Source organism: Aegilops tauschii, chromosome 2 (genome assembly GCF_002575655.3).
Source record: "Aegilops tauschii subsp. strangulata cultivar AL8/78 chromosome 2, Aet v6.0, whole genome shotgun sequence".
NCBI classification, from domain to species: Eukaryota; Viridiplantae; Streptophyta; class Magnoliopsida; order Poales; family Poaceae; genus Aegilops; species Aegilops tauschii.
Window position 1 is genome coordinate 652,273,133 of NC_053036.3, and position 143,885 is coordinate 652,417,017.

General features: G+C 45.8%; 5 protein-coding genes, 2 long non-coding RNA genes and 1 pseudogene across 14 annotated transcripts; 4 read left to right on the forward strand and 4 right to left on the reverse strand.

The window, feature by feature from the left end:
• The first annotated feature begins 39,729 nt into the window (after positions 1-39,729).
• Positions 39,730-46,604, forward strand: LOC109750550 (putative 1-phosphatidylinositol-3-phosphate 5-kinase FAB1D). 5 transcript variants are annotated; one of them, XM_045233514.2, is made up of 13 exons: positions 39,856-40,143; positions 40,519-40,571; positions 40,635-40,705; positions 40,829-41,371; positions 41,483-41,627; positions 41,766-42,110; positions 42,191-43,063; positions 43,320-43,654; positions 43,808-43,934; positions 44,034-44,195; positions 44,306-45,577; positions 45,664-45,924; positions 46,021-46,604. In XM_045233514.2, exons 3-13 carry the CDS (start codon positions 40,656-40,658, stop codon positions 46,375-46,377), a joined length of 4,470 nt encoding a protein of 1,489 aa, XP_045089449.1. In that variant the 5' UTR covers positions 39,856-40,143; positions 40,519-40,571; positions 40,635-40,655; the 3' UTR covers positions 46,378-46,604. The 5 variants fall into 5 exon arrangements, with proteins under 5 accessions (XP_073365513.1, XP_073365515.1, XP_073365514.1 ...); XM_073509412.1 differs by having other exon boundaries at positions 39,730-40,143; positions 40,570-40,705; XM_073509414.1 differs by having other exon boundaries at positions 39,736-40,143; positions 40,561-40,705.
• Positions 46,605-46,707: 103 nt separating this feature from the next.
• On the reverse strand, positions 46,708-49,364 carry LOC109750551 (GDP-mannose transporter GONST5). The gene is made up of 5 exons (XM_020309510.4): positions 48,969-49,364; positions 48,132-48,381; positions 47,816-48,023; positions 47,359-47,590; positions 46,708-47,280 (listed from the first exon to the last, which is right to left on the reverse strand). The coding sequence occupies exons 1-5, from the start codon at positions 49,077-49,079 to the stop codon at positions 47,053-47,055; spliced, it is 1,029 nt and encodes a 342-aa protein (XP_020165099.1). The 5' UTR covers positions 49,080-49,364; the 3' UTR covers positions 46,708-47,052.
• An 8,087-nt stretch (positions 49,365-57,451) lies between these two features.
• Positions 57,452-61,579, forward strand: LOC109750581 (receptor kinase-like protein Xa21). Its single transcript, XM_020309542.4, has 3 exons — positions 57,452-60,324; positions 60,487-60,809; positions 61,205-61,579. The coding sequence occupies exons 1-3, from the start codon at positions 57,495-57,497 to the stop codon at positions 61,367-61,369; spliced, it is 3,318 nt and encodes a 1,105-aa protein (XP_020165131.3). The 5' UTR covers positions 57,452-57,494; the 3' UTR covers positions 61,370-61,579.
• Positions 61,363-64,105, reverse strand: LOC109750555 (tubulin-folding cofactor B). Its single transcript, XM_020309516.4, has 8 exons — positions 63,798-64,105; positions 63,541-63,692; positions 63,330-63,448; positions 63,061-63,122; positions 62,924-62,962; positions 61,942-62,075; positions 61,737-61,806; positions 61,363-61,613 (listed from the first exon to the last, which is right to left on the reverse strand). The coding sequence occupies exons 1-8, from the start codon at positions 63,894-63,896 to the stop codon at positions 61,563-61,565; spliced, it is 726 nt and encodes a 241-aa protein (XP_020165105.1). The 5' UTR covers positions 63,897-64,105; the 3' UTR covers positions 61,363-61,562.
• Positions 64,041-66,915, forward strand: LOC109750556 (uncharacterized). The gene is made up of 10 exons (XM_020309517.4): positions 64,041-64,709; positions 64,801-64,898; positions 64,981-65,026; positions 65,176-65,258; positions 65,483-65,544; positions 65,732-65,793; positions 66,017-66,076; positions 66,190-66,222; positions 66,346-66,411; positions 66,543-66,915. The coding sequence occupies exons 1-10, from the start codon at positions 64,149-64,151 to the stop codon at positions 66,597-66,599; spliced, it is 1,128 nt and encodes a 375-aa protein (XP_020165106.1). The 5' UTR covers positions 64,041-64,148; the 3' UTR covers positions 66,600-66,915.
• Positions 66,916-75,140: 8,225 nt separating this feature from the next.
• LOC109750557 (uncharacterized) lies at positions 75,141-87,823 on the reverse strand. The gene is made up of 3 exons (XR_002229926.4): positions 87,161-87,823; positions 86,918-87,043; positions 75,141-75,986 (listed from the first exon to the last, which is right to left on the reverse strand). It is a non-coding gene; the product is annotated as an uncharacterized lncRNA (long non-coding RNA).
• On the forward strand, positions 81,678-86,798 carry LOC120973937 (uncharacterized). Of its 4 annotated transcripts, none has more exons than XR_005769614.3 (8): positions 81,678-81,964; positions 82,501-82,688; positions 83,378-83,490; positions 84,407-84,638; positions 85,026-85,545; positions 85,618-85,718; positions 85,806-86,058; positions 86,509-86,798. It is a non-coding gene; the product is annotated as an uncharacterized lncRNA (long non-coding RNA). The 4 variants fall into 4 exon arrangements; XR_006670898.2 differs by having other exon boundaries at positions 85,806-86,048; XR_006670896.2 differs by having other exon boundaries at positions 85,806-86,798.
• A 26,059-nt stretch (positions 87,824-113,882) lies between the features above and the next one.
• LOC109750560 (uncharacterized) lies at positions 113,883-118,444 on the reverse strand (annotated as a pseudogene).
• Between the last annotated feature and the right edge of the window lie 25,441 nt (positions 118,445-143,885).

Here is a 143,885-nt window from a genome sequence, read left to right on the forward strand (position 1 = left end):
TACAAATGAATTCTGAAAAGGTTGAAAGTTGGCATGGCATCATCATTTCACCCACATAGCATGTGCTAAAAAGTTGAGAGGGTTACGGCAAAAACTGGATGCACTTCGTGTACAAAATGGACAATCTCTTTTGAAGTATCAGGGTTTCGAACGAAAACTCATCTGTTACAAAGCCATTTCATTTTTTTAAATAACTTAAGTATTATCAAATTAAATATAATGATAAAACACACTAATATTAAACATAAGAAAAAAGAATCACTGGAAAATCTATTTTTAAAGTAAAGTTATTCACAAACTAGTGATTCACACAAATTTCAAATAATTTAAATTTAAACTATTCAAATTTGAAAACTACTGGTACTAACAGAAAGTTTATAATTATTTTTACCTAAAGCAAAAAAATTCACCAATAAACTCTAAATAAAAGCAAAAAAACAACTCAGAAATAAAAGAAAATAAATAACAAAGAAAACAAAACAAAGGCATTTCATTTTTTTAGATAACCTAAGAATTACCAAATTGAATATAATGATAAAACACACTAATATTAAACATAAGAAAAAATAATCACTCACAAATCTATTTTAAAGAAAAGTTATTCACAAACTAGTGATTCACACAAATTTCAAATAATTCAAATTTAAACTATTCAAATTTGAAAACTACTGGCACTAATAGAAAGTTTATAATTTTTTACCTAAAGCAAAAATATTCACAAAGAACCTCTAAATAAAAGCAAAAAAAACTACTCAAAAATAAAAGAAAATAAAAAACAAAAAAATGAAAAAATGAAAAAATTAGCCCGCCTAGTGGGCCACAACGGCCTGCATACGACTAGAAACCCAACCTGTTATCGGGCCAGGATGCAGGCCCGCAAGGCCCAGTAGGCCCAACAGGGCAGCACAGGTACGATAGGCGCACAAAGGCCTGCTTAGAGAGGAGCTCGAGAGAGCTGCCGCGACAAGGCTTATAAGCTGGTGCGGTCGCTGTCGGTGTCAAAACCGGCAGATCTCGGGTAGGGGGTCCCAAGCTATGTGTCATGGATCGATGTGTAACAGGAGACAGGGGACACGATGTTTTACCCAGGTTCGGGCCCTCTCTATCGAGGTAATACCCTACTTCCTTCTTGATTGATCTTGATGAATATAGGGTTACAAGAGTTGATCTACCTCAAGATCATATGTTGTGGTCTAAGACCTAAGGGTATGATGAGTAATGTCATAATGATCTATCATATCCCTATCGACTAGCTCGGCCTCGGCTTATATAATGTACCAAAGGCCTAGGATAACAAGAGTCCTAGTCGAATACGCCGGTGGAGAGGAGTCCTTGTCTTGATCACCAAGTCTTGTGGAATCTTCCTCGTGTATCCTTTGGCTGTCCAAACTGGCCCATGAGTAAATGGCCATGGGGGTCCTCGGCCCAATCCAACTGATCGGGAGACGACGTGGTGAGTACCCCCTCATCCAGGACACCGTCAGTAGCCCCCTGAACCGGTCTTCAAGTTGGGGACGCTCCTCGATTCTTCCGAACTATTCTTCATCTTCAGTCGTCGGTCTTGAAAACTGGTTCAACAAATCTTCTCATCTTCGAACTTGAGGATCGCCGAGGTGAATCCGAAGAGTTTACACGTCGGTTATCCGAGGAGCCCTTTAAGTTTTCGGCCTTTATCAATGCCTTGTTTATGCCACACCTCGGGTTTGAAGTTGTTCCCGTGCGGCGGTGTCCTCTTGCATCCGAGCTCCAACGTCGGACTGCATTTTGAGGTATCTTTTGCAGCCGAGCAATAACGCCGGACTATATCCGAGCTCCAACACCGGACTATATCCGAGGTGTCATAGATCACCTTGGTTCAAAAAAGTTGAAGGAGTTTAGCCGAGTTAAATGTTGGAAATGCCCTCCATGGAGCCAGCCAATTGCATCCGAGCTATATCCCGAAATGCTTTCAAGGTGGTTCAGCACCTCGGTCATGGGTTGATTGTTTGCGATTTTATTTCCGATGCGTGTAAATTTATTTGCTGTCAATATGTATAACCAGTAGCCCTCAAGGTGTGTGTCGGTCTAAAATCCGAGATGCACCTGAAGGAAAACATGAAACTGCTGATCCTAGTAGCCCCTGAGACTCAGGTCGATTCGAAAAATCGGCCTAAGGATCAACTCCTAGCTCGGCAGCATACGTAGGAATAGAAACGCAGTGTAATATATTAGAAATAATGATCGGCGGACGGGCCCCTGAGAGAGGGTCGTGAGAAGTCGCCGTGATATATTAGCTTGATGCCGGATAAGTCCTAGATGGTACTTATTGTTGTCCGAAGACGCACTTGCCCATAGTTCGGTCATGTCGAACACTAAGCACTTTGAATTTTCTGCATTGAATAGGCAATGCAGTAGCCCCCGAGCCACTGGTCGGGTGGCCACACCAGATCAGGGGATCGATGTGCCCCTTTAATATTTATAAATAATGAGCGCGAACCCCAGTAGGCCCCGAGCCTTATGTTGGAGATATGCCCTAGAGGCAATCATGTATGATGATATTTCCTATGTGTTTATGAATAAAGATAGTCCTTGGACATTATCAATGATGTGTATCAGCAAGTACGTGACTTGTTTGTGGGACTATGCATTGTATGATGACTGTGCTGAAAGGTCCCTAGTCGAAAGGGCTGTGTGGACGCGCAACTGACTAGACTAGCATATGACACGGTCGATGGCTTGGTCTCACTAGCCATGGAGCATTGGATGCTAACCGGATAATATGGACTTGGAAAGGTCTGGTCGGATTCGACGTAGTCGGATCCGAGTCGACATAAGGTCCGAGTCGGACAGACCCAACTATGAGAAGCAGCGATATTTCATCTGTCTCTAGTACAACATACGTTCTATGTCCTAAGACCTGAGCTGACACATGTACTCGAGATGGTGACAGACTTGCTTTGGGCCGACCAAACACTACTCCGTGACTGGGTAGTTACAAAGGTAGGTTTCAGGCTTGTCTAGACCCATGCTGCGAGACGTGGTCGAGCAAGATGGGATTTGCCCCTTCGATTAGGAGAGATATACTCTGGGCCCCTCGTGTGATCCGACCAGGATAAGCCTGGCGATGCGACAAGGATTATGAGATAATCCGGATAGTGGTCGGCATCACTGGAACGAGAAAGAGGTCGGGCTAGCACAAGGATGACAGACTCGCCTTGAGCTCGACAACATATATCATGTGGCAAAAGGAATGGAAGTGTGATGTACAGGTTCGCCTAAACAGCTTCATAGTCTGCTTGGTGTTCGGCATGCCTTGCTACAGGCCGCTACCAACTATGCGGTTCGGAGGTGATTCGAACTGCGGCCAAGCCGGCTTGAACCTAAGGGGTCGCGCGCTTAAGGGAAGGAACCTACGAGGTCCGATCCGGGGACACTGGTCGGATGTGATCCAAGCTGTATCCGGATTGTGGCCGAGTAGACTTATGGGCTTTAGGGTCAATGTGAGGCCCAAGTGTTGAGCCCGCGACGGACGCCTATATAAAGTGGAGGTGCCGCACACTCATGAGGCTGATCGCTTCGGCGCTGTCACTAGGGTTTGCATGTGTTGCGAATAAACACCTCCACTCGCCGCCGATTGTGTGATCAGACCTAGCAGTCCACCGCACGACGTTCCTCCTGCACGCACGGATACCGTTAGAGGTGGTGCACCTGTGCCGCTCCGGCGAACTTGTATGAGGGATCCGATGACCGGCTGTTCGAGTGAGATCGGACGAGGAGGAGACGATCCACGCGAACGGGCTGCCCCAACTCTTCTTTCGCTGCACGGCACTGCGCGCCTAGTGGTAACGAACTGTGATCCATCTCCCGTAGCATGTTCTTGGTTGTTCTGCGCGTAGGAAAATTTTAATTTGCAGTCAACACACCCTACGGTAGAACCCAACACCTTAATGTGGGCACGGGTGGCCGAATTAAGGATCGATATCCATTTGACAGAAAATTTTGTTGTGTTTAACAGAAAGTTCTCAAAATGAGAATAAAGATCTCTTAAAGGAGCTTAGAGCTGATCGAAATCCGAGCTCACCAAGGTAGGCCCCAAGGGGTTTAAAAGATGGGTTGCAGTAAATGGATTTTACTCGCAATTGTTATGTGTAATGATTCTATGTATCCAAGTACTTTACATCATTAATGCTCAGATCCACATTGTATAAAACTTTGTTGACCGACCATCGGCTTCAACCTCCTCGGCCAGTAGCTGGGGAATGTTTTTCCTACTTTATAAAGCCTTTACAAGGGCAAAGTATTACGACAAACAAGGCAATCCGGCCATATGGTTTTACAAACAAAGGTATGCGGAGAGATATGTTATATTACTATTTAATGTAAGAAACATCTTGCAAAGAAAATAGTCCCGCTATCGGTTCCTTTCATTGGGTCGTCATGCTGGCCATGATCATGAAACCTCTCCTCCGATCAATGTGGGAGGAAAATATTGAGGATTTAGTTTGGGGAAAGTTCCCGAACTATGTGGTCTATAGCGAACCTAAATTTGCACTTGCGTCGTTGCCGACCAATTATATCCTTTAAGATCGCTAGCTTTCGGCTTCACCCAATCTGAGGTACTTACTCAGATGATCGCCGTGTGCGTAGCGCCTTGTATTTCGTACACGATCACTCAAACTGGTAGAATGCGATTCTATGCATAACTTTATTTTGCAGGGTTTGATGTGAATAGTATGGCTCATGTGTATGTGATGCATGTGTGTAATTTATACATGGCCTCCGTGTCATGTTTGTCAGCCGGCAGGAGCCAAAGTGTTGTCATAATATTGTATAACGACCTGCGTGTCGACTTGTGACTCTATGTAAAATTCATCACTAGTTGTAGTGGTCGGATAATAGAGATCAGGTTGGTGGCTTGGCGTCCGGGCGTGACAAACAAGATGGAATTCCTAGATCGTCATCGGAGTCGGAGCCGACCTGGAAGAACATCCATGAAGGAGCCATACTATTTCACAATATATGTTTATTTGTGATTGTTATGCTTCTTACTTTCTATGTATGTTAGAATGATAGAAAGATCCCTCATGAATATCAAGAGAATTGCCATCCCCGATGTTGCACCTTCGCACGTCAAGTACGTCTAGTAGTGGGCTCATAAAATTGAGGTGCTGCTGGGTGTCCTTGAACTGAAGGGTTCATGTCGGACACGGACATGCACTACATCAGATTAACTTGACAAGGCTATCAAAACGGTTTTGGGCCTTGTGGCAAAGAAGGTTGGGGGCCGGGGTATGAGATACCTTCCCGACCGACAGGCGTCGTATAAAGATACGATTAGCAAGGAGTTGCTTACCGAATAGGCATGTTGTCTAGCAGTGACGCTAAAGCTCACTAGTCGCATGTGCTAGTCGGATCCTGAATCACTGAGGTTTGCGGAGGGATGCCAACTTCAGTGGGAGTATTTCTGTTTAGGCTTGAATTACTCTACATAAACACATTGCTTAGTGATTGCATATTTTCTGTTGTAGATCAATGGCACCACCTGCTCAACCCAACTTTGCATTGAAATCAATTCTAGAAAAGGATAAACTGAATGGAACAAACTTTACCACCTGGTATAGAAATCTGAGAATTGTTCTCAAGCATGATAAAAATGAACATGTTCTAGAGGATCCACTTCCAGAGGAACCTGCCGATAATGCAAGTGCCACTGCTCAGAATGCCTACCAGAAACTCGTTGATGAATCAATGGAGATCAGCTGTCTGATGCTGGCTTGTATGGAGCCCGATTTGCAACAGCATTTCAAAAATGTTGAGACGGTCCCTGAGAGAGGGTCGTGAGAAGTCGCCGTGATATATTAGCTTGATGCCGGATAAGTCCCAGATGGTACTTATTGTTGTGCGAAGACGCACTTGCCCATAGTTGGGTCATGTCGAACATTAAGCACTTTGAATTTTCTGCATTGAATAGGCAACGCAGTATCCCCCGAGCCACTGGTCGGGTGGCCACACCAGATCAGGGGATCGATGTGCCCCTTTAATATTTAAAAATAATGAGCGCGAAGCCCAGTAGCCCCCGAGCCTTATGTTGGAGATATGCCCTAGAGGCAATCATGTATGATGATATTTCCTATGTGTTTATGAATAAAGATAGTCCTTGGACATTATCAATGATGTGTATTACAAGTACGTGACTTGTTTGTGGGACTATGCATTGTATGATGACTGTCCTGAAAGGTCCCTAGTCGAAAGGGCTGTGTGGACGCGCAACTGACTAGACTAGCATATGACACGGTCGATGGCTTGGTCTCACTAGCCATGGAGCATTGGATGCTAACCGGATAATATGGACTTGGAAAGGTCTGGTCGGATTCGACGTAGTCGGATCCGAGTCGAGATAAGGTCTGAGTCGGACAGACCCAACTATGAGACGCAGCGATATGTCATCTGTGAGTCTCTAGTACAACATACGTTCTATGTCCTAAGACCTGAGCTGACACATGTACTCGGGATGGTGACAGACTTGCTTTGGGCCGACCAAACGCTACTCCATGACTGGGTAGTTACAAAGGTAGGTTTCAGGCTTGTCTAGACCCATGCTGTGAGACGTGGTCGAGCAAGATGGGATTTGCCCCTCCGATCAGGAGAGATATACTCTGGGCCCCTCGTGTGATCCGACCAGGATAAGCATGGCCATGTGACAAGGATTATGAGATAATCCGGATAGTGGTCGGCATCACTGGAACGAGAAAGAGGTCGGGCTAGCACAAGGATGACAGACTCGCCTTGAGCTCCACAACATATATCGTGTGGCAAAAGGAATGGAAGTGTGATGTACAGGTTCGCCTAACCAGCTTCATAGTCTGCTTGGTGTTCGGCATGCCTTGCTAGAGGCCGCTACCAACTATGCGGTTCGGAGATGATCCGAACTGCAACCAAGCCGGCTTGAACCTAAGGGGTCGCGTGCTTAAGGGAAGGAACCTACGAGGTCTGATCCGGGGACACTGGTCGGGTGTGATCCGAGCTGTATCCGGATTGTGACCGAGTAGACTTATGGGCTTTAGGGTCCATGCGAGGCCCAAGTGTTGAGCCCGCGACGGACGCCTATATAAAGTGGAGGTGCCGCACACTCATGAGGCTGATCGCTTCGGCGCTGTCACTAGGGTTTGCATGTGTTGCGAATAGACAACTCCACTCGTCGCCGATTTTGTGATCGGACCTAGCAGTCCGCCGCACGACGTTCCTCCTGCACGCGCGGATACCGTTACAGGTGGTGCACCTGCGCCGCTCCGGCGAACCTGTATGAGGGATCCGATGACCAGCTGTTCGTGGGAGATCGGACGAGGAGGAGACGATCCACGTGAATGCGCTGCCCCAACTCTTCTTCCGCTGCATGGCACTGCGCGTCTAGTGGTAACGAACTGTGATCCATCTCCTGTAGCATGTTCTTGGTTGTTCTGCGTGTAGGAAAATTTTAATTTGCAGTCAACGCATCCTACGGTAGAACCTAACACCTTAATGTGGGCACGGGTGGTCGAATTAAGGATCGATATCCATTTGACAGAAAATTTTGTTGTGTTTAACACAAACTTCTCAAAAAGAGAATAAAGATCTCTTAAAGGAGCTTAGAGCTAATCGAAATCCAAGCTCGCCAAGGTAGGTCCCAAGGGGTTTTAAAGATGGGTTGCAGTAAATGGATTTTACTCGCAATTGCTATGTGTAATGATTCTATGTATCCAAGTACTTTACATCATTAATGCTCGGATCCGCATTGTATAAAACTTTGTTGACCGACCATCGGCTTCAACCTCCTCGGCTAGTAGCTGGGGAGTGTTTTTCCTACTTTATAAAGCCTTTACAAGGGCAAAGTTTTACGACAAACAAGGCAATCCGGCCATATGGTTTTACAAACAAAGGTACGCGGAGAGATATGTTATATTACTATTTAATGTAAGAAACATCTTCCAAAGAAAATAGTCCCGCTATCGGTTCCTTTCATTGGGTCGTCATGCTGGCCATGATCATGAAACCTCTCCTCCGATCAATGTGGGAGGAAAATATTGAGGATTTAGTTTGGGGAAAGTTCCCTAACTATGTGGTCTATAGCGAACCTAAATTTTCACTTTCGTCGTTGCTGACCAATTATATCCTTTAAGATCGCTAGATTTCGACTTCACCCAGTCTGAGGTACTTACTCAGATGACCCGGTAGTAACAATCACAGAGGTGCTCCCTTTACCACCTGGCTGAACAATCGGGAACGTAGGGGTAAGCACAGGAGCCAGGCAACCCAGCTTGGCCAAAATCTTAAGTCAAATTGATGCATATTTATGGCTTTATAACAATGATTACAGAAGGCAGGCCTCGTATATTAAATACAAATGTCGATGATATGTTTACTTTGATCGGCTTCCACCCCTTTGTAGATGCTACGCAGGGTGTTTCCGCAATAACAAAACAACCCTTAGCCGACGTCTCGGTGCCCGAAGGCGGTTGTGTTAGCAGAAACGAGGCAATCAAATATGCAGGCTTCTTAACTTTCACTTAGTCATAGGAGCTTAAAGTTGGGAGGCCAGACACTAGCCCCTGGTTAGTGTTCGGCGACAGCCGAGGTCAAGCCGTAAACACTTCAGCCAATGTTATGAACAGCCCATCATTTAACACAGTCATCAGATCGCTGACCAGTTTACGCTTATTGTGACAGTCAGGTTTCGGCTTTCTCCACTGAGGTGCTTAACCATGCGAGCTGGAAGCACAATCGCAGTGGTTCTCCCTTTGCGCACCTAGACGAACAAAGCGGAACGTAGGAGGCAAGCACAGGAGCCGGGCAACCCAACTATTGACCAAAGACACAATTCGAAACCGATGCATATATAGCAATATCCGATAATGTTTTTGCAGAATCTCTAAAGGTGTCCGGCGTTGCACTACCAGACTTATGCTGGAAACACACAAATAGTTTAAAAGTGCCATAGGCACGAAAAGCCAAAAACTTATGTAAAAGCTTGACGTCCAGACTAAACCGAGATTTTGGTGCTAATCCGGAAATTGGTCTTTTTTTAAAAAAACTGTGCTTATGTCATGCTTTAACATGACACATCCGATCTCAAGACTTCAAGCGGGTCAGCCTAGGGCTTCAAGCTCCTTATCCCGAAGGCGGAGTGCTTCTCCGAGGCCAGTTTAGCAAACTAAACTCGAGCGACTTTAGAGAGAAGCTAGGCTATCCGGCTATTGACCATACACTCGAGTCGAAAAAGGAGCAGTAGAAAAAAATTAGGCAGCGACTAACAAAAACGGCTCATACTAATTTAAGAGCCCCCAAGTGACTTGGGTAAAAGAATTTTACGTATAATGATTGTATGTACCGAAGTACTTATATCATATCTGTGTTCACCTGAACTTTAAACGTGTCTTAACCGACCGTCGGCTTCTCCCTCTTCGTTCAAGGGCTGAAAAGTGTTATGTACTGCACCTATCGAGAATATCGACGGTGTTTCCGATAACCAGGCAATCAGGCCATAAGGCTGTAATAGACAAAGCACGCTCAGGGAACTTATGTTATATTACTAATGAAGTGCAAGAAGCATCTTCGAAGAAAATAGTACCCCCACCGATACCTTTCTTCGGTTGCTCATTGTTACTATGAGACTTGTGCAATAGATTTTTTGTACTCATGAGTTCCGTTGTGTGCCGACCATGATTGAAAACAATAAGAGCGCTAGCTTTCGGCTTCACCCAGTCTGAGGTCCGAGCTCGGATGACCCGATCATGACAATCGCAGAGGTGCTCCCTTTACTCCCTAGCCGAACAATCGGGAACGTAGGGGTAAACACAGGAGCAAGGCAACCCAGCTTGCGGAACACCTAAGTCAACATCGTGCATATTGAAATACACGAACAAGGAACGAAGCCATACAAGTATAATCATATACAAGAGGAAAGGCTTCATAAAGGAAGCCCCCAAGTAAACGGAGTATTTGAATTTGTGTGTCACAAACAAAGTTTTGACAAGGAAGTTTTTCACAAACAAATTTTTGCCACAAAAGTATAATGCTTGGTCCAACCAAACAAAATTTAAAACTGAAAGTTTTTGAGCATGAAAGCGACTTAGCTGGTTAATGTGTTCGGTGTTGATGACGCGATTCGGGCTTGTGGCGGGACGAAGACGCCCATTAACCTGTGACAGATCTGACAAGGTTCGCAGTCCTCGGCATGGCCGAGGTCCCAGCCCTCAAGCCTGAGGTGTCCGAGCTTGATGCGGGACAAGGTTCCATCCTCCAAGCCGGTCCCGAGGTGGCGGAACGAAAAGCTCGGCATTCCGAAGTGGTGACATAGCACAGCCAATGCAGGCCGGCAAAGTGACGCTGAAGTCCCCGACGTGGGTTAATGAAGTGATGACGAAGCCCCCAGTCCAGCCGAGGTGACGTGGTATATCAGTACGTCGAGGTGACAACACTGCCCGACCCGGATCATTTACCTGTGCACAGAAAATAGTGCAAACCGGAGATAATAATAATAAAAAAATTGTTGCATAATTAATAATTTATGCAAAGTGAGTAATAAAAGAAATATGGCCTGTGCGCCGAACGCTCGATGAGGTAGAGCTCTCTCGGCGATGCCGAAGTCCCCGAGGTAGCCGAACACGTCGGTATGGCAACACGACCAATAAGGTGATCATGCGAGCCGATTTACGCCGATTGGGACGACGGCGTCGGCTTGCCGAAGACACCACGTGACGCAGTCGAAGTCCATTACCTGCACATGTAAAATACTGCAGGCCAACAATAATAATATAAATACATAAAAATCCTCGCGGAATTAATTTACGCGAAATAATTTATTTAAAGATATGTGGCCTGGCGCCGAAGTCAATGTCGATGCAGGGCGTCGGCGTGATGCAGTAAAGGCATGGCACAACCTGAATTCACAGGTCGGTCAGAGTTCCGGATGCGGCGTTCGCCGAACTATGTACGGAAACTAACCGAACCACCACGTGACCGTTGTTATTGCGGCCACCATTTGATAGATCTGTGTACAGATGATGGAACAAACCAGAGTAACAATTCCTTGGGAAAAATAAACCCAAACAAGCAAAAATTGCTAGGATTAATAGCACCTGGTTTATTTGTTGTAGCAGTCCGAAGAAAAGTGACTTCCCAAATTGGGACTCGATCCGCACCCCTATTGCCTGATGGGAGATAAAGCGACGGCATGGCGATCCTGGCAAAGGTTGGCTCGCCGAGCCAAAGCCCCCGGTCCAGCTAATGTGATGAAGCTGGTCGGCTGGTGACGCCGAAGTCACCGGAGTATGTTGATGAAGAAATAGCAAAGTCCCCGATCCAGCCGAAGTGTCAAAGCCTCCATGTCAGCCGATGAGTCGAAGCAGGTCGGCTGGTGACGCCGAAGTCACCGGAGTAGGTTTGATGAAGATGTGGTGAAGCCCTGGGTCCAGCCGAGGTGACAGAGCAGGTCGGTAAGGAGACGTCGCAGCTGCCATGTCAGGCGATGTGTTGAAGCAGTTAGGCGTCATGGACATCGAATTGAAGAAGCAACATTGCGGCCATGCCGATGCAGGTCATAACTTGTGACGCGGTCAATGCCGGCTTGATGAAGTGACCATGCGGCGATGCCGGTGTGCCCGCTCCGTGTGATCCATGGGGTGGCGATGTTGGTGATGATTTATCCTTTGCGATTCCGAACTCTTGTTCGGCTCGCCGAGATGATGATCCGAAGAAGTTGAGCTCGGCTAACCAAAGCAACAACGTGTCTAGTGCAGGTCGGCAGCCGTGAAACAATATTGCCGGACTGGTTTGGCACCAGCATGACGATGAAGATTACCTCCGAAAAGGAGCAAAAATTGTGAGCATGTGTTCGGAAACAAAACACAATACCCTAGAAAGAGATTCTTCCAAAAAGGTTGTCCAATATCTCGTTCATGAAGAAAGATGAACTCAGGTCGGATTCGTATTCGCGAAGAAAACAGATCCGAAAAGTGATACACTAATCGGAAGGTTCCCGGAGTTTAAACGGTCGGATCGAGCTGAAATTTTGAGAGGTGGTACATATAGAAATTCCGCAGTAGATGAACGGTTGGATCTTCCAAATAACCTCCGATCTGGGCTCTGGAGACCACGCCCTAAACTCGTCCTGATTCCCGTCCAGACTCGACAGGGCTCCGGTATATCGGAGATCGGCGGAGATTCCTCCATCGGAACGCGACAAAATTTTGCAGGGTTGTTGTAGACTCAATTCCGCACAATTCCACCGAAGGAATCGTCAAAGATATGCTCGAGGAGGTGGTGGTAGCGGATACAAGATCGCTGTTCAGAAAAACAGCACGGTAGCCCGAGGGCAATGTTGATGTTGAGCCCCCGAGCTCCATGGATGATTCCTCCATGATCTTGATAGAGACCGGAGTTGATGTTGATGAAGGCCCTCGTCTGAACATGACGATTGGATGTAGGGCACAGTCCTTGGTCAAGCCAAGGTGACCAGTCGAGCCGGCGATGAAGACGCCGACGTCGCTGTTGATCCGCAGGCAAGCTATTGATCCTTTTCCGATCACACAGCGGAACTCTCAATGAAAGCACCATTGTCGGTGTCAAAACCGACAGATCTCGGGTAGGGGGTCCCAAGCTATGTGTTATGGATCGATGTGTAACAGAAGACAGGGGACACGATGTTTTACCCAGGTTCGGGCCCTCTCTATCGAGGTAATACCCTACTTCCTGTTTGATTGATCTTGATGAATATAGGGTTACAAGAGTTGATCTACCTCGAGATCATATGTTGTGGTCTAAGACCTAAGGGTATGATGAGTAATGTCATAATGATCTAGCATATCCCTATCGACTAGCCCGGCCTCGGCTTATGTAATGTACCAGAGGCCTAGGATAACAAGAGTCCTAGTCGAATACGCCAGCGGAGAGGAGTCCTTGTCTTGATCACCAAGTCTTGTGGAATCTTCCTCGTGTATACTTCGGCTGTCTGAACTGGCCCATGAGTAAACTGCCATGGGGGTCCTCGGCCCAATCCAACTGATCGGGAGACGACGTGGTGAGTACCCCCTAGTCCAGGACACCGTCGGTCGCCTCATGCTAAGCGAGGTGGGACTAAACTTGCTATGCACCGCGCCTGCGCGAGCGCAGGCCTTTAGTCCCGGTTGGAGGCTCCAACCGCGACTAAAGGCCACCCTTTAGTCTTGGTTGGAGCCACCAACCGGGACTAAAGGCCTGCGCTTCCCGCCGCTTGGCCTGGCCAAAACAGACCTTTAGTCCCGGTTGGTGACTCCAACCGGGACTAAAGGTCCCTCCTATATAAGCAGACACTTCAAATGTTTGCAGTTTCTTCTCTTCTTCCCCTTCAATCTCTACTTTCGACGACATCGCCGCCGCCCCCATCGCCGCGTCGTCCCCGTCGCCGCCCCCACCGCACACCGTCGTCGTCGCCGCCCCCGTCCCCGTCGCTGCCCCAGCCCGTCCCTGCCGCCGCCCCCGTCGCGCCCCGGCCTGTCGCCACCCCCGTGGCCTCACCTCACCGGCCGTCGCCCCGCTGTGAGACCCCCTGCCACCATGGCCGCCCTCATCCGAGCCCGCACACACACACACACACATTTTCCTAATTATTTTCTGTTTTTCTATTTTTAGTTTTTTATACTTTTAGTTATAGAAATGTTAGATGAATTAGGTATATATAAATGTTAGATTAATGTAAAAGTTTTAGATGAATTAGATTAATGTCAAATGTTAGATGAATTAGTTTTTTATACTTTTAGTTAGATGAATTAGATATATTAATGCATGTTAGATGAATTAGTTTTTATACTTTTGTCAAATCTTAGATGAATTAGCTAGATATATTAACGTTAGATGAATTAGCTAGATATCATATGTCAAAGTTTGATCATATGTCAAAGTTTGAATTTTGACATATATATGCAACATTTGATCATATGTCAAAGTTTGATCATATGTCAAAGTTTGAATTTTGACATATGCAACATTTGATCATATGTCAAAGTTTGATCATATGTCAAAGTTTGAATTTTGACATATGCAATATTTGATCATATGTCAAAGTTTGAATTTTGACATATTCAACATTTGATCATATATGTCAAAGTTTGAATTTTGACATAAGAACTTCCATATGTCACGTTGTCTGTCAAAGTATTGAAGAAATCCATGGCTTCATCATTAGCCGGAAGTAACAGGCGTATGATGCTACGAAGCTCTTCAAAGTTGTTTTTGGAATGGAGTTCCGGATAGAATAATTCACTTTTTGGTACGAATTTCAGCAAAGGCCTTCCAAATAGTGATATTCGGAAGGCTCTTGCTGAACTTCGTACCAAAAAGCTAATTATCCTATCCGGAACTCCGTTCCAAAACAACTTGGAGAGCTTCGTACCATTATGCGCCTGTTACTTCCGGCTAATGATGAAGCCATGGTTTTCATGAATCCTTTGACAATAGACAACGTGACATATAGAAGGGTAGATGAGATCAGGCAAAATATGGACCATCTTCTGCACATCCAGAATGGCGCCATTTTGTTAAATCCCTTAAAGGTTAAGAGAATCCGTATTATGATTCCGAATCATGTTCCTAGCCAAGCATTTAAAAAATGTTACATATTTGCATAGAATTTGTTATCAACATCAACGATGCCCGGCCCGCATCCTCGTCGTCGACCCGTTCGCGACGACGTCCTGCTTCAGTGGCGCCATGTCCGGGACTGGGCTCCGATGGGCTGGCACTGGGAGGTGCTACCTTCAGGGGCGCGCATCTTGGTGAGGAACCCGGGTCCCATCGTCGATCCGGAGCTTCTTTGGTGGCGGGCGCGTGGGCCACATTCAGGTGCGGAGGCTGGCGTCCCTCGCAGAGGTGGTACGTCACCGTGTCAGGGAGGAGGACGAGCACGTCTGTCGCTACATGGTTGCGTTGGACGTCAGGTTCTCCAATACCTGGCAGGTTCTTCAGGGATCTCACTGGAGCTATGATCCTGTGGTGGTTCCTTCTCTTTGGGTGTCCACTGCGACTCAACTAGATTATTCGATAGTATTCGATCTGCATTAGCTAGAGTGATGTATTCGAGATATTCGAGATGATGTATTCGAGATTATATTATTCGATAATATTCGAGACGATGTATTCAAGATTATATTATTCGATAATATTCGAGATTATATTTGATGATGCATATTATCTACTATGATTCAGTTTTATCTTTCGAGATGCATATCTATTATCTACTATTATCCGAGATGCATATCAATTATCTACTATTATTCGAGATGCATACTAAATTTTTTTTTTATTTCTTCTGGATTAGTTAAATAAAAGCTATGGCGGACAATACCGGCAGAGAAGGAGAAGAGGCTACATTCGAGATCATACGCTCCCCGAGCCGGCCAGATGAGAATGAAGAAGATGATGGCTCACAATATCTGAACAATACCGGGGAGGGTGATATGATATTCGATGAAGACGAACAAAGCGATGAAGTCCAGAACTATGATGATCTTCAAATAACAAACACCGGCAAGGTATATTTATATAAGCAGGCATCTGGTGATCATCACATGTTTTAATTGATTTGTATATATATTAACGAATCGATCTTTCTTCTTTCAGCCCTCCAGATCGAGCAAATCTGATACAGGCAGCAGGACAGTGCGAGGCCCGGCCAAAAAGTTGAAGGATGGCGTAAAGTACAACACCGATGCCATCAAATCTAATGGTGAACCGCTCGAGCCTAAGAAGACTACGGGCAAGTTCATTCGTCAGTGCGGAGTTCTTGTGAAGGACCAAATCCCGATCTCCATTCAAGAATGGAAGAAGCCAGCAAAGGAACATCCAGATCTTACTTTAGTCGACCAAAGAGCAAAAGATCGGCTTTGGGAATCTCTCATGTCACATTTCACGCTACCAGATCATTTCAGAGCTGCAGATGTGGAGAAAGTCAAGAACGCTGCTCTTAGGAAGATGGCGATAGCGTTCAACAACCACAAGAAAACTATATGGAACAAGTACGTCGAAGGAGGAAAGAAGACTCCAGAATTCAAGGGAACACTGGAGAAGGCAAGAGATCACTAGGACGCTTTCGTGAAATTCAAGGAATCGGAAGTAGCTAAGGAACAGTTGAGAATAAACAAGATCAATACCGGAAAAAGATGTGGCACCATAAGCTGGGGCTAGGTGGCTACGAGGTGGCCCGACCTAAGTGGGATCTCGCTGAGCAACAGATGGTGGATGCAGGGGTCACTCCAGTTACATTGAGCTGGCCCCCAGGGTCAGGACTTGGTTCTATGTGCATGGGGGGATGTTGGACCCAAAGACAGGTGAGGTTTTGGAGCGGGCAAGTCTTAAAGAAGCCACCGACAATTTTCTTGTTGCAATCGAAGAGGCACGAACAGGGGTGTTCACGCCCAAACAGAGAGAACGACGAGCTTACGCGTGCCCTGAAGAACCCTGAACACCTGGGAAGAACACGGGGCAAAGGCGTTGTTCCGTGGTTTGAGGGGTTTGCGGACTGGAACACCGACTACAGAAGTCGTGCGAGAAGGAAGATGGCAGAGGAGAAGAAGAGGAAGCTAGAGGAGGAGCAGAGGAAGCAGGAAGCAGACTGCCTTCAAGGCCTAGAATCAGCGCACGCAGAGTTGGCACTCACTTTCCAGCGGCAGCAGCAGCTGATCAACGAAATTAGCCAGGAAAGGGGATCTCAGCAGCGGCAGCCGCTAGCGGATCCAGCATTGGATAGCACCGTCCCATCCATGCCGAGAAGCAGCATGGGTTCCGCCCCGGGCGATGAGGCACTGCTGGATAGATACCCTGTGTATGACATCATGGGTAACACTAATTGTGAGCTACACTTTAAAATGAAGAACATATCCATGAAGGTGGCGGACGGCATTGCTTATACAAATCCCCCTAAAGCAACCTTCCATTGCAATCCGATTCCAGCTGGCTATGCTCGTGTCGCGGTTGATGAAGTGGTGGCACAATATTCGGGGCTAGAGCTTGACATTCCTAGAGGTGACGATGAGCGCACACTGGGAGAGGCCATGCATCGGATCATTCTATGAAGAAAGGATTGCATCGTCTTTCCAAGGCCACCGATACCGAGTTAGTCGGTTCCTCCTCCAAGTCCGCCACCGTATTAGCAGTCGACTCTAGCTCCTAAAAGTCAGCCACCACCTCTGTAGACTTCTGCTCCTCCAAGTCCGCCAACGCGTGAGCCCACTCCTACTCCTCCAAGTCCAGCACCGCGTGAGCCTACTCCTTCTCCTCCAAGTCTGGCACCGCGTCCGCCCAGTCCTCCTCCTCCAAGTCAGGCACTGCGTCAGCCGTCTCCGCCGCCTAAGCAACAGTGGAAGAGAGCCGCCACAGCTCCGGCGGCTAGCGGTACAAGTACAGGAGGCAAGAGATACCAATTTGGTCCAAGCCTCAAGCCTCTTCCTCGCCGGCCTTACGACCTGACTGAGAAGGAAAATGAAGCTGAAGTGCAAGCCCAACTGAAGGCCCATTTTGGACCGAAACCGCCAGCACCGCCAAAGGAGATTGTACCTGAGCATGTCGTTGACCACTTTATTCGTATGGCTAAAGCACCAGCTCCCCCGCATGTTGAGTCTGACTATGAGCGTGAAATCTAGAAGTCATATCAAGCACAAAAAAAGGAGTCGAGCTCGAGCTCAAGCCAAGGAGCTGCCAAAAAAGCGGGAAAACTGTTCCCCAGCTGGGAGAACAGGCGATGCAATCGACCCCCCCCCCCCCCCGTTCATTGTATCACCAACACATGTGAGTACCGACGCCGATCAGCTGGTAATAACCGACGCTCATAGAAGGATGGCTGAAGAGGCCGATGTCACTGTTTATCAACTCCTAGATCTCGAGCCCATAGAAGGGATTAAAGAGGATGAAGTAAAACAGAAATATGCTTGCGGCCAACCTATGATCAAGCCTGAGGAGGTCAAGAAGCTCTCAACCAGGATGTATGAATTGCATCAATGGTACATGAATGAAACCAAGACTACCGATCGAGAGTCCCTTATGGTGAAAGTGAGGTCAGAGTATTACTATCATGAAAATGATCTGTATGTCGAGTTTACAGAACTGTTTCAGTTATTCAATCAAGACGCACTCGACAAATCTATCGTCAGTTGCTATTGTTTGTAAGTGATTTCTTTCTGTAATATAACTAAGTCTCTAGCTAGCTGTAGTGCTCATTGATCATTACCTATAATTATCCTCACTATATTTTTTTCTGTGGTATTATGCAGAATGAAGATGTATGAAATGAAAAAAACTGGACGCTATGGCATTGGGTTCATTGACCCAAATACCATTAATGAAGAGACATGGTTACAAGAATGGTCGAGGAGACACAGAGAAAAGCTTGCTAGAGTTCTTGAAGCGCCTAAATACCTGTCCAGAAATACTACTTCCTTACAACTTCGGGTGAGTCACACTGTCTTGTACTACAAAATCTATTTTTGGTTACTAGCTAGATGTTAATAAGTGTATAGGGTTTAGGGTAGTTGATGAGTTATGCACATGTCTGCTTAATTATACATGCAAACACGTGCGTATGCAGTTTTCACTGGATCTTGTTAATCATTGAAGTTGACGAGGGAAAAGTTGAAGTACTGGACTCACTACTTGAAGAAACAAGTGACTACGAAATCATGAAGGGGATGGTCGATAGGTAATTTCAATCATTATCGAACTATATGTCGGCCTCTTTAAGTTCGTCATTTTCTGATATCAACTAATTGATAATTCCTTTATTCATTTTCTTTACCGGCGGGCAGGGCTTGGGAAAAGTTCATCAAACAATTTCAATATATACCATTAACATGCTTGATTAATTATTATCTGACTGAATTCTATTCAATTAAAGGCCCTGAAGCAGGCGCCGGGGACTGATTTATGTGCATACTACGTTTGCGAGAACATTCGCATGATGGTCCGAAAGGAGCAGAGATGATAGAAACCAATGGGTACGTTTGCCAAAACACTATTCACAATTTTTACATCATTATCTAATATATACACACACAACTAATACATGCATATTGATCTCCTTCTTTAAAGATGAGGGACATGTGGGATAAGCTCCTACCAACGAATCGCGTATGAGCGATTCAAGAGAAAATGGCGGGATTTTTGCTCGATCAGGTCATAGATCCCAAAGGAAAATTCCATTACCGGCTACCGAAGTAATACCTCCATGTAATGATCTGCAAATTGTAGGAGAAATTGTATATACCAACTTGTGTGTGTATATATATATATATATGTGTGTGTGTGTGTGTGTGTGTGTGTGTGTGTGTGTGTCTGTGTGTGTGTGCATGCGTGCATGGTCGTGCGAGAAATTCGATGATATATATATATGATTGGTTCTACAAGAAATTATATATATATATATATATGTGTGTGTGTGTATAACATGTACAATATGTAGTAGCGTAAAATATGTTTCAAATGAAAAAGAATTAAATGGAAAACATAAAAGGAAAAGGAAAAATAAATCATAAAACCCAAAACCCCTAAACCTTTTAGTCCCAGTTACCAACCGGGAGTAAAGGTCTCCCAACCCCCAGCGCGGGCTCATGCCACGTGGTCGGCCTTTAGTGCCAGTTCGTGCTGAACCGGGGCTAAAGGGGGGACCTTTAGTCCCCACCCATTAGTGTCGGTTCCAAAACCGGCACTAAAGGGCCTTATGAACCGGGACTATAGCCCGATTCTGCACTAGTGTGCCTATGCCGATAAAACGACATCCCCAATTGACAACAAGCGTGCCCCTCCTCTTTGGGTAACTGAAATTCATGATGATTAGTACATTCGGGACAATCTTTTCGAAGACTGGCTTCCATCGAGTCCAACCTTAGAGCAGATTGACAATCTGTATGGCCAACTCAATCAACATGCATTTGATGTATGTTCTTATACCATGGTGAGCTCTAGAGTTGTCAATGTGGCTCTTAAGGATAAGCTAAACGGCATTGAGAAGATTGTGTTAAAAGGCACCCCTGTTACGTCGGCCTGTGATGAACTAATCAAAGTGAGAGTGTTTTCGGACTTGTCTTTTCTATTCTGCCCTCTTAATTGCATATCTACTGACCAATGGGTTCTTATTTACAGTTGCATATCTACATTTGAAAGATACCATGGAACTTGGGGGGTTTCTTAGATTTTTTCGGTGTGAACTCTAATGGTTACATTGGTGCTTGGCGGTGGTTGAAAGATCTTTCTCAGGCCAAGATAGCGGTGTGGTGCTATTTTTGGGATGAGACTAGAATCATTAATATTCTGAAGTTTCTGAAATTTGTGCCTACCAATTATAGATCTACTTATACCTTTGTGTAAGTGTGTTGTCTTGTCATCCTATAATGTATCTTTATTGAAAGTAGTTGTATTGTAATCTAACAACTAAACGTGCAAAATGTGTCTTTGTAGGGAAAATGCTAAGTTTGGAATTGATACCTTGGAGTTTGGAATTGATGCCCTTAAACATGTCTATTTTAACCCTGACGGTGATAAGAGTAAGGGAGCTGAGCTGTTCTTTCAAATTTATCTCGCCCTTCTGGGCGAGGGCCCCATATCGGATATTTTGAAGAGAATTATCAAAAGTAGTATCAGGTCTAAGGGGTTATCACAAACTGGGGTTTTTTTGTCTAAAACTGTCTGCTTCCTTAGACTGATGATACTAGAGTTGGTGCTGCCAAATATCTAATCAAGGTAATAACATAGTGAAATAAAACTAATATGTTTATACAAAACATTTATACTTTTTTAAATGATTTGTTATTATACTACTCTCATAATGAATGTCCTTTTCAATTACATAGTTGGCATAATAAACCAGGTAATAACATTGATGAATAGTATTTAATATTATTTTTAATATAGTTCTGATGTATATATTGATAAATTTGTTTCCGCAAAATTTAAAAAAATTGTTGTAATAAAAAAGTTGTTTGAATTGAATTTTGTCGATTGCCTAAATCATGTAGTGTATATATGAATGTATTCGTGTTATATACATGTGTCTCAATATATTTAAATATCAATACAGTTTATAGCTCTAAATCATATCGTCCATCAAATATCTTGATAGTGGTTTCCAGTGTACTACTATTAGGTAATTATTGCATAAAATTTTGGGGTATAAGTTGTGCCATTGGTAAATAGGTCTTGGAACTTGGGTTCAGTGAAATATTGTGCATGCTTTTACTGGGAATTAAATACATTGCATATAATAATTCACAACTACCATAAAAATGATATCAGTTTGACTTTCACATACATTAAATTGAGGGCCTCAATAAGTCCCGAACGTTCGGAATTTAAGGAGTCACCCTGAACGTTTTTTGATGACAACTTTAGTTGCTGCGAGGTGGCAATTTTAGTTGTTAACACATGGCAACTTTGTTCCAGTTCAATTTTTGTCGGAAAATTGCCATGTTTGTCAACATTGCCCTAACTAAAGTTGCCATGAAAACAGTTCGGATTAGCATGCTTAAAGATCGAGCGTTCGGGATTTATCTATTCCGTAAATTGATTATTGATAGGCTCCATATAAAAACTCCTTTTAGTCTCTCACAACCATACTATCGCAGTCAAATTGGTTTGGTTTTCATTAATACATGCTATTGGTCTGTATGTAGACTTGCGCTTACAAATAGAATTTTTTTAACACCTTCAATATTTTTTCAATGACGGGTAATTATATAGTGATTACTAGTATATATTTTGTATTTTGTACCCTCCTTCTGATGGGTCCCAAGGCATTTTCCAATTTTCCTAACTTATAGGAGGGGCCTGGTTGCTTAGCCGTGATTTTTTGCCGTGGAATACGCCTTCTGGAAACGTCAATAGGGCAGCAAGATTGATAGTGCACGGCCTTCTGAGATAGAAGTAAATATGCATGTCGCTTGCCTTACTAAACTTAAATTGTTTTATATGTTGCTCCGTTTTCTTGCTCAATCTATGCTTGTCTCTAGAAATTTTAGCAGATCACTAACTTCATTTCTCCTCATATAAGTAAGGGAATGGAAGAGAAAGGACATATTTGATATTCATAATTTACTTATATTCTATATCTTAATACCTAGTCATCCACTAGCCTATTTCTCTCAACAAGCAAGTGCATCACCTCAGCATGGGATGTGCATGGAAAAAGACCACCTCAACATGCAAACATGCATAATGATTTCCCCTCTATTATCACTAGTAGAAAAACTACTTTACGTGAGACACATTAGTCCTGGTTTGTAAACGAACAGGCACTAATGTCACAAGGAAAGAGCTCGGTCTTGAACAAACCAGCCCGACGCCATGCCGCAAACTCCTGTCACTCGTTTTTTTTTTTTTTTTTTGCTAGGTGTCTATCATGTAAACTTAATGCTCACGATTCGTTAGGAACACAAAACAGCCGCAAGCAGAGTCTAAAATGACGTACCATCTAGAATAAAATTCCTAGTATGGTTTGTTAAACCGGAAAAATAGTAGTATGGTTTTTAAAAAGTTGTGCTACCAATTACCAAACTAGGCTTAAATATTAGTATCAACTTTTAAACAATTTATGACCTTTTATTTTGTGCTAGTGGGATCTTTCTTAAGGATATGACCCGCCAGAAGGCCAACTATAACACCAGGAAGACTACAACCCAAACCAATATACAAGGATGTCGCCGCCTAAACAGCTAAACGTACTAGTCGTCAGTCTCTACCGGCAACCCAAAAGGAAAGAGGTTGGTCTTGAACAGACCAGTCTGACGCCACTCCGCAAACTCCTTTCACTTTTTTTGTAGCACTAACTGCCAAGCCTACCCTTCTATTTTTCGAATTTGCAGTTGTCAAGTAGCACATTTTCTCTTCAGTCAACAACATGCACATTCTATTAATCTCCATCAATCAATTACTCCCTCCATTTCGAATTATTTATCGCAGGTATGGATATATCTAGATGTATCCATTTCTGCGACGAGTAATTTGGGACGAGGGAGTAGTTTGCTGTCAGATGGATCGATCGATCATGTCTATGGACCTCTGGCCGCCTATCAGCAGAGTGTGTGGCCAATTCAGATCGAAGTGGCCTTACATGGACGGATGCATGCACCGTGCTAGGCCAAATCGATCAATATTTTGCCTTTTGTTTCATTCGTGATTGGTACATCCATCCTACATGAAAGATGAATTTTATCCACACCCGACGTGATTTACCGATATTTATTCTAGTTACCACAATATATCGATCCACTAACAATTAATCCCAATGGATCGATCGGCCACATCAAATTTACCACCTTGCATGTGTACGTACAATCTTGTCTCGTATCAAATTTTGTACTATGTGTCTCTGCATGCACCTTGTCCATATCTAACCAATAAATTCTAGCTGGATGCTCATGGATCATACACGCATGATATCTTGATAGGATAGCATTTTTTCCCGAAAATATCTTCATGGGATATCTTACATGGTCGGCTTGATTCCTCAACTAATTAATTTTCTATCCAATCTTTATCTGGCTATTTTTTAGACATGAAAATTCATTTTATCTCATGAAGGGGTTTGCGAAATGTAATCGTGAGTGCATTTAAGACATGTTATAGCTTAATCTCCTGGTGCAAGAGCATCTACAACCAGACCATGTAAATAATATTAATAATTAATTGATCAACCACCCATAGTTTTCTAATTATTAATTGAGGTAGTAATTATTGGTGTATATCTAATCATGTCACCTTGATTGTACACATAAACTAGAGTAGAGCTAGCCAGACATCTGGCCTGCCAAGTACGCATAGGATAATACTATTCTAGAACTTTTGCCAAAATAATTCATCGAAGAACCTATGAAAGGAAATGACGTATTATAATTTTTCCACAAATCAATATTAACAATAATCACCATAGTTATGTTTGCAACACGAGTTAAACTTATAGTGTAGCTTTCCGTACGTTAACGTATGCTTTTTTCAAATAGAGCATTCCAAATGCGCTTTCCATGTGCGTGCATCCGCCGGCCGGTGGACAGAGATTATCTGACTTTGCACAGGCTGGCATGTGGGGCTAGTCCCGTAAGAGCATTCCAAATTGTTGCACCCAAACGCCAGCGGGCGCATTCGGGCACGCCCGCTGGCAAAGCATAGATTAAAACATAGAGGACAGCCGGAGTCCACTATTCGCTCGCCGGACGCTTCCCCTTGAGGTCTCGGCGGCTCCCTACGGTGTAAGCATCCACGACGCCCGGCTAGTCGTCGTCCGTCGTTGAGTTGCTGTCATCGTTAGAGGACAAGGTGAGAAAACCTGTGAAGCACCTGGCGGCTTTCTCCGCCACCACCTCCTTCGACCTCGCCACTTGCGCCGACTCCTCGAGCGCACAACGGAAAGCCGCCGCGTTCTTGCACGGAGGCAGCGGGCGTCCATCTCCGCCGTGGTGTACAACCGGTGGATTGCAAGGCAAAGCGTGGCGGCGTCGTCATCGGTGGACGGCAGCGGCTCCAGCGTGGATCTGGGCGCCTCGCTGCCATGCGCTAGGCGCGACCCACCGTCTCCGGCTAGAGATTACGAGCATGATTGGTTTGCTGCCAATATTTGGCTAGCCAAATGTTGGAATTGCCAAATATTGGCAATACCAAAACTTGCCAAATATTGGCAACTTTATGTGAGATAGGCAAGACAATTCGGTAACCAACCAAAGTAGTAGCGAATATTTGGCACAATGCCAAACATTGGCATGCCTATTTTTGGCACCAAACCAATTATGCTCTACATGCCGGCGGGCTGGGTCGTGCGGCACCAGCACCTAGCAGCTCGCCGCAGGTGCATGTGCTCGCGCTACGGCCTCCCCGCCAATGTTAGAGAGCAGGCAAGGTGGCATCCGGCCGCCGTGTAGGAAGGGCTCACGGCCATCGAGGAGGAGCTCCCGTCCCGGACCATCCACGAGTGTCGAAGCGCAATGCGGAGCACGAGCTCCTGCACATCCGGGTCGGATGCGCTGGACGAGTCCCCGGCGAGATTACACAACATGCCATGAGCTGCAAAGTGTCTCCGCTTCCCACACCATCGCAACTTCACGAACAATACCCCAACAAACTTGGAGTGCTCCAAATGCCCTTTCCACATCCTTCATAACTGCCTCTTGAATTATTGCAAAGCGGCTTTGTTTGTTGCCTTGGGGATCAGATATGGTCTCCACCAATTCCACCCACTAAGAATAGATACCATAGGCAAGGTAGGTCCCCATGGTGTAGTTCTGTATGTTGACGGTGTAGTTGCATGCTGGAGCTTCCCATCGGTAAGTCTCTTGAACAAACGAGATCGTTGGAGCACATTGATGTCATTGCACAAACCGGGCATGGCAAATCCGGAATTCTCTCGATGCCACTGCTTCAAGTATGATGGTGGCTTCTTTGACGTGACCTTGTTATTGCCCATGCAAACCTTTTGGGAAGTTCTTTCATTTCCAGAGCATGAAATCAACTGGACCTAACATACCTGGGCATCCTCTTGCTGCTCAGTTGCCAACAATTTTTTCTGTGTCCTCCACAGTTGGCTCTCTTAGGTACTCTGCTCCAAAGGCCTTCACCATAGTGCGTGCAAATTCCACCGTGGACTGCAGGACCATGCTCTCTTGCATCTGCGGCCTTTCCATTAGCAAGCATCCTGAGAGCAGTTGTGCATTTCTGTAGAGGAGAGATAGAAAGTTGGCCGCAAAAATCCTTCCTCATCTTGAAGTTGTCATTAGCCTTCTCCACGGCCGTCACTACACGCAAGAACAAATTTCCGCTCATTCGGTAGCGACGTAGAAAGAAACTTTCAGGGAATGTTGGGTCTGCCGTGAAGTAGTCCATGTATAGAAGCCTTGCACCTGCAATCCTATCCCGAGGAATAACTCTCCGGCCCTTTATGGAACCCATGAAGTTCAGGACATGCTCCTCTGCCTTCTTTAGCTCCTCTTGGATGCTCATCATCATTTCAGCTTCCTCATTGTCCGAATCTGACGAGGCGATGAATTCGTCAAGGTTGGGGTTCCCATAGCCATCATTCCACGACGAATCCATTGGTGGCCTATAAATAATGAGCGAAAGAATAAAAATCTGGCTCCAGCACTTCATCGAACACGTAGAGCGTGAGATGTATATATGGGGGAGTTGGACGTACCGGGCCGGTGTCCGGTGGCGGTGTCCTTGACCGATTGCGGCCTAGTCAATAGCGGTGTGGGTTGCGGTCTCCCGTGGCGAAGGCCTAGGTTGGGGGTGATGGCGGAACTCCAGTGGTGCATGTGTGGACGAGGGCCAACAGAGATGAGGAGACGACTAGTTGGACAAGGAGGAGCGGATATGGGCAAATAGGCATGGGCCCTAGTTGTCAGTCCGATGTGGCAGGCATGTCCGGATGTCTCGTATCCACCCTAGATATGGGTCGATATGAAAAGTGCCGGTCAGTCCAGGCATTTGGGTTGGATATGGGGCGTGCGGTTGGGTGCGGTTTTTCTGTCGAGGCAGTGACCGGGCAACCCGCCCACACATTTGGACGCGTATGGGATCCAGTTGTAGATGCTCTTGAACATACTAGCCTAATGCCACGCCGCAAACTCCTTTCACTCCTATCATTTTATTTTTTGAATTTGCAGTTGCCAAGTAGCTCATTTTCTCTTCAGTCAACAACATACCCTCTCTACTAATTTTCATCTGTCAATTAGTTCTTTTTGCGGGCATCCGTCAATTATTTTGCTGCTGGCTCGATGGATGATCATGTCTATGGACCTGTGGCCACCTACCAGCAGAGGATGTCGCTGGTTCAGATCGAAATGACCTTACCTGGATGCATGCATACGCATGCGCCGTCCGCCAGGCCAAATCGGTCAGCATTTTGCCATTTGTTTCTTTTGTGATTGGTACATCCATCCTACCTGTTTTTTTTTTGTTTTTTTTTACCTGAGTTGAAAGATGAATTTTATCCTCACTTGATGTGATATACCGATATTTCATATTAAAGTTACCACAATATATCGATCCAGTGACAGTTAATCCAAATGGATTGAACGGCCACATCAAATTTACCAACTTGCATGTGTACGAACAATCTTGTCTCACATGGAATTTTGGACTATGTGGCTCTGCATTACATGCATGATTTTTTTAGGACGATGATAACTGCCACACGTGTGGTGTATCGGGTGGTTGTGCCGCACGCCCTGTGTGGCACGGAGACGACCCGCACGACCGCGTACAGGCGCGCGCAGCTACAGCCCGCACGTCCGGTGCAGCGCGATCGCCCCGCACGAGCACGTCCAGGCGAGCGAGCGCGCGGCCCGCATGACCCGTCTCGGCCGTCGCCCCTCCCCGCATGCGAGCCACACGCCCCGCGTGTCAGTAACCACGCGTCCCGCCGCGATTGCCATGGTCCGGACCTCTTCGGTTGCCATGTTGCCATGGTTGCTCAACTGCAGTTGCCATCTTAGGTCAAGTGCCGGATGCTATTTTTGGGCAACTGCAGTTGTTGCCATGTATGGTCTGGTCTACTACAATTACCATGATTTTAAAAACTTTAGGAGTTGCCACCTACTAACACTGGACAGTTGTCATGTAGCACTAAAAAACATGGCAAAAAACATATTTCGGTACAAAAGAGAGTTGTCATCTGCTTACAAGCACGCTAGGGCAGTTGCCATGTACCCTGCAAAACACATGGCAACTGATAGCATTTGGTGTATGGGAGAGGAGACGGGCATGTGGGCGATGGTGGTATCTTTAGGAGTTGCCACCTACTAACACTAGACAGTTGCCATGTAGCGCTACAAACAGAAGTGGCAACAATAACATGTTCGGGGTAAAAAGAGAGTTGCCATCTGCTCATGCTCACAAATAGGGCAGTTGCCATGTACCATTCAAAAACATGGCAAATGACAGCTTGGGTGTGGGAGAGTGGGAGAAATGATTTTAAAAACTTTAGGAGTTGTCACCTATTAACACTGGACAGTTGCCATGTAGCACTAAAAAACATATTTCGGTAAAAAGAGAGTTGTCATCTGCTTACAAGCACGCTAGGGCAGTTGCCATGTACCCTGCAAAACATATGGCAACTGATAGCGTTTGGTGTGTGAGAGAGGAGACGGGCATGTGTGCGATGGTGGTATCTTTAGGAATTGCCACCTACTAACACTAGACAGTTGCCATGTAGCGCTACAAACAGACGTGGCAACAATAACATGTTCGGGGTAAAAAGAGAGTTGCCATCTGCTCATGCTCACCAATAGGGCAGTTGCCATGTACCATTTAAAAACATGGCAAATGACAGTTTGGGTGTGGGAGAGTGGGAGAATGGGCAGTCGTAGGAGATGGGGAACAGAAGTGGTGCGCGGCGTGCGGGCGCGACAGCAGTTTCATCGCACGCCCCGACTGGCGAAACGTTGACCGCGGAGAGAAACTGGCGTGCGGGCGAACTCCCTCACACCCACACACGAGTTGTCCTACGTGGCACACAAAATCAGCCTTTTCATGTCAAGATTCGTGCAAAAGGCGCTGGACGACGATGAAGGCGTGTGGGTGAGTTGTCTAACGCCCACACGTGTGGGCGTTAGTGTTTTCGTTTTTTTAAGGGGTCGTCCATGCATGATATCTTGATATGATCGCATTTTTTTCAAAAAGATATTGATAGGATAGATTGCATGGTCGGCCTTTTTTACAGCAGATTGCGTGATCGGCTTGATATCTCAACTGAATAGTTTTCTAGCTTATCTTTATCTGGCTACTTTTTTTAGACACGAAAATTCATTTTATCTCATGGATTGGTTTGCAAAATGCTATGATGCGCATTTAAGACGATGTTAGAGCTTAATTTGCAGGTTTAAGGATGTTTCTCATGTTCACGAACGGGTTCACACCATTTATTTATGAATGGAGAGGATTACATGTGGACAGGGGAAATTATTTGTTTGTGGCGTGGAGATCGGTCCAATTGGATGCTCAAATGGTCAACACCATGCCACTTGACATGAGTAGTGAGCTATCTCATAAACAAAAACAAAAAACAACAAATGGTCAACACCATGTTGAATAATATTGCTCAATCAGCCGTAGTTTTCTTATTATAAATGGAGGTAGGAATTATTGGTGTATCTAATCATGTCACCTTGCTTGCACACATGAGCTAGAGTAGAGCTAGCCAGACATCTGGCCTGCCAAGTACGCATTTATATTTATTTATTACAAATCAATATTAATAATAATAACCATATTTTTCTGCACTATGAGTTAAAATTATATTGTAGCTTTCCGTATGGTAACCTATTTTGTGCGATTTTCATATAGAGCATGACTCGCACTGGCGGAGCTATGTTGTGGTTGAATAGGCCATCGCCCGCCCAGACTTTTAGCAAAATTTCAAAACTATACATAGGATCAGCCCATGAATACGGAGCACTACAAGATTGCAGCCTAATACTTAAGGTCAGTTTCAGTCCGGCCCGCCCAACTTTGTATTTGTAGCTCCACCAGTAATGACTGGTTAATATGTTTTTTCATCAAAATTTCAAGAGTAAATTTCTATTTTCCATAACTATGTGTGTGATATCAACAAACACACTCTGAGTGTGCGTGCATCTGCCGGCCTGTGGACAGATATTCTCTAGCTTACGTCACCTGGTTTTTGAAGTGCCTGGCATGTGGACCCACATTTCAACCACTGCAAAGTTCCGTGACTTGGTGGACTCACATGCCAGTCACTACAAATTTAGGTGACTTAGAGGATCTCAGTCGCCAGCCTGCACACCTTATTCCATTTTCAGAGAGCTGTCACCACCTCGCCTGCTTAGAGGAAAGAGTTTGTCCTAGCCACTAAGGGGAAGGAGAGAAAAAACCTTGAAAGGAAAATTCGAATTTTATTTTGTAAACTTAATGCACAACATAGAACAGCCAAAAAACGAGTCAAAATGACGTCCCATCTAGAGAGGAAAAAAGCAACTACAATAATTGAGTGATAGGACCGAAATGGATCTGAGAGTCACCATCACTTTTAATTTAATACAGACGCTTTGTGGGATAATTAGTTAGTTCCCTGGTGCAATCAACCATGTAAATGGAATAATAATTTCATTAGTTCAAAGGAATCGTCAACTATGTAATAATGGTTTTTAAAGGAATCTTGTCTATTAAAAAGATGATAAGCCATCTCAAACACAATAAAAATTACATCGAGATTCCTGGACCATCAAATGAGCATTGTCGCTGCTAGAACAAGTGGCTGTCGTCGCTTCTATATGGGAGCCGTCTGACCTTGTCGATGATAGAGGTTGGAAGCCTTCGTGCACGTGTCCCTTAGGACCGATAAATAGGAGCCGCAATCGTCGCAGTCCGACGCTTGATTTGGTCCAAAGATCTGACACCAAATCTTACCATACGTACGCATAACAAAAGATTCTAATAAATTAATATAATTGATTAATGAATGTGGGAAGAAAACGCCGTCAATAATTGCGTGCGGCCTCCTCACGGGATGAGTTGCGGGCACAATCAATAATTCTGGCCGGCAGATGCAAGCAAGCGGCCAAGCAGCAGCGGAACAAGTTTGATTTGATTCATGGAATAATCGAATCATGGCTAAGTTGGACACGTACGTATGTTTACTGTAGGACAAGAGAAGACGATGGATGATCCATTCGGCCATGTGTCAGCGTGCATGCCATGCAACGTACGTCTACTCATCTTGGACCTGGCCACGCGGCGTACCTACACAAGACACAGATGCAGTAAGGTGCTGGAATCATTTAAAAAAAGGTAATGTATAAACTGGCTTATTGTGTGGCTTATATCTATCTACACACACACAAAAAAAAACCATTTCAAGAAAGAGAGGCACACAAGAAAGAAAGATTGTAGCAGTACAAAATTCAACGGTTTGAGTTTCCGGCTCCGGGTCGTCAAATCATCATCTCCTATCTCCTCGATCCTTTGGTTTGGTTTGGTTGGTTGGTTTGGTGATTGTCAGCAGAGTAGCTACCGGCCAAGTAGCTCATTTTCTCTTCAGTCAACAGCATATCCTCTCTACTAACTAATTTTCATCTGTCAATTTTGCTGCTGGCTCGATCGATCGATCATGTGTATGGACCTGTCGCCCCCTACTAGCAAAGGATGTCACTGCTTCAAGCATGATGGTGGTTTCTTTTACGTGACCTTATTATTACCCACGTGCAAACCTTTTGGACAATATTTTTATTGCCGGTGCATGAATCAACTCAACCTAACATACCTGGGAATCCTCTTGCTGCTTAGTTGCCAACAATTTTTTTGTGTCCTCCATAGTTGGTTCACTTAGGTACTCTCCTCCAAAGCCATCATCATAGTGCATGCAAATTGCATCGTGGTCTGCAGGACCATGCTCTCTTGCATCTGCGACCTTCCCGTAAGCAAGCATCCTGAGAGCAACTGTGCGTTTCTGCAGAGGAGAGATAGAAATTTGACCGCATCAATCCTTCCTCAGCTTGAAGTTGTCATTAGCCTTCTCCACGGTCGTCACTACATGCAAGAACAAATTTCTACTCATTCGGTAGCGACGTCAAAAGAAATTTTCAGGGAATGTTGGGTCTGCCGTGAAGTACTCCGTGTAAAGAAGCCTTGCACCTGCAATCCTATCCTAGGGAATAACTCTTCGGCCCTTTATGGAACCCTTGAAGCTCAGGATGTGCTACTCTGCCTTCTTTAGCTCCTCTTGGATGCTCATCATCATCCTAATCATCATCATCATTTCAACATCCTCATTGTCTGAATCCGACAAGGTGATGAACTTGTTGAATATGAATTCATCAAGGTTGGGGTTCCCATAGGCATCATCTCACAACCGAATCCATTGGTGACCTAGAAATAATGACCGAAAGAATAAAAATCCGGTTCCGACACTTCATCGAACACGTAGAGCGCGAGGTGTATATATGGGGGAGTTGGACGTACCGGCCCGGCATTCGGTGGTGGCGGCCTTGACCGTTTGCGGCCTGGTCGACGGCGGTGTGGGTTGCGGCCTCCGGTGGCGAAGCTCTGGGTTAGGGGTGACGGCGGAACTCTGGTGGTGCATGTGTGGACGAGGGACAACAGAGATGAGGAGAGGACTGGTTGGACGAGGAGGGGAGGATATGGGTGAACTGGCATGGGCCCTAGTGGTTAGTCCGACGAGGCGGGCACGTCCGGGTGTCCCGATCCATCCTAGATATGGGCCAGATATGAGGAGTGCCGGTCAGTCCGGGCGTTTGGACCAGATATGGGGCGTGCATTTTTTTTCTTTTAGAAAAGGAGGATTACCCCCGGCCTCTCCATCTGAGCGATGCATGCAGCCATTTTATTAATTATTCACATAGACCTTACAAAGTAGTACATCAGGTAATCTGAAGCCACCATCTTAGCAACATCTATCGCTACTCATATCCACTTAATGAAGGGGTGCCGATAGTCCAAGCCTAATACCAAACAGACATCACACAAATGCCTAACATATAAAGCAGGAGGCCCCAACCAAGCCACGTACTGGGTTTGGGGCACAAACCGGTCCGACGCACTCTCATGTGTCGTCGCCGCCATCTTCCGCCAATCCATCTTCATAGCAAAAACTAACGCACCGACCTTGCCACGCCTCTCTGCCATTGACACCGCCATGACGCCAGACAACGTCCTCCTCCCGCGCGAGTCCATCTTCACGCCGCCGAGATCCACCATCTTTTATGCGGTAAATGAAAAACCTCTCCACCACTTGTCTCCTCCGTCAAGTCGCTGCTCCAAAGACAATTCCCCCATGAGGGGGAACAGCGCCTAAAGCGCCACCATTGTCCGATCCGGGAACCCTGGGTCTAGGTTTTCACCTGGCAGCGCAAGCGAGCCGACGGTAGCTACAGTGGCGATGTCTTCATCAAGATAACGACGCGAAAACTCCGCCATCGCCTGCCATGACCGGAGTCATAGCACAATTTGACTGTCAGCATCGACTCCCCACTCGGCGCCGGGACTGGATGTGTGATGTCACAACCAGCTGGCCGACCACCTCCGGTGAAGGAGGTAGCCACCACCGCCACGCCCAGGGTCGGAGCCCCCGACGTCCTCGTGCTGCGGGTCAAGCCTAGGAGCAGTTTGCCATTGACAGAGCACGGAATATACAGGACAACAGCATGCACGGCCCGGCAAAGTCCATCTGGGCCCAGATCGGACACCCTAGCCGTTGCAGCTGGACATCTCGTCGTACGTCACCGCCTGCTTGCTAGACCTGGCCGCCGCCACCATGCAGCCGCCGCGCCCAATCCCGCCATGGGCGCGACCATACGCAGCTAAATTTTTTTAAATAATACATTTTTTATTAATTTTCATAAATATTACGCTGGATAATTTTTTTTCAAAAATAATACACCGTCGGCCCGCTGCAGGCCGACTGGGCCTAGTCGGCCCACAGCAGGCCGATTGGACTCCAGTCGGCCTACAGCTGGCCGACTGGCCCTTGTCGGCCCACTGTGGGCTGATTGGGTCCTGTCGGCCCACTATGGGCCGACTGGAGCTAATTGGCTCGCTGTGGGCTAATTGTTTTTGCAAAAAAAGTAGGCATAAAAAATATATGTTTAAAAAAATGTTAATCATGTAATTAAAAAATATTAAACATGTATAAAAAATGTTCCTGATGTATACAAAAAATGTACAATATATATGCAAAAAAGTTGACTAAAAATATGTTTTAAAAAGTGTTAATCATGTATTTAAAAATGCTTAAATGTGTGTATAAAAAATGTTCCTTATCTATACAAAAAATATAGAATGTGTATGAAAAAAAGTTGACACCAAAAATATATGTTTGAAAAAAATGTTAATCATGTATTTGAAAAAATGTTCCTTATCTATACAAAAAATATAGAATGTGTATGAAAAAAAGTTGACACCAAAAAATATGTTTGAAAAAAATGTTAATCATGTATTTGAAAAAATGTTCAACGAGTACACAAAAATGTTTCATGTATTGGAATGAAAAGTTAAACGTGTATAAAAAAATGTTCCAGCTCCGGATCCGGTATGGGAGCATCACGGACCTAAGTATGATTGGTTGCTCTTTTTTATGGAACTGGAACATTTTTTCAAACATATTTTTTTGGTGTCAACTTTTTTTCATACACATTCTATATTTTTTGAATAGATAAGAAACATTTTTTATACACACATTTAACAATTTTTAATCATGTATTTGAAAAAATGTCAACTTTTCAAACATATTTTTTTGGTGTCAACTTTTTTTCATACACATTCTATATTTTTTGTATAAATAAGGAACATTTTTTATACACACATTTAACAATTTTGAAATACATGATTAACACTTTTTAAAACATATTTTTATGTCAACTTTTTTGCATATATATTGTACATTTTTTGTATACATCAGGAACATTTTTTTATACACGTTTAACATTTTTTAATTACATGATTAACATTTTTTAAACATATATTTTCTATGCCTACTTTTTTTGCAAAAAGAAATTAGCCCACAGCGAGCCAATTAGCTTCAATCGGCCCACAGTGGGCCGACAGGACCCAATCAGCCCACAGTGGGCCGACAGGGGCCAGTCGGCCAGCTGTAGGCCGACTGGAATCCAATCGGCCTGCTGTGGGCCGCCCAGTCGGCCTGCAGCAGGCCGACGGTGTATTATTTTTGAAAAAAAAATATCCAGCGTAATATTTATGAAAATTAATAAAAAAAATGTATTATTTAAAAAAATAGCCCATACGCAACCCCGCCACCACACCTTGGGCCAGAACAAGGCATCCCCACCAAGGTGTCGCGCCCGCACCGCAGCAGATCACGCGAGGAGGAAGGAGATCCCCGCCGGCGGCCGGGCTTCGCCCGGCCCGACGGCGGTGAGGAGAAGGTGGAGAAGTGAGGTGGAAGAAGTGGCAGCGCGTTAGGTTTCACCCTATCTCTCGCGGGAGAGACGGGACGAAACCGCACCCAGCTCCCTTCCCCTCCCCCTTCCCCCTCCATCGTACCCCGTGTGCCCCCCCCCCGAGCGAGGCGACCGGGGGCTCCCTCCCCGCCCTCCCCAGCGCTTGCCCTCCCCTTCTCCCCCTCCCGCTGCCGCCAGCCTGGACCATGGGGTCTTGCTCGTGTGTTGCCGCCGGCGGCGGCCCGTTCTTTCCCCCCGCGCAGCACCATAGCTTGGGCGGTTGGCGGCTAGCGGGGGCGTACTTCGGCGGCAACGGATCCGGCGGCGGCGTGGCTCCTTGGGTGATGCGCTGCCAGGTGGCGAGGAGGCGGCGGTGTGGCTGCTTGGCGGCGGGGCATTGCGGTGGCTGGCGGCGGTGCCCTCCCGGCCCAGATCTAGGCCCTTTTGAGCCCTATCTGGGTCTGGGCGGGCCTGGCCGGAGCTCCTCTGCGGCGTCTCCGGCGGACGGTGTGGCGACTCGTGCGGGGGGTGGCAGCGACGGCGGCTCGTGTACTACAACGCGGCGACGGGGGCTTCACGATCCCGTCTCGGGCTCGGCCGGGCCTATCTGGGCCTTCGGCGCGGGGGTGAAACATGGTTTCATGGGGGACCTGGAGCTGGCACAGCGCCGGTCGTGGCCATGGGCCACTTCTCTGTCTCCCCTTTCCCCCGGTCGATTTGGTCGCGGTTTGCCCCTATTGCCACGTCCGGCCGGTTCCCGCCACGGGCGGTGGAGGTTGTCCCCTCCCGTGTGGCTGCTGTTGCTGCCGCCCCTCGCTCCCGGTTGTCCTCTCTGTTCCCGCCGGTCTCGCTTCGTTTGCCACGATGAGACGACGATGGGGACTGCACGGCCGTGGTGGCGCATGTTGGTGGGCGGCGTGTTTGGTGACGCACGATGGATCGTCTGGAGTCGTGGGTGGTTGGTGGTCAGGAGAAATCCTTGTCGGCTTGTTCGGCACCGACGTGACGTCTGTGGGCGCCGTCGTGCCTTCCTGAAGGGCATCGGGTTTGCCCCTTCCCCCGCAATCCTCTACGTACCGGGGGAAACCCTAGAACTTGTCCGGGCGGCAACGTCGTCGGCGTCGCGATCCTTCTTGAAGGTGTTGCTTGGTATGCGGTGGTCCGGAGTGCTTGGTGTGTGGTGGAATTCTCCGGTGGGCGCAGCGGTTGTGGGTCCTCGTCGTTTTCGTTGATCCGTCGCTGTTCGCATTTGTTTTTTTTTTCTCTTTCGTTTCTTTTGGATGTGACTGTGCTACTTCCGCCCTATCACCTATCGTTGGTTGCTTTGTACTCCCTTCATTCCAAAATAGATGACCCAACTTTATACAAAGTTAGAACAAAGTTGAGTCGTCTATTTTGAAATGGAGGGAGTAATACAAAGCCAGGGAAACCCTTTTTCGTAATCAGTTTGCTTTTGGCTCGAACCGATCGAGCATGATTATGGTTCTGATCGAAGTGACCTTACATGGATGATTTCCACCTACCAGCAGAGGATGTCGCTGGTTCAGATCGATGTGACCTTACATGGATGCATGCATACGCATGGCCCGTCCGCCAGGCCAAATCGGTCAACATTTTGCCTTTTGTTTCTTTTGTGATTGGTACATCCATCCTACCTGTTTTTTTACCTGACTTGAAAGATGAATTTTATCCACACCTGATGTGATATACCGATATTTCATATTATAGTTACCACAATAGTATGTGGATCCACTGACAGTTAATCCCAACGGATCGACCGGCCACATCAAATTTATCACCTTGCATGTGTACGTACAATCTTGTCCCATATCGAATTTTGGACTATGTGTCTCTATGCATGGATCTTGTCCATGTCTAACCACCAAATTCTAGCTGGATGTTCATGGATCGTACACGCATGATATTTTTTTTGTTGAAGGGATCGTACATGCATAATATCTTGAGAGGATCGCATTTTTCATCAAGATATTGATAGATTGCATGGTCGGTTGTTTTGTTTTTTTTACAGCAGATTGCATGGTCGGCTTGATTCCTCGACTTACTAATTTTCTATCTTATGTCTTTATCTGGCTATTTTTTGAGACGTGAAAATTTCATTTTATCTCATGGAGCGGTTTGCGAAATGTTATGGTGGGTGCACTTAAGACCATGGTATAGCTTAATTTGCGGGTTTAAATTTTTCTCATGCTCTCCAACGGTTGACACCATTTATTAATTTTTTTTTGAGTCTAACACCATTTATTAACGAATGGAGACGATGGGCATATGTGGACAGGGGAATTATTTGTTTGTGGCCTGGAGATCCGTCCAGTCGGATGCTCAAATGGTCAACACCATGTTGAATAATATGGATCAATCATCCGTAGTTTTCTCATTATTAATTCTGGTAGGAATTATTGGTGTATCTAATCATGTCACCTTGCTTGCACACATGAGCTAGAATATAGCTAGCCACACATCTGGCCTGACAAGTACGCATAGGATAGTGTTATTCTGGACACAAGTACGCTCATGTGTAGAACTTCGCCAAAATAATTCACTAAAAAAACTATGAAAGGAAATCATGCATTAATAAAAAAATTGCAAATTAATAGTAATAATAATAATAACCATTGTTTTTTGCACCGCGAGTTAAAATTGTAGTGTAGTTTTTCATGTGGTAACCTATTTCTTGCGATTTTCATATGGATCATGACTGGTTAATATGTTTTTTCTTGAAAATTTCAAGAGTAAATTTCTATTTTCCATAACTTTGTGTGTGATATCAACAAACGCACTCACAGTGGGTGTGCATCCAGTTGCAGAAAGAGACTCTCTGAGATTTTGCAGTGGATGGCATGTGGACCCACATGTCAGCCACTACAAAGTTAGGTGACTTGCTGTGCTCACATACCAGCCTCTACAAAGTTAGATGACTTAACTTAGAGGATCTCAGTCACCTGTGCACCTTGCTTCAGTAGAAAGATAATTCCTACTCACCAAGATGAAGTGCCACCTCAAAATGTAATTCATTGGGCCAATGTAAATTTGAAAGCAGCAATCATTTTCTATTCAGGAGTAGAACGAGCGTAGATTTTCATGTAGTTATAAATATTGTTTTACAAAACAAAACCCATTGGCCATTATTTTCTGGAAAGTAGGATATCCTTGTAGTCTCTGCATGATCAAATGGTGAAACCAACCATCTTCATTGTATAAACCTGTTTTTTCTTTTGCGAGGGGTCTTTATTGTGTAAAAAATTCCAAAAAAGATACAAATCTATTATAAAAGTTCATCAAAAGTACAAGACACCACAAACGTAATAAAAATTACATCGAGGTCTACAGACCATTACCACCGTTAGAACGAGTGTTGAAGCGGCGTTGTCGCCGCTTCCTTACCGGAGCCGGCTTGACCTTATCGATAATAGCCGGGAAGTCTTCATTCACGTGCCCCTAAGGACCAAAGCCCTGGAGCAGTAGTCGTTGTCCTTGAACTCTTGAACAGATCTGAAACAACTGACGTCAAATCTCGCCATCGCGAACGTACGACGAGAAACCCTAACCTCGCTGCACCAAGGAGACGACTGGAATCTACGCTAGAGCTCCGTTGACAACTTCTAGATGGATGAGCTCGAGGAGGATCGGAGTCTGAAAGACAAACTCTCAGAAGACAAACTTGTAGAAGAAGCACCGCCATCAGCCTAAGCGTTGTACCTGCGAGGTATAATAAACCCTAACCTACACTACTAGCCGGAGCGAAGGCAACGGGACTTTCCTCTCCGTCACCGGCCACTGGAGCGGTAGGCAGAAAGGAGACGAATCCATGGGCCCGCCCGCAAAGTTTGGAGTGGAGAATTTATCCTAGCCGTCGAGGAAAAGAAGGGAAAGAAACTTAAATCGTCAACTATGTAATAATGGTTTTTAAAGGAATCTGGTTTATTATTAGAAGAAATCATAAAACATATCAAACATAATAAAATTTATATCGAATTCCTGGACTAGTGAACGAGCATTGTCGCTGCTAGAATGAGCCACTGCCGTCACTTTTCTACCGAAGCCGGCATGACCTTGTCAATGACAGGCGAGAAGCCATCATACACATGCCGCTCAACTCAGGACCAAACCAGAGCCGCAATCGGCGTAGTTAAATGGGAAGAAGAAAAGATTCTCGGTCTAATAATCCGGCACCAAATCTCGCCATCATCGGGACAAGAAAAGATTCTATTAATAAATTAATAACCGATTAACGAATGGGAAGAAGAAAACATATACTAATTGATTAACGAGTGAATGGGAAAGAAAACGCCGTGAATAATTGCGTGCGGCCTCCTCACAGGATATGCGGGCACAATCAATAATTCAGGCGGGCCGGCAGAGAAATGGGGGCGGCCAAGCAGCAGCGCAACAAGTTTGATTTGATTTGATTCATGGAGATGGAATAATGGAATGATGGCGTGGCTGGGTAAGCTGGACACGTAGGTGCGTTTAGGGTGGACAAGAGAAGACGATGGATGTATGATGGATCGGCCATGTGTCAGCGTGCATGTCATGCAACGTGCCTACTTGGACATAGCCACGCGTACCTAAACTGGACACAAATGCAGTAACGTGCTGGAATCATTTCGAGAAAAAGTAGTAGTCCCTCGTGGCTTATCTATCTAGATTCTAGACACAAGAATCATTTCAAGAAAGCGAGGCACACAAGAAAGAAGGAAAGAAAGAATTTTTGTAGTAGAAAATCGATCGATCAATCTTGTTTGAGTTTCCGGCGCCGGGTGGTCAAATCATCAGCTCCTATCTCCTCAATCCTTGGCTTTGCTTGGTTTGGGTGGTTGCCTGGTTGGGTGATTGTCAGCTCAGCTGAGGAGGCGGAGGGAGACACCGACGACACGAGTAGAAGCTACCGGCCAGGCTCTCGCTCTCTTGTGGATTGGACGGCTTCTTCGTCGTCGTCTTCTTCTCCCCCTTGTCCTATTTCTTCCCTGCTCTGCTCCGTTGCTCCATTGCTGCTGCTGCCGGTTCCATCTCCGTCCACCACCGCCTGCTGCTACTCCATCTTCTTCTCTCTCGCAGTCGCCGGCGACAACTGTTGCTGAATCGGCTGCTGGTTCCATCTCGGTCCACCACCTGCTGCTTGCTCTTCTCTCGCCGGCGGCCCATTTTGTTTCTTCCCCTTGTGATTTTGGGTCCTCCGAGGCGACCAACCATGACGCCTTCTTCCTACTAACTAACTAACGAGCTGCAAGGCTGAGTAAGTTCCTCTCTCTGCAGCACCACACTTCCATTCTTTCTTTCTTCTTTACAATCTAATCTACTACTAGTAGGATGATAGAGTACATGGACGGATGGGTTAATTAAGCAATTGGTTGAATTTGTCGCTCTAGAACGGAAGAATGATGAGATGTTTTCCTCCCTCTTAATTTTGGGCTTCCTGAATGTACTCTGAAACTTTTACTATGAATGAATATGACGAACATTCCTCAAATTCAGATGATAGTAGTAATCCCTCAACCTCATCAACTGCATCCATCACCACTGCTTTCGTTTCCCAATTATTCGCTGCACACGCAGACATAGCCGATTCATTCATTCGTATGGCTAACTCTCTTAATATATCCACCTCCAGTTTACACAAGCAAGCAAGGGGAGCAATCAGTCAGGCAGGCAGGAGATTCAGAGGTAGCACCACAACATTCTTCAGCCTGCTGACTGACTCACTGACAGAGATAGATATATGTGCAGCTTAATTTCAGTAATTTCGCCATGAATAACAATACGCTCATGATCACCACCAGCACCAGCAGTATCAGCAGGTATGTGTGTCTGTCATCTTCTTTTCCCTCCTAATCCTGCATCCCTAGCAGCCTAGTAGGTACTCTATGTTTGGTTCTGAGGCGACAATATACATGTATCTGTATCTGCTGCTGCTGCTGCAGAGAGGGCAGCGTCGACGGTAAACACAACCGTGTCCATTTCCTGCTGCCGGCGTACCAAACCACCGTCAAGCAACCTGACGACTCTGACGGTGCCGCTGAATTCAATAACCCTGAGGAGGGTGATGCCGTGTGGGTACCACCAGAGCCGGCCACCAACGATGACGATACCAACCATTTGGGTGCACACACAAATGATGATGATGACGACGACGATGATGAATGGCATGATGGTATCAGCTGGGGGCAGCCGAGCTCCAGTGACTCTGAACCCAGCCCGAGTCCTAGTCCCAGGGAGGACCGGCACACTGGGATGCTCAAGGCCATGGACAAGCAGCTAAAGATGCTCACCACACGGTTCCTAGCATCTGCAGGCATCTCCTTGCCCCACGAAGATGACGGCGGCGAAAGCTGGCTCGACATCGTAACCGCCCTGTCCTGGGAGGCTGCTCTGCTCATCAAGCCTGACGGCAAAGCCGGAAATGAAATGGACCCTGGGTCTTATATCAAGGTCAAGCGCATCGCCTCCGGCACCCGAAGACAGTGGTAACTTATATATACCAGTCTCCTAATTACAAGCCATGTATGCTGATCGACACCGGATCATCACTGCGGCAATAGAATGTTCTGATGGAGCTGTTTATGTCATGTTTGCAGTGAGGTGATCAACGGGTTGGTGTTCAGGAAGTATGCAGCTCACAAGCACATGCCCACCAAGTGCCACAACCCCAAGCTGCTGCTGCTCCAAGGCGCCCTCGGGGACTCCGATGTTGGTCTGTCATCATTTGATTCCATGGGACAGGTGGAACTACATATATATGATTTTTCTTCAAATACTGAATTCGCATTTCTACTGTCCTTTTTTTGTATGTCAGAGATGATTTATGCTCCTTTCTGAAACACAACTTGAGAGGGTTTTTTTTTGTGTGTGTGTTGCCAGGAAAAGGACCATTTGGAAAAGGCTATCAGCCAAGTGATGGAGAAATGTGCTCCAGATGTCATCCTGGTGGAGAAAACAGTTTCGCGGGACATACAGGAGCTTCTCCTGAACCAAGGTGTCACTCTGGTGCTCGATATGAAGCTCGACCGGTTGCAGAGAATTGCTCGCTGTTCTGGATCTCCTATAGTCTCTGTTTTGGACATCATGACCACGACGAAGCTGAAACAGTGCGACTACTTCCACATCGAAAAGGTCACGGAGGAGCATAACGGTGGTGAGGGCGGGAAGCGGACATTGAAAACGTTGATGTTCTTGGAAGGCTTTCCCAGGCCGTTGGGATGCACGGTAGGCGCTCTTTGTCTATCATGTGTATATTTATATATATAAGATTCATTCGAAGCCATTATAAATTTTGCTTTCTGCAGATATTATTGCGAGGAGCAAATAGCGAAGAACTGAAGAAAGTCAAGCAAGTCATGCTCTACACCGTGTTTGCAGCGTACCACCTGGTTCTTGAGGCATCCTTCTTTGAGGATCAGAAGGTATTCTTGAATGCTTCAAACTCTGTTGGTATGAAGGAAGGGCCATCATCTCCTGTCAGTCATGCAGAGAATGGTGTCAGGTATAGTAGATCAGTGGAGCACATTTCTGATGCAGAGGCAAGTACTGCTCATTCTGCAAATTCAGATGCCTTACACTCACCGACGGATGGCTGCTCGAGTGGGCTCACGGAGGGTGCAAGTAAAACCATCCATTCAAATCATGCACTTCCTTCTGAAAAAATGCTGGTAACATCAGTCTCGGGATCACTGAGAGGATTCATCGATAAATTCCGCCGTCAGAATATTTATCTACCTGTCACTTCTCAAGAGACAGCTGATAACCAGAAAGAAGGAACACCTGAGCTCAATCAAGATGTACCAAGTGAAGGTCTTCATGCCGTGGTAATGACAGATGGACCAGTTGATTCCGGTGAGTACACGGACAGTTTAAAAGATTTCCAGAAACAAAAAGATCAGCAAATGATACTGGCTGGTCATCCAACCATTGGAAAACATGAGCAATTGTCAGTTGCATTTGAAAATGGGGAGCAACACAGCACCCCTTACAGTGAAGAGAAAACTTACATTGACGAGGCTGACGACGTGTTGGATTCTCAGAGCATACTGATTTTGATGTCTAGCCAATGCATCGCTAAACAGGTCATTTGTGAGCAGAGTCATCTGTCCCGGATAAATTATTATGGAAATTTTGACGTCTCCTTAGGACGATATTTGCAAGACATTTTGCAGAATCAGGTAACGCTGTTGTTATACTATCCCTCTTATGTTGAGCAATCTAGATAATATTTTTCATGGATAATTTATTTTCACTGGTAATCTCCTTCTACTTTTGTTTTCTTTTTGTACATGACTCTTTTAATGAAAAGAATCAGTAGGGATCCTTTCTTACTGTTTACTAAAAAAGAAGATGATTTATTGTTTAACATTATGCCAGCTGCACAGATTTGGTACTTACAACTGCTCATGATTCCTGAATAATAACTTGTGGCAGAACCTAAGCTGTTTCTCATGCGGAGAGCCTCCGGAGTCTCACATGTACTCTTACACCCACCGCGATGGTAACCTGACAGTTCTTGTGAAGCGTTTGCTGCCTGAGCATCGCTTGTCTGGTGAATCCAAAGGGAAAATTTGGATGTGGACTAGATGTTTAAGATGTGAGCAGGAAAGCGGGATATCCAAATCATCTCGAAGAGTGATGATGTCCGCTGAGGCACGGAATCTCTCGTTCGGGAAGTTCCTTGAACTCAGTTTTTCAAGCCACTCTGCTGACAGAAGGCTATCAGTCTGTGGACACTCGGTGAACAGGGACTGCTTGCGCTTTTTTGGGTACGCGCAAGCACCTTTTAGCATTTCAGTTCAAATTATTTGATAAGTTATTTCTTGTGTGTGTGTGTGTATTTTATTGCAATTTTTCTCTTGCAAAAAGGTACTTGTATTGATATTTTTTCTTCCTTTTGGTTTGGGATCTGTCAACTTCAGGCTGGGCTCCAAAGTTGCAATGTTTCAGTATTCATCGGTCGAAATATACAACGCCTGCAAGCCACAGCAAACCCTCGAGTTCCATAATCCCAGTACACATGAGTTGTTCGAGCAACAGGGGAGAAATGTATGTACAGTTTTCGTTTGGTTCTTTTATTTTATTCCATGGTCACCGTCCATACCAACCTTCTGAATTCAGTCTAATGCCTCTGTGGTGTTCATTTAGGTTCTTGCCAGAGGAGTTACCCTTTTCACTGAAGTTGAAAACATAATACAGCACATGAAGAATCAGTTTCCTGAGGTGGTGATCAACTGCGGCGCCTTCCTTCCTGTTAAAGAGTTTTCTGAACTCGATGAGATGTTGGTCAAAGAGAAGGCCGAGTTTGTGGTAAACTGCATGCCCCTTTTTCTGTTACTTTAATTCAATGAAGTTACTCATGATTTCTGGTAATCGTTATTTTCCTGATTGTCCATTGATAATTTGATATCATCATGCAGGATTTTCTCATGAAGGCTGCTGATCGGCATGGGGTGTCTAGGTCCTCGGTACATGAGATTCTTGATGTAAATTGGCTCTATCAGGACCTCCTGCTTGGACAGTATGTCTGGGACCGTCGGTTGCATGGACTTCTACTTGGTAAATCTGCTGGAAAAGAAAGAATGAGTAACAGCATGAAGAAGGTGACTATTGAACTTACTTATGACCGAACAGCAACTGGAGCCGAGGCCGATGGTATCGCCGAGGGCACCAGCAGCCAACTATCATTGGAGAATGGATCTATTGAGCCAGTGCAGTTTGGTGAACTGGGGGTGAACAGACATTCATCAGCAGTGACTGATGAAACCCATCAGGATAGGCACTATGAAAAGCAAGCTAGCGCACCGTCCAGAACATCAGATATATTGGATGCTCAGGGGCAGAGAAATGGTCCGATTTTACAACGTTCGATTTCCTTTAAGCAAGGTATTCAACAATTCAGAGTTTCTGAATGGGAGGACAGGGAGAAATGGGTCTGGAGTCCACTTAGTGAGTTAAGATTGGCTTACAGGCAGGAGCTTCAGGCCGGATGTTTGGAAAAATTTGAGCTTGTTAACCGCTATTCGCCATCTCATCTGCCACCCTTGTACAAACAATCTGCTGAAGAGGCGCCCTCTCCACGGTTCGTCGTTGGTCCGGGTGGCAATGTCTTGTCTGTATCAGAGGATGAGATATCCAGCATAGTCTCCTGTGCTCTCGCCATATCCGAGGACCGTCGCCACCTGCTGGATTCTATTGTCGAGAGTCATGCATCGGACACTACTAGCATGTTATCCGAATCTTCCTCTTCCGCCTCTTCATCATCCTGGTCATCCGAATCTTCAGATTCTGAAGCAGGCTTTTTGTCCGACGAACTGTACAACTACGACAGCTCGCTCCTATCATCCTCTCTCCATCCGGAGATATCTGTCAATGGGAAAGCAAATCTCAAAGGAAAATATTCAGTTATATGTGTGCACGCTAATCAGTTTTACACTCTTAGACAGAAATGCTGTCCATCTGAGCTTGCATATGTCGCTTCCCTAAGCCGATGCAAGAAATGGAACGCGCAAGGCGGAAAGAGCAAGGCTTTCTTTGCGAAAACAATGGATGGCAGGTTCATCGTCAAGCAAATACAAAAGACAGAGTTCGAGTCTTTCATAGAATTTGCCCCGGATTACTTCAAGCATGTTTGCCACTCTCTCGACACCGGGAGCCAAACCTGCCTTGCCAAAATTCTAGGCATCTATCAGGTATTTTATTTTACATCAATGTATACATGGAGCATAATTTGCACTGCTGTGCATGTGTTTTTACAGTGCGAGTGTCCCTGTTTCAGGTTAAGCAGATAAGGCACGGCAAGGAAGTGAAGATTGATCTGATGGTGATGGAAAATCTCCTCTTTGGACACAATGTGTCACGGATATACGATCTTAAAGGTGCGGTTTTCTCTCGATACATAGCCGACTCGAGTGACCCTCACACTGTCTACTTGGATCAAAACTTTGTCGAGGATATGCGTGTCTCTCCAATCTATATTGGTGGGAGAACAAAACATCTCTTGCAGCGGGCAATCTGGAACGATACATCTTTCCTCACGGTATGCATCTACTTCACTTTTTAACCCACAGGTAAATTAGCCATGTTTCTATCAGAATATGGTTTAACAAAACGAAATTATTACGCTCGCTTGCAGTCAGTTAATGTCATGGACTACTCTCTACTTGTGGGAGTCGATGAACAAAACCATGAATTTGTACTTGGCATCATCGATTACCTGAGGCAGTACACATGGGACAAGCAACTGGAGACATGGGCGAAAACTTCTCTCGTGGTGCCGAAGAATGAGTCGCCGACAGTGATTTCACCCAGGGAGTACAAGAAAAGGTTCAGGAAGTTCATGGCCAAGTATTTCCTAACGGTCCCAGATGATTGGACCACCGCGAAGAAGAGTTCAGGGACCTGTAAATATTGTGCTCGCGGCAACTGTAACTTGTCAAAGATCGACAGCCAGAAGCCTCAACTTCGAGCTGAGTCGTGCTCTATCCAGTGAAGAACTGCTCTCGCCGTTATGGAGTTCATCTTCCAGCTTATTTTTTAGCCATTTTGCAACCAGTGTACATAGGATAAGTGCATGGATTCACCTTTAAAGTTATCCTAAGTTTGCATATTTTAGGCAAACTTTTGGGGGAAGTGAGGTCCAAAATACATGTACCCACTAAGTTTTATTGTTGTAAAAGTTCACAATGAGTAAAGTGAAATCACATGATTTGTAGATCATTTGTTTAATTCTTTACATTCCTGCATAACTAAATTTTGGAAGTGGCTTAACCTTCATGTTCCTAAGTCCCTCTTTTCCAATCAGAGACAATGCGCCATGGAATTTCGATGCAAACACGATTCGTATCATAATGGCATCAATATTCATACCAGCAGTTCAAGGTCTAAACATATGGCAGCAAAACAAGTAAACAGAAGTTGACACCATCCTAATCGCACGAATTGTCCTGGGGGGATTTGACTAAGTTGACAGCTAGCAACCCTATGAGAACTAGTGACTGAACAAACCCCTCACAGTTTGCCTGAGTACAACATATGCAGCTTCACAAGAAAGTGTTGCCCCCCTACCAATTTACCGGCCTCCCTCAACTCAGCATCTGTGTGCCAAACTGTAGTGTACCGTCAACCGCTGAAATGAACGGCTCTTGAATATGGGAGTATTCCCTTGCTAGACCTTATCTTCCTTGTCGCCTACAAGGGGGAGCATCTCCACCCGACTTCTCGGCGAGTTCGTTCCTTGGCTCCCTAGGAGGGCAGCAGCCTGCTGTTGGGAGATGAGATGCCTCACATACCCATAGAAAGTACAGCCGACGAGCGTGATTGCGCATCCAATTGCATTCATTGGGGAGATCGGATTCCGGAAGATCAGCCATGAGACCAAGACTGCAACGGCAACCTACAGTGGAATGTTCAGTTCTAGAAACAGAGGAGAAACTTGAGGGAAGAAAGCATGGATAGTCCAGAATGGTCTTACTTTAAGGTTGCCAGCAACATTGAAGGTCACTGCCGTGGTCGAATGGATCACGTAGAAGATGGAGAAGTTGAGGCAAAACGCAAGAACCCCTGAGCCTAGGATGATAATCAGCGAAGAGAAGACAGAGTCGTGTGTGTAGAACCAGTCGATTACGCCGCCTCCTTCAAGCAACATTGCTGGCAGAGCCAGTATCATGGTGGCAAAGGGTGCCATGTAGTACACTGTGTTAATGCTGTAGAAACAGAGAATACTTAATAAATCATCTGACAGAGGCAAGAAATTACAGGACTGAACCTGACGGTAGCACTACAGTAAGAACTAAATCTTTTGATCCTTGAACTCAAAAAAACAACTTATCATTTTAGGAAGAGAGAAGATAAAATGTTTTGAACTTACGGATGCCAGACAACACCAGTTGCTAAAGCATCAGACATTACACAACGAGATGAGCATGTACCTGTCAAATTTGTATCCGTGGAGCAGGGACTCTGCCAAGATGGTCTTTGTAGACGTGGCGAGGCAGCCTATCATGGCAGCACAGAAGCCAAAAATGTTGAAGCTGAGCTCTGTCATCGAGGTCAAGAGGATCCCCCCGACTATCGGGACCAGCGAAGCCCATATGCGCCACTCAAAGTGCTTGCTCCAAACCAACCACTGCAGAATAACTGCATCACACCGAATCGTCAGAAAAGTTGTTAATAGGCAGCAACACCACAACTCTACCGCTTCTTTGTGAACAGGAATAATGCAGGCAGTAAGAGCGGGTACGGTACCTGTGGTTGCAGGGGTGAAGGATTTAATAGTCTGCATGAAGGAGACTGGGATGTAGCGCAGGCTGACGTTCCCGAGCACGATGTTCATGCAGAACACAAAGGACATGGGGAAGATCCTCTTCCAGCGGTCCTCAGGCTCGACCTGAATCAGCGGCTTTGCCTTGAGCACGTGGATCGCGATGTAAGCCCCGATCGAGGAGCATATGAAGTGGACGCAGGACACTGTGAGGGGGAACTTGAAATCCAGCTTCTGCGAGAGAAAAGATTTAATGTCATATCACCAAACAAACACATTGCTCTCTGAAAGGAGGCCATTGTTCTCATGCCATATGGTTTATGCAGCGTAAATTAATAGTTCATTCCATTTTTGCGGCCAGAACATGACACTGTAAACCAAGAGCTAATTGAGCCCCGGTTGCAGGTGCAAAACATTACTACTACAAAGGATTGCATACAGGTGGATGAGCTGAAGTGCTGAAGGGGACAAATATCTCAAAATCAGACTGGACCACTAGGTCCAGTGAATGTGTAGCAGAGGCAGCTCCCAGCCCAACGAATGTGCTCTTCTTGACTTGTTGTACTAGTAGTAGTATGAATCTATGGAAGCCGCAGAAAGGGAGGTCCTTTTTCCCCCATTGGGGCAAGGAGAGCTACGCGTTGCTACCAATTGCTCCCTCCAGCTCCTTGTGGGTGTGGCTGCCTTGCATTAGCACAAAAATCAGGTCGGAAAACGGGGCCTGGTGGTGTCCCGACCCGCAGATCCGAGCAATGGAGATGGGCGGGCTGGCGGCGGCGGCGGCGAGATGAGATGCGAGAGGGGGAGAAGGGGACTGTTACCTGGAAGATCCACTTGTTGATGATGATGACGGTGACGTTGAAGCCCCACCACTGGAGGATGGCGAGCACGGCGCGCATGCTGCCCAGCCCGCCGCCGGCGGCCGACTCCATCCCAATCCGGCTCCCGCGTGGGCTGAACCAGCCGAAAGGTGGCCGGACAAGAGGCGGCCTTTCTCCTCCCCCGGCCGCAGTTAGTAGCTGAAGCAGCCCCGGCGGAGGAAGGCGGCGGCGAGAGGGGGGGGGGGGAGGGAGAGGAAGACAAAGAAGAAGGCCGCGTCCCGTCCGTCAGTGGAGTAGGAAGGGGAAGGAGTAGGAGAGAGTAGGGAGGGAGGGAGGAAGCTGCCGCTCTCGTGTCTGTCTTTGTCTCGCTCTGAATCCAAATGGATCTCTCCTCCCTCCGTATACCTAAATCCATTGATTGGTGGGTTGATTGAAAGATACAGTACCAGGAATACTTTTCTCCTACTACCTTTACAATTTCTTTTCCAGTTATTAAGATGTTTCATATAATTAAATAAATACTGTTTTTGTTAACTCAAAAAATGTAGCACTAAGTGGATATTGCTCGGCTCCATAAATAGCTAGGATGCACGAGGCCGACAACAACTCACGCGCATGAGAACAACAGAAGCGCCGGCCATCCACGACAAAGTCGTATTAAGAGGTAAAATGAACTATTGGTATTTTTCTGTGCATTTTGTTTGTCATGGAGAAGAACAATACATCTTATGACCTTCGGTTGGCCCAGAATCTTTGGTGTTTCTGAGACGGCACCGGGACCGAGCCGGAGACGGGGCGACATGGTTGGCCATAGGTTCACCGCCAATGGGGAGTCGGACCGATGAGGGGGCGCCAACAGTAGAGAAGAGGAGGGAAGGTGTAACGCCAAGGACACACCCGTCGGTTACTGGTTGTTACTTTTGACGGGATCTAGACTTGCCCCCACAGATCAACACTAGTTTTTTCTGTGCACTTTGTCCTCACTCATGCGTAGTTGGCACCAACTTTCAAAAAAAGAAGGAATTTCTTATTGATATGAGTACTCTATCATTCCTGTTAAGTCGGGCTCTCACAGAGGGGAAGGGAGTAAAGGGATGGTTGAAGATGCGTCGACTCGTGCAGTGTGGAAGGGCAAGGCAACTACAGCGGCCGCGGGTGGCGGGGGAAGTGGGGAGGGGCTGTTAGGCTGGTGGTGGCGGACATGTCTACAGAAGCACGTAACCAGGAGAGGCCGGAGGTTGATAGTGATGGGTGGCTAAGCTGGTTTTCTTTTCTCATTTAACTAACTGGAATCAAAATAGGAAGTACAAAGAAAATAGATACTCCCTCTGTTCATGAATATAAGATGTTTTAAATTTTGTAAATTAAATGTATATAGACACATTTCAGTGGGTTTTATTTTTTGACAATCCATATTTCAGTGTGTTTGTTCACCTGTATGTATTTTGAAAACATATTATAAGAGTATTTGTGAACAGAGGAAATACTAGTTTACACTGAAATTACTAGGTACACTCCTCCCGTGATACCATTTTCTCTTCGTCTTTTCATTTGAAAAAGGAAGAATCCAAGGTGGAGTTGGTATATTCGTCGGCACCGACGTCTCACCACGGACAGAAAAAGGCCCACTAGCTAGCATGGAAGGTTAAGAAGCAGACAAACAAACAAAACGGGAGGACAGAAAAAAAAAACCTACTAGGTTGCATTCGTTGCACTTAAAAGTGCCCAAGTCAAACTTGAAGGAGAACTATCAAAAGTTGCTTCGAGATCTAGACTTCGAAAAAAGGTTGTGTGATCACCACTACCAAGTGTCGCTGGTCAAGCAAAGGTTGCTGCTTTTGCTCTCCTCCCGGCCCCCTTTTGCTGACCAGTTTTTGACACGCTGCCAAGTGACATATTATTTTTCTTCGGATGGAGAGAAAAGGAATAGCATCTCCAACGGTTGTAAGATAGGTGTTGGTAAATTTGTCACCTAGGATATAATGATAATGTGGCATGTAATAAATGTGAAAAGAAAACAAAGTTGTATGTAGATTAATCAACAACCTTTGCACAAGCTACAAGGTGAAATAGAGAGCAATCACATTTATTTTCTCACCATCTATTGGATAACTTAGATACAACTTATTGGAGTAGTTGTATGATAGCTTGTTGGTTGATGAGATGGACATTTTACCAACAAGACTAACATACAACCTGCTGGAGATGCCCTTAGTTGGCACAGTCAGGGTGTCTTCAATGCGGACTAGCAAAACACCCGCACATGTTTTGTCCAGATGGTCTGGACTTTTTAGGCCTCCAACGCGGGTCATCGAATGGGGCGGAACGATTCGGATGTTCAAAATCTTACAGAGCCTAGCCAAAAATTGAGAAGAGCTCTGGTGGAATCTGGACGTCCATCACATTGGACCGACACCCTGGACTCGTCCCAAAAACCCTCTTTGCTTCCGCTTCATAACCCTCCGAGCATTCACTCTGTTTGACTTCGTAGCACACCTATGGGCAAAGCTTATCTGCACACTCCTCCTCTTCTATACCTCCAATAAACACCACACATACCCTAGTTGGCGATAGGCGGGAAGAAGGGTGCCAAGAACACCTAAACATGGTGGTTTCTTGGCAGCTAAACGCGGTGGCTACTTGGCAGTAGCTGCCAGGATGCCAGATCCAACTCTAGATCGAGTTCTCGATGGTGGATCCAGCTCAGGATCAAGTTCTCGCCGACGCCACGCTCATCGGTCCCCTCATCGTCCATGGCTCCATCCACCGTTAAAGTGGAGACGCTCTCTTCAGATGAGGAGGAGCAGAAGCCGACCCTCCTCCCTGCAGCGACGGAAGATGAGTTTGCAACATAAATGAACGATGCATTGTGTTGGTCCCTAACCAGCCGAGCCCAATGCCACCTTTCCATCCGCGCAACCGCAACGTCCAAATTAGATGCTTTTGCGTGAAGGAGTAGGCATCCCCCTCACCCCCCAACGTCTAGATGAGACGCCACATGAAGGAGAAGCCACTGATGTAGCCAGTAGCGGTTCCCTGTCCTCCCCACTATCAAGAAGGAGGAGCCGGCCTCTTCGTCGTCGTCTAAGTTGTCCCCACACATCCACTACTACTTCAAAGGCGCAATGGCAACACCTCATCCAAGTGCAAACGCGCAATATGACGCTTAGGGCGACGTTCACGAAGAGCGAGGTGCCGCCAGCCTGGGTGCTCACGAAGGCTTGGGCCAATCGAACTATTGTTGTTGGCGCTGACTCAATGTCCAGCTCCTCAAAGTGGGGCCGATGGAGTCTGAGCGCCCGCTTCACCCGAGCCGCCGAAGACAAGCGGTGCAGGTGCTAGAGGATGCGATGGAGCGTTTGCGCCGTGAGCGCACCACGGCAGTCGGACATGGATGCAGCAACGCCTGGCAAGCCTGCCGCCCCTAGCGCGACGACGAGGAAGATAGTGGGGGCTACGGTCCAGATGACGACATGTACGCCGACGGAGGTGTCGGTGGCCTCATAGACCATGCCTAGTATGTCACCGGTACATCATCCAGTTCTATTTAGTTACTTTAAGTTTATGTGACGAGGACATCAATACCATTGTTACACCCACAGCCCTTACTGCTACATATACTGGACCAATTACTAGAGCTCGCGCACGCCACTTAAATTTTCAGGTACTTTCGTTTCTTGGTAATGATTCTAATGTTCATGAGAATATGATGCTGCCTAAATTGGATGCATTTGTTTTGCTTACAAATGAAGGGCCTACCTTGAAGAAGGATGAACACTGGAGCAAGACCAAGCATGGAGAGGATGACATGCGCAAGGGGAACAAGAACGGAGTTACAAGTGATGATTTCAGGACTTTGAAGCCACCATAATGAGTGCATGAAGCCTTGGACGAAATATACAAGATGCCACTTCATAAATTTCGTCCAAAGGCTATTCTAGGTGCTGCGTCACCTTATTATTGGGCCAGGCCGATGTAATTTTGAAATACATAAGTATAGGCTATTTTTAGAGTCCGTATGTGTTGGGAAACAAGAGATAGGGTTGGTTTCGGACCCCTTCCCCAAGGGCCACGAAATTCCCCCCTCTTCCTCCATATATACAGCCCTTAGGGCACCGTTTAGACTTTGGGTTTTGTTTAGACTAAAAGTTCACCATAGCTGCAACTTCGCGTACTTCGTTTGTGTTCAACGACTAGACAAAGGCGTCACAGAACCCCACCTTGATCAATAAAGCTTTCCTCTTATATTCGCAATATCCAGATTGCAATCTTAGTTCCTTGCTTGTTCTTCGTTTGCTTGCAGGAAACAGACTTTCGTGGTCAGGTTGATCGTGCTCCGGCGTGGTCAATAACCTCTCGGAGTTGGTTTAGCGATTGCTAAGGCGCAGCGTCCTCGCACGATCGTAGTCGGATCGTCAAAGTCGACCTCCTCCAAAACGATAGCCACCATCTCATCGAAAGACGGGACACCTTTGCCTCTATCATTATGTTTCCTTAAAATTCATGTTGGCTGCGTATTTTCGGAGATTCTCCAGACTGTTCGGTACACAAATGCGAAAAATGGTCTGATTAAACTCAATACGCAAAGCGTACCAGACTACTCAAATATGCAAATATAGTCACACTGTCCAAAATTCGACTGTTGACATATTATCGACTAGTTTTACCAAAACAATTATTGTAATAGTGTTAATAAAAAGTTAAAATGGTGTACTGCACACTTTAGACAAAATGATTGATTACAATTTTCAAAACAAACGATAAAATTGTAGTGATGAATTCTTGATAATCTTGTAATAAATATAAAACATTTGTTTGCCTCCAATTTTATGACTTTTTTTGGAAAAATGTACTAAATACGGTGTCAAATTACTTTTTTTTTCGAAACATGTACATGTTTCTAACTATTTATATTGAACTTTTTTACTTAATGATAACTCATACTGTTGTAAAATAACTTTTATTTTATTAATATGCATTATTTGCTATACTATCTCGAATACTATTTTAGGTATGGTAAGCAGAATGAATGATGTAACACAATCATGCATATTAGGTAAATATTTGGCATATCATTCAAACATTTGTCATTATAAATATATTTTTATTAGTAAATTGTAAAAAAATTCAGCTAATTTGGATTTTTAGGAAAATATGTTGTTAGGTTGGATTTCATTATAAATCAGAATAAACAAATATAATCACAATATTTGCTTGTATGTCTCCTTGTAAATAAGATTGTCAAAATATCTACACAATTGGTAAACTGTGAGAGATTTCTAGAGTACAAGACCGTTATGCTTAGTGGTGGATAAATAGATACATCTAGATTGCACGAAATGCCAACTAGTGTTCTGTCCTCCAATACCATCTTCCACCCTTAATTATCAGGGTAAGGGGTGGGGCAATAGTTTGCTACTGGCACATGCATAATTTGGATTTTTTGTATCAAAATCATGCAGTTTGTAGTATGCATGCTTATTCAGAATTCAAACTAATATGAATTGTAGTGTTGTTCACTAGTCTTTTAATCTTTTATGTTGACTATTTCTAAAAAACATAACTTGCTTGAAATGTCTATCTATTCTGGAGATACAAGCAATCTGGTATGTTCTCAACTGATTCGATACCAATGTTGGATGTTGCCAAAAACAACCTCTAACCAACTAAGATCCGTGACTTCACTAACTATTTTTTTAAAAATCAAATAATGCACGAAAGTATTATAATTATTTGAGAAATAAGACCCCTCTTTATTAACTAAGGAAGCAAAATACATTAGATTAAATAAACGGGCATACATTGAACAATAAAGATTTATGATAAAACTAAAAGTTAAATAGAAGTTATTTGGAATTAGCATCTTGAGGTCCAAATTTGCAGCTCAACGTCTCACCATGACTCCGGTGAAAATGAGGAGACCAAATATACACAAACTTTGCTAAACTCAATGGTTTTGAAACGCCGCATGAGTCTCCCATCCCCAATAGGTGAGAGCCTAGTATCGTTTAATGCACTGTAATCGGGGACACATCCCTTGCAAGACAAGTTGGTGAATCTCTAGTTCGAGCCATATTGCCCGAGGGGAACCCCAGTGTTACATAGGATAAAAGCTAGAGAACAAATAACCACACCAAACTTGACACAATCATCACCGGCGCCAAGATAGGTTGAAGCGTCGAACAACAAACCACATGATCGAGAACTGTTATCCATGGGGCCAAAATTCCATAGGATCTTGCGCTTTGAGCTATCGATCTTGAGTGCCACACTGACACACCACTGTGGAGTAGAGGCACAAAACTATTATTCAAGCAATGTTGTCTTCACCGTGGAGGCTTCATCTCCATGGATACAAAAATATAACATGGTAAAAACTAATCTGTGACCCCCCCCCCCACCCACCCACCCACACACGCTCAAATCCTTGCTGATGTCTGATATATACCTGTGGTGAGGGAAACCAAGGGAAACACTTGCAGAAAAACAAAGCTGCTCTCAGACGGCTGGAATTGACAAACAAGTCTAAGAATATGTAGAACCTACTACATATTGGGCATACTACTATGGTATCCAGTACGTATAATGCATCGTTTGATCCCTTTGTACATAATGTGCCCTCAACGAGCAACAACTATTCTTGGACTGGCAGTCATTACTGCAACTATTGTTTAGGTTCTAGATCAGCCCCGTAAGAGCATCTCCAACTTATCCCCTAGAAGTTATATATAAAGTAAAATATTCGTTTGGAGAAATTAACACCCATCTAGCATGCCTTCCATTTACTTTAGTTTCCAAAAGATAGCTTGTTATTGCCAAAACTTTTTCCTCAAGCCATTTTTTCTCTGAGAAGAGCACTTCTCAGAAAAAAAAGGGGAGGTTGCTCCCCTCCGCCTATCCCACATTCATGGTGTGATGACAGGCGCGTCGGCCAATTGGCCCATCTCCAGCTATAAAACCCGAACCCTCCCTCACAAAAAAACCATAGCCCACCTCGCCGCACATCTATTCCCCCTCCCCCACCCCCCTGCACACACACATACACACAAAATGGGATTGGAAGAAAGTGTATTGTGTTGAAATTGCTTATGAATTCAAACATAGAGATAGTTGGTCGATCAAATGAATATGGCAAGTGAGTTGTGAAATGAAAGATGTTCTTCTATGCACATAAGAAGAGAAATAGAATATATTTCTTTTGTCAAATGAAATGTGCTCAGCAGTTGAAGAGCTATGTACAAATTAGCGCGCGGGGGGGGGGGGGGGGGGGGGCAGGGGGGAGGAGGCGGGCTTCGTAACCACTCATCGCTCTCGCTGTAGATTTGATGTCGGCATGTGCACTGACTTCTCTCGAGGGCATGTGCACTGCCTTCTCTCCACATCCTAGACAAGATTATTGTTTAGGTTCCGGGTTAGCACTGTAAGAGCATATCTAACTTGTCCCTGAAATGTAAAAAAAATTGTTTTGAGAATTTAACACACACCTAGCATGTCTTCCATTTACTTTAGTCTCCAGAAAACTAGCAAAGTGGCCCGCGCTACTTAACAAAGCTAAGTTTCACCAATTAAATAGTTTGCCAATTTTGTCGGTTGGTCATCAAGAAGTGGTTATTGAAAACAAAAACATGGATCAGAAAGAATATAATCTAAACATAAAGTACATAAGTTTTGAAATCCTATTTTTTATGTTAAACCATCATGTTTCCTGAGATCCCTATGATTTCATTGACTTTTCTGACTAAGTGGGTTTTCAATCTTAGTCCATATCAAGTTTTTGTAGAGCTGATTGCGCCACATGAACATAAAGTCCATATGAACCTTGATTTTCTCTACATCCAATTTATTGCCGTTCCCTGTAACATCATTGGAATATTTCAAGGTTTGAAATAACATGCCAGATCTTTAACTAGCATGGCATCAGGATATCGCACTAGTCAATATCACAAATCATTTTCTCCCATCCTGACAAGAGATATTTATCACTACAAAGAAAAGTAAAAGTTTGTTTTACTTAGCACGCGCCCTTTTTAGAAGTTAATTAGAAGAGAGAATTTATGTATGAACATCTCTCGTAAAAATTATTAGGTCCATATTCAAATATGAAATCATGATCAGCCTTTTGGAAGGTAAATACCTCCGGCCATCTATTAATAGTAGAAACTGGGTGCACCCAATGGAAAAATACAGCATGCGCCCAGTTCTGCAACAACACCTTTCGTGGCGGAACTGGAGCCGTATCAGTTTTCAGTATCTGGTGACCTTTCATCCATCTGATCACTCCATATGAACATAAACATCCATGGGACCCCGTTTTTCTCCGAAATAATTATTGCCATTGCGCTGTAACATCATCGGGACACTTCAGTTTGTGGAATTGTATGCGGTATCTTTAACCACATGTCGCGCAAGACGAAACACTGGTCATTGTCACGCTTGTTTTCTTGAAGGTGACATAATTAATCACAAAAACTCGAAACCCATAGGACCACCTCCAGCTTATTTAACAACTTGGACATACACAAACAGATGGGCAAGAACCAAGAAAACAATAATCACCTCCACCTAGCTCCTTGCTCAACCATGAGCACCAAAAGGACATGGAAGCAGCTCCTCATGCTCCATCTTCTCACTCATATCCTATTCCTTTTCGTCGCATCCAGCTCTCAAACTACCAACAATGAAACTGCCAGCAGCGGCGATCTTTCGGTCCTGCTGTCGATCAAATCCTTCATCACCAGTGACCCTACGGGGGCACTGTCCTCTTGGTCATGGGACCGTCCCGGTGCTGGTGCTGGCGCTGGCAATGGTACCAGCAGCACGAACACGAAGGTGCCTGGTTTCTGCAAATGGATGGGCGTGTCCTGCAGCGACCACCAGCACCCCGACCGTGTCACTGCCATACGCCTGCATGGCTTCGGCCTGGTCGGCACCATCTGCCCGCAGCTCGGTAACCTGACCCGTCTCCGTGTACTCAGCCTTTCAACAAACAGCCTGGGAGGTGAGATCCCAGGCAGCATCGGCCGCTGTGCATCACTTGGCGTCGTGGACCTGATGGAGAACCACCTCTCTGGTTCCATGCCTTCTTCTCTGGGTCTCCTTTCAAAGCTCACATTTCTCAACCTTACCCATAACAATCTGACTGGTGATATTCCCATGTCGTTCTCCAACCTCACGTCCCTCACAAGCCTTGACATGAAGATCAACTACTTCCATGGCCAAATCCCAAGATGGCTGGGCAACCTGACTTCATTGACACACTTAGGATTAACCCAGAACGGCTTCACTGGCCATATCCCTCCAGATCTTGGTAAGATGTCTAATCTTGATACATTTGATGTCATGGATAACAAACTTGAAGGCCCTTTTCCTCCATCCATGTTCAATATTTCTTCCATCACAAACATAAACGTCGGCTTCAACCAGCTAACAGGATCTCTGCCGCTTGATATTGGCTTTAAGCTTCCCAAGCTAAGTGTTTTGGCCACACATGTGAACCAATTCCAAGGACCAATACCAGCCTCCTTGTCAAATGCATCCGCACTTAAATGTTTGCTTCTTAGTGGAAACTTGTATCATGGTCCGATTCCACGGGACATTGGCATCCATGGTCGTTTGATGGTATTTTTGGTAGGGGACAATTTGCTTCAAACCACAGAGCCTAAGGATTGGGATTTCCTCACATCCTTAACCAACTGTAGTAACTTGGAGTTGCTAAGCCTTGACGAAAACAATCTTGAAGGGGTTATGCCAGTTACTATTGCCAACCTATCTGCAGAGCTCAAATGGATTGAACTAGGTAAGAACAACATAACTGGGACCATACCTGCAGGTTTAAGCAAGTTTCAAAACCTTGAAATCCTCTCCCTGCAGCAGTGCCTCTTCACAGGCACCTTGCCTCTGGATATTGGCCAAATTCCTAGCCTTCAGTATCTTGACCTATCCCATAGCAGATTTCATGGGCAGATTCCACAATCATTAGGCAATATCACGCAATTGAGCAACCTCTTTCTATCTAATAACTTTCTGGATGGCAGCATCCCAGCAAGCCTTGGTAATCTCACAGTGCTTACATCTCTGGATCTTTCTGGTAACTCCTTGAGGGGGGAAATCCCAGCGGAGGTACTTAGCATCCCCTCCCTGACCAAACTTCTCAACCTCTCCAACAATGCTCTGATTGGCTCCATCCCAACTCGGATAGGACGATTGAGCACCCTCGGCAAAATCGACCTATCCATGAACAAGCTATCTGGTGAAATCCCGGAAGCTCTCAGCAGTTGCGTCCAACTGAATTGCCTATACTTGCAAGGAAATCTTTTGCAAGGGCAAATCCCAAAAGGTTTGTCTTCTTTGAGGGGCCTTGAAAAGTTGGATCTTTCTAGAAACAACTTAGGAGGGGCCATACCTGAGTTCCTCGAGAACTTCAACCTTCTAACGTATCTAAACCTCTCTTTCAACAACCTATCTGGTCCCGTGCCAAATGCAGGGATTTTCCGCAACGCCACTGTATTGTTGCTCCGTGGCAATAGCATGCTATGCGGAGGTCCCTCGTCCTTGCAACTCCCTCCATGCCCAGATATTGGTTCCAACCATGCTTCGCAGAAGCATCGTCTTTGGGTCATACTCATTTGCATGGTTGGAACTTTGATCTTCATGTGCTCCCTAACTGCATGCTACTTGATGAAGACGAGAATCAAACCAAATAGTGTCGATCAAGAAACCGGATTTCACAATGAGAAGCATGAGAGGATATCCTATGCGGAGATAGATGAAGCAACAGAGTCCTTCTCACCAGCAAATTTGATTGGTTCCGGCAGCTTTGGCGATGTGTACATTGGAACTCTGAATCTTGATGAGAGTTTATACACCGTAGCAATCAAAGTTCTCAATCTTGCCAAACGAGGAGCTAACAGAAGCTTCTTGAGGGAGTGTGAAGCCCTGAGGAAGATCCGACACCGGAAACTTGTCAAGGTGATTACTGTGTGCAGCAGTTTGGACCGTAATGGCGATGAGTTCAAGGCACTTGTCCTAGAATTTATCTGCAATGGGAACTTAGATGAGTGGCTGCATCCAAACACAGAGAACAGCATGACCTTTAGAAGGCTAAGTCTGATGGAAAGGTTGTGCATTGCTCTTGATGTTGCAGAGGCACTGGAATATCTTCACCACCAAATCGAGCCACCCATAGTTCACTGCGATATCAAACCATCCAACATCCTTCTAGATGATGACATTGTTGCGCATGTTGCTGACTTTGGTCTAGCAAAGATAATGCATACTGAAGCATGCAAGGAAAGTGGCGGTGCGACTGAAAGCAGCACACTTGTGATTAAAGGCACAATTGGATACGTCGCACCAGGTCAGCAATGATTCTTTTAATTAAAATTACTGCATTGTTCAGTATACATTTTATGTCGCTAATTAATGTTCACTTGCCATTCAAACTGAAGAGTGAAACACACTGAATTTATGTGTACTCATTACGTAGTCAATGAACCCTTGGTTTATATGTTTGTTTCAGAATATGGCTCAGGATCTGAAGCCTCCACAGCTGGTGATGTATATAGCTACGGGGTATTGCTATTGGAAATGTTTACTGGAAGAAGGCCAACTGACTGTTTCAGAGATGGCGCGACAAGTCTTGTCAACTATGTCAAGATGGCCTATCCTGATACTCTACTGGAAGTATTAGATGCTAGTGCAACCTACAGCGGGAACCCGCAACGTATCATAGACATATTCTTACATCCTATGTTTAAGATTGGCCTAGCTTGCTGTGAGGATTCCCCAAGGCACAGAATGAAGATGAACGATGTAGTCAAGGAGCTGAATGCCATAAAGAAGGTGTGCGCCGCTCATATGCATGTTCATGCATTTCGAGCAACCGCTTGATCTGGATGAGCAATGGAGTGCTACGATCATATCTACAGCTCTGTTGTTGCCACCCCGTGGCGATGTGGTTACAAGCATGTCCTAGTATGTTTGGTGACCATTCCTGTTTTCTGTTTTAAGAATATGCAAGAGAATATGGCATTGTATTAGAAGCATAAGTAGTTTACTCTGCAATCCTCGTAGAAAATAAGTTTGGCTGCAATTTTTCATGGCATCAAGACTGTATCAAGTGGCTCCTACTCCTAGCAGATTTTCAGTTCTCCTTGCTGTTGTATCATCTTTAGAATTTCTGAATTGCTACATCGGTTCAGCTAGCTAAAGTTCAAGATAATGCTTGTCACAATCAGGTTACTGCTTTGATTCCAGTGGCTAATGAAAAACAGTGCTTCGAGTTTTTGGGTACTTCTGGATATAAACCCAATGGTTATCAAGTTTATATACCCATAACGCCCGCAATCTTGGTCATTGGTTCTTGGGGGTATGAACTTTTTAGTCATCCAGCGACTAGTTGAACCCAAAGTAATCTCCATAAAAATATGGATTCTAGATCCCCTCCCTTTGCTGATACAACATGCATAACAAATACTAGCCAGTACATGCATGTTCAATCATCTCACTAGGTACAGATGAGCGACTCCATAACAAATGAATTTGGCACAAGTTGAAGAGACACCAAAACGATCCACACCAAAGATATAAACTTGCCTATATCTCGTCTTCATCATCAAATGGGTCCCTTTCCGGGAAGTTGCCAACCTGCAAACGAAACTGCTCAATAACACTTCCACTCCTGAATTTTTAACCGGATGCATAAAGACCGAATGTTATAAGAAGCGATGAAAAATATACTAGTACTAGGTAAGGTAGGTAGGCATCTACCTTCACTTTCTCTGGCCTAACAATCGCTCCATGCCCTTGAGGGCACTCGAAGAAGCGAACTCCTTTCACCCTGCAGCAAGCACCCAACAAGTCAAACAAAATGAATTGTTTCTCCAAGGCTATGTCGTTACTAGTCGCAAGAAGCCATGGTAACTTGGGCACTGAGTATAAATTTATCACCGCCATAGTTTGAGAATGAACATACATGCCATCGTGCTTTCCAAGTGGCTCATCATATTGCACGCCAACCCAAAATCCACGCCCAAGGGCTTCAGCTCTGCCAACGAATTTCACGGTGCCCCTCTTGGCACCTGGCTCCACTTCACATCTGTCTCCCACCTATGACATAAATGTTAATCTTAAATCATAAAATATTGCATAACAAAACAGGTGCAATTTCCATTTAACGCCACAGAAGAAGAAAGCCTGTGTCAATATTCCAGACCGTTCTTTTCAATAGCAAAGAATCAATCACCACACCAAGGACCAATATTTACTACACACACATGCCTCTGAAAGCAGAGTACCCTGTTGATAAGTGATCAGTTATATTGGCTCAGTTCCGTATTCCTCGTCAACTTGGTCAACTACACACGGTTGGATAGTCATATTTAGCGAGTGAGATTCCTATTATGCTTTACTCAAAATGCTACTCAAACCAGGAAGCTACTAAGCGGTCACAAAAGCCAGTAAACTATACACTGCAGTACTCCCAATAGCTGCTCCAGTTAGCAAAAAACACAAGGGGAAGATGAATACACATATTCCTTCACAGTTAGAAACTTAGAATAATGCACTATATGACTGTAGACAGAAAAACAGAATATCCAGCCAATGGTGGAAGTTTGTCAAGTTCATGTGGGTTTGTCAAGTTGATGTGGCCACGGATTCATACATACTAATTCGGCGTGTTCTATGGGAACAAGTTATTGCTAATTGGGCTGCTATGCCAGATATCAAATATGAAAATGGTAGATCAACCAGTGATGGGGTGCTAAACCATTACTACTACGCAGCAAGCTAGACAATAAAAATTTAACACTTTGCCTTGGAAAAAAACAGTGTATGCAAGGTAGGCAACTGAGATGACCGGGGCTTAAACATGAGCAGATTAGTTGGCAATATTCCATGCCATAGCGTGTGCAAAAACATAATCTAGCATACATGTGTAAAGCAAACGAACTGACCTTGATGTTGGCACACAATTCCTCCATATGATTGTCTGACTGCCAAAGAGGACAAGAAACAGAGTAAACTTGCTTGCATGTGTATGCCTGTTGAAGCCTTGAAAGGAACAAACAAGTCCAGAGCATGAGCAACTTACTTGCTTATCGTCCGATACAGGGTTTTTCGACACCATTTTCTCTTTGAACTTCCGGAAGTTTGCTGCATGATTGCACAGAAGTTAGATGGTATGATCGAGTGCAAATGATAAACTGAACTATATTTTAGACTCCTCTACTAGAGTCATCCAAGCTTTAATTAAGGAATAAGCTGAACTATGTTTCAGACTCTGGGAATTCTACAAGAGGTACACAAGGGGTCCAAATTCATCTTCTTGTAAACTGGAAGCCGAATGCATCCTGAACTTACTGCCGAGCTTGTCATACGCTTCGTCCGATATGGTGTACTTCTCGACGAGCGAGGTGTCCTCCAGCCACCCGCCGGAGGTCACCGACGAGGGGTCGAGGTCGATGATGTGCAGCCGGTACCTTCAGAGCACACCATCATCAGTCCAACAGCAGCAGTAGAAAGATACCAGTAGTTAACAAGAGGAGATGCAGGTGGGGACGGACGGACGGACCCGTCGTAGGGGGAGTAGGCGGCGAGGGGCGCGGCGTCGCGGTCGAGGTCGGCGACCCTGGCGCCGGCCTCGTCGCGGAGCTCCAGCCGCATGGAGCCCACGGCCGTGCCCGTCTTCTTCCACAGCTTCTCCTTGAGCGCCTCCACGGTGGTCTGCGAGCAGAGCAGAGCGGACACACCCACCCCCGCCGCCATTAGAGATGAGATCCAAGCTGGAGGCGAGATCCGAGCGAGAGCAGGTGGGTTGGTGGCGCGTACCTGCTGCGAGACGCGGATGTCGGAGGCGAAGGAGGCGAGGTTGGAGTGCGTGACGCGCAGCGCCACGCTGTCGTCCGCCGGCAGCTGCAGCTTCGACATGTCTCCGGCGGTGACCACGACGACGACGACTCTCTGCTAGTGTTGGCGGCGGCGGTCGTCGGAGCAGGAGCGGGCGCCGCCGACGCCGATCTGCGGGGGTAGTAGGGGCTCTAGGTGGGCTCGTCTGCGGGCCGGGCCGGGCTCAGATGAGATGAGGCCCGTGAGAGTCCACTGGAGCAAATATCTGTCTCCCACTCTGTTATCTCCTCGTCTTCTACCTCCCGACCCGCTAACGGATAGTGAAAGTGAAAGATGGCGGCTTTGGCAATGGCGATGGGGATGGGGATGGCGGTCATCCCCCGGGTGGCCCAGCCGCCGGCTGGCGCGCGGTGCGTCTCCGTCCGCGCGGCTGCGCCTCCGCGGCAGCAGCGCTCGTCCCGGCCGCCACCAAGGAACCGCGGCCCTCCACCGCAGAACCGCCGGCGCGGGCCGCCGCCCAGGCTCCGCGACGACGACGGCGACGACCAGGGTCCGCCCGGTAGGCGTGGCTCTCCTGGCGCGCCCAGCCGCCACCACCAGGGCCGCGGGCCGCCGAGGGGCTCAGCCGGCCGGCCGCCGCCCAGGGGGCAATCCGGCCGCGCGCCGCCGACAGACATGGCCCGCTCGCCCGTCGTCGCTCTGCGGCGGGAGGAGGAGGAGTTCGACGACGAGGCGGGGTACAGGGAATACGACGAGGAGGATGAGGAGGAGGGGGAGGGGAGGTTCGCTGGGGGGACACGGTCCGGCGGCGCCATGCCCAAGCCGCCCGCCGGCTTCGTCCTCGACGACCAGGGCCGGTGCATCGCCGCCGCCTCCAAGCGCATCGTCACCATCGTCAGTTGCTCCACATTCAGCTTTCTCCTAGCTAGCAGTTCATACTTCAAATGCATTATTATCCTAATGTTCATCTTGCAAAATTATGCAGATTGATGACGCGAACAATCGTCCATTGGAGTGCATAATCAGGAGAGTTTTCAGCAGCACCCAGGATCATGAATGCTTGCTTCTCTGCCCGGTCGACATGTAATTTACCACACTCTGCAAATTAGTTGCAAACTTGCAATGTTCATAAGTGATTCCCCTCTTCTTTGATTACTTCTTTCAGGCCTGTGCAGGTGCTCAAGAGCACAAACTTCAGCGGCTGGATCGCTGTATGTCTCCAGTTCCCTACACTTTCATCGACCGAGTGCTCAATTCATTTGTAGTTCAAGCATGATTTCAGTTGATACTAGAAATATCCATTTCTCTCCGTATGGTGTTTAATGAAGTAAACAATGTGTTCTTCTCCATTTGATTGTAGGTTGACGATGACCAGATTAAGCAGATCATTCCATCGGTTGCGTACGCCCTCGCTAGAGTGCATATGCACTTTGTAGAAAGCGGGTAAGGATCACACAGAAACACCATAGAAATGCAAACTTCTAACCTTTATAACTGAACTGAGACAAGGGCATTACAAATGCTTATGTGTACATTTAACCGTGTTCATTGCTTATGTAACACACTGACACTATGATATTTCACCCTCTGGGCTGTGTGCAGAGGCTGGGGAGAGATCTCCATTGTCGAAAAATGATACTGTAATAGTCTCTTGCCCTCTGTTTCAGATTCTGCTACACAGCACGGGGTGGCTTCTGCTTTCCTGAAGATGCCATCCAAGAATTCCACGGTAACCAGAAGCACTAACCTGTCTAGTATTATTGTGTCAGTAATCCCCCCTAAAAATAGGCTCCTGCTTGTAAGAAAAGGTTTCAATGATATCTTTCTTGCTGTGAATTTAAAAGTTTGTGTGTCTCTTATGTGATGTGCTTCTAGTTGTGTAGTTCCCTCTTTGATTTGTCATATTAAAATTGCAGATTCTAGTGGCGGTAGCGGGGAGGCACCTTTTGAAGGTGTAGAGATTTGCAACTTCAACTTGGTGAGTAAATTAGATTCCTTTACTTATCTTCTTATTTTGTGGCTGTAGCCAAATAATCGAATTCCGTCCAAGTAGAGAGATGCGGTGACTGTAATGTATTTGCCTTCTCAGAATAGTTGGACATATTCATGTCTTGCTGCTACTGTAATTATCTTGCAGTGTTTTTTTGGCATGCTTGTGAATATGTTATTGCTGGCACTTAGCGTGGATACTCTGTTTGCAGGACGGTGCACACTATATGATCTATACACCAGTCGATCCGCTTCTATTCGTCGCAGTCAAGGTATATCAGTTGCCCTTTCAGCCTGCTTAGCAACTCTCGGCAGCTAAATGCTTTTATAAACCCCACAATGAAAGATGTTATGCATAATTAATGATTGGCATGTCATTGTGCAGGACAAGGATGGTGTGCTACGCATTGCTGAAGATGTAGGTCCAGTTACCACTATTCTTATACGCTGGAGAGCGTTTTGATGATTGGCAGTGCAACTTAAAAGCACTTTGTGTATGAACAGCAGCTGTACTTACTTATGGTGACCTTGAAACATGCAGGATCTGATGGACGACCCCAGCATCGTGAGCGCCATAGATGAAGAGACGGAGTTCACGGCATTGGTGGTATGTGAGCCGGAGATTGCATTCTTTCTTTCTTTCTTTCTTTCTAGTTGGCTCCTAGCTACTTTTTGCTATTGATGATCATATTTTTGTACTGACTGGTGTTTGATGTTTTGGTTGCTTTGTGTATGCAGGAGGAGGAGGAGGCCCTTCTCGAATCAATACTGCACGGCGACGATGATGTTAGCTGATGCTTACTTGCATGATGAGAACGTGAGGATACGTAGATTGTATGTTTGTGAGAACGATTCTCTTTGGAGAATGTGTTGTTAGATCTCGCGTAGAGAGTACGCATTTTGCAGGTAGGGATGATACACATATCGTTGGTGTTGTTGTATGTGTTTGTAAAGCGAGTGTGGGTTAAGAAGAAGCTGCAGGTCTTCAATTTGGAGGATGTAATGGTAGATAGTTTTGTTTGCTTGTTATGGCAGTGGCCCATGGTGAAACAAAACAGACATCATTTGTCTATGAGTTGGAGACATCGATGAATGAGTGGATTTAGTAGTATTGTTGACTTTTATTACAATCAAATTGAAGTTTAGAGGGATACACAAGTTTTTGGAGTTATTCCAAAATAACTGCATCGTGCAAAGAAAGAGACCACAAATGCATTTTAATAATTTGCAAAACTAATTCCAATGTGTTATTGAACTCAAACTTACTTACTTTTTTACATGTTTGAGATTTCCTACCCATATAAATCTTGAGTATATCAACATCACTTCAAAATATCTCGCTTACTCTGATAAAAAAGTATCTTGCTCAATAAAAAAAGTTCAATAACCACCAACAGTACCGTATTTTAACGTATATAATCATCACTATGTTCATTACAAAAAGCACTCTTGCGATACTCGACACCAAAATTAGGAAATCATTACTATTTTCAAACAAGAGTATATCAACTTCTAAAGATATAGCAATTTTTTCAACAAACTTAATTGAAATCTCAATTTGATCCTTTTAGAGCCATGAAACTATCACATTTTTTTTATGCCAGAAATAACAATATCAAGTTGAAAATTATGTCTATTTGAATACATGTTTTGAGAAAAGACAATTATACTAAGATGATATAGCATGGGTCGTTCACTACTAGGAAAATGCTTATAGATAGAAGTTTACCAGAGGCGTTTGTTTATGACCCCACACTACTAGTAGTTAGTAGTAGCGCTGGTTAGAAAGAGCATTACTGGTATCTGTTAGCAGCAGCGCTTGTTCTTTAGCCCCACACTACTGCTAAGTGTAACACACCACACTCCCTGATCAATAAATATTAGCAGCGCTGGTTGTCCAACCGGCGCTACTGTTAGTTTAGGATCTATAGCGCCTGTTTAGATAAACACGCTACTGCTATTTCCTCTATGTATAACATTTTACCAGTAGCGTGTTTTCCTAGCCCACGCTATAGGTAGTGCAACACTACCCGTAGATATTTTGCAGGCGCCCATAGCAGTAGCACGCATAGGTGACCCGCGCTACTGCTATGGCCACCAGCCACCTACCACCTTTCCCCTTCTTCCTCCACTCTCTTCTTCCTCCCCCTTCCTTTCTCCCCCTTTCCTTGCACCTTGTTTGTTCCTTTCAATGCTCCCCCTCCACCACCCCTCCATTAGAGCCCTCCCTCCCCCTTTTCTTTGCCCTCCACCACCCCCTCTTCTTTGCCCCTCCACCACCCCTCCGTTAGAGCCCTCCCTCCCCCTCTTCTTTGCCCTCCACCCCCCCTCTTCTTTGCCCTCCACCACCACCCCCTCCATTAGTGCCCTCCCCCCTCTTCTTTGCCCTCCACCACCCCCTTCCATTAATGCCTTCCCTCTCCTCTCCCTCTCCTCCCACTCTCTCCCTAGCTCTCTCTCCCTAGCTAGCTAGCTAGTCAGAGCTATATATCTAGAGCTATTAGGTAATTAAGAAGAAAGGTGCTCGATATCCCTCTCGACACATAGGTGAGCAAAAAAAGTATTTGTGTGGATAGGACCGAAACTATATATATGTGGGTGATATGAGAATATACCGAATTGTGTGTGGCATAATTTGAGTTGCCTACATTGTGTATTTGATGAAATAATGCGGGTGGCATGAGTTGCCTATGTTTTGCCGAAATGTCGATTCAATTCCGTTTCGGCGAATTTCGGGCAAACTCAATATGTCCTATATTTAGGGAAGGTCATGCCGAATTTTTGTATGAATTTGATCCATGCACGCATATATACGTGGTTATAATATTTGCTCCGCGCGCAGGTGATCATGAAGGTCAGTGGAAGGATGGTGGAAAGATACTAGCAATCCGCTGTGGACGGCATGTATGAAAAAAGACTAAAGGATGTTGTATGTTGATACGTCTCCAACGTATCTGTAATTTATGAAGTATTCATGTTGTTTTATTATCATTCTTGGATGTTTTACAATCATTTTATAGCAACTTTATATCATTTTTTGGGACTAACGTATTGACCCAGTGCCCAGTGCCAGTTGTTATTTTTTGCTTGTTTTTTACATCGCAGGAAATCAATATCAAACAGAGTCCAAATGCAAAGAAACTCAACGATGATTTTTTATGGACCAGGAGACAACCTTTGGGCCAGAGCAGCACCTGGGGGGTGCCCCGAGGGGGCACAACCCACCAGGGCACGCCAGGCCCACCTGGCGCGCCCAGGTGGGTTGTGCCCACCTCGGTGGCCTCCCGCACCCCTTCTTTGCACTATAAATTCCCAAATATTCCGAAACCCTTCGGGGTTAACCTAGATCTGAAGTTCCGCCGCCGCAAGGTCTCTGTATCCACCGGAAACCAATCTAGCTCCATTCCGGCACCCTGCCGGAGGGGGGAATCATCTTCGGTGGCCATCTTCATCATCCCGGAGGCCACCACGATGAGGAGGGAGTAGTCCAACCTCGGGTCTGAGGGTTTGTACCAGTAGCTATTTGTTTAATCTCTCTCTCTCTCTCTCTCTCGTGATCTATATCATGGGCTTTGTTAATATAGTCGGATCATATGATGTTTCTCCCCTCTATACTTTTGTTGTGATGAATTGAGTCTTTAGCCTTTAAAGTTTTGTCTTGTCGGATTGAATATTCAGAGATGAGAACACATGATGTATGTCTTGCGGTATGAATACTTGAGGTGACAATTGGGGTATCATATTGATTCACTTGATATGTGTCTTGGCATTCAACTCACGGATTCCCGCGGTGATATTGGGGTAATCTTTGCATAGGGGTTGATGCACGTTTTTATTATCTTTTCTCCGATAGAAACTTTGGGGTCTCTTTGTAGTTCCTTGTGATGGATTGAGTATTATGAATATGAATTTTCTTTGGTGTTATTCTAGTACGAACTCTAGGGTAGATCGAACGGAAAAAATAGCTTTGTGTTATTTTAGTACGAACTCTTGATTAGATCGAACGGAAAGTAGCTTTGAGGTGGTCTCTCGTACCCTACAAACAATATCTATCTTTTGTTCTCCGCTAATAGGAACTCGGGAGTGATTCTTTATTGCACTTTTGAGGATAATCATATGATCCAACTATGTTAGCACTCTTGAGAAATTGCACTAGCGAAAGTATGGACCCTAGGCCTTGTTTTCAAGCATTGCAATACCGTTTTTACGCCCGTTTACTATTTGCTACCTTGCTGTTTTTATTTATTCAAATTATAAAAATATATTTCTACCATCAATGTTACACTTTTATCACCATCTCTTCACCGAACTAGTGCACCTATACCATTTGCCATTGTATTGGGTGTGTTGGGGACACAAGAGATTTCTTGTATTTGGTTGCAGGGTCGTTTGAGAGAGACTATCTTCATCCTACACCTCTCACGGATTGATAAACCTTAGGTCATCCACTTGAGGGAAAATTGCTACTGTCCTACAAAACTCTGCGCTTGGAGGTCCAACACGTGTCTACAAGAATAAAGTTGCATAGTAGACATCATATGTCCGTGTCGAAAATGCAAAGGAATAGTCAGGCTCGACCCCTTTGAGGGTGGTACATTCAAGGCGCACCTGCTCATGCATGGTTTCATGGATGGCCATACTCGGTGTATAAGTGAAGAAGATGATGATGATGAGGACGTCGACGGGGCAGGAAATAACGACATGGGGCCACCAGACGAAGAGATGACCAATTATGTGCCCAAAGAGGAAGACAGCCTCAGAAATGTCGACGGCGACGAAGAGGCAGTTCAAGGCGGAGAAGAAGCGGACACGCCGCCGTCTTCGTCGCTACTAAGGTCAGCCATGCGGGACCCGCATGTTCGAGACCTGCTTCGCAAGAAGACGACTAGCGACAGAGCTGCTTCTAGAGAGGAGGCGAAACTGGCGCAACTGGAGGTAGACTCGATGTCTCCTTTGTATGATGGTTGCAATCCCGAGGTGACCCGCTTGAGTTTCACACTAGAACTTCTAAAGACGAAGGCAAAAAACAAATGGACAGATGCAAGCTTGGATGAGCTTCTGAAGTATCTAAAGAAGGTTCTTCCCGCGGGAAGCCTGTGTCCTACTAGTGTCGAGGAGGCAAAGTAAATTGTGTGCCCTCTTGATCTGACACACATTAGATATCACACATGCATCAATGATTGCATCATATATCGGAACGAGCACGTGGAAAAAACCATCTGTCCAAAGTGCAATGCTTCACGATATAAAAAGGCTGGGAAGAAAGCTCCACAGAAAGTTGTATGGTACTTTCCGATCACTCCGCGTCTACAGCGGTATTTCGTAGATCCTAAGGAAGCAAAGCTTATGCGCTGGCACGCGGGGTGAAGCCAGATGACGGAGATGATCCGAAGCTGAGACACCTCGCAAATGCTAGCCAGTGGAGAGCATTAAATGCTGAATTTGATTTTTTCGCAAATGATCCAAGGAACATCATGCTTGGCGCTAGTAGTGATGGCATGAATCCGTTTGGCAACCAGAACACCAATCATAGCACATGGCCCGTGTTTGTATGGATGTACAACCTCCCCCCTGGTTGTGCATGAAGGAAAAATAATACACATGGCTATGCTTATTCAAGGGCCGAGACAACTGGGAAATGATATAAATCTGTATCTCTGGTTACTGAAAGAGGAGCTACAGACCTTATGGACAACGCCGGCCAAGACATGGGATGCAAGCAAAGGAGAGTATTTCTACATGAGAGCCGCGCTGATCACGATGGTGCAGGACTATCTCGGTTACGGCTATCTCTCCGGCCAGGTGTGCCACGGATATTGTGGATGCACGAGGTGCATGGATGATACAACTTCTCAGCAGCTATCAAAAGATGGCGGATCTTCGAAAATCGTGTACATGGGGCATTGAAGATGGCTCGAGAAGGATGACCCGTGGAGAAAGCGTGGAGATCTATTCAATGGTAAGGCTGAGCATCGAAGTCCTCCACGTAAGCGTAGCGGTGCAGAAATATATGAGTTGTTGAAGAACTGGGAAGCGCGCCCCTCGCCGGGAAAGACGAAGAAAAAGGCACCAGAGCCCCTGCTGAAGGTATGGATGACGAGATCTGTTTTCTGGGACTTGGAATACTGACCCAAACTCGACACACCTCATAGCCTTGATCAAATGCATATCACAAAAAATATCCTTGAGAGTTTGCTTGGAACATTGATGAACATGCCGGAGAGGACCAAGGATGGGCCAAAGGCAAGAAAAGACTTGGAATTTTTGAATATCAGGAAAGATCTCCAAATGCCCAGTAAAAAGTCGTCAGAGGAGACCGAGACGGAGACGGAGATGGAAGATAGGGGCAAAAAAGTGAACAAGAAGGAAGAACAATGTTGCCCCCCTCTTGCTTCACCTTAGATACGAAGGAGGTCGCTCAATTGTTCAAGTGCCTTGCTGGAATCAAAGTTAGTTCCGGATACTGTGGGAAGATAAGCAGATATCTGGACACTAAGAAAAAAAAGGTTCAGTGGGATGAAGTCTCATGACTGTCATGTGATGATGACGCAGTTACTCCCGGCTGCACTTAGAGGGATTGTGGACACACATGTGTGTGAGACGCTTACTGACCTATGCCACTTTTTTGATGCTATCTCTCGAAAGTCGATCAATGTGAAGAAACTCCATAGGCTACAGGAAGAGATCGTTGTCATACTGAATGAGTTAGAGATGTACTTCCCGCCCACGTTCTTTGATGTCATGGTGCATCTATGTGTCCACATCATGGACGACATCATCGACCTAGGGCCGATATTCCTGCACAGCATGATGTCGTTCGAGAGGATGAATGGGGTCATCAAAGGATTCATTCGTAACATGTCCCGTCCAGATGGAAGCATAGCCCAGGGATATTTGACCAAAGAGTGCATCTCTTTCTGTGAGAGTTATCTAGTAGGCACCGGAGACCCTGTTGTTGGTTTGCCCGTCAACAAGCACTGTGGAAGGCTCAAAGGCGAAGGTCACACCAACGGTCATAGGGATGTGTCGACAAAATGACCTTGACAGGGAAAACTTAGTAGTGCTACAACACCTAGATGTGCTAGAAGATTTTGTGACACTGCACAAAGAGACCATCGCAAAGAAGTACCGTGACCGTGGGGTGCACAGGACGAACGCTGAAGTTATTAGAGAGCACAACTCCACTTTCTTGCGTTGGTTCAAAGAGCGAGTTCTGGCTAATCCCCCAGAAGAGGGCTGTCCGAACGGAACGCTCATATACGCCTTAGCACATGCCCCGTCGACCAATCTCGCGACTTATCAAGCATAGGATATCAACAGATACACGTTCTACACGGATGAGAAAGATATAAACAGTGATGACGAAAACTCAGGGGTGACGATGGAATCCATGACCGGGAATGTAACTGAAAGATATTATGGAAGGATCGAAGAGATATGGGAGCTTAAATACTCTGGATTGCATAGTGCGACGATGTTCCGTGTCAGATGGGCTAAGAATGTACAAAGAGAAAACCGACATTTCACTACGATGTGTATACCCGACTCCGATAGCGGTACCGTCAACGCCACCGCCAAAAATGAGCCATGGGTACACGCTAAACATGTGACACAATGTTTCTTCATAACCGACCCGATCAATCCCGGCCGTGTTGTCGTGAGGAGAGGCAAAAGGAGCATCGTCGGAATGGATGGAGTCGCCAACGAGGAAGACTACGACCAGTACGGTGATCCGATGAGGGAAGATGATGTTGATGACGATGAAACATACGCCAAAAGAAGAATGAAGACTACATTACCTGTGAAAGATTGTAATCCCTGGAAAAGGAGAAGTCACGACCTTGGGCTCAATTATTCGACAACGAACAAAAGACGGAAGAAGATCAGTCTGAACCGTCGTCGTCGCCCAAGCTGACAAACTAATTCACAATTTTTGTGTGTTCCTATTTTGTATACCGCCGTTAGCGGACAAATGATGTAATATATATTATACTAATTATTATCCGGAGGGTAACAGTGGTATTGCTCCAACGACAGACCAAATTAAACCCTAGCTAGCTAGAGCTATATATACCCCTGCTATACAAACTTGTACAAATGCAAATGAAAGATAAGAAAAAGAAAAGTGCAAATGAAAGAAAAAGAAAAAGAAAAAGAAAAAGAAAGAAAGTTTTGCAAAATCAAATGAAAGAAAAAGAAAAAGGAACTAATAAGTTGTGGAAAATGAAATGAAAGAAAAAAAGAAAAAGGAAGGAAGTTTGTGGAATATGAAATGAAAGAAAAAGAAAAAGAAAAAGAAAAAGGAACTAATAAGTTGTGGAAAATGAAATGAAAGAAAAAAAAGAAAAAGGAAGGAAATTTGTGGAAAATGAAATGAAAGAAAAAAAGAAAAAGGAAGGAAGTTTGTGGAATATGAAATGAAAGAAAAAGAAAAAGAAAAAGAAAAAGAAAAGAAAAAAATAGCAGTAGTGCGGTTTGTGCTGGGCAGCGCTATAGCTAAGTTAGCTATAGCGCGTTTTGCTGAGCCGCGCTATAGCTAACTTCGCTGTAGCACGTTTTGCTGAGCCGCGATATAGCCAAGTTGCCTACACAGCACGATCGATCGAGCTACACACTTATCTCTTTCCTCTCTCTCACTCTCGCTCGATCCCCTTTCTCTGAGCTCCCACGCCATCGCTGGCGCCACACCCGCCCACGCCGCCGTCGAGGCGCGCCGCACCCGACCGCGACGCTGGCCACTGGCCACCACCGACGCCGCACCCGCCCACGCCGCCGTCGACGCGCGGCGCACCCAACCCCAACGCCGGCCACTGCCACCCCGACGCCGCACCCGCCCACGCCGCCGTCGATGCGCGCCGCACCCGACCCCGACGCCGGCCACTGGCCACCCCGACGCTCCCTCCCCCCGTGCTGCCCCCTGCCCTAGATGCACCCTCGGCCCGGCCCTCCCCCCGTGCCGCCCCTCTTCTCTCCGCCGGCAGGTCTCTCTCTCTCTCTCTCTCTCTCTCTCTCTCTCTCTCTCTCTCTCTGACCAAATGTGGTCTCTCTGCAGATCGACGAGGAGGAGAAGGACACACCCTCTCTGCCCCGGCGACCCCGACCCCGATCCCAACCCTGAGGTGTGCCACCCCCTCTTCCCTCCCTCTTCATATGCTTGTTTTGTCCAAATGTTGAAATGCATGTTAAAATGCATGTTAGAATTCTGTTAAAATGCATGTTGTTAGAGTGTTTGGCTCATCGATGACTCACTTGCTTTTCAATGAACTAGATGACCCGTTGCGCCAATGGCGCAAGGGGCGAGAGTAAGGCAAGTATTGAAAGAGTGAACATAAATATATTTAGGGGCAGATTAGAACACATGGATTATTCGTGATACATAGTGATCTAAGAAGCTTACGATAAAATATTTACAATGCTATTAGGAAGGAAGGTAGATAGGGAGAGAGACATCTTATAGCCATTATGAAGTCATGAACATTAGTCAGTGTGATTGGTGGATCATCGGCGCTGAAAACTTGTTCAGGCAATTGTTCATAGTGGTTGTGGTTGGATGTTTTCATTGTTCATAGCAGAAATTCCTTCAACATCATCATCCAAGCTCCAGTAGTACTTGTTTGTCTGTTGGAGTTCATACTCTGATTGTGTGGCTGTATGATCAGCAACATATCTTACTTGCGACAAAATATGATTCCAATCATTGTCTTTGGATATTGATCCGGCTGTGAAGTTGCTATCTATTATACGGTAAAGTTCCTTTGCTGCCATGTGATCTCCACCGAGGCTATAGCACCAACTGTTGCTAAAATAGTCTATTAGGTTGTCCTTTTCTTTCTGCTGATGCTCAAGAGCTTCACACTTCTGCTGGAGCAGCTGCATCTTGTCGTAGTTTATGTCCTGCAGCACTTTACGGCACTTTACGGTGGATGCTTTTCATGTACTTGAGAGCTTCGTTTGCTAGTTGATCTTCAACATCTTCTAGTTTGTTGGATACATGGATTGATATTGATTGTCTTGGAAGATTGTTGTCCAGTTGATGCTTGGAGGGATAGAAGTGAATAGTTGCGCCAAGACCAATTGCTCTTGCCTTCTGTGTTGAGTACACTTCATCTGGGAGGCCTAGCTGCTGCATCTAGCATTGAACAGTATTTTTGTTGGGATTCTGATTCTTTCCATCACTGTAGGCTGACGACAAAGAAGAAGATAGCATGAGTAGACATATATGCATCATGTGAGTAGATAATAAAATGTTCATAATAGCTGGGATCTAATTTTGTTGCAAGTGATGTTGTTCATTAGTAAGAAGAATTGTTTTTGTCTTTCATGGAGCAGCATTAACACAATCAGATTATGGAAGTGGACATGAAGGTAACTATGTTTGTGCCTGATTTTTGATGATACAGGTGGCATTCAAATTCGAATGAAATCATTTAGATGATGCAAATGGTACATTGAACTTTATTTGCCTAAGAAGCTAAATTTTGTGGCCATGTTTATTTTTGTAATTATGTTGCTGGAAAAAATATTGATGATGCTCTCAAATAATTAAACGGATGAGTTTGAAATTCCAGACCATCAATAATAACACTGCCAAATAGTTAAGTCAATATTCTAATTTACCAAAGATTTGCTTTGAACCATAGGTTTTACATAATATTTCAGTAAATATTCCTTTACATAACTTCCATACTATACATGATTGACAAAGTAACTTACATACTGCCCAAGATAAAGGAACACACAAAAAGTACTATCAAAAGGAAAAGCACGGCATCATTATATGGGTGTGAAAAGCATGATCGCCGTGAAGCATATCAACATGATGCAGATTTGGTTTTCCAAAATTAGGCAAGAGCAATTCACATTTTTTTCATTGCAGAGGGATGGAGATATGAATGACCAGCAGGTTAAATTCATCGTCTTAAAGCATGAAAGCCAGTGATATAGCTAGCAAACCATTCGATGAACTAAGATGTTGGACACAAAATGTTTTTTACATAGCAGGAAATAAAATGCATAACACCGTTATATACATCTCTAGCAAGAAAAAGAAATTGGACATGTTAATCAAGACAGAAATGAAGAAGGCATTCGAAATACTTTGCTATTAGATATAGGTACATCAAGTAAGCTTCACTTGTGGACAAAAGAAAAAACCTTAATACATTTAAAGGTGAAAAATCGAGAAACAACGATGGATGTCAACTGTATTTGACATTTATAATCCAGGGATAGCAAAGTTTCTTCAGAATACCCAGTGTATAGCTATTGAACTTTGTAAGTTCACATGACTACAACAGGAGGACCTGAAATGAAAAGGATTTGAGCGCAACAAGCAGTAGTTACGCATAATAGCATGTCTATGCCATACAATCAAGGCACTGGAATAGTGCAATCATCGTGCTATCAGACTAGCCACAGTGGGAGTAATTTCGGTAGTAACATTGAGTCCAACTTAGCAAATTTTCTTATGTGGCAATGAGTTAATGAGGAGAGATGTAGTACTAGTAACTTAGCTAGTTACTGTAACATCACATGTCCCAATGCAATATGAGTCTATAGCCTAATAAATAAAGCTTAACATGTTACGACACTTATGTTACTACCTACTATTAAGGTAGTAACATAGTCTAGGGATATGTGTATGTTACTAGTGTATGTTACTCTCCATTGTGGCTAGTCTCATGTTCTTGTGTGCATGTGCACTTATTAAATATTGATGCATCGTAAAGATCAAAAGGGTTAACTGAGGAACACACACAAAGTACAAATATGATGCTTCCTGACTATGTCAAGATCGTGTGGACAAATGAACCATTTGATAAACTCTACCCATTAGAAATGCCAAACATGAGGCACTAAATCATTACGAGGACATTGGACTGGGAAAAAATGGAAGCAAAAAATATAAGCATTCAAAGTACCTCTGAACTGTTACAATATTGTTTAGTGATCGGACATGAGGCACCGCGTTGAAAGACATAGACCACTTGTGAATTGTGATTCAATATTGAATGACCAAAATACAAAGAAGAATACTTTACCTTAACAGGGTTAAAGAGATAATCATGTTGCAGTTTGCTTGCCTGCAAAGAAGAAACATAAGCTATTAATTAATAAAACAAGAAAATACAGGAAGAAAGCCATTCTTTCTGGAAACTGTAAAAAAGCTATTGTTGAGTAGAAAGATCAGTGTTGCACAAAAGGAGACTCCGTTCAGCAGAATCAATACGATTATACAACAAACTATCAATATTTGCATCATATCTCAACAAACTATCAATGTTAAAAAGGGCAATCTAATTCAACAATGGTCAAATATTGATTTCTAGTCCTTTGGGTTCACAAAGTCAGAGAAACCATCGAGAAAGGAACAGAAATGTCCATCAAACCACGAGAAAAATTCCATCTATTCTTCTCAGGATATAGCTTTATGTCTTGCAAAGCCCCTATGCTTGTCTTGGCATTTTATACACTGGTACTCTTAAAACCTAGACGACAGGTAATAATTTCCTGACTTTTAACAACACCCTTCACATCCCGGAGAGAAATAAATGTGATAGGACAAAGCATGACAGATGAACAATACCTCTTTTAATGAACTAATGCGAGCTTCATATTGCACCCTAATAACATAAACTGACCATATATCAGCTAAACACCTAAAAAGAATGATATCTCTCACAATAGACGACGAATATGTAATAATACTTTTTTCTTTAGAATCAATTCAAAAAATTGACAAATAAATGATGCGAAATAATCAGAAGTGACCCGACCTTTCAGTTCTAGCTGATTCTATATTGTTACTTCAAGACACAATCAAATCTGCCATCAAATTGAATTAAAACGTCAAGGTAATGACTACTTTTTTCCATAGATGGGTCATGGGATTACAAGCTCTCTTTCTGGAAACTTATAGTGCTCATTAGTTTTGGGGTAATAACAACGTGTAGCAATATAACTAATGAGCACTATCAAGGTTCCAAAAGGAAGGCTTTTACCAAAAGTTTACCGTTAATCTGCAGACATACCACTCATTAAAATTAAAAAATAATAAAACCTCATACAATTATAATTCAAGCAACATGAACAATTATCCCTGAAGTTCACTTCTAAACCCTGCATTGATTTAGATAGGTGTTTTACTGGTAATAGATTAACGGTACAGGAATTCTAACTTCAGGATATGCGTTTACTATATTATAATTGCCAAACCTTCAAAATTCTTATCAGAAATTTACAACTTATCTCTCTGTAGAAATATGGAATTGTAATAGATGTCATGACTAAAGAAGAAAATAGCTCGACAGAATGCATAGCTTTAGGAATCTATAATAGCATAAGTATTTTTTAGTTGCCTTCAATGAATCAAAAATATATTGAATTAGATATGAACAATGCTGAGTAGAAGAATTCCTAGAAATCACAAAGAATTAGAAAATGATAAATAACAGAGCTGCACTCAGCACTCACAGTCAAATTAGAAACACCTGAAGAGAAGCCAATGTGCAATACATTATCATAAGCGCAAAAATAAAGCAGTGAAACTTCATCGCTGAAAGCCGTTTCAGTACTTGTTTAATTTTGCGTAATAATGCCAAAATAGGCACAACCACAAGAAAATCTGGGTGTTCCTTTTCTTTCTGTATTTTTCCCCTTACCCATGTTAGGCTAAAAAGTTATACAGCTAGCAAGTTCAGCATACACCTTCTGCAACAGTAGGCAAAAAGTATGTTTTCTTCAAGTGTTTGCCTTTAGAGGATGCTAAACATCAGCTACTCTATCCAGCTAGAGGCAAAATGTGATGACCACATTTGGAGGACTAAACACGAGTTCATAGAAAACAGTTCACTCCTGACGAACAAAAACGAACACATGATCTATTATGTAAAGCACGGTGCAGGTTGGCTACGTCTGATTTATTATGCAACAATAGAACAGCTAGCTCTTTTTTTTGCCAGTGAACACCTATCTCTTAAGCACGCCTAGGCATGCACTTAGGCAAGATAGGTCCTAGTCAGTGAGAAAACACAATTAACAGCTAGCATTTTTTTTCCTTGGTCCTAAATAAAAGGATTCAGAAGCCTGTAAAGTCTGTAAAGTTGGGCAAAAGGTAGGCAAACAGAAGAAGCAGTTATGTAGGCTATTGACAAATCTCAACGTAAATCCAGAAGAACACCATTAATAGCTTAATGACCATGTATCACGGAAAGAAGGTTTATTAGCCAAGTAATATTATTTTTGATGCATCAAATATACAAACTGAAACTAAAGTAAACTCAGGGCTAACATAACCATATTTGACATACTGGGAATAGAGCAGCTTGAAAGACAAAGAAGCAGATACGCACAAAGAGGGAGAATACTTACATTCAAACTACTACTCCGAGCTCTTCAAAGTGTTGATGCTAATTGCCAATCACACAAGTTTCCTGCAAGGCACAATATAGAAAAGCACTGTATTCCATTAATTCAATGTGTGTCTTCATGAAACTGTGAAGAACTGATCAAAACTTTAGCATGCCACAGAATGCTAGATTGCTAGTCCTCCCTTTACATCTAAAAGAGCCCAAGGAGAGAAAGAACCTAGCTAGATATGGGGGTGGGTGTGATTACGCATTCCAAGAACAAAATGTAATTAACTGAAGGAAGTGTAAAAAAAGGAAACTACCACAAAAAAATGAGAACTAATATCACAATGATCCCTACTCCTCCAACACCAAAGGCATCATTGTATTATGCATAGCAAGCTGGACACTCACCCTTATGATAATAGACTGTCCTCTAGGAGAAGTGCAATGATCTGCAGCAGAAAAAGCACATGATAAAGAAAATTTTATGAGCTCAATTTAAGTGCACAGGGAATACTTTTAACTATTCAGTTATATATAACTGTAAACCAGCCACACTACTATTAAAACATACTTTTTGGTAAAGCATTAACTCTCTCAAAGAGTAGCAGCGACGGTGAAATCGCTGCCCACCTGGTAGTGTTTTTACTTTTGAGAGTATAAGAACTTCTACTTCTATCCGGCAACCAATGTGCGAACGCTTGCAAGAATTATAATAAAATTATTGGTTTCGCCAAGACAGGCCTCTATATATGAGAAACGACATCAACTTGATTGTTTTCTTTTACAAATTTCTCTACATAGGAACAAATTTATTTTCATTTGCAAATAAATACAATTTACTGGTTATTTCACTGCTCACAGTGAGGAGGTAATGAATCATTATTACACTGACCAACAACTTTTCATCAAACATGAGACAGAAGAACAACTTTTTATCAAGCATGAGACAGAAGGGAATTTATCAAACATAAGACAGAAGGAATTAAGTCGTAGCTCACCTAGGTGGGTACTGAGAACCCAAGAACCAACAGCAACCTCGTAGATCCTGTAGGGGGAGAAAAATAAGAGTCAGGGAGGAGGGAAACCAGGCACATCAAGGCTCCATGAAGAAGCTGAAACGTACGGAGCAACCGAAGGAGCGAACACCATGGCAACAATCGAACGAAAGCAAAACGAGCAGTCATGGCAAGAGGAGAGGAGGCACCGACGTAGGAGTTTGACAGGTGATGGGATCACGCACCTTTGCCGAAAGTATAAAAGCATTATCCGTGAAAATGCAATACATGTTGAAAAATAGTGAAAATCATCTACTATATTTTACCACTATAAAAGAAAGAGAGGGGCAGATCCAAACAATTTTAACCGTTCATCTACAATATCTGATGGCTCATAATCCTCCTGTGTTTAACCCAACAAGCCACGCATTAAGCCGATCGCTAACCTGCCCCGCTGTTAAAAAAGAAATCTACCAACAACGCACACACGCACGACTCTCGCCCCCCTCCTCCTCCTCCCGCCTGGGCAGTTCCCCCGCGCGCAGTTCGCCACCTCGCCGTTCTTCCCGCGGCCGTCAGCCGCCGCCGGAGCCGCCCTTCGCCCCGCCCCCGCGGGAGCCGCCCCCTTCGCCCCCAACCGCTCAACTTGCCGGAGCCGCCCGCCGCGCCCCCTTCGCCACGGGAGCCGCGGGCCGCCGGAGCCGTTCCTCCACGACCACCACAACCATGGCAGGGAGCGCTGCTCCGACCTCCTCTCCTATGACTTCAAGTCTGACGATGCCCGCGACCAGGCGCCGTGCTCCCCTCCATGGTATGAGGAACATTGTATGCATATTGGTTCAACAGTTTGTTGTGACGGAATTGTAGAAGTTAGTAGTATATCTGTATTTGCAAATTCTGTACTTTGTGGATATATCAATGTAGTGAATCAGTTTGCCAAAAAAAGTAGTGAATTTGATGTGCCAGACTATATATTGCCGGTACCACTCAAACTGACTGCGTTTTGATTCCTTTTCGTTTTCCCCTTTGGCTCTGGCGACTTGGCCATGCACAGATATTTCAGAACGAAACAGGAATACAAGGCCATCACTGAACTACTTTTACAACAATATAAGATATACATATCCCTTAGCTATTCAACTATTTAGCAGTGAAAAAGTGTTGAACTACTTAGCCCCTGGACAATCAGTTTGACTTCATGTCCATATGTGACCAAAATAGTTTTAGGCTGGCAAGTATAACTAGAACATGAAAAGCAGAGGCTTACTTCAGCAGCACATGGTCAGTTCCCCTCACCGGCTACCATCTGTCTCTGATTTTGATTTTGATTTTTTCTGGAGATTTCAGGATAGAAAGGCAGCTTTGGAGAGGGGTCGCAAAGATCTCAAGTATTGTGCTCAAAACGTCCATCGGGTGCATCCATATCGCCCCAGTTCATTACCGACCACCACGCGATTTACATCCACTGCGATCATGGATGACCACGTGAGACATCGTCGCCGTCCTTCTCCCAGATACAATGGTCGGCTAATACGGTATTTTGATATGCTAATCATGCTTCCGTTTCACTAAACTCACAGAACAATACTACTTACTTTCTACTAATAGTGTTCTGTGAACTGCAAAGTTCAGAATTATCGCAACATTTGCATGATCTATATTCCAGCTTTTAGTATATGGTTTGTTTGAGAAGCGGATAAGTGGTCAAGGGTCGTATATAAGAATATTGCAGGTCTATCTACACTCTTCTCAGCCTGGAAATCATTATATGCTTGCTGACTTGCTTTGCTCACATTGCCGCCGAAACTGTGAGCGGTCCTTGCATGTCTTATGAATTCATTGAAAGCGTCTAAAATATGGAGTTGCAGTATGGCTGCTAGCTGCTACTTTCATGTTATCATAAGAAGGCCAAAGCTCTCATTTTCTAGATATTTCGAGTTTAAATATGAAAGATATTTGAAGAAAGGAATTTTCAGTATCATATATCTCAGCAATTATGTTTTGAAACGGAATTGTTGGCTCATAATAATAGTTTGCTGAATTCTTCCAAGTCCCAGTTAGATTCTTCAAACTGTATGACCTTAGATGTATTGTGACCTGATGATCGTCGTATTTTTCTTGATATACTAGAAGCTGCAATCACTGCTGATGTACTTCTATATTTTCTTATTTCCCATTTATCTGCTATTTGACTTGTGATGGATTAATAATCTTTAACCTTCAGGATTCCCAGCCTCCCAGGTGACCTAACTGGGAAATTTGACAAATTTAAGCAATTCATGAATCTGTTAAAATTTGAGCTGTGAATGGGTAGGCCTCTCGGTGATGGCTTCTCAGGTGAGAGATTATATGCACTGTAACTCCCAAGCTTGAAACCAAACAATGGTGTCACTATATTCACTAAAAGAAAACCTATAATTGTACTTCAATATGCTTGAAATTAGACACTGTTCTACTGCGTAAAATTCGATCGTGTGTAATAGTTCTACGAAGGTAATCTTGTAGAGAATAATAGGCTTAACAGCCCTGCTTTTATACAAAGTTTAATTTTATGCTCAATAGACCAGCAACATGACTCTGCTTCTGTATGTTATGTAATTAATCCAGAGTAAGATTCTTGGAAAGTTGGAAGGCCTATCTGCATGAAAAAGAACTACAACTGAATGCCCACCATTTTGAAAGCTTTTTCTCCCGGGTGCTCTAACAGCTCAAAAAAAAAGTGATGACATATTAATTCCAGAATAATGTTCTTTTATCTTGAGGAAATTACATAATCAATGTTAGTGGCCGCCTAAAGCCGCTCTGAGATGGACAGAGTAAGAGAGACCCTTGAGGTACGTAGGTCTGGTTCATAGATGGACAGAGCAATAATCTCGCTGCCGTCCGGGTCCATCCAGAGTGCTTAATTACTTGCAATTTGATGCAAGAGATGCTTCATAATCTGTTTTGAGTTTTTTCATCCTTCTAATTGTGTATATGCGTGGCAGAGAATTATGAAATTTTGATGTAAATGGTCATTAATCATAACTAACAACGCTGGATGCATGGTCATTTTAGTGAACTAGATAGATAGTCTATATTGTTTGCCAACTGCAGTTAAATGTTGATAGCTTGGTCTTGACTGCTAAGCTAGCAAATTCTTCGGATGTTTGGTACAATTGAGTTTTTAAGGGTTGGCGTCTTTGATTTGTAGGACTTCTGTTCTTAGCCCATTGAGCTTGTTTGATTTGTTTGATAAGATTTGTTTTTGTAGGACATCGAGAACTTCACTTTTTAGAATTGAAGCTTCACTCAGGTGAAGTGGTTCCTTTAGGCATTGATATATGCGGCGTAATATATGTACATGAAGGAAAATTGAATTAATATTTCAATCGGAGTAGAAGCCATGATCTGTGGACCCTATATATTGTAGTCTGCTTCACTTTCACTTTCTATTGGGAGAATTTGCAAAACCGGACCATGTCTCAACACTGACTGGAAGAAAGGTTTGTCCATGAAATTTACTACCTTTTTTTGTCTTCCCATTTTAATGCTCATCACATATTTATATATGTCCGCCATGGTTAAGGTTTTCTAATATTATTGCATAGAAACAGTGCCTTGCACCTGTTTTGCAAGCTAGATTGTATGAAAATATATATACAGAGATGGGAAAAGGCAACCGTGTCACATTAATGTGGGGAGGGTAATATTAGATAGAGATTCTTGCATTTGCACGTTAAACTTTAGGTGTAATACTGCGAAATATTTACTTTTAGCTAGCATCTCTTGGATCAACGATATAGCATTTGTTACTCAACTTTAATGTCAATGCAAATGTAATTATGATCATGCATCAACAGGAGCAATCCTCATTTTATTTGAACATTCAGGTGTCTTTCTCTTGCATGGTGGCATTGCTCTGTTATTTGCATTGCTAAAGCTTGGTCATGGAAGATGTTATACCCGAGAGAAAAGATACAATGACTCGACTATACAGATGATTCTATGAATATTCAGTACATGCTTCTCCAAATTTTGGTAAAGGTTGGTGGTACTGCTTATCTGAATTAACTTATATCTAACGGTCATGGAAACATCAATACAGACATTTATGAACACTGTCAAGGTAATCATTGAGAATTGTACCAACTGATGCACATTGTGATTCCAGCTTCTGGAAAGAAAGGAACTACTCCCTCTGTCCCATAATATAAGAGCGTTTTTGACACTAATTTAGTGTTAAAAGCACTCATATATTATGAGATATAGGGAGTATATGCTACTTGCATAACTTGCAGGTTATTTTCGAGGAGAATACCACTGACAAAGTTGGAGCCTCTGTCAAAATATTAACATGTGGCAGGTCGCTACTATATATATCCATATAAAAGAGGATTCGTGTTACATTATGTAAGTAGCAGATTTTGTTCTTGCTCTATATTCTTTCTTTGTGAACCTTGCTAAGTAACCATTCCTGTGTAGAGCCGGCGAACGAGGCCACACGTGTGCTCCTTGCTGCCAGCTCCGCCCTCCTCCACCCTATCTCCTCGGAACGGGCAGCTCCATCCATCGGTACCTAGAAGGTAGCGACCTGACATCTCTCTCCCTCTCCATCCCTTCTTTATCTGCTAGAATCCTCGATTCTAACCTGACATTATAATGCATTTTAGCACAGAGGTTCGCCTCTACCACGATGGCCACATCACTGCAACCGAAACTCCACCATTGTCCAGCCACCGACCCAGTGCAGCCCGATTCAATCTGGACCATAACCTCTCTGGGTGTTAGCAACAATGTATCTTCAGAAATAAGCTTTGTTCATGTATATTATCTCTTTCAATTTGAAAGATAAGACAAGAATAGTTTCATTATGGTTGTTCTGAAGGAATGACAAGGCCATTGATGTTGTCAAGGTTAGTACAGGTACATGCTTTATCCTATTGATTGATACTTTTCAACACATACAACTTAGTCTTTGTGCTGGAAAAAGTTGAGCATGAGTATGTAGTTTCAGAATGTGATGGTCCTCTGTCTAAAAAATTCTGATAGGACAAATACTGTGTCATTTCAATATCAGATTTTGGAGTTAATAGGAAGCATGTTTGGGGGAGAATTAAATCATAATGCATCCTATAGCTACCTAGATGAATTATCTCCATTAGTTCGGCTCTGTTGACTGCCTCTGTTAGATCATAATGCATGATACAAGCCTACTGTAGTTTGTCTTTGTTGATCACACATTCGACAATGTTGTAATGAAAATTTGCAAAAATATAGTTATCTCTCATGGATTGATATGTAAGCATAAGATTTTATTCATTAAAATCTTTCATTGTCTTTTTTAATTGTTCTCTCATGTCTCTATCTGGTTAGGGTCGCCAGATTCGGTATAATCTTTCTCTCTGCTTTTACTTCGCGGATTCTGCAGATGTATATTAGGATGTATATTAGAATGAACTGAGCAATATCAGATCTTCACAATCAAGACAGCTGGATTGTGGATTGCCTAGGGCAGTGGTAATTCACAGAATGTATGATGTTCAATGGGAAGCATATGAGACTACCAATGTTCAGTAGAGATTTCCATTGATCTTTAATATTATTTACACCTTCTTCATTTGTCCATGTGATTTGATTTTTTTCCACCCAAACAAACATTATTTTTAGTGAAAAATTTGCAGATGAAAATCTATATAAAACCATACAACTGTTTTAATAATTATGTGATGGAGTTCAGACGTGCGTTGCACGTGCAAGCTTACTAGTGTGAAGAAATATATACCTTCCGGTGCTGCTTTCCCTCCTCACCAGCCTGCTCCTTTTGCTATAACCGGCATCCTCCCGCTACCTTGCAACTCACCATAGCGAACGGGTTGCCTCTTCTCTTCTTCGTCTGATCTGTACATATCTTTTTTTAGAGAAAAAAAAGGGAAAATCAAGAAATTAAAATAATATTACCAAATAACTGATGAAATCAAAAGGCAAAATCTAGAAGAAAGCAGATGGGGGCCAAAGATGTGCAAACCTAAACTAGGGTCGATGGGTAGTGATGGACGGCTCCACGCCATCATGATGCGAGCGCTGCAGCTCCAGTCTTGCTGCGCCTTCCCACCTGTCCGTCATCCTCACCTTCCCCCGCTCCTCCATACACATCACAGAAACCACCACGCCCCTTACTTCCATGCCTGCGACCTGCGCACGATCTGAAACCACCGTGCACGGCAATGCCGGATCGAGAACGTGGGAAGGCACTGTCTCGCGGACAGGAGAAAGAGGTAGGGAGATGGTCGATGGTGCGGGTGGAGGAGAGGCAGCTCGAAGAGGAGAGAAACCAAGGGGAGGAGGAGGGGCATGGCGGCGGCGGCGGATGGCACGGGCGGAGATGGAGCGGCGTGTGGGGCGTGGGGCTCGGGACGGAAGGGGATTGGGGGCTAGGCTTTGACCGCAACCTGCAACCCACGATAGCTGCGGCCCACCACTCTTTTCGAGCCGAACACACGAATACACGCTCGCTGTGACTGCAATAGCGGGCCCGTGCAGAAGGGTAGCCCAGGTGTCATCCACTGTAACCAGAACACATAACGTACAGAAAAATCAACGTCCAGATGTTTACCAGCGAGATAGAAAGTACATGGTAAGTGGACAGCAGGGCAGATCGTGCGGGCTGGATCGACCGGAAAGCGCGATGGCGCTCGTTAGGCGGGTTGTGTGCTAGATTTATATGTTCAATATGCATGTTATTGTATAAACGGTGGATCTGTTTAAATGTGTACAGAGCCAAAACGTTAGAAAAAACTACAAAAGTTAGCAGTGGCGTGGGGGTAAAGATTACCAGTAGCACTCAAATATTAGTAGCGCTGGCTAGCTACACACGCTGCAGATAAGTATCAGTAGCGCTGGATGGAAGAGCGCTACTGCTAGCTTCAGTTACCAGTAGCGCTGGGTCAAACAAGCGCTACTGCTAAAAAATAGTTATAGCGCCGTAGCAGTAGCGCGCCTGCCCGCGCTACTAATAGCAAAAAACTAGCGCTACTGGTAAGGGTTTTCCTAGTAGTGGTTTGTTAATGGTTAGGCAACACTAAATTGAACATACAAATTTATATGAATTGGTAAATTATAAATTATTTATATAAACCATAAAATGAAATTCATGTTTTAGAAAATTATTAGAGGAATACGAAAATGACGATAAATTGTATATTGGTATATAAGTAAAGACTAAATTAATCCTGTAATAAATTAACCAAACAAACACGTTACAAAAATAGGCGACCTTTCAAATGTGGATGTCGAGTTGTTTCCTCTTAGTCTCATTTTGATGTGACAGAGAATCATATTACCACCACTTTATGGGCGAGTTGTGTTCTTCCACCAGTGTGATAAAGGAAAGCATAAAGTATTACATAACTAATTTCATTTGCCGAGAAAATTAGTTTAAGTGGAATCACACGGAACGATGAGAATGGCCTATGAGAAGTCTTGTTGCTGTATTGCTCGAAAAAGTCACATCAACTTTCCTGTCGAACGTTGCCAAATAAATACACTTAGTCTTCGGTTAGGAATGCCACTGTGGAGGTTGTTGTAGTCTGGTCCTTGCTTGTCAGTGAAAAGACGGACTTCTTTCTCGGTTGATTGCCCAGCCATATAATATTGCAATTGGTTATGTAAGAAGTAAAACTAAGTGTTGTGTATCATCAGGTCTAGTTTAACCTATATTAGTCATATAACTAGTTACCGTCTACAACTTATAACGCCATAAATCATTGTTTTTTGTTAAAATTTGAGTCGTCGAATTTTTATTTTACCTGATATGATCGATTGATTTTTATTTTTACTATCAGTTAATTCTTATATGTCAGGTTCTTTTGGCAAGGTCACGCAAATCTCTTTTTTATTATTATTCAGGTGTATTCTTTGTGAATTGACAAGTAAAAATTATTTTAGAGACAAAAGTGACAAGTAAGTGACTGTTGAGTGTGTTTGCCATCTTTCTTCTGAAATTTTCATATTGCCAATTTGCATATCTGGCTGGTGCAAGGAACTCATCCACGGCATTTTGGTTGGTGAAGCGCCTGGTTGTGGCGAAGGCCTCCTCAGTCGCCAGGATGATCATTGTTGTGGTCGCCGAGGAAGGGGGAGTTGGCGAGGCGGAGATGTCGCCGCATCAGTCCAGCACCATCTTGTCCATCATAGCACTACTATAAAATTGCTTATAGGTGGGGTGACATTAGTGGCGGGTGGGATTGATGAGTCCAAATTATGTGAAGTTTTTTTAAATCTTTTTGTTGATTTCTCACAGGATATGTTTTTTTGAAGTAATCAAAGCATTAAGGAGAGAACTCCAGGAAATGATGATAAATGATACTGTAATAGTCTCTTGCCCTTGTTTCAGATTCTGCTACACAGCACGACGTGGCTTCTGCTTTCCTGAAGATGCTGGCGCTGTTTAGTTCCATGAGTTAGAATTAGTTTGGGTTAGTTTGGACTCAACTAACCCAAAAATATCCAAACAGGAGGGTTAGTTTGGGTTAGATGCATCTAACCCACCAAAAAATCTAACCCATCCAAGAGGTGCTTATTTGGGTTAGTTCTTCTTGGGACCACTAAAAAAACACATTTTTCTCTCGCTCTCCCCGCAGCAGATCCCTCCCCACTTCCTCGAAGCTTCTCGTCCTCTCCCTCCCTCCCTCTCGCACCGCCTGTGAAGGCGTCTTGCCGTATCCGCGCTCCCGTCCGCCGCCGGTAAGCATCCCCGCCCTATCCTCCCGTTCCAACCCCCTCGTCTCCCCGCGGCCCGTCCGCCCGCCGGTAAGCAGTCGAGGCTCCTTGCGCAGCCCGTCCCCGTCGGCCTCGGCCAGTGCGACTCCTTGCGCAGGGACGGCAGATTCGGTCGGCGGGCTGTGCGAGAGGCCAGCGCAGCTCCTTGCCGGGCGCGTCCCCGTTTGCATCGGCTAGGGCTCGCTCCGCCAAATCTGGCAAGTAATAGGGTCCAAAATAGCCAAATGATTGAAAAAGAGCATTTATTGTCAATCTAACCCTGCCATCCAAACACCTTTTTGATAGAGTTAGTTCAGGGTTGGTTCAAGGTTAGAATCTAACTCTAACCTCTAACTGAGTTAGAGTATCCAAACAGGGCCCTATCCAAGAATTCCTCGGTAACCAGAAGCACGAACCTGTCTAGTATTATTGTGCCAATAATACCCCTCAAAAATAGGTTCCTGCTTGTAAGAAAAGGTTTCTTTTATAAAAAAAACTAGAAGTAAGAAAAGGTTTCAACGAGATCTTGATATGAATTTAAAAGTTTGTGTGTCTCTTATGTGATGTGCTTCTAGTTGTATAGTTCCCTCTTTGATTTGTCACATTAAAATTGCAGATTCTAGTGGCGGTAGCGGGGAGGCACCTTTTGAAGGTGTAGAGATTTGCAACTTCAATTTGGTGAGTAACTTAGATTCTGTAGCCAAAGAATCAAATTCATGCGGTGACTGTAATTTATTTGCCTTCTCAGAATAGTTAACATATTCATGTCTTGCTACTATAATAAAGTGGCCGTATGCATCGTCCAGATGCAGAGGCCGGGGGTCCTCCTCCTTTTCTAAAAAAAAAAAAATGCTTGTGAATATGTTATTGCTGGCAATTAGCGTGGATACTCTGTTTGCAGGACGGTGCACACTATATGATCTATACACCAATCGACCCGCTTCTGTTCGTTGCACTCAAGGTATGTCGGTTGCCCTTTCAGCCTGCTTAGCAACTCTCGGCAGCTAGATGCTTTTATAAACCCCACATTGAAAGAAATTATGCACAATTAATGATTGGCATGTCATTGTGCAGGACAAGGACGGTGTACTACGCATTGCTGAAGATGTAAGTCTGTTTATCACTATTCTTATACGCTGAACAACGTTTCTGATGATTGGTGGTGCAATGTAGAAGCGCTTTGTATATGAAGAGCAACTGTGAACATGCAGGACCTGATGGACGACCCCAGCATCGTGAGCGCCGTAGACGAAGAGACGGAGTCCACGGCATTGGTGGTACGCCAGCCAGCGATCGCTTTCTTTCTTTCTATCTTTCTTTCTAGTTGGCTCCTAGCTAGTTTTGCGACTGGTGATCATATTTCTGGTACTGACGGGTGTTTTCGGGGTGTGTTTGTTGCTGTGCTTATGCAGGAGGAGGAGGAGGAGGCCCTTCTCGAGTCTATACTGCACGGCGACGACGATGTCAGCTGACTCTGCCGTGCTTTAGTGGTAGAAGAAGTACAAGTTTGTGACTGGGAGGTATCTCTTGGGAGTATATGTTGTCAGGTGCGTAGAGAGCGTGTGTTTTTGAGGCAGGTATGTATACATATACGCTGGTGATGTATGTGTGCGCATGTATGTGTAGGGAGAGTGTAGGTGAAGAGAAAGAAGCTACAATCTAGCCTTGGATTGGAGAATGGAATGGTACTCCCTTCGTCCCATAATGTAAGACATATGGGTCGGAGGGAGTAGATAGTTAATGGTATTTGGGCATGCTTGGTATGGTAGAATTGACATTATCTTCCTACCTGATTCAGAGATGGATGAATGAATGAGTTTGGTTCTTCCTCTATAAAGAAATATAAGACGCTCTTATATTTCTTTACGGAGGGAGTACTATCTAATTTTATTACAATCAACAAACCTCATCAAGCCGTTCTCATATATGGTTATATTATATCATGGCCAAAAATACTACAACAAGAGTGCTTGCTGCTGAAATACTGCATTCCATGGAGCATCAACCATGCACTGGACTGTATTGGCAAGAAAGAATGGTGAAGGAATGAAGCAAGGTTGTGCGATCTAATCGATCTAACTACGTCATCTTTCCTAGGCATGACTGACATACCAGGAATGTGTGGCGTGCGTCCATTCTTCTTTACCTGGCACTCGGTGGCGGTCTTCTGGTTGTTGCTTTTGGTATGGTGGCCTGGGGTTTGCGGTGGGGATCTTGCCCCTGTCGACCTTCCAGACACACACCCTCGGCTTCCGGCGTGGGGGCGGGGAAGGAGGCGGTGGCGACGACGACCTGGTGGGGGAAGGGGTAGAGGGGAGGGTGCACATGGCGACGGTGTCCTCCTGCCGCTGCTGCTGGGGCAGATCGGCCAAGCCCTCTGACTGGTCGTGGTCACCGCCGCCGAGGAAGGGGGAGGTGGCGAGTGCGTCCTCCTGGGAGGCAGAGATGTCGCCGCCGCACTCGCACTCGCGCACCACCCTGCCCATCATCCACCCGACCTCGCAGCCAGAGGTGGGGATGCGGCCATGGCTAGCCGGTCCCAGCTCTGCTCTGGAATATCCACCTGACGTTCGATCTGGAGACCTCCCAGATCCAACGATCAGCGATCGATCGAACGAAAATCGCTCTCTTGAACGTTGTTCACTCCAGCGGAAAACCAGCACGACCCTCGCAGTTGGGCTAGAGGCTAGGTAACTATTTTTTTACGAAAAAAATATCATGTGCATATAAGGCGCAGAAAACATACAAATGACAAATGACAGGCACTAATTTATAAAAATGGTCATGCTATGCTCTATAAAAATGACAAGCTCTAACACATAAATTTACCATGGTATATTTAGATAAACTAGTATGAAATATCAAGGCAACACAAATGCAAGTTTGCATGTCAAAAATCATTTGAAAGTATCATGGCAACATATGTTTAATTTTCATTGCAAAAACTGTGTTGAAATTGCAAATTGTACGATGACTATTATACAAAAAAACAAAGAAGTTGTGGCAAAAATTAAAATTAACATGGTCCAATTAATAAAATTACCATGGCCAAAATAATAAAATTGCCATACTACCTATGAAAATTTTACGCATGGCTATTTTAGTTAAAAAATATTAAAGCAAATTTAAGATTTTTTTGTTTCGCTAGAAACACATAACAACATTTTGAAAAAATATAATGGGTGGAAATTTAGGATTTATTTTTACTAAATACATGGCAACTTTTTCATGTATTTTTCCGTGGTCTACAAGGTGTTTATGAAAAAGAAATTGACATGTTCTATTAATGAAATTGCCATAGTATAAATAATAAAATTTCAATGATACGTACAATGAAACTAACATGGTGTATAAGCAAACAAAATTCCATGGCAAAAAATGTAACTGGTACATGGCAAAAGTTTTAGGTTTTTTGCCATGGCAAATATTATGTTACTGAAATGGCAAAATTAGTATTGGTGGCATAGCACGCAGTAATGAAGTTTTTGCCATGGTAAAAATTTTGTTGGTTAGATGGCCAAAAATTGGATTTGGTACATTGCAAAAGAGTTTAAAAGATTTCAGCATGGCAAAAAGCTTTAACAAATTATGAATTGCAAATGATATTTGCCATGTGCAAACATCTTAAAAATTTGCCATGGCAATTGTAGAAAAATGAATCTAAGAATTGTCATCTAACTAGTCGCATGATGGCAATTGAAGAGTATCATTGCACATTCACATGACACAAAAAGGTTTCAACAATTGTCATGTTAGTGAACTAAAAATGTCTAAAATTTGCCATGTTGTAAGAACGTTTAACCTAAAAATTGCCATGTCACTGCTAGACAACATGTTCAAAAAATGCCATATATTGTAGTTGCATGGCAAAAGTATAGAATTTTTTTAAAAAAAAGCTCGCATGTCAAAAATCTTATAACTTTTAAAAATTTCCATGACAAATTGTAGAGTGACAATAATTCTAAGTTTTGCCATGTGAGTAGCATGCATGATGGCAATATAAATTTGTTTTTCCTAAAATCATGTCAAAGAACATCAAAGGGAGCACATTAATATTTTTTTTGCGGGAACACATGAATATGCTTCATCCACTACCAGAATAACTGGCGATGCCGATGGCCGAACCTATGCCGACGGCCACCGTCGGCATAGATTGGCCTATCCCGACGACCCATCCCAAGCCGTCGGCATAGAAAAGCCGTCGGCGTATATTCATCTATGCCGACGGCCCCCGTCGGCAAAGCTCAGCCGTCGGCGTCGCGAGAAATATGCCTACGGCGGCCGTCGGCATAGATAAGCCCATCGGCATAGAACGTGGGCCCGGCTACCCGGGCGGAAACGGCCTTTTGACGGCGTCAGTCTACGCCGACGGGCTAACGGCGGCCGTCGGCATAGTCCCCACGTCATCGATCCGCATCGCCCGCCACGTCATCGATCCGCGTCGCTCGCTGGTCCGTGGGGTGGCAAATCTATGCCGACGGCCTGGCCGTCGGCATACTCCTGGCCCATGGATGTTGCCACGTCATCGATCCCCGCCCTTTGCCACGTCATCGATCCGTGGCCGTGTGCGCAGGTGCCGTCGGCATACCTCTATTTTTTTATTTTTTTATTTTTTATTTATATTATTTACTTTTTCCTATTTTTTTCACAACATAAACGTGCCTTATCTAACAAAAAAAAAATACCCCGATGGTATATCGATTGCCCCCTCACGGACGTTGCTGCCGCCGTGCCCCACAGCGACGCCGGTGAGGGGGGCACACCCCGGAGCTGCGTGCCGGGTGCCTGCGCCAGCCACCACGCTTCCACAACCGTAGGAGGGCCCAAAGCAACACCTAACGGCATTGCTACCCTCCCAGGTACACTGTCCCGTCTAACCGGGCCCTCATACATGCGGGGCGGTGTGGTGCCATGTCTGAAGAGGCGGGACGGGGGCCCTGGGGGGATAGCAATACCACCGGAGCGTCGCACCGGGCCCTCATACATGCGGGGTGGTGTGGTGCCATGTCCAAAGAGGCGGCGCGCATCTCCGGGGTGTGCCCCCCCTCACGGACGGCGGCGCCGCCGGCACCTGGAGGGGGGAAACGGACGCGTCGGGTCTACACGGAGGGGATCTTGCTGTGGGTCTGGCCCGGATGTTCCTCCAAAGTGTTCCTATGGGCTGACCTAACACAACCGCGTGCAGAGTTCCACTGGTCAAAGCCCGTCCGTGTAAAGTCAAAGGGCTAGATCTCGTGGTCTAACGCTACATGGTTAGGCGGGACGGGGGCCCTAGGGGGATAGCAATGCAACAGGAGCGTCGCACCGGGCCCTCATATATACATCCAGGGTGGTGTGGTGCCATGTCCGAAGAGGCGGCACGCGTCTCCGGGGAGTGCCCCCCTCGATGCGGTGCCATGTTCGGACATGCCACCACACCACCCCGCATGGATCAGGGCCCGGTGCGACGCTCGGGTGGCATTGCTACCCCCCAGGGCCCCCCGTCCCGCCTAACCCTATAGCGTTTGACCACGGGATCTAGCCCTTTGACTTTGCACGGACGGGCTTTGAGTAGTGGACCTATCCACCCGGTTGTGTTAGGTAAGCCCATAGGAACACTTTGGAGCAACATCCGGGCCAGACCCACAGCAAGATCCCCTCCGTGTAGACCCGACGCGTCCGTTTCCCCCCTCCAGGTGTCGGCGGCGGCGCCGTCCGTGAGGGGGGGGGGCACACCCCGGAGACGCGTGCCGGGCGTTTGCACCCGCCACAACACTTCCAGACTTGTGAGAGGCCGCCTACGCAAGATTTGGCGGCATGCTAGCCCCCGGAGGCCGCCGACCACAGTCGTAGACACGCGAAGAGCAATCCGCATAGAGGGAATTGTTCAGATACTACTCCATCACGAACAATTATGAAAAATTACCATCAGTCCTATAGCACATGTGCCCACGTCGTGTAAAAAACTCATGATTTTATCGCGCTCCGAGTATTTAATAATATTCACGCCACATCGTTACCGCAGAACGTCTACTACCGTGTCATCGCCGTTCGTGAGGGGGGGCACCCCCCGGAGATGCGTGCCGCCTCTTCGGACATGCCACCACACCACCCCGCATGTATCAGGGCCCGGTGCGACGCTCGGGTGGCATTGCTACCCCCCAGGCCCCCCCGTCCCGCCTAACCCTGTAGCGTTTGACCACGGGATCTAGCCCTTTGACTTTGCACGGACGGGCTTTGAGTAGTGGACCTATCCACCCGGTTGTGTTAGGTAAGCCCATAGGAACACTTTGGAGCAACATCCGGGCCAGACCCACAGCAAGATCCCCTCCGTGTAGACCCGACGCGTCCGTTTCCCCCCTCCAGGTGCCGGCGGCGGCGCCGTCCGTGAGGGGGGCACACCCCGGAGACGCGTGCCGGGCGTTTGCACCCGCCACAACACTTCCAGACTTGTGAGAGGCCGCCTACGCAAGATTTGGCGGCATGCTAGCCCTCGGAGGCCGCCGGCCACAGTCGTAGACACGCGAAGAGCAATCCGCATAGAGGGAATTGTTCAGATACTACTCCATCACGAACAATTATGAAAAATTACCATCAGTCCTACAGCACATGTGCCCGCGTCGTGTAAAAAACTCATGATTTTATCGCGCTCCGAGTATTTAATAATATTCACGCCCCATAGTTACCGCAGAACGTCTACTACCGTGTCATCGCCGTTCGTGAGGGGGGGCACCCCCCGGAGATGCGTGCCGCCTCTTCGGACATGCCACCACACCACCCCGCATGTATCTGGGCCCGGTGCGACGCTCGGGTGGCATTGCTACCCCCAGGCCCCCCGTCCCGCCTAACCCTGTAGCGTTTGACCACGGGATCTAGCCCTTTGACTTTGCACGGACGGGCTTTGAGTAGTGGACCTATCCACCCGGTTGTGTTAGGTAAGCCCATAGGAACACTTTGGAGCAATATCCGGGCCAGACCCACAGCAAGATCCCCTCCGTGTAGACCCGACGCGTCCGTTTCTCCCCTCCAGGTGTCGGCGGCGCCGCCGTCCGTGAGGGGGGGCACACCTCGGAGACGCGTGCCGGGCGTTTGCACCCGCCACAACACTTCCAGACTTGTGAGAGGCCGCCTACGCAAGATTTGGCGGCATGCTAGCCCCCGGAGGCCGCCGGCCACAGTCGTAGACACACGAAGAGCAATCCGCATAGAGGGAATTGTTCAGATACTACTCCATCACGAACAATTATGAAAAATTACCATCAGTCCTACAGCACATGTGCCCGCGTCGTGTAAAAAACTCATGATTTTATCGCGCTCCGAGTATTTAATAATATTCACGCCGCATCGTTACCGCAGAACGTCTACTACCGTGTCATCGCCGTTCGTGAGGGGGGCACCCCCCGGAGACGCGTGCCGCCTCTTCGGACATGCCACCACACCACCCCGCATGTATTGGGGCCCGGTGCGACGCTCGGTGGCATTGCTACCCCCCAGGGCCCCCGTCCCGCCTACCCTGTAGCGTTTGACCACGGGATCTAGCCCTTTGACTTTGCACGGACGGGCTTTGAGTAGTGGACCTATCCACCCGGTTGTGTTAGGTAAGCCCATAGGAACACTTTGGAGCAACATCCGGGCCAGACCCACAGCAAGATCCCCTCCGTGTAGACCCGACGCGTCTGTTTCCCCCCTCCAGGTGCCGGCGGCAGCGCCGTCCGTGAGGGGATGCACACCCCGGAGACGCGTGCCGGGCGTTTGCACCCGCCACAACACTTCCAGACTTGTGAGAGGCCGCCTACGCAAGATTTGGCGGCATGCTAGCCCTCGGAGGCCGCCGGCCATAGTCGTAGACACGCGAAGAGCAATCCGCATAGAGGGAATTGTTCAGATACTACTCCATCACGAACAATTATGAAAAATTACCATCAGTCCTACAGCACATGTGCCCGCGTCATGTAAAAACTCATGATTTTATCGCGCTCCGAGTATTTAATAATATTCACGCCGCATCGTTACCGCAGAACGTCTACTACCGTGTCATCGCCGTTCGTGAGGGGGGCACCCCCCGGAGACGCGTGCCGCCTCTTCGGACATGCCACCACACCACCCCGCATGTATGGGGGCCCGGTGCGACGCTCGGGTGGCATTGCTACCCCCTAGGCCCCCCGTCCCACCTAACCTGTAGCATTTGACCACGGGATCTAGCCCTTTGACTTTGCACGGACGGGCTTTGAGCTGTGGACCTATCCACCCGGTTGTGGTAGATCAGCCCATAGGAACACTTTGGAGCAACATCCGGGCCAGACCCACAGCAAGATCCCCTCCGTGTAGACCCGACGCGTCCGTTTCCCCCCTCCAGGTGCCGGGTACCGGGTCCCATACAGACGGTAAACTAAGAATTTAAAAATGTAATAATTGAATTGATTAAAAACTCCGTTATTCATCATTGAAAATGTACAATTGCTGTGAACATTTTAGTGCTCGGGCACCGGGCCGGCTGCCCGGGCACGCCCGGTGCCCGAGCACTGAAAAGTTCACAGCAATTGTCCATTTTCTTCATATAAGTCTAATGAATACCGGAGCTTATAACGTATGGATTAGTGAACTATTTAAACAGGTCAAATTGTTTTTCCCTCGGCGAGGTGGGACTATTTTTTCAAAAAAAAGTAGTTGCCATCTATGCCTACGGCATAGCCGTCGGCATAGAGCCACCTTTATCCACTCGATGGCCCTCTCGCTGTCAGGTGGGACCACTCCTATGCCGACGGCCTGGCCGTCGGCATAGGGCCACCTTATCCACTCCTCCCGCTCCACTGACTTGTGGACCTATCCTATGCCGACGGCCAGGCCGTCGGCATAGGGGTGACCTTATCCACTCGCTGTTCGTCCTCCTACACCCATTCCCTCTCTGTCTCACCCTGACCCCAACCTCTCTCTCGACCCCGATAGCCGCCGCCACCCAACGCCGCCGCCCCGCCCCGACCTCGTCCCCGCCCCGGCTGACGCCCCGCCCCGACCGACGCCCCTCCCCTCCCCGACCTCGACCCCGCCCCGGCCGACGCCCCTCCCCGCCCCGACCTCGTCCCTGCCCCGGCCAACGCCCCGCCCCGACCTCATCCACGCCCCGGCCGACGCCCCTCCCCACCCCGACCTCGTCCCCGCCCCGACCTCATCCACGCCCCGGCCGACGCCCCTCCCCACCCCGACCTCGTCCCCGCCCCGAACTCGTCGCCTCCCAACACCGCCGCCCCGGCTCGACCTCGTCCCCGCCCTGGCCGCCGCCCCGCCCCGACCTCGTCCCCGCCCAACGCCGCCACCCCGCCCCGAGTCGACCTCATCCCCACCCAACACTGCCGCCGCTCGGTGGTGAGGCGAGGGCCTCCTGCCCGGAGTCACCGCGCTCCCTCCCCGGAGCAGCCGCCGCCTCAACCTCCTCTCCGTTAGGTCCGGCCCCCCTTCCCTCCCAAGAACATTTTTTCTGTTTTTTTCATGATTTTGCAGAGGATAAGAGGGCTAAATGTGATAGTTAGACACATAGATGGTAGTTAGATAGATAACTTGTTCATACGGATTTTTTTAGATGATTATGATGATTGTTAGATGAGAAGTGATAATGATGATTTTTTATGCTTCGATGATTTTGAGATGATGATGATGATAGATGACAGATGGTAGATGATGATGTTGATGATAGATGATGATGTTTTTTTATGCTTCGATAATTTTTGGATGATGATGATGTTTTTTTTATGATTCGATGATTGTTAGACGATGATGATGATATTGTGATGTTCTATTAGTTGTGATGTTCTAATTTTTTGTCGCGATGGAATTTGCAGGCTTTGTGGTGTCGCATTTCATCGGAGTGACCGTTGTCCGACGCGTTGGTCCCCCTGAGCATCCCTCTGCTGTTCGACTACTTCCTCTACAGCCGAGGGTGAGCTACAAGTCCATCTCGTCCCTTTTTTCATATCACTAGATTTCATTCTCAAGTCACCTGGCTTAACCTAGGTCTCCCGTCCGAAAGGGTTGCATCGATAAATATGCATTTAATTGCATATTTATCACCGCAGCTCTTTCGGATTGTCCAGCATTTTCCATGGACAGCCCGAGGATGTGTAGATTGGGTATGTTCTCCATGTTCTACCCCGTTCCGAGACAGGATTTCGGCGGCGCCTCCCCATTGTTCTCCGGAGCACATTCTCTCGGCTATTTGCCGAGACGTGTATCTGGAGAACAGCGGGGAGGTGCTGCCGAAATTTTGTCTCGGAACGGGGTAGAATGGAGAACGTACTCAATCTACACATCCTCGGGTGGGATTAGGACCCATCTTTACCTATTAGAGATGTAGGTGGATTAAACGTGGTAGAAACTGAAAATTTGATGTGATTAATTTAAATGAATCCTTAATTATGTTGTGTGGCTTGCAAAAAAGCAGAGGATGGCAGATAATCAGTGGATGTACAGTGGTTTTATCTGTCGGAATCGAGTAACATCAGAGTGGATCGCGAAAACCGATGTGTATTTGAAGGAGATATTCCGTCGTCCAATGAGAATTATCCCACCATGCCCCTGTGCGAGATGTGCCAGATGTCACCGTAGAAATCAGACGGACATGAGTGAGCACCTTCGCACGCACGGATATATGCCAAACTTTGACATGCCGCTGATAAACATAGCCGAGCAGGACCGTGGTAGAGAGGAGGTGATGCGACAACGCATCGATGGATATGAGGACAACGGGGTCAGGGACATGCTAGATGATGTCATTGTTGCAGAAACGGGAAATGCGACACCTTCAAAGAATGAACCGGAGGAGCCGGAGGCAACCGCAAAGGCCTTCTTGGAGGTCTTGGCCTCGTCGAAGAAACCTCTTTATGCGGGTGCGAAAATATCTCAGCTGGATGCCATCTCGCAACTGATTGCAGTCAAGGCTGAGTACGGCTGTAGCCAGAAATACTTCGAAGCATTCTTGGGAGTATGGGCTAACAGCCTCCCTGAGGGTCATGAACTGCCGAAAAGCATGTACGATACAAAGAAAATCATGAAGGCACTCTCTATGGATTATGAGAAAATAGATGTTTGCCCGAAGAATTGCCTTTTGTTTAGGCACGAGTATGCGGATGACAAGTATTGTAGGCAGTGCGGTTCGTCTCGGTACATTGAGGTGGTCGGTGAGGATGGTGAGAAAAAGCAGCTAACCATCCCCGTTAAGGTTCTTCAGTATCTTGATTTTATAAAAAGACTGCAGCGCCTTTTCATCACGAAGGAGTCTGCCAAAATGATAAAGTGGCACAAGGAAGGTATAAGGTACAATCCAAAAAAAATCGTACATCCATCGGAAGGGGAAGCATGGAAGTCGTTCGATGAAGAATACCCCGAGGAAGCAGCCGAGGCTGGGAATGTCAGAATAGCCATATCAGGTGATGGGTTGAATCCATATGGTATGTCGTCCAATCCATACATCTGCTGGCCCGTGTTTGTAATTCCGCTCAATCTTCCTCCCGGTGCCCTAATGCAACGCAAGACCATGTTCTTGTCGCTCATCATTCCGGGGCCTGATTATCCGGGGAAGCAATTGGGTGTGTTTATGCAGCCGCTGGTGGATGCTTTGCACCATTCTTGGTACTTTCCGACGTTGACATATGACCGGGATCTGCAGAGAAATTTCTTGATGAAAGTTTGGTTGCACTATTGCATGCATGACTTTCCCGGCTATGCTCTATTCTGCGGATGGTGTACAAGTGGGAAGATGCCATGCCCAGTGTGCATGCAGGCTCTGCGAATGATTTGGCTGAGTAAGGGTGGCAAGTATGTAGCCTTTGATCTGCATCGACAGTTCCTCCCTCCAGACCATCCAGACAGGGAAGACAAGAAGAACTTCACGAAAGGCCGGGTTGTTCATGAAGTAACCGAGATTCCAACATTTTCGGGGGCAGATGTTCTTGCTCAGCTAAAAGCTCTCCAGCCTAAAGTCAAAGGCAAAGCCAAAGCCAAAGCCAAAGGCTTCGAGGGATATGGTGAGACACACAACTGGACTCACATTACCCCCTTCTCACAGCTTCCCTATTTCAAGGACCTCAAACTTCCTTACAATATCGATGTGATGCACACCGAAAAGAATGTGGCAGAGTCCCTTTTCCACACGATCCTCAATATTCCTGATAAGACGAAGGATAACGTTAAAGCTAGAGCCGATCAACAGAGAATTTGTGATAGACCACGTCTGAACATGAAGCCTCCCACAGGCGGTCGAAAAAACTGGTTCAAGCCAGATGCTGACTTTGTCCTTAAACCGCCAGAAAAAAGGAAGTACTTATCTGGCTGAAACACATTTTGAAGTTCACCGATGGTTATGCATCGAATATAAGTAAGGGAGTCAATCTTTCAACGGGCAAAGTGACCGGCCTGAAGAGTCATGACTACCATGTATGGATTGAGCGGATAATGCCGGTGATGGTTCGAGGCTATGTCCCCGAGCATGTCTGGCGAGTGCTTGCCGAGCTAAGCCATTTCTTCCGCACACTCTGTGCTAAAGAAGTAAGTAAAGACGTGATTGAAAAATTGCATAAGAAGGCACCGGAGTTGATAGTCAAGCTAGAGAAGATCTTTCCGCCAGGCTTCTTTACACCGATGACACATCTCATTCTGCACCTCGCGAACGAGGTATTGTTGGGGGGGGCCTGTGCAGAATCGCTGGCAGTACGGCCCTGAGAGACAGAACAAGCATCTCCGACAGAAATGTGGAAACAAAGCTAAGATTGAAGCTTCCATAGCTGAGGCAGTTATCCTAGAGGAGGTGTCAGACCTCAGGACATCATACTATCCAGACCACGTTCCCCATCTGCATAACAAGGTGCCTCGATACAATATAGAAGAGCCGAAGTATCAACCCAAGCTCCATCTATTCAACGCGCAAGGTGGGAGGGCTGGGGCCTCGAAACCTTATAACATGCCACGACAAGAGTGGGAGGACCTCATGTTCTATATCTTGCACAACATCAGGGAAGTTGAGGAAGTGTGGATGAGGTAATACCACTACACCATTCCTTTATGTCTTCCACATCATCATGTTTTATGTTCACTTAGTCCCGGTCTAACACCGGTTTTCATTTTTTAGTGATTTCGTTCAAGAGGAATGGACGGGAATGAATCCTCCTACTGAGGCGGAGGCACTTACTCTTCTCCGCCATGGAAACCCTGGACGTAAAAAATTTGTTGCTTGGTTCATGGAGAAAGTAATTTTCCACACTCCCCTATTAAATACCTAGTTCAACATTTATTAGTTAACTAATGCACGCGAGACCCTAAGTCTGCCTGTGTTCAAATGTCGATGGTTCGATCCGCGGGAGGGGGTAAAACATACGCCTTCCATTGGTTTGGTCGAAGTTAAACCATCAACCGTCTATGCCGGAGCCAATCTCTTCATTGCGGCTACCCAAGCTACACAAGTATATTATCTGCCTTACCCATGCCAGAAAGAGTACCTAAAGGGTTGGGAAGTTGTGTTCAAGGTGTCGCCACATGGTAAGCTACCGAACCCGAATGAAGACGATTACTACAACATTAACCCCATGACATACAAGGGAGTGTTCTATCAAGAGCAACCTGATGATGATGATGTGGTTAGAAACGATGACGCTAGACCATTGGGTGATGATGATGTGGATCCAAATGACGACGAAGCACGGAATGATGGTGAGACCATTGTCAATGAAAATGACATACTTATGCTAGAAAAGTTAAACGAAGACGCTGACGACGAGGAAGAGCCTCCACCTCCGTCAGACAACGAAGATGATATGATTGATAGTGATGATGAGACGGACCGAGAAAGAGGTTACAACAGTGATGATTCATATGGTTTGTAGCAGATGTACGTGTCAAGTCTTTTTTTCTATAGTTTAGGAATATGCCTTTTATGCATTTTTATTAATGTGTTTATTATCATGCCTTTTCCTTCATTTCATTAATTTACTAATTGCTTATTCTCTTTTCAATGCAGGTTCGTGGAACATGGGCAAGGGGAAGGCCGACGGCGTGGGTTTCCTACGCAAGGTCGTTGGCCTGCCTAGTCGGAGTGGTCGAGCACGTAATCCTCCCCCCCCGGCTACTTGACGATGACTCCTCACAGGGAGGTCGAGGGAGAGGTGCCCCTAGAGGAGGAGGGGGCGGGGGGAGAGCCCCTAGAGGGCGAGGTGGTGGGGGAGAGCCACTACAGGGGGTCGCGGCCAGAAAGAGCGCACCCTCACCGACTTAGGGGTGTTGTCTTCGAGGCCATCCTCTAGTGAGGTACCCTCCTCTAGTGAGGTACCCTCCTCTGGTGAGGAGGAGGAGGACGAGGCAGGCGAGGAGAAGGAGGTTCGGGATGGGGCCGAGGAGGAGGTGGAGGAGGAGGACGAGGAGGAGGAGGTTGGGGAGGGGGAGGCAGGCGAGGAGGAGGGTGGTGGCGGGGATGATGGTGCTGGCGGGGAGGGGGTTGACAACAAGGGGTGGCTACGTGGTAACGCAAAGCTATCAAAGTAGGTTCCTGCTACAGAGGAGCAGAAGTGGCTCATTGAGCCCACGGGGAAAGAGTAAGTGCCACTTTATAATAATTTCATTATTTTGCTTGTCACATGCTCATTCCGGTTGTTATTTATTTTGCTTGTCACATGCTAATAGTTCATTCTTTTGCAGCAACTGGATATATTCTAAAGGGGTCCGTATTCCCAACGGCATCATCACCGTCTTGCTGAAGTTACACTGGCTGGGGTTGTACTGTCCGGATCCAGTCAGGCACCCGAACCATCGGGTCTTGGCCACGAGCTGGGAGCACTGGGAAGCGGCCCTCCACGTGGACCATGGGACCCATGCCAAGGCCGTGATCACCACTTTCTGGGTGAGTTCTCTTCAGAAGCACAAGTCCATTCTAGTTTCATGAATGATTTAACTCATGGCTTCTTCCATTCTTGTTTCGTGCATGATTGTAGAAATTCTATCGAGTTCTCCCGGAGCACAGGGCCAGAGCGGACCAGATCGTGCTACGCCAATGCAAGAAGAAGGCCCGCCAGATGCAGTACGAGGTGCGCTATGTGGCCATCTCGACATACCATCACGACTATCTTGGTGTGAAGATGACCAAGGAAGACGCGCGGAGGATGGGCATTACCTTGGAGAGGGACGAGTTCTTGAAGGTAAGTATAAAAGATTTTTCATTATGCTTTCATTATTCTTTCATTACCTTGTGGTACATTTCACCGTTTCGTGTTGACATGCCATTATGCTTTCATTATGTAGGTGTTACCAAATTGGTGTTATGGAAAAGACGAGTCCTGGGCGGCATTGGTGGATCTTTGGTGTGATGAGGCTGGAGCCTGGGTGGCTATGAGACTCAAAAACAAGGCTAACCGAGGGAAGGAGGGAGTACATGCTCAGGGAAACCGAAACCACTATCTCCACAAGGCAGTTAATGTATGACTAACCCCATTAAACATTCTTCTTCTTCTATTTACCATTACTTTCTTATGTATGACTAACCTCTATTTGGTGGCGCAGGAGGAGAAACTGAAGCGGCCGCTCTCACACATGCAGGCGTGGGAGATCGCCCATACGCGGAAGGACCCCAAGCCTGGCGAGCCCAAGTACTACGGCAAGAAGACCGCGCATAGGAAGAAGGCCTACTCCGATGGGTATCTGACGTTACATCCTGACACACCTGACCCCATTGCGGCGGATCTGGATGAAAGGGTGGTGGTGGGCATGGGGCCGAAGGAGCATGGTCGGGAGGCGGTTCTCGATGCTGTGATCACTCCTACTATCTCCTACACACAGCTCCGTCGGATCGACCCGACCCTGAGCCAGCGCACGAGCACGCCCATGAGCAGTGCACCGTCACTGTCCCTCTTTCAGGAGCAGCAAACTGTAAGTATTTTCCCTTTATCTTCATTGCTCCCTTTATTTTCCGCATTTAGTAGTTTTATGAGTCTCATCATGTCATACTGTAGGCCTACATGGAGTACACACGTCAGGAGACCATGGCGTGGCACGACCGCCTTCATGCATACCATCAGCAGAGGGATCGCCAGATGCAGCACGCTTTTCAGGAAATGGCGGCCGGCAGGTGTCCTCAATGGCCATCAGCAGAGGGTCCTCCAGCACAACCAACGTTGCTGACCTTTGAGGAGTTTGTGGCACAGAACGCTGGCCCCTCGCCGGTTAGTTCATCCCCAATCTATTCACTCAAAGCATATCATGCCTTTCAACACAGTCATATATCCCGTTAATATGTCTTTTCAACATCCAGGGAACCGGTGGATCAACCGTTGTCGATGGTCTTCGCAGCACTCCCGAGTCACGGAGCCCAACCACTCCGATCCATGGAGGCGGAGGCGGAGGTGGAGGCGGTCTTGGCGGTAGCGCTGCCGCTAGCACTGACGACCTGGGCTTCAGCGGTCTTGGCGGTGACGACCTCCGCGGTGCTCGACGTCCTGGCGCTTAAGCCTTTTGGTTACTTGTGTGCTTATGCTTATCTATCTTTAGATGACTTGTGTGTGGTGATGATGATAAACTTGTGGTCTTTGATGGTCCTTTAGATGACTTGCGTGCTTCTTTATATGCTTATGCTTATCTTTATGTTGATTATGATGATGCTTATGCATATATTGTTGTGATGGTGACGGATGATACTTAGATGTGTTCTATATGTCTATTTCCATCATATATATCTGCTGATATGTGCTGTATATCTGAATTGAATTGATTTGAAAACAAACACACAAAAAAATCAAATACAAACTATGCCGACGGCCGACGGCTAGGCCGTCGGCATAGGGCTGGCCGGAGCTCCTAGTTGCTGACGCGTGGCATCTATGCCGTCGGCATAGACTCCACGTGTCAGCAACTGGGAGCTCCTCGGGCAAGTCTATGCCGACGGCCTGGCCGTCGGCATACATATATACTAAGCTGACGGCCAGGCCGTCGGCATAGCCTTGCCCCAGGAGAGCCCAGTTGCTGCCACGTGGCAGGCCTATGCCGACGGCCTGGCCGTCAGCTTAGTTTAAATCTATGCCGACGGCTAGGCCGTCGGCATAGGCTTGCCACGTGGCGAGCAGGCGTTGGTCAGCACTTGACGGCGGCCGCCGTTAGAAGGTAACGTTGCCGACGGCCAGGGCCGTCGGCATAGATGTACGGACACCGTCAGGATAGGGCCTATGCTGACGGCCTCCCGGGCTACGCCGACGGATATGTTGCCGATGGTCCTATGCCGACGGGGGCCGTCGGCATAGGCCTGTCCCGACGGCCATTCAGGGCTATGCCGACGGCCAGGGCCGTCGGCATAGGGTGCGATTCCGGTAGTGATCAGTAGTCTAGCGATTCTCATTTTAATGCAATCGGCGAATGGCGAATTTAATTAAAATGAAAAGATACAGAGGAAGGGCAAATTAGTCAGTAGTCCTAGTATGAATCTTCTCCATCTTTTGAATCAAAAAATAAAAATAAAAAATTCTCAACTAGTTTAGCCTTGTTGAGAAATCTAGAGCTAGAAATACTGGCCGGCGATGGACGAAGATGGCCGGCGATGACGGGCACGCACGGGTAGTGTTCAGTTGAGCCTCGACGATGGCATAGCTTAGCTCTGTGCCGACAGGCACGACACACCACCACCGGGGGTGTAACTCCATGTCCAGGCCGAGTTTGACGAACTGCAGCGGCTCCACGCGGACGACGCGAGTTCGTGTTGCATGGGTGGGATCCTGCCTGAGATGGCGGTGATGGCATGTTCGGCGGCGGTCATGCATGGTCGGATGCGAGGTGGGCGCCGGACTCGGTCGAAGATGGGTGACGCCGCGCGCGGAGATCCGGAAACTTGGGTGCAATTGTGGTTGTGGTTGGTCTACAACTACAAGCAAGCTGGCCGCTAGCTGCGTCTGGCACGGGATCTGCAACATATATACTCTGCTCCTGCTCCTCCTTTGCAACAAGCAAGATGAATCGTGGTCGGCGGACAATGCCTGCCTATGGCGCGACGACGTCGAAGAAGGGCAACTCAGCTCGAGTGACAACTAGCCTCAGACGACACCACCACTCGGCAACGGCATATATAGGCACACCGACCGCGGCAAGGCACGAGGGAGGTGATGGACATGGAGAGCGAGACGGTTTCGCCATCCGGCCACAAGACGGAGACGGAGACGGAGACCGAGTCCCCGACCCGAGGAGAGGAGAGGATACAGAATAAATTCTTGGGCTTGGGCGGCCCTCTTCCTCGCCACCGTACCGTGAGATATCATCATACAGATACAGATACGTTCCATAGTCAATCGCACATAGATAGATATAGATGTCCAACTTTTCCGTTGAGGAGGAGATGCATAATACTAGTAGTACTACCCAACAACAAATCAACAAGGCCGTCGACTCGGCTTACCTTGTTGATAATGCTGACAAGGCCCTCGGCTTTCTCATCCATGAGACGCAACGGTTGCGCCGTCGGATTCAGTCCCGGCTGAGCAATTCTCAAGATGAAGATGAAATCCACCGCGTGCCCTCGGACAAGCTCCAAAAGATTCGTCTCATGTCCACCGCATTGCTCAGCATCTCACAGCTTATAAACACCCACATATCTCCTCCTCGTAACGACAAGGAGGACGAAATTCCTTGGCATCTTCGTTTTCACGATTCCGGCTGGGAGTCCACGTGGGGAAGCCGACCGCCAGCCCATGGCACATTTTACGACACAAGTAAGATTGCTTTTTTTTTCCTTGTAATTATATAGTATGATTCAGTTTCCATATATATCGACACAAAAATAATTCCTTTTCTTGTGTATGCATGCAAATTTACGAAATCTACTACTTCCTCCTCCGATCCATATTACTTGTTGCTGGTTTAGCACGTGTCGCTCGACTAGTTTGATTGATTTCTAAGCCCGCCCGCACTCACTTATTTCAATTAATCTGGTGTTGCAGCTACATGGAGTCCTATGCAGTTTACGCACACGCCTGCTAAATTTCCATACTCTTCTATGGTCGGCCGCGCCTTGCAGATCTACTCTATCAAAATCGTCAACCTCAATCCCAATCTTGACTGGCCTCTCCATGTCTACGGCGTGGTTGCCGCACGAGACTGCTTTGACCACAACCGCAACATTCTCTTCCACCGGTCCGAGGCTAACTGCCAACGAGTCACCCAAGATGTATGTACAGTGCCAACCTTCTTCCTATCTACTCCCTCCGTTCCTAAATATAAGTCTTTTTAGACATTTCAAATGGACTACAATATACGGATGTATGTAGACATATTTTAGAGTGTAGATTCACTCATTTTGCTTCGTATGTAGTCACTTATTGGAATCTCTAGAAAGACTTATATTTGGGAACGGAGGGAGTACTTTTTGATTAGTTTGTTTCTATTAAGTACAGTAATTATGATGCTGCTGCTTGCAGGACCCTTTTTTGCATTTGATCGGCCCGTCTCGTGCAATTGTGGCTGAAGATCGTGTTAGGTTTGAAGTCCAACTAAAAATGAAGTACGGAGCAGAGTCCAAAGATACAGCATTGTTCACTTCCAGCTATAGTTACGGTTTTGACAGGCGGTGCTCCACCATTCTGATCTACAGCCGTTGTTGTATGGCAGAGTTAAGCCTTGAGGGGCTTACTAAAGCAATCCAGGCCACCATTGTTGGTGTTCGCGTTGTCAAAGGAAAGTGGCCTTGTAAGTATGGATGCCAAGTTTCTTGCTCCTTGTCTCCTGTAGTAGAGGAGGCTATTGATTCCATGCCTATGGAAGTTGTGTTGCTTGAATCTCGCGGCAAAGAAATGCCTGCACGTTCAGATGGTTACATACATTTATCAAGGAATGTGGTTTCGGTGGATACACATAGTACATTGAAAGTTTGCATACAAGCTTACTCGAATGCTGGTTCCACTCCTCTACAGGGTCATGTGAACTTTCCTGTACAGCAATGCCAAGTAAGCAAGCGGAAATGCTCACTTGGCAACTCTAGGGTGGTGGAGATCATTGTTGCTTGGTCCCTCCTTCCCATGGACGAGCTTGGCTAGTACCGGAGGGATATTATATTGTACCCTGATCGATGATTGCATGCAGAATTTCTGTATCAAATCTAGCTTATGTTATCTGGTTGATAGTGCACCAACTATGACATGTTGAAGTATTTGAGTATCGACCGTCTATCTAAGTGTTTTGAGTACCTGCAGCTTATGTTATCCAACTATTTACTGACTTCTCTTTTTCAAAAACAAACTATACTGACTTATGTGGGGTGAAATATTCTGTTTTGATTATAACTAGCAAATGCGCGGGCTAGCTTATGATATATTCTGTTTTGATTAAGGTGTAGTTGTGTAGTTATGTTTTAATTAACCCGCAAAGGAGTCTTGTATCACTGTGCCTAAAAACATGTACTCTCTAAAATTTTGAGGAGTATCCAGCCGAGCATCCTTTAGTGGAGCAGATTTTCTTTCTAAGAAATGGTCGTTTCTAACCAATCTTCTAAATTTAACGGAGTAAAATTTTGTATTTTTCCCAAAAAAAAATCCAATTCTAGTTTACATAGCACATTATAACGGGTGAAAATCCAAATCGGTGCGCAGGCTCATCTGCTCCCGGTCAGAAAAAAATCAAAACAAATACTAGAAAAATTCAAACAAATCCAATTTTTTTGTGTGGTAGATAATTTGATGCGTGAGGTCCACTCCAAATTTCAACTCATTTGGATATCTGAGCAGCTCTCGGCAAAAAAGACAAATCGGATCAAAACAGTGCGTGAACAGTAAACTTTTTTACAGACCCCGATTTTGTCTTTTTTGCAGTGAGCTGATCAAATGTCCAAATGAGTTGAAATTTGCAGCGGACCTCTCGCATCAAATTATCTAGCACCCAAAGAAAATTTGGAATTTTTTAATTTTTTCTAGTATTTGTTTTGAATTTTTTCATCAGCGCGGGTGCAGCTGAGCCCGGGATCAGAAACGCCACACTCACTGCAACGTACATATTTGCACACATATTAAATCTAAACATAATAAGGTTCACACACTTTACAAATTCATAGTTTCCAAACGAAATTATTACAAATTCAAACACACCGAAGCGTCCAAATGAAGTAAATAGCATGATAAAAGTACAACTACAAAGTGCTATGGAGATGCCAATGATGCTCAACAAGAACATCTTGGAGCTGGTAATGAACTTCTTGGTTCTTGATCCCGCGATGCGCTTTGAGGAATCTCTGTATCATATTTGCATCGTGCTCTGGCTCAACGGAATCCCCATTGGTGATGTACCGATAGTTCTCAAGTATGCATCTCTCATCTTTAATGATCATGTTATGCAAGATGATGTAACATGCCATAATTTGACATAAAACATTCGGGTTCCAATACCCGGCAGGGCCACGAACGAAGGCAAAATGCTTTTGAAGTACATTAATAGCTCTCTCCACATCCTTCCAAGTTGAATCTTGCCGTGTTGCCAAGAGAGACCTTTTGTTACCTTTTGGACGCGGAATTGTTTTGACAAATGTGGCCATGGAGGATAGATGCCATCCGGAAGGTACTAACCCATCGTGTACTCACGACCATTGACCATATAGTTGCAAGGAGGAGCCTCTCCGTCAACAAGCCTAGCAAATAGTTGTGATCTCGATAACACATTCAGGTCATTGTGAGAGCCAGACAATCAGAAGAATGAATGCCAAATCAATAGATCCTCTCATGCAATAGCATCAAGAATGAGTGTTGGTTTTTGCAGTGGACTTTATACTGACATTTCCACCCTGCAGAGCATAGTGAGGTGTAATGGCCGGCTAGATACGTTGAGCCACTACTAGCGATCGACGAGGCATGGAGATGACCGGCAAAGTATAGTGAGGAGTCGTGAAGCTTGGAGGAAAAATATCTGAGCTGCTTTTCGGCGGCGGGGTGGATGTGGCGGTGCGGATTTTCAGCTCGACTCCGGCGACAATGAGGGCGTCGGCCAGCAACAGGCTCATACTTGGCAGAAGGGTGGCAAGGGCGAAGGGAAGCAGCAGGGTAGGGCGGTAGTCGCTAGCACCAGCGCTGGCGACACCGTAGCAGGGGGCGGGGCGTGAAAAAGAGTCCCCAACTTTTACTCGGTCGGGAGGAAGCCGAGTATATTTAGGAGTTCACGTTTCCAAGAAGTATATGATCCCCCGAAAAACTTGAAGTCAAATGCACGTACATTCTGTATGTATTGATATCTGATTCTTGACTTCTAGCTTCATTCTAGTGAATTTTGGTGAAGCATATTTTAGAGTGTAGATTCACTGATTTTTCTCCGCTTGGAATCTCTAAAAAGACTTATATTTAGGAACGGAGGGAGTACAGCTTCAGCAAATTAACAAGTCTAATAACTACTGCACTGAAGCAAATTCTAAAATTAACAAGTCTGGTAACTACTCCACTGAAGCAAATTTACCCTAGCGCCCCATAATATTACGGATTTGCTGCTAATTAGCTAAAGAACAGTGCCAAATTAGTGCTGATTACCCACCGCTGTCTATCCCTAACCCTAGTGGATGGGGACAACGGACGGGGCAGGACGCTTACCCTGGGCGGCAGCTCTTGACGAAGCGATGGTGGAAGCGGTGGTGGGTGGAGGAAGCGACGGCGCGGACGGTAGACAACGTGTACGGCGGCGGCTCCGGTTGCCGGGGATGCCTTCGGCCGGGGAATCATTCGGGCGGGGAGTTGGCAAGAGAGAGTGAGGCGAGGAAGAAACTGGGAAATTGAATAAGGTGAGGACTAAATTTGGTATGGTGTCTTCATTGCACCCTTGTAGGGTGTGATAAAAAATTGGAAGCGTTACGGTAAAAATTTGATGTACCTCATGTGCAAACCGGACACTCTCAAACGAAGTGTCAGGGTTTGGAACATAAACCACCGCCTTCCGCGTGCTACTCCATTTATTTAAATCATTTGGACTTCAAACATTTTTCATTAGTAATAGACACCATACAAAACCCCATGATAAAATTTGGGACTACTCTAGGTTTAATAAATGTGTGACTGCCCGCCACTTCTAACTTTTGCAAATTTTGTATTTTTTGTCGCGGTTTACTGAAATATTGCTGTGGCGGCCACAAGTTTTGCCCGCCACTGTTGCGAAACCAATGCTTGCTTTCAGCATCCGGGCAAATTTGAAAGAGCTTGGCGGATGGGTATTTTTGCCCACCACTATTGTGGTGATTGCAGTGGCGGGGAATTTTTGTACCCGCCATTGCTACTTTTCCAAAATAGCAGTTAAGGTTTGAGTGAAGCGTTTTGGTGCCCAGACTCATCTGCATCCGGTCAGAAAAAAATCAAAACAAATACTAGAATTTGTTTAAGAAAATTCCAATTTTTTTGCATGGTAGAAAATTTGTTGCGGAGGTCCGCTTCAATTTTCAGATCATTTGGACATTTTAATAGCTCTTAGCAAAAAAGACAAGTTGGATTAGAACAGTGCGTGAATAGTAAACTTTTTTACATACCCCGAATTTGTCTTTTTGCCAAGAGCTGCTCAGATGTCCAAATAATTTGAAAATTGGAGCGAACCACACGCATCAAATTATCTACAATGCAAAAAAAAGAATTTTTTGAATTTTGCTAGCATTTGTTTTGATTTTTTACTCACGTGGGTGCAGATGAGCCTGGGCTCAGAATTGGATTAGCGTGGCGGTTTCTAGGACCATCACTAATTTGAAGCAACCTATAATCCTTTTCCTATTAGTCTGGAGTGGACGAAGAGGGAAAGAGAGGGGCGCCACCGAGAGGAGGTCGAGATAGCTAGAGACATGCAGGAGCCCGGATCGGAGGGGCATCGAGAAGAATTTTTTTAGGAGGAGAAAAACCGTCGATGGTTCTGGGATGAACCGACCTAAAACAGTTGTAATACATCGACGTATTTTTTCTCAATAGTAGGCAGTAAAAAAGTAAATAAGAGGAGAAAAATGAAATGCTAAAGAGTTTGGTATATATGATTGACAATCTGGTGATACAGAAAAGGTTGACATCTTACATAGCCACATATATGGCTGGGCAATCAACCAAGAGGTCCACCTTTTCCTTGACAAGCAACGACCAGGCTACAACCACCTCCACTGTGGCGTCGCCAACTGAACAATCACGTGTGCTTGTTTGGCATTGCTGAACAGGAAAGTCGATGTGGCCCTTTCGAGCAATCCAGCTATGGGACTTCCCATAGGCTTCTATGGCCACTCTCAGCGTTCCTTGTGATTCCACTGAAACCACTTTCCTCGACAGTTGAAGGTAGTTCTCCGAACCTCTATGCAATCCTTCACCACGGCGGTCAAGCAGCACAACTGGCCTATAAGGGCATCTCCAGGATCGATTTCCTGCCCTTTTTGCCCGTTTCCCGGTCGAAGCCAGGAATATCGCTTGCGTCGATGCAAAAGCAGTCGTCCGGCGCTTCAATTTTTTTTTCTGCATGCGACAAATGAACTGGCGGCCGGCGCTACCTGAATGATACGATTAGTACGTGGATCTCAACAAAATCAAGAGAAAACAGAGGCGCTTCGTTACCTGATGCGTTGAGAGCGCGGACGCTTACGTTATTGTTTTATTTTCGATTAAATCGCGAAGCGTCTACAGATTGGTATTTGCGTTGCAAGCAGGGACTCCTACACAGGCGCTAAGCAAAATATCCTTTTTCTTTATCTCCTCAAGCGCCTACACAAGCGCTTCGCGTTGAAGATGTCCTAAGTGGTAGGAATAACCTCCGTCGGAACAAAGGGAGACCAAGAGCAAAAAACTCGACATCCAAATTTGAATGGCCAATCCCCTTTTGTAACACGTACGTGCACCCACGATAGTAGCCTGGACCCTGGAGCGATCTATCAAGCTGCTGAAGGGTTAACTCTGTTGTACAACAGTCGTTGGAGAGCGAGACAATTGTACAACCATCACCATCTGAGCCACTTGATGGGTCATCTTCAAGGCGGTGTCCAAGACTGATCAACGTTGTATCTTGGAACTCTGCTCCTTCAACTGTTTGGAGTTGAACTTCAAAGTCAACAGGCTGCAGAGCAACAATCACACGAGATGGACCAGTCAAGCATAAAGAACAATCCTGCAAGCATCATATCATCATTATAGTAAACTCCAATGGCTAATCGCAATAGACTACAATGGTAGGAACAAGAAACAAAGAAAAATGACATGTAAACAAAATAGAGTACATACTTCTCGGGTGAGTTCTTCGTACTTAGACCTTGATCGAGAGAAGAGAAGAGAATGTTCCGGTTGTTTCTGAATTATTTTAACCTCTAATCTCTAATCACCACCCCTCATCACTTGCTCAATTTATCCTCTAATTTCTAATCACCCCTCATCATTCCAAATCATCTAACTTCCCGGACGGTCACCCATCCTCTCACTACTCCAGCCTGAGCACGCTTAACTTTCGGGTTCTATTCTCCCTCGTTTCCAAGTCTGCACTTGTTGTTTTCCTGACAATAGTAGGATGTCAATTCTATTAACCCTCAGGAATTTAGCTTGAGCATGAAGTGACACATTTCATTGTTTGAGTTTGAAACTATTGTTTTAAAAAACAATAATTATTTAGTAACACTAATATTTCTGGAATAATTAGTTTGACCACTGTTTGACCAGATTTGACCAAAATTTAAAAAAAAACTGAAATAATTATTTAGTAACACTAATATTCTAGAATAATTAGCTTGACCATTGTTTGACCACAGTTTGACCACAATTTGAATTTTTTTGAATTTTTTTGCCTCTCCAGATCTTAAAAGCCCCGTATCTTTTTTTCTGTTAGGTTTTTGAGGATTTTGAAAATGTTTAACGGGGTTGCCCCGTTAAACTCGGATGTAACTTTTCGAGTAGATGATTTTTCATATAAAAACTTTTTCATCCGAGTTCGTATGCAAAAGTTATGCCCATTTTAAGAAATTCCAGAGAGATTTTGCAAATAAAGTCGAAATTCATATTTGTTAATTTTCCCAACAACTAGACCACATATCACATGGGAAACTTATTTTATTTTATTTTTTTTGACATTTCCATCATTTTCTTTTGTTTTTTCTAAAACTGAAAAGGCGATCCGGGGGGGGGGGGGGGGGGGGTAGAGTTTGAAAATGAGGCCTCAAATCCCTTTAGTCCCGGTTGGTCTGGCCAACCGCGACTAAAGGCCTTCGGGCCAGCCTGAGGACCTTTAGTCCCGGCCAGGCCAACCGGGACTAAAGCCCCTCCCGTCCGCCAGCTGTCGACCGAGCGCGCTGGGCCCAGATAGTTGGTCGCGGGTCTCCTCACGAACCGCGACTAAAGACCCCTTTGGTCGCGGTTCGATTATTTTGGGGACTAATGGGGACGTATGGAAGCCTCTTTTTCTACTAGTGGCAGGGGATGGGATGGTATTGGGTGTGTAGTGTGTAAAGAGCATAGGGCTCAATGCAGCTGCAGCACCACAGAAAAATGTCTACTTTCAGAATTCTAATATGAATAATAAGAAAAATAAATTAATAAGCAAAGTAAAGATATCATGAGACCCCTAGAGTGCAGAAACTATGGTCCAGATTTACCACTACACGCGTGTTTAGCCCTCCCGGTCACACCGCACGCCCACCTCTTCTTTGGCCCCTTCAAACACCCACGCACCAGATGTAAAAAAGAAGAAGAAACGCCCACGCATCATCGCCCCCGCGCCATCTCCAGACAGTTTCTTTTGATCGGACTCCTATTCCAAGTCCTTCTTTTAAGTTTTTTTTGAATTGTTTGGATAGCTTACCAGATGTGTCATGTGGTAAATAAATTCCTTTTAAGTATTATAAGGCAAGAAACGTAAAGGATGTTGGACTTCCATGAGCATACACTTGTCAAAGATAGTGATGATTCCTCGAGCCTATTGATTATAAATGCCAAATTAGTTTGATGTATTTTATTTATTTACCATTATGATAATATATGATTGAGAAATGAAGAAGCATTGTGGTACATGAAAATATTACCAATATATACCAGGAGCATACAAGGAGAAAGGAAGTTACTTACTTGTATCCATAAATCCACCGCACCGTCCGATCCTGCTGCCCCACACATCTTCCCAGTATGTCCGATCATAGCCAAAAAATTCTTGCTCGACGTCCATCCTTTCCTTGAGATACTCCATTATTGTGGATACGTCCTTCTCCTGCTCCTCCTCCTCTTCCACCTTAACGTCCTCATACTTGTTCTCTTCATCCTCCTCCATGACAAACTGGGCCAACGTGTTCTCGTAATTATCGGGAAATCGAGAATATTTCCTGAAAAGACTCGGCAAGTTGATCTGCCCCAGCTCCGGCTCCAGCTCCTGGTTTGTGATGAATTCCTTGGAGATTTGCCTATTTAATTCGAAACTACTATGCGGACGACACTTCACCACACGAACTTTGGACGACGGAGGAATTAACGGTGCTATCCAGTGTTTGGTCTATGCATGGACGGCTTGATGTACTATGTCATCTGAAAATCGTTCAGATTTGTCGTGTGTGTAGCAGCGTTGATTTAATTTGGCTGCCGTATTGCACAGCTCAGTGGCCTTGTATGAGCAGATGGGGTCATTGGATTTGTTGAGAAGATGGAGCATAGAAAGCATCCGATGGCCCGGGTCCTCCGTATCCTGGAGCATCAAGTTGAAGTAGTCCGTGAGTTGATGATTCTCATCGTCCTCGTCCCTAGAAGAAGTAGCAGGCTCCTTTGTGGCGATCGTCCACGTTGTTGGAGAATCGATTTCATTCCAGAGAGAGAAGGCGGGAGTAAGTGAGCCAAGCAAATCTCTGCGCTCCCTCTCCACGGAGATGATTTCATTTACCAGGGATTGGGATTGGGATTGGTGCTTCCCTTTCCCCATCTTCTTCTCTTTTTCTCTTTTCTCTTGTTTGATTTGATGATGATTTTTTATTTGATTGACCACGTGTTTCTTGGTCCGGCCGCTGCAAGGAGCTGTGTATATATAACAGGCTTGAATAATGCCTCCTTTCCTATAGAAATCCGAGGTGGTAATAAATTAAGTTTCGTTCCTTCTCCTTCCTTAACTGCAGGCCGAATCGTTTTGGTCCTCCCCCCAGTCGAACTGCAGGCCGAATTTGTTGTGCTAATGCACGTGCCGGATATAGAAAAATCGCACGTCCGGTTTGGTTACGTGTAGAATCAATTTGGATCAAATCAAGAGCATCTACAACCACAAGTCATAAAAGCGCCTCCACGGACAGTGCCTGGTCAGCACACAAAAACTCATTTCCATAATCAGATACCATAATCTTCAAATCATCAAATCCATACGATTACATGCAACATAGAACTACTCGAAATTTTCACCATTGACCGTCCTTTTGTTCCGAACGCGTCCATGTCTAGTGGCAGGTTGAGCCCCTTGAAGTGAAGGTGCGGTAGCGGGCGAGGTAGAGTAGGACATGGGACATTCGTCGGCTCATGGGACTCGACGCGTCGCCATCTCCCATGCCCTACTCTTCCTTGTCGGAGCTCTTGGCCTACACGTCGCCTATGGACGTGAGATCGATGATTGATTTGTCGTGGTGGGAGGCCGACACGTCCACCATGACGCGGTTGCGGCGCCAGGTGTCGCCGGTCACCCGTTGTGGCACCGGAGTGCGACTCTACGTCGCCGGCGTCCGTCGCAATGTCTTCCACGGTCGCACAGCCTCCGGCAAGACAGCGGCACTAGCCTCACGTCCGATCCATGTGTCATTTGGGCGCCATAATCGATTGCGTCTGTCAACTTCTCGGTGCGCCATAATCGACTGCATCTCTAATGCCTGATGAGTCGGCGCCTTGGGCGGTGACTGCATCCCCTTCTGGTGCCTTTCTTGTCTTCTCCTCTATTCCCTCCTGCAGTCAGAGCAGGAGTGTCGTGGACGTAAGTGACGAGGTGGACACTGTTGGCTAGAGTTTGTTGCCGTTGTGTAGCCGTAGACGTAGCCATGGATGTCGATGTCTAGGTAGTCAATCATATGTTTTTGACAAAGAGTGCATTTTATTTGCACAAAAGGAGCATCAAGAGATACATAACACAATGAGCACATACCTGAAATCTGAAGAAAATATGCCCTAAAGGCAATAATAAAGTTGTTATTATATTTCCTTATATCATAATAAATGTTTATTATTCATGTTAGAATTGTATTAACCGGAAACTTAGTACATGTGTGAATACATAGACAAAACAGAGTCTCCCTAGTATGCCTCTACTTGACTAGCTCGTTAATCAAAGATGGTTATGTTTCCTAACCATAGACATGTGTTGTCATTTGATGAACGGGATCACATCATTAAAGAATGATGTGATGGACAAGACCTGTCGTGGGATTGTCACGGCAGATGTACTAGTGCAAGGACTTAGTTGTGGAGCCATCACAACGAGATTAGCTTAAAGGGGTTAAAACGGGACAAAGGACACAGGGAGTTTATACTGGTTCGGCCCCTTGCGGTGAAGGTAAAGGCCTAATCCAGTTGAGGTGGAATTACTTATGTCTCGATTACCAGGGAGCGAATACGCTTGACCTACCTTTCGATCTCTTCTTTCTTGCCCCCCTAACTCGTCGTCGGGTCGTCCCTTTTATATACTTAGGTTGACGCCCGGTGGCTTACAGAGTCCCGGCCGGCTCATAAACGTGTCCGGCCCGGTGAGTTAACTACAATTGCCTTATCGTACAAGTTATACATATATGGCGGTTTACACCTACGGGCCTTAAGCCGCCTTTGGGCTTTGGGCTCTTCATAAGTTATCCTCATGAACCGCCATCTTCAATTCCTTCTTGGGCTTTGTCTTTATGAGTCGCCATGAATATAACCCGGCCCCCTCTTGGACGGATTAACTCAATAACTATATCCCCAACATTAGGCCCCAAGTTGATTTGAACCTGTTCACATCAATCTTCAACACTTAGAAAAATCCCTCCTTCATTACCTTCGTGAAACTTGTAACTCGCCATGACGTCATCTTCTGGGATCAGGGTAACTCGTCGTGACATCACCTGTTATTAATTTTACACAAAGCAAAAAATCTTTAATGTATCTCCTCATTTTTAATGAATCTCCGAAAATCGAGGCATCTGCACTGTCACATATTTTTTGGCCTCCTCGATTCCCGCGCTTGTCATTTATCCATTTTCCTTATAAATAGGGTCGGGGGTCTCTTTCACTTCCCCCCCTCGGCCTCTTCGTCTTCATCCTCTACCTCGCGACGCCCTGCGCCTGAGTCCGGCCGCCGCCGTCGATCTCCACCTCTGCTTCAATGTTGGCCGCTGCATCAACCTGGCTGGTCCAGATTCGACACGCTCGCCTCCGCCGCCCAGCAGCCTCGGTAAGTTCTTCCTCTTCCTCCTCCGTAGATCTCATTACGGTTTATAGGAGTTCATGGAAGCTCGTCACCGTTCTTCACTGTTCTTCGCTATAGCACGGATATTCAACTCAAACTTGATACCTTTCTTGTGCGGCAATAGCCATAGTTCCCTTTTCATCATCAGAGCATCTCCTTTTGCATAGGAAATCCAATCTGGATCTTATGAACTGCTCAAGCACCCATATTTAGGTCTGAATATATTTTTATTTCCTGACGTGCATTAGATCCAAAATTGTAACATCGATCTGTGAAACATGTTTTTCATCACTTAGCAATTTCCATCCGTAGATCTGATCCTTCAATAGTGGTATGGACGGCTTAATTTAAAAATAATAACCCGCCAGATATCATTAGTCCCCTTTTAAGCCGCCAATATTCTTTCAGTAATCTTGTAATATCATGCTCCGGCTTAATATATAATTGTGCTTCATTATTGTTTGTCCTTGAATCATAAGCCGACTTAACCATGTAATCTTAAACCGGCGTAATCATTTTCCAGAAATGGCTAAGACATATACTTCCTGCAATTGGGTCAAATCCCGGATTACTGAGGCAGATTTGAACAACCATGTCGCCACTGGCGGCTTAGCTAAAAAGAAGGATATCCACTGGAGAGCTCCTGGTGATGAAGTCCTTCCTCAACCCAAGGATGGAGAAGTAATTGTTTTTACTGATCACTTGGGTCGGGGGTTCAGCCCTCCAGGCTCAAAAAATTTCCGTGATGTGCTTCATTTCCTCCAACTGCATCCTCAAGACATTGGACCCAACTCCGTGTCTAATATTTGCAATTTTCAAGTATTCTGTGAAGCCTATCTTCAAGAAGAACCCACGGTTGATCTATTCAGGGAATTTTATTACTTAAACCGCCAAACTGAATTTGTTGATGGGCCATGCCAAGAACTTGGTGGAGCCATTATTCAAAAGAGGAAAGATGTCAGTTTTCCTCACGCCAAGCTGCATAGCCACCCCTAAGATTGGAACCAAACTTGGTTCTATGTTCGAGACACATCTCCGGCTGGTGAAAATCCTCTGCCGGGTTACCGCGAACACCGGCTTAACACCAACCATCCACTTCCCCAACGTCTTGATGCAAAGGAACGGGCCAAGTATGCACCTGCCTTCTCAAAGCTCCGAGCTTTTATGGCCAACGGCCTAACTGGCGTCGATTTTTTCCGGTGTTGGCTGTCTTGGGGTATCTTGCCATTAAGCCGCCGCCCCGGCTAAATGTGCGAATATACTAGTGATATTAAAGATCCTCAGCACCATTGTGAAATTCAGCTAACTGAAGCAGAAGTCACTGAAGCGACCAAAAAACTGTTGAATGAGCCTGTAAAAGAGTGCAGCAAAACTGGACTCAGTCCTTTTTGTACTATCAACAAGCCACCAGCCGTAAGAATTGCTCAACTCCTACTTAATCCTCCTTCTCAATATTCTCTTATGACCTTTTCCAATCTTAACAGGCTGACGACCCATTTTGGAAGAGGAAACCGCAGGATAAGCCGACCAAAGCGCCTCGTGTCAAAACTAAGGCCAATAAAAAACCTTCAAAAAAGAGAACCGCCGAGTCTGCCGAGTTAAATATTGACGATGATGATGATAATCATGAGTCAGAGGTAGAACTTGATTACCTTGGATCTTTTTTCGTACATCTCATTGACAATGATTGTTATCAGGACGACGCAGAGGCTAGCCATGCAGGTGACGCAGAGGTAATTATTCTTTCCTCCGGCTCAGAACCTCTGCCAACACAGAAAAATCGTCAAGCAAGCTGGAAAATAAGATTTTCTCACCCTCTAGCTCACTTGGATCCAAACTTTCTTTTGAAGAAACGACAACATGAAGCTCGCTGAACGACCCGGCATAGCGTCAACGTGATCACGTCTTCCGGGTTACCGAACACTCCACTTCGCAAACACCGTCCCGAGGTCTTACATATTTCTGACGTACTTTATCCCAAGGCGGGTTATTTTCGACAACCTCTTAATCCATCTGATTCGAACTATCAGGGGACTTCTCATTCCTCTTCTGGCAAGTCAACAAGAACACAAATTCCAGCTTTCAAGACTGTACCTGGGTAAGACTATTTTTAACTATTCCATATTTTGTGCTTGGTCATCACCTTGCTTTTATTTTCTTGTTTTTCAGGGGCCAAGCTAAACCCAGTAAAAAAGGCAAAGCTGAATAAGCCGGTCAATGACCCCAATCCATCTGAGCTAGAAAAGCAGCAACCAGAACCTTCTCATCCAATTGCTAATAACCCTACTGATGATCTACCACCAGAAGACCATCATGTTGACATTGATCCGATGACTGTTAACCCAACTGATATCAATCCACCAAGCCCTATCAGAGCCACCAGTCCTGTTAAGCCGGCAGAAAAGGATGATGATGTTACTATTACTGGTCATGGCTTCACAACCCCGGGTCGTCCTACCGCCTTACCCAGGCACAACACCAAAGAAGAAACTTCTGCTGAGGATAAAGGCAAGTGGAATGTCGACTTAGAACGCTATACCCAGCTCAACGCCCAGGACCTCCATTCTGGCTACTTGAACCGGTTATATACCAACCGTGATTTTGAAGCCGGCTTGGTGAATATGATGAAGGATCGCTATGAGGTAAACACTGTTACTTCCCTTCATATAAACATATCTTCATTCTTAGCCGCCAAGTTTATTGGACATGATAGAATAGAATGTGCTTTAAACTTCCACGGTTGCATAGATGAAAACCCGTAGGCCCCAAGGGCCGGTTTATATTTTGGATATGAACCAGGACTTATGACAACAGTACTTCAATTCTACATATGTAGCCCCCAAGGGTCGGCCTAACAATTTATGTTAAGTTGAACCTTATCATCCTCAAAGAAATAACACTGCTCATAATCTCCATAACCCGGATCACCATCTTTTGTCCGGGTCAACAAATATATTCATTTCTTGATAAAAGCAATGTGCATTAGCCCCCAAGTGCCAAGGATAATATGTGTATTGTGCTTGGGACTTCGTAATATTTGAAGAAGCAATAGACATTAGCCCCCAAGTGCCAAGTATATTACTTGTAATGTGCTTGGGACTTCGTATAAATGCATTGCCATCTCATAAATTGTTTATCTCTTGCAGACTGAGCTTAGCAGTAAGGAATCTCAAGTCGCCGACCTTCGGGAAAATATCAAATCTCAACAAGCAGAGACCTCCAAAGCCAAAGATGAACTGACCAATACATTAGCAGCAATGGAAAAATTGAAGGAAAGCTTTAAGGCTAAAGAAGCAGGTTGGGATACAAATAGGTTAGCCCTGCTGAAGAGAGCTGAGGACGCTGAGGCTGCGCTTAAGCCGGTAACTGAGGAGTTATCCAGTTTAAAGCAGCAGATTAACCTTATGTCAGCAGCTATCTTTGGTAAGAACAGACTCCCCTTGTATTTGTAAGAATCATATTAGAAGCTGCTACCGGCTTACCCATAACGTCATTTATACAGGTTCTCGGAGCGTGAAGCTGGGCTCAGATATGCGCGTCCGGCTTAAAGCTGTCTACACTCTTGTAGAGCAGCTATATACTGGTGCCCAACGAACCATCGCTCCCACGATGCACAAGAAGACTCCTTCAACACTCATCCAAGATACTTTGAAGCAATTATCAGTGCTGCCCAAAAGAATTGATGACTTAAAACGGGGAGCCGCTAGGGCTGGTGCTTTAACTGCTTTAAGCCGGGCCAAAGCATGGCAGGCCGATCTTGACCCGGAAGATTTGGCCAACGGCTGGCCCGGTGTTAAGGAAGATGGATCTGATTTCAGCGCTGATGACTTTGCAGAAATAGCAAGAGCTATGCGCCCATTAGCAAGCAAGCTAGCTGATGAAACCAGCCTATCCACGTACCAGGCGGCTTATGATGCTGACAACAAGAAAATTGGTGCGCCGGTTCATGAACCAAAAGATCTTATTCCTCTGATTCTTAAGCACACCTTTGCCCCTGACATTGACCCATCAAATCTTATTGACGATGAAGCTGTGTTTAGAGCGTTGACCGGTATCAACTGGGCTACACCTAACTTCCAGATGATGGATAAGCAAGGAGGTGAAGATTAGGAAGAGGTGCCGGAAGATCCCGAGCCTTCAACCCACCAAGAATCATAAGCCGGTGTACTTATCAGAAGAATTTGCAACATTGATAACTTTGATGACTGCTTAATCTGGTTGGGCCATCCGATGCCTTGTAATAGGCTAGCTTAAACTCTTGACCTGATATGCCATCGCGCATATTTTGGTTTGCATGACACTGTTGATCTGCCAATTGAAGGTCTGCCATTTGTGCTTATAATATCAGCAATTTGAATCTGTTCCTGTATACAAACAAATCACAAGTGTCCTGACGGTTTACCGCAGGACGGGTCATAATGCCCCATATATAATCACTAGAAACTAAAATAGTTTATAACCAGGGCTGGCCTTAATTATAACCATATATAATTTAAAATATATGATACCTGTGATATTTGATCACACTGCTGGTTTATCAAGCCAGTGTAGTAAGGGTGATAACCCAAAATTTGATCACTGGTAATTATCATTTATTGCCGGCTTATGAACAAAGCCAGGCCGGGTTAATAAACACCGGATATTATCTTATCGCATACTGGCGACTTATAGTCGAAAACCAGGCCGGGTTAATAAACACCGGTTATTAACTTATCATATACTGACAACTTATAGTCGAAAGCCAAGCCGGGTTAATAAACACCGGTGAATTGTAATCATAAAACTTTATAAGCCTCATTCGATAAACCTCAAAAAATTTGTTGAATAAAAACAAACGAAAAAACAAGGCTTTCATAGGCCGCCGAGCCTAAATCTCAAGTGCTTTCAAGGGCCGCACAGCCACTGAGTTAAACCTTCACACAAACCTTGTAAGCCGGACCTCACATAACCAATCGTCGTTTTAACTTTGACAAGTTCAGGGTCTGCATGAGATTGACTTGTCAAAAGTACAGCGGGTCATTCCAGTATTACCTGGGCGGAGTGGCAGACCTAAAAAGGCAGGATAACCCGGGGTTTTAGGTGAATACACCTGGCTTCCAAGCCTGGCTTTTAAGCCTATTACAAGGGTCATAAAAACTCTTGTCCTTTAGAACAAAGAGCCCCCAAGCAATATTTTTGAGCTGTGCTCAATGGGTACCTATGTTTGAGTTGTGCTTTTGCAACAGACTCTCTTTGGTCCCTTTAACCTAGGTAGCAAGCCCCCAAGTTTTTTTATATATGGCCTATAAGCCGGATCAAAGGGTGATCATAACTTCGCTTTATAAAGCAGAAGCCCTCAAGTGACCAAAAACTCGTTATTTAAAGAGAAAACGATAGAGGCCCTGCTTTAATAGGGATGCTGGCTTTATTATATTGATCATAACATATACATTGTAAAAATATGTACATCAGAAGAGCCAGTGGCTCAGGTGTAGTAAGGCCGAAGATGAGCAATATTCCATGGCCGATGGGTCTCCTCCTCCGACTTACGTGAGTCTTTGTGCTCTCGAACATCAATAAGGTAGTAGGACCCATTGTTGAGATTCTTACTGACCACAAAAGGTCCTTCCCAAGGTGGGGATAACTTGTGCATATCAGTTTGATCCTGGATAAGCCGGAGCACCAGATCACCTTCTTGAAAAGTTCTGGTTTTAACCCGGTGGCTGTGATAACGGCGTAGATCTTGCTGGTAAATCGCTGAACGAGCCGCCGCGATGTCACGCTCCTCATCTAACAGGTCAAGTGCTTCCTGACGTGCCTTTTCATTGTCAACTTCAACATAAGCCACCACACGCGGTGAGTCGTGACGGATGTCACTAGGGAGAACCGCCTCTGCTCCGTAAACCATGAAGAAGGGCGTGTGACCCGTAGATCTGTTGGGGGTGGTATTAATGCTCCATAACATGGAAGGTAACTCCTCCACCCAACAACCCGGCATCCTCTGTAGCGGAACCATAAGCCGGGGCTTGATGCCTCTCAAGATCTCTTGATTGGCTCTCTCAGCTTGACCATTAGATTGGGGGTGAGCCACTGACGATACGTCAAGCCGGATATGCTCATGTTGACAAAGTTCTGTCATAGCACCCTTGGACAGATTAGTGTCGTTATCAGTTATGATACTGTGGGGAAAACCAAAACGGAAAATCACCTTTTTAATGAACTGAACCGTCGTCGCTGCGTCACATTTACTGACCGGCTCGGCCTCAATCCACTTTGTAAATTTGTCAACCGCCACCAGGAGATGTGTCTTTTTGTCCTTGGACCTTTTGAAAGGTCCAACCATATTAAGCCCCCAAACTGCAAACGGCCAAGTAATTGGAATCATCCTCAATTCTTGAGCCGGCACATGGGCTCGTCGTGAAAATTTCTGACATCCATCATACCTACTGACCAGGTCTTCAGCATCAGCATGAGCCATCAGCCAATAAAATCCATGACGAAAAGCTTTAGCCACGAGAGACTTTGAACCGGCATGATGACCACAGTCTCCTTCATGAATCTCATGCAGGATCTCACGGCCCTCTTCTGGAGAAACACAACGTTGAAAGGCCCCTCTAACACTGCAGTGATGCAGCTCTCCATTGAAAATTGTCATTGACTTAGACCGCCGGGTTATTTGCCTGGCTAAGGTTTCATCCTCAGGTAACTCGCCCCGGGTCATATAAGCCAAATAAGGGACAGTCCAATTAGGAATAGCATGAACAGCCACCACCAATTGTGCTTCCGGGTCAGGAATAGCAAGATCCTCCTCTGTAGACAACTTGACTGAGGGGTTATACAGAATATGCAAGAAAATATTGGGTGGCACCGGCTTACGCTGAGACCCCAGCCGGCTTAAAGCATCAGCTGCCTCATTCTTCCTTCGATCAATATGCTCAACCTGATAACCCTTGAAATGACCCGAATAGCATCAACCTCTCGACGATAAGCCGCCATGAGTGGCTCCTTAGAATCCCAAGTACCAGAAACTTGTTGAGCTACCAAGTCTGAGTCACCAAAGCACCTTACCCGGCTTAAGTTCATCTCTTTAGCCATCCGAAGACCGCGGAGCAAGGCCTCATACTCAGTTGCATTGTTAGTACAAGGGAACATCAACCGAAGAACATAACAAAATTTATCACCTCGAGGGGAAGCTAGCACAACTCCAGCCCCCGAGCCCTCCAATTGCCTGGACACATCAAAGTGAATAGTCCAATACGTGTTATCTGGCTTTTCTTCAGGCATCTACAGCTGTGTCCAGTCATTGATGAAATCCACCAGTGCTTGAGACTTGATGGTCGTACGAGGCATATACTTCAAACCATGAGGTCCAAGCTCAATGGCCCACTTGGCTATCCGACCTGTAGCTTCTCTGTTCTGAATAATATCCCCTAAGGGAGCAGAACTTACCACAGTGATAGGATGGCCCAAAAAATATTGCTTAAGCTTCCGACTGGCCCTGAACACTCCATATACAAGCTTCTGCCAGTGCGGATACCTCTGCTTGGACTCGATAAGCACCTCACTAATGTAGTAAACCGGCCTTTAAACCGGATATTCCTTGTCTGTCTCCTTCCGTTCCACCACAATGGCTATGCTCACAGCCCGGGCATTAGCAGCCACATACAACAGCAACGGCTCCTTATCAACAGGGGCAGCAAGAATGGGCGGCTCAGCCAGCTGCTTCTTCAAGTCCTCAAACGCTGCATTAGCGGCATCGCTCCAGACAAAACTATCCGTCTTTTTCATCATCTGATACAGAGGGATAGCCTTCTCTCCCAACCGGCTTATGAACCGGCTTAAGGCCGCAATACGACCCGCCAAACGTTGAAAATCATTGGTACACGCCGGCTTAGCTAAAGAAGTAATGGCCTTGATCTTCTCCGGAGTAGCTTCAATGCCTCTGTTAGAAACCAGAAAATCCAAGAGCTTGCCTGCCGGCACACCAAAAATGCACTTGGCCGGGTTAAGCATCATCTTATAAACCCGGAGGTTATCGAAGGTTTCCTTCAAGTCTTCTATCAAGGTCTCCTTCTTTCTGGATTTCACCACAATATCATCCACATAAGCATGAACATTGCGTCCAATCTGGTTATGAAGACAATTCTGGACACATCGCCGGTAAGTCGCCTGGGCACTCTTGAGCCCAAAAGGCATAGACACATAGCAGAAGGCTCCAAAGGGCGTTATAAAAGTTGTCTTCTCCTGGTCCTTAACCGCCATCTTGATATGATGATAACCCGAATAAGCATCCAAAAAACTCAAACGCTCACAACCCGCCGTAGCATCAATAATTTGATCAATACGAACGAGAGCAAAAGGATCAGCCGGACAAGCCTTGCTTAAATCCGTGTAATCCACACACATGCGCCAAGTGTCGTTCTTCTTAAGTACCAACACCGGGTTAGCCAACCACTCAGGGTGAAAAACTTCAACAATAAACCCAGCCGCCAAGAGCCGGGCTACCTCTTCACCTATGGCCTTACGCCTCTCTTCATTAAAACGACGAAGAAATTGCTTGACCGGTTTAAACTTGGGATCAACATTAAGAGTGTGCTCAACGAGTTCCCTCGGTACACCTTGCATGTCAGAAGGTTTCCATGCAAAGATGTCCCGGTTCTCACGGATGAACTCGATGAGCGCGCTTTCCTATTTTGGATCCAGATTAGCACTGATGCTGAACTGCTTGGATGAATTGCCAGGAACGAAATCCACCATCTTGGTATCATCTGTCGACTTAGACTTCAGGGCCGGGTCATGCTCCGAAGTTGGCTTTTTCAAAGATGTCATGTCTGCCGGGTCAACATTATTGTAAGGGCTTATTTATCCCTAAGGTGTTTTGGTGATTGATGACAATGCTTTTGCGGACTAATCGTGTGCCTTGAGTATTTCAGATGTTTCTTCACTAGGCACAAGACGGTTTTGTGCCCCTCGAAGACTATTGAAGACGGCCTTTTCTACGTTTCTTTTCGGTGGAGTTGAGTCGTAGGAAAGCCGTACTATTAAGAGGGGGTCCGCGTTGGAAAGGTTTGGGTGGAATCATCACGTACACGTTTTCTTCCTCTCCACCGCCTTTCCCTTTGCGCTTTGGAGCATCCTCTGTTTTCCTCATCTATTTGCAAAGAGAAGGATTCGTAGTGTTGCTGTTCTGGGGCATGCGGTAGTACTGCTCTTCGGAGCGGTAGTACCGCAGGCCCCTGCGGTAGTACCGCATGCCCTTGCGGTAGTACCGTAGGTGCCCACGATAGTACCGCTCCTACGGAGCTGTAGTACCGTGGCCTCAGACCAGACTAAGCCGCCCGTGCGGCTGTAGGGGCGGATGTAATTTTTTACATCCGCGCCCTACGCGGTAGTACCGCCCCATGTGCGCGGTAGTACCGTGAAGCCTGGTCTGGCACAGCAACACGAGCGGAAGTAGGGGCGGATGTAATTTTTTACATCCGCGCCCTGCACGGTAGTACCGCATGCCATTCGCGGTAGTACCGTGTCGGATTTTTGCACTATCTGATTTTCAGCAGAAGTTGGCACGGATGTATTTTTATTCATCCGCACCCTTCCCAGGCTAGTCCAATCATGCCTTGCGGTAGTACCGCAAGGGGGAGCGGTAGTACCGCGCCAGCAGCAGTACCGCCCTCAACCTCTACGCTTCAGGCCTAGGCTAGCTCCTGCCATAGCAACGGTAGTACCGCGGTCCGCCGCGGTAGTACCGTGAGCCCTTGCGATAGTACCGCTTGTCTGGGGCGGTAGTACCACTATATAACGTTGGATTTGTCCCACCACTATATAAGGGGTGTCTTCTTCTCCGTGTTGACTACCTCTTCCTACCCTAAGCTCCATTGTTGCTCCAAGCTCCATTTTCGGCCGATCTCTCTCCCTAGCCAATCAAACTTGTTGATTTGCTCGGGATTGGGTGAGAAGGCCCCGATCTACACTTCCACCAAGAGAAATTTGATTCCCCCACTAATCCCTAGCGGATCGTGTTACTCTTGGGTGTTTGAGCACCCTAGACGGTTGAGGTCACCGCGGAGCCATGGTCCATTGTGGTGAAGCTTCGTGGTGTCGTTGGGAGCCTCCAATTAAGTTGTGGAGATTGCCCCAACCATGTTTGTAAAGGTCTGGTCGCCGCCTCCAAGGGCACCAATAGTGGAACCATAGCATCTCGCATTGTGTGAGGGCGTGAGGAGAATACGGTGGCCCTAGTGGCTTCTTGGGGAGCATTATGCCTCCACACCGCTCCAATGGAGATGTACTTCCCCTCAAAAGGAAGGAACTTGGGTAACACATCCTCGTCTTCACCGGCTCCACTCTTGGTTATCTCGTGCCTTTACTTGTGAAAGCTTATTTGTGTTATATCCCTTGCTTGCTTGTGTGTTTGTTGTTGTTGCATCATATAGGTTGCTCACCTAGTTGAATATCTAGAAAACCTACTTTGATGCAAAGTTTAATTTGGTAAAGAAAAGCTAAAAATTGTTAGTTGCCTATTCACCCCCCCCCCTCTAGTCAACTATATCGATCCTTTCAATTGGTATCAGAGCCTCGTCTCTTTATTAAGGACTTTGCCGTCGGAAGAGTATGGTTGACACCGTAGACGGTGGGGAGGAGCACTCCGGTGTGAATCCGTTCTCGTCTTTGGCCGATGGGGGAACCGCGGTCTCTCGTGAGCAATTCAATGTGGCTTTGGACACATTGAAAACCTCCATGACGAATGAGGTTGAAAGCATGTTTAATAAATTCATTGAAGAGCTTAAACAATCTACCGCACCGTTGAAAGTGGGTGATCCCACTAACAAGGTGACGGATGCTAACTCCGACAAGGGGGGAGCTACTAGTGAAAAGGCTCCTTCTACTAGTGGTAAGAATGGCACCGGCATCTTTGCCCATGTGGAACCTCCACTTGTTTATGGTGGACCGATTCCTTCTACTCATTTGAATCATGCCGGTCCTCCCCCTAAGATTGTGAAAAATGAGGATTTTGATTCTTGGGTTTATCACTTTAAGCGTCATTTGAATCATGTGAATACTAATCTTTGGAGAATCATTGAAGAAGGTTTCTATCCGCATGACCGAAGCAACTTCACGCCTAGAGAAGCCGCGGATAATCAATTCAATGAGAATGCTCTCTTCATCATCCAAGATGCAACTCCACCCGAAGATCTTCCTCACCTCCAGCCCTACGCCATGGCCAAAGTTGCTTCGCACCAAGTTGTTTCCCTCTACCGGGGAAGCGCAAGCATTCAATGCTCCAACTATGAAGTGGGTGCAAGATGAAGCCGACGAGTTTGCAATGAAAGAAGATGAAGAACCTCGTGAGCTTTATCGGAGAGTAACCAAACTCGCGGTCTCACTACGAGATCATGGGAGCGAGGATACGGATGACAATTGGATCAAGCGCAAATTTGTCAAGGCAATGATGCCTTACCACAAGGCCATGTCCTTCGTCCTTCGTCAACGGCCGGACTTCCACACCTTGTCCTCAAGTGAAGTGTTGGATGAGTTTGTGGCTATGAGCATCTTGGACAAGACCGCCGACAATGCGGTGCTACGCTCTCAAAGAGCAAAGAAGCCCAACCGTGCATTGAAGGCCAAGGTTTATGTGGAAGAAGAAGAAGAAGAGGAAGAAGAGGAGAGCAACCTCGAAGATACAAAGTATGCTTATCATGAACACATGGCTCTTGCTTCAAGACCCATCTTCAACAAGAACAACTCAAGTGGTGCGAAGGCCAAGCAACGTGTGAGGACTTGCTATAATTGTGGCAATGTGAGCCACTTTGTTGCGGAATGCCCTTATCATAAAAGGGAAGACAATGGTGGCAAGCTCATCCGGAAGTATAAGGCCAAGTCTTTCTCTAACAAGAGCAACTTCACCAAGAAGACTCCTCCCAAGGCGTTGGTGGTACAAGAAGAGTACAATGAGGATGATGATGATGAAGATGGTGAGTCGGTTGCCATTGCCTCCGTTGCCATTGCATCAACTCCACGGGTGTCTCTCTTCGACTCACTCAATGAGAACATCACCGCCAAGTGCCTCATGGCTAAAGCCACCAACAAGGTAACCCCCAACATCAAAACTACCATCATTAATAATCCTTCGTTGACAGATTGCATTGATGAACATGAGGGATCTATTGTGGAGGAAAATGAGTTTGAGTCTTTTATGGGTAAACTCAAGGGTAAATCCAAGAAGCACTTCGTTGCTCTCTTGAAACAACTTGGTGAAGCCAATGACATGATCGAGGCTCACGAAGATACCATCTCTAAGATGGAGGGGCATAGTCGTGACTATGCCGATGAGATTTCGGATCTTTCCAATGCTCTTGAGGAAGAGCGTGGTCTTCGCTTGGCTCTTGAGCAGTCATACAACGATGATCATGCTAAACTAAAGAAAGATCTTGATCATGTTCTTGTTGTATCTCGTGTGCTAAATTCCGAGAAAGCCAAACTTGGGATTGATCTTGCTAGACTCAAGGAGGAGTTTGATATACTTGACAAGGCTCACAAGGCCTTGAAGAGTATCCATGCTAATCTTAAAGAGTCTCATGATCAACTTCAATTGAAGCTAACCAAGGAGAAAGCCACCTTTCCTCATATGGTTTTAATTGATAATGCAAATGCTACTAACCCTTGTTGTGAGCATGTGCATCTTGTTGAGGAGAATGCTAAGTGGAAGGAGCAACTTGAGAAAGGCCTTGTGTCGTGCATACAAGGTGAGAAGAACCTCAACGACCTTTTGAGTAATCAAAAGGAAGTTGTAGCCAAGGAGGAAATTGGGTACGCACCCAAGCCCAAGAACAAGAAAAAGAATGACAAGACCAAACGACCTCCTCCTCTCAAGCAAACTTTTGTGAAGGAGGGAGAGGGTACTCCCAAGGAGAAGAAAAACAATGCGAAAGGTGGTGGTGTCAAGAAGGGCAATGCCACCCCTTCCAACAAAGCCGGTGACTTTAACCCTTCTTATGTGTTGTGCCGTGCTAGTGATGGGCATGTTTATGCCAAATTTGCTGGTTCTCCTTATGAGTACATTGAATGGTCTATTTGGGTTCCTAAGACCCTTGTTACTAACATCAAAGGACCTATTACAAAATGGGTACCTAAATCCAAGCATTGACTCTTGTAGGTGTTTGCTTCCGGTGGGGGATCATGGTTGCTCGATAGTGGAGCTACAAATCATATGACCGGAAGCAAGGACTTGGTGGTGGACGTGCACAATATTCCATCTATGCCCACCAATGTCGAGTGGGGTGATGCCTCGTCTTCTAAGGTATTGGGACTCGGCAAGGTTGTCATCTCTCATGATCTTACGATCGAGAAGGTCATGCTTGTTGAGTCCCTTGCATAAAATTTTACTTTCCGTTCGTCAACTTGCTCTCATGGGTTTTGCCACCTTCTTTGATATTGATACCATGGCCCTCTTGTGGAGCAAGACTCTTAAAGTGGAGAGAATTCTTTATTTGGCCCTTTCTTAAATTTTGCTTCCCTTTTGACCCTAAAAAACATTTTTCTTCCCTTTTTGACACACAAATTTTATTGTGTTCCCTTCATGACACTTCTGTCAATTTTGGCGACTAACACAGTGAAGTGCAACATGAAAAGTCGTTTTTACCCCTGCTTTAGCTCACGGGCAAAAAAAATCCCCACCGCACCTTCTCGCCCGAGTCCACCCGAGCGCAACTAGCGGCGGCGGCGCCAGGCTAAGAGCGTACAACCTTTGCACGTACAGTTTTTTTTTTGGAGGCAGCTTGCACGTACAGCTTTTTTTAGCAAAACTTGCACGTACAGCTGCATGGGCCTATAATTCCAAAAAAAACTGCAAGGGCCCATAGCGTGACATCACCACGTCGCAGGGCCCACGTGATTTGCATGGTGGTTTAGCATGGCACGAGTCTTCAAGGTCGTGGCGCCTGGGTAGGAAAACTACCGGCCATCACTTTCTTTTTGTACCAAAAAAAGAGAATAAGATTACAGAAAAGTCGCATTCGTACGCGATGCAAAACTCTCGTCTGATCGTCTTTGTGATCGAGTGATTTAGCGAGTAGACCAAGGGCGTTGTCGCCGACCAGGCACTCACCTCCGGGAACACCACGCCCGCGCTTGTTGCGCAGAACGCCAACAATATCTACTTGTTCGTCGGCGCCGGACAGATACGCACAAACTCAACAACTGCAGGGTCGTATACTGATCCGTGCATGTTACGGCTTCTCTTTTTTGTTTAAACTACACGGTCACTCTTAACCTGTCTCATTTCGGCCGGTTTCTCAAGTGGTAAACCGAATGCAACGGAGTTACTATCCATCAAGTGGTAAAACGAATGCGCATGAGATGTCTGGTGAGCTCAAATCTTTTTTTGTTGCGGGAATCTGGTGAGCTCAAATCTGTTACGTGATACAGAAATAGTAGATTTGGTTTCATTAGTCATTAGTCATCAAAAGACAAAACATATCACATCATGGCTGCTTTTGACTTGTATAAATAATTTTGGTCACATAATATACCAGGGGTAGAATGGTCTTTTCATGTTAGACAAAACACTGTTATGTGCCAAAATTGACAGAAGTGTCATGTAGGGAACAAAATAAAAATTGTGTGTCAAAAAAGGAAAAAGATATTTTTTAAGGCCAAAAAGGGAAGCAAAATTTAAGAAAGGGTCAAATAAGGAATTCTCTCCTTAAAGTAGCCTTTGTTGGGCATGTCGAGAACGGTCTCTATGTGATCAACTTTTCGGAGCGACCCACTAAGATCGCGACATGCCTAATGGCTAAAGTTGACGTGGGTTGGCTTTGGCATCGCCGTCTTGCCCATGTCAATATGAGATCTTTGCAAAGTCTTCTCAAGGGGGACCATGTCCGTGGACTAACAAATGTTAGTTTTGCCAAAGATCGTGCTTGCAGTGCTTGTATCGAAGGAAAGCTACATGAGAAGGCTCACCCTCCCACGACTATTATCTACTCGAAGAGACCCTTGGAGCTCCTTCACATGGATCTCTTTGGGCCTCCATCCTTTGATAGTCTTGGAGGTAGAAAGTATTGCTTGGTGATTGTGGATGATTATTCAAGATACACTTGGGTATACTTCTTCAAGAGGAAGAGTGAGACTCAACAAACCATCATCGACTTTGCAAATGAAGCTCAACGTCAACATGATGCAAAGATCTTGACAATAAGAAGTGACAACGGCACCGAGTTCAAGAACTACACCTTGGATGAGTTTCTTAGTGATGAGGGGATCAAGCATCAATATTCCGCACCGTACACCCCTCAACAAAATGGTGTTGCGGAGAGGAAGAACCGAACGTTGATGGATGCGGCAAGGACCATGATGGCGGAGTTCAAGTCTCCATACAACTTTTGGGCCGAAGCCATCAACACCGCGTGTCATGCATCAAATCGTCTCTATCTCCGCAAAGGCTTGAATAAGACTCCATATGAGATACTCACCGGTAACAAGCCCAACCTCAAGTACTTTCGGGTGTTCGGGTGTAAGTGTTTCGTTCTCAAGAAAGGTGTTCGTTTGTCTAAATTTGAGGCTAGAGCTTATGAGGGCATATTTTTTGGTTATGCTACAAACTCCCATGCTTACCGTGTTCTCAATAAGTCCACGGGACTTATTGAGGAGACGTGTGACGTGGAGTTTGATGAGAATAACGGCTCCCAAGTGGAGCAAAGTGGTACTTGTGATGTAGGTGATGAAATTCCTCCCCAAGCCATAAGAAGAATGGGTGTTGGTCATATCCTACCCATTGAGGAACCCCTTGTGGCCGAAGGAGAAGGACAATGTTCCACTCAAGTGGAACCATCACCAACCCAAGACCCACACGCTTCCGAAGAACAAAGTGAAGGCCCTCATCATCATGAACAAGTCCAAGGGCAAGATCAACCTCCAGAAGGTGTTGAATCACCAAGTGATGTCCAAGGTCAAGTTCTCTCCTCCGAGCAAGTTCAAGATCAAGAGCAAGCTCAAGATCAAGAACAAGCTCAAGACGGCGCTCAAGATGATCAAGTGACCGCTCCTCAACTCACCCACCAGGAGGAATTGGAGCGTCGTGCTGCCAAGATTGCATCCAAGCTCTCCACCAAGGGTCATCTCATGAAGAATGTGCTTGGAAGCATTCAAAAGGGGGTAAGCACTCATAGACAATTGGAAAACTATTGTGAACATCATGCGTTTGTCTCTTGTGTTGAACCCCAAAAGGTCTATGAGGCGCTCGAAGATCCGGATTGGCTCAATGCCATGCATGAAGAACTCAACAATTTCGAGTACAACAAGGTGTGGAGATTGGTGCCAAGGCCAATGGGGAACCACAATGTCATTGGAACCAAGTGGATATTCAAGAACAAGCAAGATTCTCATGGGACCATCGTTCGCAACAAGGCAAGATTGGTAGCACAAGGCTACTCCCAAGTCGAGGGTATCGACTACGATGAAACCTTTGCTCCCGTTGCTCGCCTTGAATCCATTCGTTTGTTGATTGCTTATGCTTCTCATCACAACTTTAAGTTGCAACAAATGGATGTTAAAAGTGATTTTCTTAATGGTCCTATTAATGAGTTGGTATATGTCAAGCAACCCCCCGGGTTCGAGGATCCCTACTTTCCCGATCATGTGTATCAACTCGATAAGGCACTCTATGGCCTTAAACAAGCCCCACGTGCATGGTATGACCACCTTACCGAGTTGTTGCAAGATCGAGGATTTGAAGTTGGGCAAATCGATCCCACTCTTTTTACTAAGAAGGTCAAAGGGGAGTTGTTTGTGTGCCAACTATATGTTGATGACATTATCTTTGGTTCCCCTAACAAAGCTTTCAATGAGGAATTTGCTGCTCTCATGACTTCAAAGTTCAAGATGTCTTGCATGGGAGAGTTGAAGTTCTTTCTCGGGTTCGAAGTTAAGCAAAGAAGAGAAGGAACCTTCATCAACCAAGCCAAATACACTCAAGACATGCTAAAGAGATTCAAGCTAAGTGATGTCAAGCCATCTTCCACCCCAATGCCCACCAAGTGCAAACTTGACATTGATCCCAATGGTAAAGCGGTGGATCAAAAGGTATATCGCTCCATGATCGGCTCCTTGCTTTACCTTTGTGCATCTAGACCGGATATCATGTTGAGTGTGGGAATTTGTGCACGGTTTCAAGCCGCACCTAAGGAAAGCCACTTTGTGGCGGTCAAGTGAATCTTTCGATATTTGGCTCATACCCCAAACTTTGGCCTTTGGTACCCAAGAGGAGCAGACTTCAAGCTTGTAGGTTATTCGGACTCAGATTGGGCGGGAGACAAAGTGGATAGGACGTCCATTTCCGGAGGGTGCCAATTCCTTGGTTGCTCTTTGGTTAGTTGGTCTTCTAAGAAGCAAAGCTGTGTATCTCTCTCGTCCACCGAAGCGGAGTATGTGGCGGCCGGTAGTTGTTGTGCACAACTCCTATGGATGAGGCAAACTTTAAAGGATTACGGTGTCATTTGTGACAAAGTGCCTCTTTGGTGTGACAATGAAAGTGCCATCAAGATTTCTCTCAACCCGGTGCAACACTTCAAGACAAAGCATATTGAGATTCGATATCACTTCATCCGGGATCACATTAGGCGAGGGGAGATCGAGCTCAACTATGTCAACACTCATGATAACCTTGCAGATATTTTCACGAAGCCTTTGGATGAAGCAAGATTTCACGAGTTAAGGCATGAGCTAAATATCATTGATTCGAGCAATGTTGCTTGAACCCTTGCACACCCCACCATACTCAACTTGTTGTCTAGTTTAGGTGTAGGCATGGACATAGGGGGAGTGTTGTTCTCTCAATGAACTCTCCCTCCCCCCATTATGCATAAATTGATCAACTCTTTCAAATTAGCCATTTTTATGGTACCTGTGCTTCAAAGACGAGTTTTGGTCATGGGCCCAAGGATAATTCTTCGCGGTGCCATACCAATTGACTCAAACATAGGTGGCTCCGGCCACCGCCCTCTCCTTGGAGAGGTTGTGTCTCGTGGTTGGTCCTTGTTGTCTCTTGACTTTCTTTCTTCGTGTTGAGCGTGTTCTTGTGGTGTCTCGTTCGCTTGAAGTTTCCTTGCAAAGACCCTTTCTCTTTCGTTTGAAACTTGCATCTTCTTGAGCTCACGGTACTACCGCGGCCGGCCACGGTACTACCGCATGTGGAGCGCACGGTACTTCCGCACCCAGCGCGGCAGTAATTTTTTACTGCCGCCTGGGGGAGCGGTACTACCGCTTTGGAGTGGCTCTTCCGCCCAAGCGGTACTACCGGGATGATGTGCGGTACTACCACGCTGCCGAGGGTGCGTGGGGGTTAAGACCCAGGCAGGGGGAGTTCCAACTCCCCCATACCCATTCGTCTATTTCTCTCCCCGCCGCCTCTCTCTCTCCTGCTCAAGAACTGCGCCGGAGGCCCTCGCCGGATCTCCGTCTCCGGCCGCTCTCCTCGGATTCCGACCGGTGGGATCGTTCCCCACCACTTCCTGTTGCCATGGAACAAGGTTTCTCCCCGAATCCCTCTCTCTTTGGTTCGTTCGTTTGCCTCTAGGTTTTTGGGGAGATGCATGTTGTTCTTGAGATTTAGGCTAAATCTGTGCAAGAGTAGGATGTAGGAGAGTAGTGATGCGTAGAGATTGTACTTGCTATGTTGCCCCGTGATGGATTTGATCTACCGTAGTACCGCGTTGAGGTCACGGATGTTCACAGATCTAGTTGTAGATTCGAATCTGTATCCGTGCGGTACTACAGCATCTCCGGTGCGGTACTACCGCTCCTCAGGGGCGGTACTACCGCGCGAGGCACGGCACTAAAATTTTACTGCCGAACCTAGACACGGTACTACCGTGCCTCCCCGGCACGGTACTACCGTGACTAGGAGCAGCACTAAAATTTTAGTACCGCGCATAAGTGCAATACTACCGTGGTCTCAAATCCCTCTTGTGGCAATTATCACATGCTATTTCTACCTGTTTCACTTGCTTTGCTGTGGTCTTTGCATTGATCCTTCTCGCTTTTCGTGCGTGTTTTGTGTTTTGTGTCTTAGGTGGTGGCTCTGGTGCTTCTGCTCGCCATTCCAATCCCAGTCGTGACACTAGCTCCAAGCGTCTGCACAACCAAGACGATGCTCCAGAGGGCTCCAGTGCCCCCAAGCGCAATGTCAAGACCACTGCTAGCAAGTACAAGGAACCCGCAAAGGGCATGGACGAGATACCCCTTGCTGAGTTCATCTCTCGAAGGCAGATCAACCCGTATGTGAATCCTCGCGCTAACGTCAGAGGGAATGACTTGTTTTGGACCAAGCAGCAGGCTCTCATTTATCTGGATGTGATCAAGGCCAAGCATAACATCTATGTGGATGTACACTGGATTGACATGCATCACATGAGGCAGGACAAGCACCTTGTATACTTTGGTGAGGCTCTAGACCCGGTGGAGCAGTTTGGCATTGAGCATGTGATCTCTTTTCACCTGGACTATGACCCTGAGATCGTTGCACAGTCCTTTGCTTCGGTTCACTTTCACACTGGGGAGGAACGAAAGACGACCTGGATGACCAATGGACGTCAGTTGTCTGCTACCTGGAAGGACTTCATGGATTTGCTCCACGTACCTGATGAGGGGCTCGACACGCCTGTTGGTGTTCGCCCTCATGCCAACGCCGAGTCAGCTACCAAGAACAAGCTTCAGCCATTTTATGTTGAAAAGTTGCTTCCCAGTGGAAAGAAGGCGTGGGTGTTGAACCCCTTTCTGGACATCATGTATCGCATCTTCCACAACTCAATCTTTCCTCGCATTGGTGACAAGGACGAGGTGCATGCCTATCTGGTGGATATGATGCTCCTGTGTGAGGATGCGCGTGTGTCTCAGTCTCAACCACTTGATGTCTCACATATCATGTGGTGTGAGCTTCGGTTCGCGGTGTTCAACCGCAAGGTACCCATCTATGGACCGTACCTTTTTCTGTTGATCTCGAAGACTTGGGAGAAGCTGTTTCCTGGTGATGAGTTCCTTGCTCCCGACTGGATTCGTCATGACCCCATCAGGCTCTATGTCAAGCCCCAGTGGGCCAACACTACCACTCGCGCTGAGGCTGAGGCTGCTAAGATGTCTATTGATGGGGATGAGAGTGAGGCGGAGGATACAGATGAGGACCGCGCTGCTGGCTATGGCTCTCGCTCCTCTGAGCCCTCGTGGGCCAAGAAGCTGAAGGACAAGATGAAGACCCTGTTATGCATGCAGGCAAAGGGGCAGTACAGGACTCATGTGGCCTCCAAGGAGAGTCGCCGCCGCGACAAGAAGATCATGAGGGTATTTGGAGAGGAAGTTTCTGGCGGTTCTAAGGAGATCATCACTCCAGAGGCTGAGTGGATGGCAACACAAGGCTTCAAGTGGACTGATTCTGAGGAGGACAACAAGGAGACCACCCCCGCTACTGAGTCTGACGAGGAGCGTGCGAGTGATTACTCCGCTTGAGCCACCACGTGTGTTCTAGGTGTCCTCTCTGCCTTTTTGGCGCCTCGATGCCAAAGGGGAGAGAGTGTAGGGATTTGCGAGTCGTGTGTTTTGCTTTGCTTGCGTTTGTTCCGTTGAACCTTGTTTGTTTTGGTTTGGTTTGTGCTTGTGAGACTTTTCTTTCATATGGTGTAAGACATATGCTCTCTATCGTACCTTATCGAGCTTATTATATCTTGTGCTGCTTATATTATGTTCTTGTTTACTATCTTGCTTAGTGTTTGCCATATTGTTGCAAGATATGCCTTGTCTCTAAAATATAGGGGGAGTGTTGATCCTAGTTTGTGTGCCGTGTAGTCCAAAGCCTTATCTAGATTGCACACATCTAGGGGGAGCCCGTCTATATTTTAGAGATGTGGGGTTTGCTTGTGATCTATATTATTTCCCTTTGTGCAAATCTCGTATTGTCATCAATCCACCAAAAAGGGGGAGATTGTAAGGGCTTATTTATCCCTAAGGTGTTTTGGTGATTGATGACAATGCTTTTGCGGACTAATCGTGTGCCTTGAGTATTTCAGATGTTTTGTCACTAGGCACAAGACGGTTTTGTGTCCCTCGAAAACTATTGAAGATGGCGTTTTCTACGTTTCTTTTCGGTGGAGTTGAGTCGTAGGAAAGCCGTACTATTAAGAGGGGGTCCGCGTTGGAAAGGTTCGGGTGGAATCATCACGTACACGTTTTCGTCCTCTGCACCGCCTTTCCCTTTGCGCTTTGGAGCATCCTCCATTTTCCTCATCTATTTGCAAAGAGAATGATTCCTAGTGTTGTTGTTCTGGGGCATTCGGTAGTACTGCTCTTCGGAGCGGTAATACCGCAGGCCCCTGCGGTAGTACCGCATGCCCCTGCGGTAGTACCGCATGCCCTTGCGGTAGTACCATAGGTGCCCACGGTAGTACCGCTCCTACGGAGCTGTAGTACCGTGGCCTCAGACCAGACTAAGCCGCCTGTGCGGCTGTAGGGGCGGATGTAATTTTTTACATCCGCGCCCTACGCGGTAGTACCGTCCCATGTGCGCGATAGTACCATGAAGCGTGGTCTGGCACAGCAACACGAGCGGAAGTAGGGGCGGATGTAATTTTTTACATACGCGCCCTGCGCGGTAGTACCGCATGCCATGCGCGGTAGTACCGTGTCGGATTTTTGCACTGTCTGATTTTCTGCGGAAGTTGGCACGGATGTATTTTTATTCATCCGCACCCTTCCCAGGCTAGTCCAATCCTGCCTTGCGGTAGTACCGCAACGGGGGGCGGTAGTACCGCGCCAGCGGCTGTACCGCCCTCAGCCTCTGCGCTTCAGGCCTGGGCTAGCTCCTGCTGTAGCAACGGTAGTACCGCAGTCCGCCGCAGTAGTACCATGAGCCCTTGCGGTAGTACCGCTTGTCTGGGGCGGTAGTACCGCAGGTCGCGGGCTGGTTAAGTGGATAACGGTTGGATTTGTCCCACCACTATATAAGGGGTGTCTTCTTCTCCGTGTTGACTACCTCTTCCTACCCTATGCTCCATTATTGCTCCAAGCTCCATTTTCGGCCGATCTCTCTCCCTAGACAATCAAACTTGTTGATTTGCTCGGGATTGGGTGAGAAGGCCCCGATCTACACTTCCACCAAGAGAAATTTGATTCCCCCCACTAATCCCTAGCGGATCTTGTTACTCTTGGGTGTTTGAGCACCCTAGACGATTGAGGTCACCGCGGAGCCATAGTCCATTGTGGTGAAGCTTCGTGGTGTCGTTGGGAGCCTCCAATTAAGTTGTGGAGATTGCCCCAACCTTGTTTGTAAAGGTCTGGTCGCCGCCTCCAAGGGCACCAATAGTGGAATCACGGCATCTCGCATTGTGTGAGGGCATGAGGAGAATACGGTGGCCCTAGTGGCTTCTTGGGGAGCATTGTGCCTCCACACCGCTCCAACGGAGACGTACTTCCCCTCAAAAGGAAGGAACTTGGGTAACACATCCTCGTCTTCACTGGCTCCACTCTTGGTTATCTCGTGCCTTTACTTGTGCAAGCTTATTTGTGTTATATCCCTTGCTTGCTTGTGTGTTTGTTGTTGTTGCATCATATAGGTTGCTCACCTAGTTGCATATCTAGACAGCCTACTTTGATGCAAAGTTTAATTTGGTAAGGAAAAGCTAAAATTGTTAGTTGCCTATTGACCCCCCCCCCTCTAGTCAACTATATAGATCCTTTCAATTATCTTTGTAAAATTTCAACTCCTCTGTTGCACAGACCGACTCAGCATAGGCTGCATCACCCTCCTTGCACTCTAAAGTGATCTTTCGGCTCCTATGAACAGTGATAGTTCCCTTGTGACCTGGCATCTTGAGCTGCAGGTAAACATAACAAGGCCTGGCCATGAACTTAGCATAAGTCGGCCGTCCAAACAAAGCATGATAAGGGCTCTTGATCTTCACCACTTCAAAGGTCAATGTCTCTTACCTAGAGTCATGATCGTCTCCAAAAGCAACTTCCAGAGCTATCTTACCAACCGGGTACACCGACTTACCTGGCACCACGCCATGGAAAATAGTGTTCGATGGCTTCAGATCCTTATCAGTCAGCCCCATGCGCTGGAAAGTTTCATAATATAGGATATTGATGTTGCTTACTCCGTCCATGAGTACCTTAGAGAACTTATATCCACCCACCTGAGGCGCCACGACCAAAGCTAAATGACCCGGGTTATCAACCCGGGGCGGGTGATCATCCCGACTCCATACAATGGGCTGCTCAGACCAGTGCAAGTAATGGGGAATCGCCGGCTCAACAGCGTTCACCGCCCTTTTATGGAGCTTCTGATCCCGCTTGCATAAACTTGTGGTGAAGACATGGTATGCCCGCTGTTCAACTGTTTTGGGTTACTCTGATACCCAGATTGCTGCTGTTGATTCCCCTGTCCTGACTGTTGATGGTAACCACCCTGATTGCCTTGATTGCCTTGATTACCTTGGAAACCAGAGTTAGAGCCGTCGCCACCGTAACCCGGACCGTGAGAGCCGGAGCCTGAGTCGCCGCCCGGCCCATGATTGCCTTGAAACAGATTGGAATTTTTGTACTCCTTCATAGTGAAGCAATCCTTCCAGAGCTGGCCAGACAGTCTTTCTCGTGTACCATCCCTTGGGCAGGGCTGATTCAGCTGCTGCTCAAGATTGAAG

What these genes read in the sequence shown, in the direction of transcription:
- LOC109750551 (XM_020309510.4), bottom strand. Translation starts at nt 49,079, where the DNA reads ATGGAGTCGGCCGCCGGCGGCGGGCTGGGCAGCATGCGCGCCGTGCTC. An exon ending in TCAACAAGTGGATCTTCCAG is followed by an intron (nt 48,382 to 48,968) that starts GTAACAGTCCCC and finishes TTTCTCTCGCAG; the next exon opens with AAGCTGGATTTCAAGTTCCC. An exon ending in CACGGATACAAATTTGACAG is followed by an intron (nt 47,591 to 47,815) that starts GTACATGCTCAT and finishes CTGTTTCTACAG; the next exon opens with CATTAACACAGTGTACTACA.
- LOC109750550 (XM_073509412.1), top strand. Translation starts at nt 40,656, where the DNA reads ATGAATAACAATACGCTCATGATCACCACCAGCACCAGCAGTATCAGC. An exon ending in AAGAGAAGGCCGAGTTTGTG is followed by an intron (nt 44,196 to 44,305) that starts GTAAACTGCATG and finishes ATCATCATGCAG; the next exon opens with GATTTTCTCATGAAGGCTGC. An exon ending in AAATTCTAGGCATCTATCAG is followed by an intron (nt 45,578 to 45,663) that starts GTATTTTATTTT and finishes TCCCTGTTTCAG; the next exon opens with GTTAAGCAGATAAGGCACGG.
- LOC109750556 (XM_020309517.4), top strand. Translation starts at nt 64,149, where the DNA reads ATGGCGGCTTTGGCAATGGCGATGGGGATGGGGATGGCGGTCATCCCC. An exon ending in CTTCTCTGCCCGGTCGACAT is followed by an intron (nt 64,899 to 64,980) that starts GTAATTTACCAC and finishes TACTTCTTTCAG; the next exon opens with GCCTGTGCAGGTGCTCAAGA. An exon ending in ATGCACTTTGTAGAAAGCGG is followed by an intron (nt 65,259 to 65,482) that starts GTAAGGATCACA and finishes CCTCTGTTTCAG; the next exon opens with ATTCTGCTACACAGCACGGG.
- LOC109750581 (XM_020309542.4), top strand. Translation starts at nt 57,495, where the DNA reads ATGGGCAAGAACCAAGAAAACAATAATCACCTCCACCTAGCTCCTTGC. An exon ending in AATTGGATACGTCGCACCAG is followed by an intron (nt 60,325 to 60,486) that starts GTCAGCAATGAT and finishes TGTTTGTTTCAG; the next exon opens with AATATGGCTCAGGATCTGAA. An exon ending in AGCTGAATGCCATAAAGAAG is followed by an intron (nt 60,810 to 61,204) that starts GTGTGCGCCGCT and finishes TGTCACAATCAG; the next exon opens with GTTACTGCTTTGATTCCAGT.
- LOC109750555 (XM_020309516.4), bottom strand. Translation starts at nt 63,896, where the DNA reads ATGTCGAAGCTGCAGCTGCCGGCGGACGACAGCGTGGCGCTGCGCGTC. An exon ending in CTGTATCGGACGATAAGCAA is followed by an intron (nt 62,963 to 63,060) that starts GTAAGTTGCTCA and finishes CCTCTTTGGCAG; the next exon opens with TCAGACAATCATATGGAGGA. An exon ending in TTAGGCCAGAGAAAGTGAAG is followed by an intron (nt 61,614 to 61,736) that starts GTAGATGCCTAC and finishes TTTCGTTTGCAG; the next exon opens with GTTGGCAACTTCCCGGAAAG.